Genomic DNA, 134743 nt, shown 5'->3' on the forward strand with positions numbered 1-134743 from the left:
TGCCAGCCTCGGTGGCTGGGTGCCCTCGCAGGCCGACTCCACAGCCACACAGCGGTCTGGGCCTTGCAGTTTGTCAAACCTGAGAAACTGGGTGCTGAGTGACAGCGCAGGTGGGACCCCCAAGCTCCTGACGATATCCTCTGCCGCCTCAGAGCTCGTGAGGTGAGGGGGTGTGGGTGGGCGGGCTGCATGCTTAGTGGGCACATCCTGGGCTGTGCTGGGCCCACCTGGCAGAGAGGCTTAGCACAGGGCATGGGCGATGCCAGGGAGACCCCCAACAGGACCTCACACTGGGGAGGGGGGCTGCCTGGGGATCCGGGTTTGAGGCAGCATGTGCCACTGGATGGAGCCCAGGCCCCCTTGGGGTGTGGGGGTCCTGACTGAGGGGTGGGGAAGCCAAGGGGCCTGGCAGGACTGTGACCGGGATGGCTCCAGTGGAGGCGAGGCTGGGCCCCTGGAGGTGGCTGGCGACTCAGCTCTGGTCCCGCTGGTCGCACGTGGGGACCGGCTGCGGAAGGGGTCAGGGTCGCAGGCCGTGGCCGAGTGGGTGGACGCTGGGGCCTGCCCTCCGGAAGCCCCCACTCCCGTGTCACTGGAAGGTGGCCCGCATCCTGCGTAGCTTGTCCTGCAGGCGGCTGGTGTGCTTCCCGGCGGCAGTGGGGGTGGGGGCCAGGCCTGGGTGGGGGTCGGCCGCCAGGCTGCACACGTCGGCCCCACTGAACCGAGCCATGCGCTGGCGCAGGTGGGCCTGCAGCTTGGGGTCGGGGGCCAGCGCGTAGGGGCTCTCCTGGAAGGCCTGCACCTGGCTGGCCACCCTGGCGATGTTCCTGTGGGCGAGAGAGTCCACTCATCACCCACTGCTGGGGTCTCCTGGGAGCAGGGAGATCCACCGTCCCCACCTGTCCACCTGCAGGATGCTCCGGAGGCCTGGTGCCCAGGGGCTGAGGTCCCCATGCGTGTAGACCCCCGGGCTGGTGGTTGGGGGCTGCCCATGTGTGTGTAGAGCCCCGGGCCGGTGGTGAGGGGCTGCCCATGTGTGTGTAGACCCCTGGCGGGTGGTGAGGGGCTGCCCGTGCATGTAGACCCCCGGGCCGGTGGGGTGGGGGTTGCCCAAGCTGCCTCAGTGTGCCCGCCAGACACTGAGTGCAACCCACTCAAGGGGAGGAGGGTGTGCCTGCCACACATAAGAAGCAGGGCCACATGGACAGTGGAAGGACTCTGCCTGTGGCCCCCTTTCATTGCCACTTTTGTCCCATGGGTCGAGGTGACCTGAGGGCCTTCATGGAGCAATTTGGGGCCCTGGGCCCAGTGACCGGAATGGCTCTGGCCTTGACCCTCAGGACCCTGTGGCAGGTGCAGGTGGGGCCGACCAGGTCTCCATGCCTGTGTGGATGGTGGAGAGTATATGGGGGAGCAAGTGGGGCCACTCCTCCTTGGCCCTCACCTGGCCTGCTTCTCCTTGGCCCTCACCTGGCCAACCACACCTTGGCCCTCATCTGGCCTACCTCTCCTTGGCCCTCACCTGGCCTACCTCACCTTGGCCCTCATCTGGCCTGCTCCTCCTTGGCCCTCACCTGGCCTACCTCACCTTGGCCCTCATCTGGCCTGCTCCTCCTTGGCCCTCACCTGGCCTGCCCCACCTTGGCCCTCACCTGGCCTGCTACACCTTGGCCCTCACCTGGGCTGCTCCTCCTTGGCCCTCACCTGACCTACCCCACCTTGGCCCTCACCTGGCCTGCTACACCTTGGCCCTCACCTGGGCTGCTACACCTTGGCACTTACCTGGTTTGCACCACTTTGGCCCTCACCTGGACTGCGCCACCTTGTCCCTCACCTGGCCTGCTCCACCTAGGCACTCACCTGGTCTGCTCACCTGTGGCCCTCACCTGATCTGCTTCTCCTTAGCCCTCACCTGGTCTGCTCACCTGTGGACCTCACCTGATCTGCTTCTCCTTAGCCCTCACCTGGTCTGCCCCTCCTGTGGACCTCACCTGATCTGCTTCTCCTTGGCCCTCACCTGGTCTGCCTCTCCTGTGGTCCTCTCCTGGTCTGATCCTCCTTGGCCCTCACCTGGTCTGCCCCTCCTGTGGCTCTCACCTGAGCTTGCTCCACCTGTGGGCTCCGTTGGTCATGGTGAAGCCCCCGGTTTCCAGCTGTTGGATGTGCATGGCCAGCAGGTGAGCTGACGGCAGGGTGGGTTGTGCCCGGAAGCGGCGGCCCTCCATCAGACACAGGCTGTCGCTCTTGAGGAAGACCTGAGCACGAGCACAGTGAAGGCAGCCCCAGCTGCGTCCCCGACACGGCACCCTGGGTGCTCGAGACAGGTGCCAGCCCCAGCTGCGTGCCCGACACGGCACCCTGGGTGCTCGAGACAGGCGCCAGGTGCCAGCCCCAGCCGCGTGCCCGACACGGCACCCTGGGTGCTCGAGACAGGTGCCAGGTGCCAGCCCCACACCCTTCACAGGCCCAATCTTGTTGTCTGAGAAAGTGACCCCACCTGTGCACTCCACCTTCCCACTTTGAGCTCCCAGCCCACCTCCCCACCTTGTAACCCTCCCACCTTCCCACCCTGTGACCCCCCCACCTTCCCACCCTGTGACCCTCCACCTCCCCACCCTGTGACCTTCCCACCCTGTGACGCTCCCCACCTCTCCACCCTGAGCCCCCAGACCCCACTCCCCACCCTGAGTCCCACAGTGCCTCCCAGCCCCCAGCCCCGGGCTCCAGAGGAGTCAGGATGCAGCTGTCTGTGGGGCTGAGCAGAGCTGCCTAACTCAGGGTTCCTGCCTGGTGCCAGCCGTCTGCTCTCAGACATACACGAGGCTGGTGGTGGTGCCATCTGTTCCTGCACCCCTGGGTGTCATGCTCACACACCCTCTGTGCCCCCCATGCTGCCTGTCCCAGACTTGTCTCTCCCCTCGTGCGCACAGCCTGTGCCGCCCAGTGGGCTCTTCTGGGGCCTCATGGCTGGACTCTGAGGGGCCGTGTGGCCCGAGACCCCCACCCTGTGCAAGCCCCAGGTGTGAGCTCCCAGATCTGAGCCCCAGGTGAGGGCAACCCCTGGGTGTGAGCCCCGAGCTGCACTCCCCCAGGTGTGAGCCCCAGCCAGGTGTGAGGTCCCAGGTCTGAGCCCCAGGTGAAGGCTGCCAGGTGTGAGCTCCCAGGTCTGAGCCCCAGGTGAGGGCAAGCCCTGGGTGTGAGCCCTGAGCTGCAGTCCCCCAGGTGTGAGCCCCAGCCCAGGTGTGAGCTCCCAGATCTGAGCCCCAGGTGAGGGCAACTCCTGGGTGTGAGCCCCCGCTGCAAGCCCCAGGTGAGAACCCCAGGGCCAACCCCCCCGGGTGTGAGCTCCAGGTCTGAGCCCCAGGTGAGGGCTGCCAGGTGTGAGCTCCGAGGTCTGAGCCCCAGGTGAGGGCAACCCCTGGGTGTGAGCCCTGAGCTGCAGTCCCCCAGGTGTGAGCTCCCAGGTCTGAGCCCCAGGTGAGGGCAAGCCCTGGGTGTGAGCCCTGAGCTGCAGTCCCCCAGGTGTGAGCTCCAGCCAGGTGTGAGCCCTCAGGTGCAAGGCGCCCCAGATACAGCCCCCAGGTGTGAGCCCCAGCCAGGTGTGAGCCCCCAGGTACAAGGCGCCCCAGATACAGCCCCCAGGTGTGAGCCCTGGTGGTGAGGGGGAGGCGGGGACAGTACCTCCACTGCTTTCAGCTCTTCCAGCACTTCCGCAACCTTGGCAGGTAAGAGTCTCCAGGCCTGAAAGGAGCACAGGTGAGATGCTCTGGCCGAGCGGGCCTGGCGGGTGGGACGGGCAAAGGGCACTCACGGGGGACCGCCTCACAGCGGGGTGCTCCAGGCCCCCCAGGATCTGCATGGCCGTGGCGAAGTTCCTCTGCTCGTAGCAGCACTTGGCTGTCAGCAGGAACTTGGACAGGAGGCTCACCTGCAGCTGAAGGAGGCGGCCTCAGCCCACGGCCCTCAGCTGGGGCCTGGCAGTGCCCGGCATGTCCCGCTCCCTGTGTGTGGGTGGGTGTGGGTGCAGGGGTGGGCGTAGTCTGAGGGCTGTGACAGGCCATGCAGCAGCATGCTTGCTGTGCCCGTGTGGGCAAGGCCTGTGTGCGTGAGGCCTCTGCGTGCCCATGTGACACTGCCCAGAGCCTCCTGGAGGAAGGAGGCCACCGGGAGCTCATGCTTATCTCCCGAGCAAGTAGCCGGGGTGTGTGGGGTGCGGCCAGGGGGTGCCAGGCAGGTGTACAGGGTGCCTGTCAGGAGCTGTGCCAGCAGGTGTGCGGGGCATGCGGCAAGTGTAGGCCGTGTGGGGGCGGGGGTGTCGGGCGTGTGGGGTGCTGGGTGAGTGCAGGGGCGTGTGTGGGGGTGTTGGAACGAGTGTGGGGGCTGTGTGGGCATCCTTGCCAACCGGGTGCTGAGTTGAGCGTGGTCCTATGGCTGTGCCGCCCCCCGGCCTGGGCCTTGCTGTGTTTGGTGCCACGGACACGGGGCCCCGCCGTGAGGCTGACCTTGGAGCCGTGGCAGGTGACGATCTCGGCGGCCACCCAGGTGGTGACGTCCTCGGCGTGCCGCAGCAGCTGCAGCAGGAACGGGTCCTGGGTGCAGCCGGGCAGGAACAGGCTGCAGGCCCCTGCTGGGCGCTCGGCCATACTGGCTCTGCAAGGACACGGTTCTGGACCCGGCTGTGCCCAGCCGCACACCCTCAGACCCCCACGCAGCCCGGCGGGCACCGTGGGGCTCACCTGGGCGCGGCTGCGCTCTGGTCCAGGACACCCAGCGCCCGTGAGTTGAGGAAGTGGACAGGGTGGCACTTCTGGAACAGCTCCTGCGGACAAGGCCAACTCAGCCCTACCCAGCCGCCAGCCCGCACCAAGCACCCGGGTGCCTGAGACACCCCGGGGTCGACGAGACCAGCCCCGGCCCCGTCACCTGCCTTGTCAGGGCACAGGGGACACGGTTGGGGAAAGGGCGGGGGTCCGCTGGGTGGGCAAGTGAGGCCCAGGGGTGCACCCCAGGAGCGGACTTTGATGAGCTGCCTGCTGGGACCTTTGGGAGGCAGGGACCCTGGTCTTCAGCGGGACATGGTCACCACCTGGCCCTGTCCCACATACTCCCCACCCTGGATGCCCCGGCCCCCAGGCGCCCCCAGCACCTGCTGCAGTAGTGTCAGCTGGCTGGAGAGCTGCTGGGTGCTGAGCTGGCTGAGGAAGTAGGGCCCCTTCTCGCCAGCCTTGGTATGAGGGCTGCACGCCTCTTCCAGAAGGCGCGGCCTGGGCAGTGCCGCTGCGATGGTATAGGGCCGCTCCTTGGGGGGCAGGGACAGCCCGTGGCCCCAGGTCAGCCTCCAGGGGAAGCTCTGCAGAGGACGGCGCCTTGAGGCCCCGGCCTGGCCCTGCTCCCAGCCCTGAGGGGGTGTCCTCCCTCCCTGCTGCCCCCGAGTCGAGCCTGTGGGTGGGGAGGGCGAGGTGCTCTGGGTGGGGGGGCGTCTGAGCACGGGCACACGTGCACGGACTGCAGCGACGTGTCTGTGGGGCTCGGTATGTGTGTGGAAGTGCACAGGGTAATGTGCAGGGCTCAGCATGTGTACATGTGTGCCTCACACGTGTGCAGGCCTGCCTGCCATGTCCCTCCCGTGGAGCGGCCCCCACCTTCCGGGAGAGGCCGTCCTCCGTGAGCCTCTTACAAAGGGAGTTGAGGGGCCTGGCGTTCTCCGCCTCCGTGGGGGCCTCCAGGTCTGCGCCGTGGGGGCTGCCCTCGGCCCCCCGCTCGGTGCCTAACGCCAGCAGTGCCAGCAGCGGCTCTGCAGAGCTGTCCAGGGGCAGGACCTGGCAGGAGCGCAGAGGTCAGTGCACGGCTGCCTCCATCCCACCCCTCGCCACCCGTACCTGGGAGGAGAGGAAGTCCCGCAGTGTGGCCAGAAGTCCGGGGCTGTGGGCGAAGTCCAGAGCACCGCAGTCCTCCACCCAGGCCTGCAGGACGCATAGGCTGCGCTTGTAGATCCTTGTGAAGGTGGACGCGGGGTCCTGCTGGGCCCTGGGGACAGATGGAGCCTGAGCTGTGTAGTCCCAGCTGCCTCAGGCTCTGCTCAGCGTCCAGCCGAGGGCTACCTGGGGCTGCAGCCTGGGTGGGGGCAGCGGGGTGCCCCGGGCGGCTCCCCCCGGGCTGAGCTCCTGGGGTGGGCAGTGAGGCAGCGGCTCAGGGTCCAGACCTGAGTGCCTACCATTGCCTCAACCCTGTCCTGTGCCTGGCCTGGCAATACCCTCCCCTCTAACCCTCCAGTCCATGTCCTGCTTCAGCTTCTCCCGCACACAGATTCTGACAGAAGGTCATGAGCCACGGCCATTGAGGCCACCTGGGCAGGGCCCACCTGGGCAGGGTCCCACCAGGGCAGGGTCCCACCTGGGCAGGGTCCCACCTGGGCAGGGCCCCCACCTGGGCAGGGCCCATCTGGGCAGGGTCCACCTGGGCAGGGTCCCACCTGGGCAGGGTCCACCTAGGCAGGGCCCCCATGTAAGCAGGGAGGGTCCCCACCTTGGTAATGTCTCTGTTTGGGCAATGTCCCCACCTGGGCAGGGTCCCCATGTAAGCAGAGAGGGTCCCCACCTTGGTAATGTCCCCACTTGGGCAATGTCCCAACCTGGGCAGGGTCCCACCTGGGCAGGGTCCACCTGGGCAGGGTCCCACCTGGGCAGGGCCCCACCTGGGCAGGGCCCCACCTGGGCAGGGTCCCACCTGGGCAGGGTCCACCTGGGCAGGGTCCCACCTGGGCAGGGCCCACCTGGGTAGGGTCCACCTGGGCAGGGCCCCCATGTAAGCAGGGAGGGTCCCCACCTTGGTAATGTCTCTGGGCAATGTCCCCACCTGGGCAGGGTCCCCATGTAAGCAGGGAGGGTCCCCACCTTGGTAATGTCCCCACTTGGGCAATGTCCCCACCTGGGCAGGGTCCACCTGGGCAGGGACCCACCTGGGCAGTGACCACCTGGGCAGGGCCCCCATGTAAGCAGGGAGGGTCCCCACCTTGGTAATGTCCCCGTTTGGGGGCAATGTCCCCACCTGGGCAGGGTCCCCACTTGAGCAGGGTCCCCACCTGGGCAATGTCCCCACCTGAGCAGTGTCCCCACCTGGGCAGTGTCCCCACCTGAGTAGGGTCCCCACCTGGGCAATGTCCCCACCTGAGCAGTGTCCCCACCTGGGCAGTGTCCCCACCTGGGCAGGGTCCCCACCTGGGCAGGGTCCCCACCAGGGCAGTGTCCCCACCTGGGCAATGTCCCCACCTGGGCAGTGTCCCCACCTGAGCAGTGTCCCCACCTGGGCAGTGTCCCCACCTGGGCAGTGTCCCCACCTGGGCAATGTCCCCACCTGAGCAGTGTCCCCACCTGAGCAGTGTCCCCACCTGGGCAGGGTCCCCACCAGGGCAGTGTCCCCACCTGGGCAATGTCCCCACCTGGGCAGTGTCCCCACCTGAGCAGTGTCCCCACCTGGGCAGTGTCCTCACCTGAGCAGGGTCCCCACCTGGGCAATGTCCCCACCTGAGCAGGGTCCCCGCCTGAGCAGTGTCCCCACCTGAGCAGGGTCCCCACCTGGGCAGGGTCCCCACCTGGGCAGGGTCCCCACGTGGGCAATGTCCCCACCTGAGCAGGGTCCCCACCTGAGCAGGGTCCCCACCTGGGCAATGTCCCCACCTGAGCAGGGTCCCCACCTGGGCAGGGTCCCCACCTGGGCAGGGCACTGCGGATCCGGTCCAGCAGGAAGTGCAGGAAATCCTGGGGTGTGCAGAAGTACCGAAAGGTGTACAGGAATTGCTGCACGTAACCCTCTAGGAAGGCGTCGCTGGGGACAGGCAGCCAGATCAGGTGTGCACCCACCTGCCGACCCCACGTCAGCCTCCACTGCCCTGGCCATCAGGGGTGTCTGGAGAGGGGCAGTCTGAGTGAGTGGGGCCCATGGTCTGACCACAGTGTGGATCCAGCATGGCCGCCCCATTTCCAGCTCTGACCAGGCCTGCGGCGTGGGTGGGAGCACTGGGGGGACGCCTGCTGACCGGAGTCAGCAAGAGTCATGTCCTGCAGGACTCCCTAGCTGCTGGGGGTGTGCCCGCCAGGGTTCCTGTCCGGTGTGAGGGCGGGTAAGCCACAGCTTAGTTTAGGAGGAGCCCAGGGCTCATGGTCCCTCTGTCTGTCCACGTGGCCTGCAGGCCGGGAGCTGGCAGAGGACGCCGGCAGCAGCACAGCTGACGGGAGGCCTCTCTCTGCACCACACGCTGCCGGGGAGCAGGAGACGCCCCGCTCACCCTGTCCTGACTCTCGCTGGGCGCACCCCTCTGACTACCCAGAGCAGGGTGCAGGCCTTGGTACCTGGAGCACAGGCAGACTGTGGCCCTCACCTGGAGTACAGGTAGGCCATGAGCCCCAGCGGTGTGCCTGCCTGCAGGACTCGGGCTCTGGACTGCTGGCCACCACACACCTGCTTGCTGACGTTGTAGAAGATGAGCGAGGAGGACTCGTCCAGGGGGCTGAGGGCCAGAGAGTCACAGGGCGCCCCGGCCAGGTGCACGATCACGGGCAGCATGCTGGGCTCCAGACCCCACTGCTCAGCGTACACCACCTGGGGAGCCACACTGCTGGCACCTGCCACCAGCAGGCCAGGACAGGTGGGCTGAGGATGGCTAGGGGCGGCAGCAGGGAGCCCGAGCTTGGTGCAGTGGCCTGTTGGAGGGGTCAGCGGCCCGTCTGCTGACAGGGAGGGGGAGGGAACCACTTCCTGCAGGTACTGTGGAGTGTTAGGCCCATCTTTGTGCAGGTCTGGGGCAGGGACACCTGTGTGCAGGTCTGGGGCAGGGAAACCTGTGCAGGGCTGGGGCAGGGCACCTGTGTGCAGGTCTGGGGCAGGGCACCTGTGCAGGTCTGGGGCAGGGAAACCTGTGCAGGGCTGGGGCAGGGACACCTGTGCAGGTCTGGGGCAAGGAAACCTGTGCAGGGCTGGGGCAGGGCACCTATGTGCAGGTCTGGGGCAGGGACACCTGTGTGCAGGTCTGGGGCAGGGACACCTGTGCAGGGCTGGGGCAGGGACACCTGTGCAGGGCTGGGGCAGGGACACCTGTGTGCAGGTCTGGGGCAGGGACACCTGTGTGCAGGTCTGGGGCAGGGACACCTGTGCAGGGCTGGGGCAGGGACACCTGTGCAGGTCTGGGGCAGGGACACCTGTGCAGGGCTGGGGCAGGGCACCTGTGTAGGGCTGGAGCAGGGACACCTGTGTGCAGGTCTGGGGCAGGACACCTGTGTGCAGGTGGGGCAGGGACACCTGTGTGCAGGTCTGGGGCAGGGACACCTGTGCAGGGCTGGGGCAGGGCACCTGTGTGCAGGTCTGGGGCAGGGACACCTGTGCAGGGCTGGGGCAGGGACACCTGTGCAGGTCTGGGGCAGGGAAACCTGTGCAGGGCTGGGGCAGGGCACCTATGTGCAGGTCTGGGGCAGGGACACCTGTGTGCAGGTTTGGGGCAGGGACACCTGTGCAGGGCTGGGGCAGGGACACCTGTGCAGGGCTGGGGCAGGGACACCTGTGTGCAGGTCTGGGGCAGGGACTCCTGTGCAGGGCTGGGGCAGGGACACCTGTGCAGGGCTGGGGCAGGGACACCTGTGTGCAGGTCTGGGGCAGGGCACCTGTGCAGGGCTGGGGCAGGGACACCTGTGTGCAGGTCTGGGGCAGGGACACCTGTGTGCAGGTCTGGGGCAGGGACACCTGTGTGCAGGTCTGGGGCAGGGCACCTGTGTCCAGGGCTGGGGCAGGGCACCTGTGCAGGGCTGGGGCAGGGACACCTGTGTGCAGGTATGGGGCAGGACACCTGTGTGCAGGTCTGGGGCAGGGACACCTGTGTGCAGGTCTGGGGCAGGGACACCTGTGCAGGGCTGGGGCAGGGCACCTGTGTGCAGGGCTGGGGCAGGGACACCTGTGCAGGGCTGGGGCAGGGACTCCTGTGTGCAGGGCTGGGGCAGGACACCTGTGTGCAGGTCTGGGCAGGGACACCTGTGTGCAGGTCTGGGCAGGGACACCTGTGTGCAGGTCTGGGGCAGGGACACCTGTGCAGGGCTCGGGCAGGACACCTGTGTGCAGGTCTGGGGCAGGGACACCTGTGCAGGGCTGGGGCAGGTCACCTGTGCAGGGCTGGGGCAGGACACCTGTGCAGGGCTTGGGCAGGGACACCTGTGCAGGGCTGGGGCAGGGACACCTGTGCAGGTCTGGGGCAGGGACACCTGTGCAGGGCTGGGGCAGGGACACCTGTGTGCAGGTCTGGGGCAGGGCACCTGTGCAGGGCTGGGGCATGGCACCTGTGCAGGGCTGGGGCAGGGCACCTGTGCAGGGCTGCGGCAGGGACTCCTGTGTGCAGGGCTGGGGCAGGACACCTGTGTGCAGGTCTGGGCAGGGACACCTGTGTGCAGGTCTGGGCAGGGACACCTGTGTGCAGGTCTGGGGCAGGGACACCTGTGCAGGGCTCGGGCAGGACACCTGTGTGCAGGTCTGGGGCAGGGCACCTGTGCAGGGCTGGGGCAGGGACACCTGTGTGCAGGTCTGGGGCAGGACACCTGTGTGCAGGTCTGGGGCAGGGACACCTGTGTGCAGGTCTGGGGCAGGGCACCTGTGTCCAGGGCTGGGGCAGGGCACCTGTGCAGGGCTGGGGCAGGGACACCTGTGTGCAGGTATGGGGCAGGACACCTGTGTGCAGGTCTGGGGCAGGGACACCTGTGTGCAGGTCTGGGGCAGGGACACCTGTGCAGGGCTGGGGCAGGGCACCTGTGTGCAGGGCTGGGGCAGGGACACCTGTGCAGGGCTGGGGCAGGGCACCTGTGCAGGGCTGGGGCAGGACACCTGTGTGCAGGGCTGGGGCAGGGACACCTGTGCAGGGCTGGGGCAGGGACTCCTGTGTGCAGGGCTGGGGCAGGACACCTGTGTGCAGGTCTGGGCAGGGACACCTGTGTGCAGGTCTGGGCAGGGACACCTGTGTGCAGGTCTGGGGCAGGGACACCTGTGCAGGGCTCGGGCAGGACACCTGTGTGCAGGTCTGGGGCAGGGACACCTGTGCAGGGCTCGGGCAGGACACCTGTGTGCAGGTCTGGGGCAGGGACACCTGTGCAGGGCTGGGGCAGGTCACCTGTGCAGGGCTGGGGCAGGACACCTGTGCAGGGCTTGGGCAGGGACACCTGTGCAGGGCTGGGGCAGGGACACCTGTGCAGGTCTGGGGCAGGGACACCTGTGCAGGGCTGGGGCAGGGACACCTGTGTGCAGGTCTGGGGCAGGGCACCTGTGCAGGGCTGGGGCATGGCACCTGTGCAGGGCTGGGGCAGGGCACCTGTGCAGGGCTGCGGCAGGGCACCTATGCAGGGCTGGGGCAGGACACCTGTGCAGGGCTGGGGCAGGACACCTGTGCAGGCCTGGGGCAGGACACCTGTGCAGGGCTGGGCCCACTTGCCTGCAGGTACCTCCTGACCAGCCCGAGGAAGCGCACCCTGGACCTCATCTCCTCCAGCTGCCCCTTCAGCCTGGTCACCATGCTCTTCACCTCTGAGCCTGGGGGTGGGAGTCAGTGTCCATGTGTCCCCACACCTTCCACGGAGCCACGTCCCCACACCCCCTCCCACCACCTTTATTCCGCTTCTCCTTCTGTAGGAGCTTCTGGTAGAACTTTAGGGTCTTCCGGAAGTTTCTCTTCTCCATCAGAAGCTGCTGCTCCAGCCCCTGTGGGGACATGGCCACAAGCTGCAGTCGGGAGCCACTCGCAGCCCAGAGGCCTTGGCACGAGACACGGCCACACAGGCACCACTCACTCCCGTGGCCCCGTCACCCAGCACCCAGCACCCTCACGCTGGTGCGTGCTGAGGCTGCAGGAGGCCCAGACCTCACTCACCATGCTGTGGGCACTGGTGGGGGCCCCCTGGGTGGCCCCATGCACCCCCAGGTCCTGCAGGTACTTCTGCACGTCAGGGCCGAAGCAGTCGGCCTCGTAGAAGGCACTGCCCCAGCCTGGACCGCAGCTCCACGCTGCAGCTGGACGTGCCTCCCCGGGCGGCGCTGGCTGAGCCCCTGCGTCTGCGGACCCTTCCGGGTGGGCCTCCCCATGTAGCGCTGGCCTGGTGTCCTGCACGCTGACAGGCCTTTGTGACCGGAAGCCCACCTCAAAGTTGCCCCTCGAGAGCCCATCCACAGGAGCCGGGGCGGAGGGTGGGCAAGGGGCCTGGTCCCTGCAGGCTGCAGGCAGCTGCTCTGTCCCTGTGGGGCACAGCCACACCTCAGTTCCTGCCTGATGCCTGTCACATCTGGGCCCTGGGAGGGGCACTGAGAGCTGGGGGAGGGCAGGGGAGCGGAGTCACTACCGGCCAGTGTGGGCCTGTCCACTGCCTCCAGGGGGCCCACCCACTGCTCTGGGGTCCTCAAATGGGGTCCCAGCCGGTCCCATTGCCCCACGTGGCCCTGGGAGCTGGGTGTCCACAGGAGCCTGGTCTTCAGGGAGGACTGGGAGACCCCATTAGTCCCCACAAGAGTCCACACCTGGGGGGGTCCTCTCCTGGGGACCCTGGGGCAGAGGGTGGACTGGATGACCTGCCTGATGCCCACACACAAACCCCCAGGATCCCCAGTCCCACCATCCTTTCCCTCACACAACCCCCACCCCTCTCTTAGCTCCCACTCTCCCACAGCCCCTCTCCCAGCCCCAACCCTGCCCCGGGGACCCCACCTTCTCCAAGCTGTGGGGTTCGCGTGCTGGACAGGGTGCAGCCTGGCCCGGGCTGGGATGGGGGCTCCTCAAAGGTCCTAGTCAGAAGGCGGCTTCAGCCACTCCGCCCGCCTCCTCCCCCTCCCCTGTAGCTACAGCTCCTAGCGTCCAGGCGACCCAGGGAGCCTTGGCCTCGGGCCTACCCTCCTGCTCACAGCCCTGCAGTGACCAGCGCTCCCTGAGGAGGCCTGGCCTGGGGGGCTCCTGGGGGGAATAGGGACCCATGTGTCTGAGCACATGGATGCAGAGCTCACGGCCGGGACGCACAGGCCAGCCGCAGGGGACGGCCCCCACCCACCGGTGGCGTTGGGGAGCTCTGGGCAGGGAGCCCCGTGCAGGGGCAGGGCGGCCTTGGTCTGTGCTGAGGTGGCCCTTGGGGCCAGGGGTTGCGGTCACCTGTGCCCATTAACCACGGAGAACAGGCTGAGCAGCAGCTTCTCGCCCCAGAACAGGTCACAGAACTTCTCGGACACGGCACCACAGAAGGTGGAGAAGGTGAGATCTCTCAGCCCAAAGATGTACTCGCCTGGGGGCAGGGGCGCAGTTAGCGGGGGTCTGGGTGCGGGGCCTTGGGGGACAGGGTCCTGGGGGCGCTTGAGACCCTCGTGGAGACGGGTGCTCCCCCCACGTGCTGGCCTAGTGAGGGCCTCCTGTCCCTATGAAGACCTCCCCTGCACCCCAGGCTCTGCACCCCGGCACCAGTTCTCACTACCCCTTAGCCCGTCCTACGCCATGCACCCAGCTCACCCAGCCCCACTCCTGGGCTCCCCCTCACTAGAGTCTCCCACCCAGTCCCCAGCCCCACCCCTGGGCCCCCATAAACTAGAGTCTCCCACCCAGGCCGCTGCCCCACCCCTGGGTGCCCATAAACTAGAGTCTCCCACCCAGGCCGCTGCCCCACCCCTGGGCCCCCATAAACTAGAGTCTCCCACCCAGGCCGCTGCCCCACCCCTGGGCCCCCATAAACTAGAGTCTCCCACCCAGGCACCAGCCCCACCCCTGGGCCCCCACTCACTAGAGTCTCCCACCTAGTCCCCAGCCCCACCCCTGGGCTCCCACTCACTAGAGTCTCCCACCCAGGCCCCTGCCCCACCCCTGGGCCCCCATAAACTAGAGTCTCCCACCTAGTCCCCAGCCCCACCCCTGGGCTCCCACTCACTAGAGTCTCCCACCCAGGCCCCAGCCCCACCCTGGGGCGCCCATAAACTAGAGTCTCCCACCCAGGCCCCAGCCCCAGCCCTGGGCCCCCACCCATGATGAGGGTCTCCAACCCGTTGTCCGGGTATCCATCAGAGGCGAAGTGCTCTTGGATGAGGCTCATGGCCTCCTGCAGCGAGGGGCCAGCTGGGCCACGGGGGGCTGGGGTGTCCACTCCAGACGGCTCCCTGGCTGGCCTGGGCTGCTGAGGGGGGCCACTGGGGGCCTGGCCGTCCTGCTCCCCGTGTGGTGGGTCCCCGAGGCTCTCTGCATTTGCACTAGCCGGGTGGGGCCCCCTGGGCTCCTGACCTGGGCTTGGGGGGTCTGTGACCCGGGGTGGTCCAGCTGGGGGTGGCCTGTGGGCATGGGTGCTGGCTGTGGGCTCCGGGTATTGGGGCCCCAGGGTGTGGTGGGGAGCTGCTATGGGGGGCTGTGCCTCCTGCTGATGCTCTAGGGGTGTGTGCGCCATCGAGGGTGGGCTAGACGAGGTGGGCAGCCCCGGGGCCAATGCTCTCAGCTCCAGCTCCTGGCCAGGGCTTGCTGCTTCCAGCTGGGGCGACTCCAGGTCGGGGGCTGCTCCCCGGACCCACTGACCCTTGCTCTGCTCATCCTGCCAGTCACCGTGCTCCTCAGGACTGTCGGCCAGGTCCTCCCTGTGGACAGAGAAGTTGGGGGCTCAGGGTCCTCCCTTGGCCATACCAGTCAGCGGGCTGGGACCCCCACACTAAAGGGACTCACCTGGTTCACCTGTCAGGCTGGGACCCCCACACTAAAGGGACTCACCTGGCCACGCCGATGTCTCTCGAGAGCAGGATGGGCCTGAAGTCGGTGGCAGCCGAGTTGAGAGCCAGGGGCAGCTCCGTGGCCCCCTGACCGGGCATGGGTTCCTGGCAGGGGACCAGTCTGGTGTCCCCTCTGATTGGCATGAAACCTAGGGACAAAGGTGGCACTCAGGTCACAGCTACCCTAGCTGTCTTCCACTGGGGACAACAGACGCAAGGTGCCTGTGGAGGAGGAGGGGCTGGGGGCAGGTCGGGAAACCCCAGGAGAGGATGGAGGCCCCTCTTGCAAGCCGGGGCTGAGAGCTGATGTCCCTGGGGACAGGTCCAGGTGGCACAAAGGACTTGGATTGGGCACCTGGGGACCCAGAGGGGCCTGGCCTGGAGGTGGAGTGTTAGCGTGGGGACGAGGCCTGAGGGGCCTGGGGGAGGGGACGGTGGGTGGGCACCTGAGCTGGGTAGGTGGGCAGGAGCCACCCGAGGGTCCTCTGGAGACAGAGAGGTCTGCAGGCTGATGGTTTCTTCCTGGTGGTCCACCTGGAGGGAAGGGGCCGTGGGCGATGGGGGAGTGGGCGACCTGAGAGGTCTGGGTGTCACTGCCCCTCCAGAGGCCATGGGTGCAAGGAATCCCATGGCTGCCCTACCCCTACTGCTGGGCCCCCAGGACCCCTGCCCCTCATAGCTGGACCCCCCAGGACAGAGGGGACCTCACCCTCCATAGCTGGGCCCCCAGTACCCTGCCCCCGGGGGCTGACCTTGCAGGTGGCTGTGAGCAGGTGGGCCAGGACCTTCCTGCTGTCCATGCCTCTCTGCAGGAGGTAGGCGCCACAGACCTGAGGCAGGACGGGCAGGTCCACAGGGGGGGAGCTCCCCCCAGGGCTGAGGCAGGACGGGCAGGTCCACAGGCGGCACCCCCACCCAGGGCTGAGGCAGGACGGGCAGGGTCACAGGGGGGGACCCCCACCCAGGGCTGAGGCAGGACGGGCAGGGTCACAGGGGGGAGCTCCCACGCAGGGCTGAGGCAGGACGGGCAGGACCACAGGGGGGGAGCTCCCCCCAGGGCTGTGGCAGGACGGGCAGGTCCACAGGGGGCACCCCCACCCAGGGCTGAGGCAGGATGGGCAGGGTCACAGGCGGCACCCCCACCCAGGGCTGAGGCAGGACGGGCAGGTCCACAGGGGGCACCCCCACGCAGGGCTGAGGCAGGACGGGCAGGTCCACAGCGGGGGAGCTTCCCCCAGGGCAGGCCCACAGGCGGGACATGAGTGAACCCCCGCGGTGGGGACCTGTGTCCAGCAGCCATCCCTGGGAGGGGAGGAAGCCCCCACATGGCTGCTCCCCAACTGGGCTCCCTACACACCAGAAAGGGGTCCACCAGGCAGTGGCAGACTGACCCCCACTATCCCTGGGACCCCCCTCTTCCCAGGACCCTGCCCACCTGGGATGCCCCCCTCTCCCCCCGAAACTCTCCTCTCCCCCAGGACCCTCTTCTTCCTTGAGACCTGAGCTCCCCCTCAGGATCCTCCTTCCTGTGCCCGTCTCTGCAGCCCTCACCCCAGGGTCAGCCTCAGGGGAGCAGCTGCCTCTGTGGCTGAGTCCAGCTTGTCTGTCCCTCCACACTGGCCGGGCAGAGGCCACATGGATGCCACCCCGTGCCCACCCACCCTCTTCTCCAGGAGACTCAGCCTGCCCCCGTGATTTTGACCTCGTGGGTGGGCGGCAAGGCCCAGCCCTCAAGGTCAGCACCCCCCATGGCCTGAGCACTGGGGAGAGCCACGGGGGCACCGACTGGGCCCTGGACGCGCATGGTACCTTGACGGCCTCCGCAGGGGCCGGCCGCTCTCGAGGGCTGCGTCTGGCCATGTCTAACAGCAGAGCCTTGAGCCGGTGGGGTAGTGCCAACTTCTGGCCTTGGGGGACACAGAACCTGGCTGCTGTCCACAGCACCGCGGCCATGCAGTACACGGAGGCCTGGGGACAGAGGTAGTGCTCAGCACAATCTAGCTGCCCACACCTTGCTCTCAGGACAGTCCTGCTGCTCAGCTCTGGCTTCAGGCTGTGCTAGGACTGAACCTGGGGCCTTAGTCTCAGGCAGTCTGTTGCATATATCACTGCTACCTCCTTGGCCCTTACTGTTTTCACGTTTAAATTCCAATTACTGGGGGTCGGGCGGTAGCGCAGCGGGTTAAACACATGTGGCACAAAGCGCAGGGACCGGCTTGAGGATCCCGGTTCGAGCCCCCGGCTCCCCACCTGCAGGGGAGTCGCTTCACAGGCTGTGAAGCAGGTCTGCAGGTGTCTGTCTTTCTCTCCCCGTCTCTGACTTCCCCTCCTCTCTCCATTTCTTTCTGTCCTATCCAACAACAATGACATTAATAGCAATGATAATAATAATCACAACAACGATAAAAACAACCAGGGTAACAAAAGGGGAAAAAATGGCCTCCAGGAGCAGTGGATTCATGGTGCAGGCACCGAGCCCCAGCAACAACCCTGGAGGCAAAAAAAAAAAAGTTCCAATTGCTCTTGGCAAAGAAGAGGTCGATGGAGTTTGTACACTCAGCAAGGCTGCTCACTGCCCCAGAGATGTGGGGGCACCTGTGGCTGGGGCTCTGGGTGGCCTGGTGTCTGAGGGTCTCCAGGCAGCGCCTGCAGGGAGCAGGAAGGCGGCCCACAGGACCCATTGTTCTTGGGGCTCCCCATGCCCCTGAGCGGTCCCTGGTCTCCAGTCTCTCCTGTCCTGCATGTGGGTGGGGGCTGCTTCTGGCCCTGGGCAAGCTGGGTGTTCAGCCCAAGGGCCAGCTCCCGGGCACCCACAGACTACCCAGCTCCTGGGTGTGCACCCTTGTCGCAGACGCCGTGCAAGGTCGGTGTCCTTCACGGAGGTGCCACTGTAGCTTCAGCCGTCCGTCAGCATGAAGCGGAGTAAATCCCAGATGGCCAGCAATGGGTCTTGATGGCATTCAGTGAACCAGTTTCTGTGTGTATAGTTTATGAGACACGATGCTGGGGGTTGACTCCACCTGTCTCTGCTCACGGTGCTCATCTTTATTCATTTATGGGATAGAGACATCCAGAAATTGAGAGAGGAGGGGGAGGCAGAGAGGGAGAGAGACAGAGACACCTGCGGCCCTGCTTCACCACTCGTGAAGCTCTCCCCCTGCATGTGGGGGCTGGGGGCTTGAACCCAGGTCCTTGCACATTCTAACATATGCATCCAACCAGGTGTACCACCGCCCAGTTCCCCGGCCCCTATTTTTCTTTCTTTTTTAAATTTTTTGTGGGAAAGCTTGTGGGGTGGGGAACTGGGTCATCAGCTAGAGTGCAGGTTTCACCAAGAGTGAGGACCTGGGTCCAAGTTCCTGGCTACCACATGGGAGCGCCATGCGGGGTGGGGGTGGGGGCTTCATCAGTGGTGTCGCCGTGTGGGTGGTGTCTCTCCCGCTGTCCCTGCCTGTCTAGGGAGTGGTGGGACAGCTGAAAGGAAAGAGAGTGGCAGCTCTCTGGGGTCAAGTCTCCGTGTCCTCTGCCCTCTGTGCCAGTCCCTTCCCTCGATTTTGACAGTCCTTTCAGCTCACACGTCATGTTCATACTCTGCTAGATTCACACCTACTTCATCTCATGACAGTGACAGGAATTGTCAGTGCCCACATGGTTCTTGAAACACAAGTGACTTTTGAATGTTAATGTTCTTCTCTCTCCTCTGGGTATGCGGAGAGAGGGGTGGGGGGAGAGTCACACAGAGAGGGGAGAGACCTTGGACCCGTTGCCCGTTTGCTTCCCCTGCAGGCGCTGAGCCAGGGCCCTCCCTCAGCACAGTCCTCTCTAGCAGGTAAGGTACCAGTTCATCCCCTTGAATTTATTTTTATTTATTTTTACTGCCCCCAGGGTTCTTGGGGGCTGGGTGCTGGCCCTAAATCCACTCCCAGTGGCCACGTTTTTTTTTTTTTTTCTTTTCCCTCCAGGGTTATCGCTGGGGCTCAGCGCCTGCACTATAAATCCACTGCTCCTGGAGGCCATTTTTCTCCTTTTGTTGCCCTTGTAGTTTGTTATTATTGGATAGAACAGAGAGAAATGGAGCGAGGAGGGGAAGACAGAGAGGAGGAGAGAAAGACAGACACCTGCAGACCTGCTTCGCCGCCTGTGAAGCGACTCCCTGCAGGTGGGGAGCCGGGGGCTCGAACCGGGATCCTTATGCCGGTCCCTGCGCTTTGCACCACGTGCGCTTAACCCGCTGCATTAACGCCCGACCCCATGGTCCTTCTTTTTCATTTTTCCCCCTTCTATTTTACTGGATTCGACAGAGAGAAATAGAGAGGGGAGGGAGAGATGGAGACAGAGAGAGACAGAGAGACCGTTGTAGCCCTGCTTCCCCGTGGGCTTGAACCTGGGTTCTTGCACATTGTAGTGCGTTTGCTGAAGCAGGTGTGCTCCAACCTGGCTCCTGTCCTTGAATATTAATCTGGCCACGTGGAACCAGATGCTTCTCTGCTCCTTGTCACCAAGCCACCGTGGATGTGGCCGGGAGGCAGCCCACGTACCCTAGCCTGTCACCTCACTGCATGTCACAGCGGTGCTTTCAAAGGCTGGTGGGCTAGTGTCCTCCAGACCCAGGGACACTGGTGCACCTAGGGGTGCCGGCCTGCCACCTGGAGGGATGCGTGCTGAGATGGGATGGCGACACTCACCTTTTCTGTCACCAGCTTCTGCTCTGCAACCTCGGGGGCCAGGAAGAAGGCGTTGTGAGCACCTAGGAGAGAAATGGCAGGGCCGTTGGGCTTCCCTCTCTGCTTCAGTGTCCATGCTTCAGACCCCAGGTGAGCTGAGCCCCCAGGTGAGCTGAGTCCCAGGTGAAATGAGCCCCCAGGTGAGATGAGCCCCCAGGTGAGCTGAGCCCCCAGGTGAGATGAGCCCCTCAGGTGAGCTGAGCCCCCAGGTGAGATGAGCCCCTCAGGTGAGCTGAGTCCCAGGTGAGCTGAGCCCCCAGGTGAACGGAGTCCCAGGTGAGATGAGCCCCCAGGTGAGCTGAGCCCCCAGGTGAGCTGAGCCCCCAGGTGAATGCAGTCCCAGGTGAGCTGAGCCCCCAGGTGAGCTGAGCCCCAGGTGAACTGAGCCCCCAGGTGAGCTGAGCCCACACATACCATTGGCCGGTGGTGGCCTGAAAAACACTGCCCCATCCTTGGCCACCAGCACGGAGTCTGGACACAGGTAGGCTGTAGGAGGATAGGCCATGGCTGGTTGGCTGGGGGTCACTGTCCTGGGGGTCACAGTCCTGAGGGTCACTGTCCTGGGGCCACTGCCCTGGGGGAGGCCGCTATTCTAGGGGTCGATGTCCTGGGTGCCCAGAGTCTGAGGGGGGCTGCTTTCTGGGGGGGCTGCTGTGTTGGGCCTAGTGTCCCAGGGGCATGTATAGTTCCCCTTGGGCCCAGAGGCCAAGGCCAGGGCTGTTCCAGCATGTGCTCAGGGCCCTGAGGAAGGTGGGAGGGGCTGCCGGTCACCTGGGTGCTGGCGCTGTGTCCACAGGGCGCTGAGGCAGGCATGGGACAGAGCCCACAGCTCATACTCCTTCAGAGGCCGGCCCAGCGTGGACAGGAGGGTCTGCAGGGAGACGGCCTAGGAGCAGGGGTCGGAGAGGGCAGGGGTCAGTGGGGGTGGAGGTCAGTGGGGGTCAGTAAGGGGCCAGTGAAGGGAGCTGGGCCTGGGGTTATGAGGATTGGGCCTTGGGGTGGGGGGGCTGAGCCTGGGGGTAGGGGGCGCTGAGTCTGGGGGTGTGGGACTGAGCCTAGGGGTGGGGGGTGCTGAGCCTAGGGGTGGGGTGTGCTGAGTCTGGGGGTGTGGGACTGAGCCTAGGGGTGGGGGGTGCTGAGCCTAGGGGTGGGGTGTGCTGAGTCTGGGGGTGGGGGACTGAGCCTAGGGGTGGGGGGTGCTGAGCCTAGGGGTGGGGTGTGCTGAGTCTGGGGGTGGGGGACTGAGCCTAGGGGTGGGGGGGGTGCTGAGCCTAGGGGTGGGGTGTGCTGAGTCTAGGGGTGGGGGACTGAGCCTAGGGGTGGGGGATACTGGGTCTGGGGGTGGGGGGCTGAGCCTGGGGGTGAGGGAGCTGAGTCTGTGGTTATGAGGATTGCACTTGGGGTGGGGGTCGCTGAGTCTGGGCGTGGGGATTGCTGGGCCTGGGTGTTGGGGGGCTGAGCCTGGGGTTGAGGGAGCTGAGTTTGGGGTTATGAGGATTGGGACTTGAGGTGGAGGGTCTGAGTCTGGGGTTGGGGGGTGCTGGGCCTGGGGTGGGGGGATGACCCTGGGAGTGGGGGTGCTGGGGGTGTGGGCATTGACTCTGGGTGTTCAGACCCTGTGCCTGGGCAGTCAGGGGCCCTCTCTTACAGCACCCACCTGCTCAGTGAGTGATCCTGGGTCCTCGGCACTGTCCAGGGCCCCCTCAGGAGCTCCGGCTGACTGGGCAGCTGAGCGGGCCTTTGGGGGGTGCTGGGCTGCGGGCGTGACTTTCTCCTCCAGGGCCGCCTGGACAGAGGCCCCGCTCTTGCCCTGCCAGGGCTCAGGCTGAGGCCGGGTGCTGCTGTGGCCATGTCTGCCCTCTGGAGAGGCCTCTGTGGGGCCGGCCTCGGGTGCTTCAGGCAGGAGCCAGGACAATGTGCGCACTTTCCTCAGGCTGCTCCGGCCTGGGCAGCCGGGCTGTGGGCCCAGGACCAGGCTGCCCAGCCTCTGCAGGCTCAGGCTCTGGCCGTTTCTCAGAGGTGCTGAGAACAGAGGCTTGAGGGCTCTGGGCTGGCCTGGGTCTTCACGGCTGGGAGTCTGGGGGTCCCCGGCGTCAGCGGGGTCTGGGGGCCGTCTCCTCGTCCCCACAGTCCTCGGGGCCAGCCTCCCTGTCCAGGTGTTCTCGCTGATGTCTGCAGAGTCATGTGGTCAGCACCCTGGGGTGCAGCTGGGACCCCAGCTCAGTACGGCACCCCTTCTCACTGACCATGAGCAGACTGCCCTCCCTCACCCTCAAGTCTAAGACCCCCTCCCCCCATTAACTGCACAGTTGGATAGTTTCAGGGGTTTCCAGGGCCTGGCCTCTGATGGCCTCTCCTGGCACACAGCCACAGGTGGCGGACACACTCACACGTATACACAGTGGGTCTCCAGGGTGACACCCTGGGTGTCGGGCTGTCCCTGAGTTCTGCTCTTAGTCTGGCTGTGAGGGTTTGGGACGGTGAGTCGGCAGGGACCCTGTGCCTGGCGTGTGCTGAGCGTGGGGTGTGTGAGTGCAGGGAGGCATGTGCGCAAGTGTTCAGGGTGTGTGAGTGCTACGGTAATAGTGTGCCCAGGAGCGCACATCTGTGTACACACGTGACTATCAACAGGTGCACGGGAACATGTGTGTGCTTGAGAGGCACCTGGGATTCTTGAATATATGTAACCACATGTGTGCATGCTTGAGCTTATGTGTGCTGCTGTGCATGTGAATACATGTATGAATACAGCATGGCTGCACACATGTGTGAACTTGCACACTGCATGTATACTGTGCACACATGTGCATGTCTGAAAGTGCCCAGGCATCTGTGTGCTGTGATCACGTGTGCATGCAAGACTGTGTGTGTGCTATGATCACCTGTGCATGCAGGACTCTGTGTGCTGTGATCACGTGTGCATGCAGGACTCCGTGTGCTGTGATCACATGTGCATGCAGGACTCTGTGTGCTGTGATCACGTGTGCATGCAGGACTCTGTGTGTGCTGTGATCACATGTGCATGCAGGACTCTGTGTGTGCTGTGATCACGTGTGCATGCATCTGTGCACATGACGGTGCACACGTGCTTATGAACACATGTGAGGCTTCATGTGTGTGTGGGGCCCTGTGCAGTGTGCCTGCCAGTGTGAGCTCACCTGGAAAGGCCCCAAAGGACTCGATGGACAGTACTCGTCTCCCCACGGCTGAGAGGCTGCGACACAGGCGGCAGGAGGACACTGGCCACAGCTTCTGCTCACACAGCACGATAACGCTCTGGGGGTCACACAGTGAGGTGATGCTCTGGGGGTCACACAGCACGATAACGCTCTGGGGGGTCACACAGTGAGGTGATAACGCTCTGGGGGGCCACACAGTTCAGTGAAAGTCTGGGAGGGTCACACAGTGAGGTGACGCTTTGGGGGCAGTGTGAAGGCCCCTCCATGTGGCAGTGCAGGAGACGGGGCGGTGGTTCCGCAGAAGCCGTGGACGACCCCCCTTGTGTGTGGTCACTGTGGTCACACAGCCAGCTGAGGGAGGAGTGGGGGTACCTGCAGGTCTGGCCGCTCTCTGGGGTCCAGTGCCTGCATCCGGTCCAGCAGGGCCTCCAGCTCGTGGCTCAGCCTGGGCTCCGGCTCTGGCTCCGGCTCCCCCATGAAGTCCAGGGCGGCCTTGAGTGTGGCACCCAGTGAGTAGACGTGAGCCTGAGGTGCAGAGTGGCCAGCGGTCAGCAGGAGGGCTGTGCTATGGTGCCCCCGTCAGGCCAGCCCCATCTCTGCAAAGCTGAGCCAGACCGTCCACAGACCTGGGACCTGGGCCACACCTGTGACCCCCACACCTGTGAACACCTCACCTGTCACCCCTATACCTCTGACCCCACACCTGGGGAGATGTGGGATCTTATATTTATTTATTTATTTTCTGTTTCTTGCCACCAGGGTTATTGCCAGGGCTTGGTGTCCATCCATATCACCTCCATCCCTTCCAGAAGTCAATTGTTTTCTTTCCTTCCTTTCTTCTCTCCCCCTCCCCTTCTTTCTATAAAAACAGAAACTGAAAGGGGAGTGGGTGGGTCGGGCAGTAGCACAGCGGGTTGAGCGCACGTGGCAGGAAGTGCAAACAGCGGCATAAGGATCCCGGTTCGAGCCCCCGGCTCCCCACCTGCAGGGGAGTCACTTTACAGGCGGTGAAGCAGGTCTGCAGGTGTCTGTCTTTCTCTCTCCTCTCTGTTTTCCCTCCTCTCTCCATTTCTCTCTGTCCTATCCAACAACGATGACAGCAATAACAACAATAATAATAACCACAACGATGATAAAACAAGGGCAAAAAAAGGAAAAAGGCAGCCTCCAGGAGCAGTGGATTCGTGATACAGGCACCAAGTCCCAGCAATAACTCTGGGGGCAAAAACAAATCAATAAATAAAAACTAGTTGACCTTAGTTACATTAAAAAAATAAACTGACAGAGGAGAGGACAAAGCTCTGCTCACGTAACACCCCTGCGGGTGGGGACTGGGGCTTGACCCTGGGTTCTTGCGTGTGACGATGTGTGTTCTCTATCGAGTGTGCCACCACCTGGCCCTTGAGGTTTGGAGCCTTAAGTGCTTGAAGCTCCTAGTCCCAGACCACTTCTCTAAGGTCCATCGAAGTTCAAAAGGGCGTCTGGGAGGCGGCAAGGAAGCTCGGACCAGCCTGAGCCCAGGCCTGCAGCTGCCTCTCCCAGTGCCCAAAGGAAAACACTCACCACACCCACAAAAGGGACAGTGACCCCAAGGCCAAGCCCCAAACAGGAAGCGCAGCTTAGTGGTTAGTTCCCTCAGGCACCCGGTTTACTGGGAAGGACCGGGGGGATGTGAGCCCAGTCCCGAGTCTGGCAGAGGAGGGTCCACAGGGCAGACAGGTTTGATTGTGCTCAGACCCGCTGGGCCGGGAGACACTGCCAGAAGGTAGCGGGGGAAACAGCCTTCCAAGCCCACAAGGGACACTGCCCAGGACAGACCTCGGGCACCACGGACAGGCGGTGGGACTCAGAGGCTGGGCTCACACCCTCCATCTGCTCCGCACCCAATGTTTCTAAGGTGGGAATCAAAGTGAAACTCACATTGTGAGGCTCAAACACACGGGCTCTGAGCAGCCAGCTGAAGGAGGACTTAAAAGGGCGCTCACAGAGGACTTGGGGCAAGCCAACTGGAAAGTGGGGACCCAACCAATTTCAGGGTGCAGCCTGAGCAGTTCTGAGGGTGTCCCCAGAAAGAAAGAGGTGACTCAACCACCCCCAGGGGCCAGCAGGACAGGCGGGGGCCCAGAGCTGGGGTGGAGGGCCAGGCAGAGAGAAGCTGAAACAGCCACAGGAAAAGAGAAATGGTTCATTCAACAGATAAAACAGCAGACCTTTCACCACACTGAGAAACAGGAAATGTCATGGAATAGAACCCGCAACGCCAGGACACTCCCTGCCTGACACCTCATCGTGAGAGGCCCCCGCAGCAGTCACACCACGGAGCTGGACAACCGGGGAACGCGCATCAGTGTCTGGAACATGCAGCCCAGCAGAACCGGGTCAGGAGCCAGAACCTCTGAGCAGAAGTGCTGACTCAGTCTCCGAAACCTCCCAGCTAAGCAAGCCCAGACTACAGGCTTCTTCCCCAGAGAATCCTGCCAAGTATTTACTTCTTCCAAAACACTAAAATAGAGAGACATCATTGATGAATTATTTTATGAGACCAGCAGCACATGAGTGCGTGATGACATGTCAGATCCAACTCAGAACTCACACACGCGACAGACACAGAAGTCCCAACACGGAGGGAGTGCTGGGGGATGGGCAGGGGGTGGGCTGGGAGGTGAGCTAGGTAGGGGTGGGCGGGGGGTGGGGTGTGGGCTGGTCTGGGAATGGGCTGAGTGTGTTGTGGTGGTCTAGGGGTGGGGGCTCATGCTGGGCACAGTGGCGTGGCTTATGCTGACCCTGGTGTCTACACCACATCTGAGTCTGCAGGCCAGAAAGAAGTGGATCTTGGCCCAGCCAGAGCTTAATGGTCTGGGGGGCGTGGGGGTCAGCCACTCTTGGACGGGCCTTTGCAGCCACGAGGACCAGCAAGGCACTAGAAAGGGGTGAGGCCCGAGGCCACTGAGCATGGGACAGATGGCGGGAAGTGGACTCAGACACAGAGCAGAGACGCTTCTGCGGCCTGGAGCCATGACCACACAGCAGAGCCATTCCACAGCAGAGCTGCCCACGGGACCCCACGGTCAGGAGCTGCCACCTTGCCGCTGTGGCCCACAGTGCCTGGCTCGGGACCATAGACCAAGTCTGTCCCCATGCCCCCTGCCTGTGATGATCAGACGCCAGACAGCTGTCCCTTCTGGAAGGACAGGTGGACAAGCCACTTCCTGCGGGCCTCACACAGGCAGGGACCTCAGCGCTCCCAACCATGGCAGCTACAGTGATTTGAGGTGGATGAACTCGAGGCAGGGCATGCAGGGGTCCTGCACCCACACCCCAGACTCAGGTGGGTGTTGGGGCAGCTCCTCTGTGCCCTCACCCCCTCCTGCTCTGTGGGTGTGGGAGGCTATGCCGGCACCGGCTGCACAAGGTGCCCTCGGCCAGTGGGGACCCCACAGTGGGTGTGGCTGTGTGCCACCATGCAGAGACCACATGGGGCTCCTGGGGTGAGGTGCTAGGGTGACTTGAGATGCCAGCCTCAGAGACTCATCACAGACAGAACTGCAAACACCCCAGAAACATCTAAACCCAAACACAGCACCTCATGCCCACTGGGGACATGCTGACCACTGCACAAAGGGCTCCCTGGGGACTTGGGCCCAGTGCCCAGACAGAGACCCCCAGACATAGAGACCCCCAGACACAGAGACCCTCCAAACAGAAACCCCACAGACACAGAGACACCCTAGACACAGAGACCCCCAGACACAGAGACCCCCCAGACACAGAGACCCCCAAGACACAGAGACCCCCAGACACAGAGATGCCCAGACACAGAGACCCCCCAGACACAGAGACCCCACAGACACAGAGACTCTCCACACACAGAGACCCCCCACACAGAGACCCCACAGACACAGAGACCCCCAGACAGAGACCCCCCAGACACAGAGACCCCCCACACAGAGACCCCCAGACACAGAGACCCCCAGACACAGAGACCCCCAGACACAGAGACCCCACAGACACAGAGACCCCCCAGATACAGAGACCCCCCACACAGAGACCCCCCAGACACAGAGACCCCCAGACACAGAGACCCCACAGACACAGAGACCCCACAGACACAGAGACCCCCAGACACAGAGACCCCCAGACACAGAGACCCCACAGACACAGAGACCCTTCAGACACAGAGACCCCCCTACAGAGACCCCACAGACACAGAGACCCCACAGACACAGAGACCCCACAGACACAGAGACCCCCAGACACAGAGACCCCACAGACACAGAGACCCCCCTACAGAGACCCCACAGACACAGAGACCCCAGACACAGAGACCCCCAGACACAGAGACCCCCAGACACAGAGACCCCCGACACAGAGACCCTTCAGAAACAGAGACCCCCAGACACAGAGACCCCCAGACACAGAGACCCCCAGACATAGAGACCCCACAGACACAGAGACCCCCCCCAGACAATGAGTCACCCACAGATACAAGGTCCCTGAGCCCCAGGCCCTGGGCAGAGGCACCACAGCTGTGAGGCCTCAGACCCCCAGTCCGCCCAGCCTACCCCTCTACTTGTGGTCAGAAGGAGTCCAGGTCCATCACCAACACTCACCTCAAAGGTGTTCCCAGTGTCGTCGAACTCTGGGGGGACAAAGGCGCCCTCAGGGTCATCTGGAGGGGGACAGCAGGTCTGACAATAGGCCTCCGGCAGACACCCCCTAAGAGCAGACACCCCTTCCCAGCAGCCCCCTAAGCAGACGGCATACCCCCCCCCCCCCGGCAGCCCCTGCGCACCGCTGAGCTGTTCCATGAAGCTGACATGGCCGCTGGTGTCAAAGGCCAGGGTGTCGGGCGTGATGCAGAGAGTCTGGAAGAGGCCGGCATGGGCCACCTTGTGCAGGGACAGGCCACACTCCAGGCCCACAGCCCAGGCCTCCTGCTCGCTCAACCCGCGGGCCCTCAGGGACAGAATGTCGGCCAGGGACACATTCTCCTGCGGACGGACAGACAGGAGGCTGAGCTGGGGCTGACTGTGGAGGCCCGAGCTGGGACCCCAGCTCAGACCCCCACCCATGACCCCCTAACCAAACCTTCCTACCTAGTTTCTCAGCTCAGAGCCCCCCCCCCCACTCAGCCCCCAGGTCAGAATCTCCCAGCCGGCTCTTCCACAAGCTTTCTCCCCAGCCCCCTACCCTAGATGGCCCCTACAGCCCATCAGTTCAGAGCCCCCACTCCAGATGGCCCATCTGGGCCCCTCTCCAGCTGACACTCTCCCAGGCCTCCAGCCAGCACACACCAGCCACCTCAAAGTCCCCTGGGCTCCCCAGTGATGGATGGCATTCAGCAGGGGTGCCCAGAGGAGCACCGGGACCCTGCACCCCCTGCCCCTGCACCCCCTGCCCCTGCACACACAGCCTCCAAGGGCCCCTGTGGTGGGAAAGGCCACAGGTGCCCCCAGCTAGGGGCTGTAGACCCCAGGGCCACATCCATATGGGGGGAATGAGAATGGCTGACTTCGGGGTGAGCTCCAGGGCCCTGGTCCTTGCCTCCAGTGTGGCGAGGTCCTTCCTCCACAGGAAGGAAAGGAGCTCCCACCCTGAGCCTGGGCTGGCCCTGGAGATGGGAGGGAGGGTGTTCTCAGATCCCAGCTGGGCAGGGACCCTTGTGGCCAGGCACAGGGTCCTGGTGGTCTCTGACCAGAGGCGGGTGCTCCCTCCAGGTGTGGGGGCTCCTTCAGGCTGGCAAGCTCTCCACCAGCAAGGCAAGGGGTGTGGGGTGTCTGGGAGGACAGTTGGTCCAACAGCTGCCCATGTCATGCTCCCTGCAGGGCAGTGAAAGCAGAGGTGTCTGTCAGTGAGGTGGGGGAGCAGGTGGGTGACACCCCTCCAGGAGGGCTGCCCCTGCTGGTCCTGGGTCTCATGTCCTGGGTCCTGGGTCCTGGGGCTAAGGCCACCTCTCCATTCCTGGAGAGGCCCTTGGACACTGAACTGGCCTCCTGAGACCCTCCAGATAGTGCGTGTGCGTGTGTGAGTGTGTACAATATATGATGTGTGTCCGTGTATATATGCAGGCACGTGAGCCATGTGTGCGGGCTGTGTGTGAGCATATGGTGTGGCCTGTGCAGCCAGTGTTCCCTCGGCAGCCGGCCTAATGGCCCTCCCTGTTGGGTGGACCCTGTCAGGGGCTGCTAGGCCCAGTTCTGAGCTGTGTCCATGATCACTGGCCCTGCTTCCCGCAGCTCTGGGCTGGGGCTCAGATTCATCAGGGACTGGGACTGGGTGCTGCCAGAAATTCAGGCCCTGTGGGGTTTCCCCCAGCCTGGAGGCCACAGTGTAGGGGGTCCTGGACCTCGGAGCCCTGTTGGGCCCAGGATCCTCTCACAAATGCCCAGTGCTCTCCCAAAGGTCAGGGCTCACCCACCCTGGATGATGACTGAGGCCAGACGGTCCCCAGCCCTGTCCTTGGCTTTGGTGCCCGGGCAGCCGTGCTCAGTGCCGCTGAGGTGTCCCCACGTGGTCTGCTGGCCCTGGCCAGAGGGCCACATCTAGGTGGGCGGGGCCGGACACGGTGCTGACCCCTCCCCCACCCCTCCCCCACAAAGCAGCGGGGCTCCACAGGGTGTGTCCACCCCAGCGTGTGTGGGGGTGGCACCAGCCCCCAGCCTCCAGCCATTGTCCTTGATTCTGTGCCACTCTGTGCTCCCTGACTGTCACCAGGCTAAGTGTGGGGGTGGGAGGTGTCCTGTGGTACCCCACCTACCTGCCCTGTAGATGCTTATAGCTGATGCTCGGAGTCTCCATATCAACAGTCAGTCCCCCTGCCGCCCTACAGCCTGGGTGCAGCTGGGCTCTGGGGCTGTGGGGGCCATCCATCCCCACCAGGCCTGAGGCCCTGCCACCAGCCACACACCTGGGGGTGTGACATCCTCAACCCCAGCTGTGGAGTCCCCAGCCCCCTCCCCAGATCCCCACCATGGGGCCCACAGTAATGGGGTTTCTGGCCCCCTGTACCAATATTGAGGTGCCATCCTCTTGCCCCATAATGGGGTGTCCAGTCCCTCTTCCAATGATGGGCCCCGGGCCCCTTGTCCCCATAATGGGGTGTCCAGTCCCTGTTCCAAGGATGGGTCCCAGGCCCCTTGTCCCCATAATGGGGTGTCCAGTCCCTGTTCCAATGATGGGCCCCGGGCCCCTTGTCCCCATAATGGGGTGCCCAGTCCCTGTTCCAATGATGGGCCCCGGGCCCCTTGTCCCCATAATGGGGTGCCCAGTCCCTGTTCCAATGATGGGCCCCGGGCCCCTTGTCCCCATAATGGGGTGCCCAGTCCCTGTTCCAATGATGGGCCCCGGGCCCCTTGTCCCCATAATGGGGTGCCCAGTCCCTGTTCCAATGATGGGCCCCGGGCCCCTTGTCCCCATAATGGGGTGCCCAGTCCCTGTTCCAATGATGGGCCCCGGGCCCCTTGTCCCCATAATGGGGTGCCCAGTCCCTGTTCCAATGATGGGCCCCGGGCCCCTTGTCCCCATAATGGGGTGCCCAGTCCCTGTTCCAATGATGGGCCCCGGGCCCCTTGTCCCCATAATGGGGTGCCCAGTCCCTGTTCCAATGATGGGCCCCGGGCCCCTTGTCCCCATAATGGGGTGCCCAGTCCCTGTTCCAATGATGGGCCCCGGGCCCCTTGTCCCCATAATGGGGTGCCCAGTCCCTGTTCCAATGATGGACCCCGGGCCCCTTGTCCCCATAATGGGGTGCCCAGTCCCTGTTCCAATGATGGGTCCCGGGCCCTTTGTCCCCATAATGGGGTGCCCAGTCCCTGTTCCAATGATGGGCCCCGGGCCCTTTGTCCCCATAATGGGGTGCCCAGTCCCTGTTCCAATGATGGGTCCCAGGCCCTTTGTCCCACATTGGGTTGCCCAGTCCCTTGCCCCATAATGTGTGCCTGCCCCTCTTCCAGCTGCAGACTCACTCCTGAGGGACCTTCTGCCCTGTGAGCAGGAAACAACCTTTGTTCTGGGGGGCCACCACTCCTGCCTGGTCTTGCTGCTCCCCTCTCTGCTGCCCTGCCCCTCCCCAGTTGCTGACTTCCGCAATGCATCCCCCCCAGTCCCTCCCAGAGAAAACTGGGCTTAAGGTCTTGGGGGACTCCCAAGGATTGGGATGGGTGCTCTGAGCACTGGGGAGGGGGCTCCAAACACTAGGGGTGGGGTGGGGGTCTCCAAGGCCTGAGGGGCTCCGAGCATGGAGTAGGGGTCCTGGGAGGGGGCCGGGTGGCCAGCACTCACCTCATCCTCGGCCAGGGGGGGCAGAGGCTGGAAGTAGAAGTCCAGGTCCTCCCCGTCCTCCCTGAAGCGGGGGGACTCCATGGTGGGTAGGCAGTGCCGCAGCCGGTCCTGCCCTCCGTTTGGGCTCCTGGGCCTGGCGGCAGGTGGGTCCGCCCTCTGGGGGGTGGGGGGCGTCCTGTGCTGCAGACTTAGCTCTGGGGGTCCCCGGTCGGGGTCCCTGCTCGGCCTGTCTGCATCTGGCCCTGCTATTTGCGCCCTGCAGCCATGGCAACATGCACCCGCCTGCTCTGCAGCAGAGTCACCGCAGCGGGCGGGCGGGCAGGCGGGGACAGAAAGGGGGAGTGGCGGCGGGGGGGGGGGGAGACAGAGGAGGACATTGGGAGAGAAGGAGGGGGATGAGGGAGAGAAGGTGGAGGGGGCAGGGGAGAGGTGGCGAGGGAAGAGGGGAAGGAGGAGAGATGGAGGGAAGGAGGCAGGAAGGGGGATTAGGAAGAGGAGGGGCACAGAGGCGGGATGGGGCAGAAGAGGGAAGTGGGGAAGGAGACGGAGGGGAGAGGGAAGAGGACAGGGTAGGGGACAGGAGGGTCCCTTGCCATCTAGAGGATGTGACTCTTGAGGACAACTTTGGGGGGCAACGTGGTGGGGGTCACCTGAGCACAGTTCTCTCAGTCACCAGGGTGGTGACCCCTGGAAGGCACAGCCAGTGGTGGCCAAAAGTCCCTTCATCCAAGTCCTAGCCCACCTGCGGGGTGGGGGTGGGGGTGTTCTGAAGGCCAAACCGGCTTGAGTTAAATCCCCTCATGGGGAAAATGATAACTCCAGCCCCCTCCCTGTCTGACAACCCCCCTCCCCTTTTTCTGGCTTTAACCCCTTCTCTGCCCCTTCAGAGTCCACTCCTGGACTCCCTACTGGCTTGGCACTTGACCCCTACCGGGGCTCCCCCAGAGCCCACCCCACTCAAGAACCATGAACCCCCCAGCCTTCCCAGATACCCTCCCCCTGGGACATCCAGCAGAGCAGGGGCACCTGCAGAGCCCCCAAAGGTCTCCAGCCCCAGGTGGGGGCCGGGCAGGGCAGGGTTGTCGTCACCTGGTGGCCCTGGGCCCACCTGGGGGGGTGATCCTGGCCAGGAAGGCACCAGAAGGACATGTGTGCTCACACCGGCCACCCAGGCGCCAGGACAGGGGACAGACCAGGAGAGTGCCAGGGCGGTAGCCCACAGGAAGGCATGTGGGTGTGGGTACTGGCCTCCACAGGGATGGTGATGAAGGGGCTTCTTCTTGTGGTGGGTTGCTGGGACCAAGGGGGGGTGAACCTGGGCATGTGGGAGGCCGGCCTGAGGACCTCGCCCAGCAGGCGACAGACATACAGACAGCAGGGGCAGACTTGGGCTGTCTCAGTCTGAAACAGACTCAGGGCACCCTCTGTGGGTGCAGGCGTGGGCTTAGGGCACCCCCACTGTGGGTATAGGCGTGTGGCTCTGGGGCAAGGGGTCTGTGAGGTCAGCCGGGGGCTCCCTGCTGGAGGTCCCTTTTGGCATAGGACCCAGCTCAGCTCTGGGACCCTGGGGTGCTGGTGCTGTAGTGGGGAGACCAGCCGGCCCTGGGGTCCATGCCCGGCTCCTAAGGGGCACTGACCTCTCCACACTTCCACTCACTTCTCCACACTCAGGTGCCCTGGGGGCTAGGAGCGGAAGCCAAAGCCAGGGTGCTGGCACCTCTCCCCCCTCCCTGAAGACCTGCTTCAGTGCCCCCCTGCCTCCTGGGCTTCTGCCCTCAGCCACTCCCTCCCCATCTCTTCCTGGGTCACTCTGTGGGCATGCTGTGGGGTTCAGCTTTCTTGGGTGCAGTGGAACCCAGCCTGACTTCCTGAATGCTGAGGCAAATGAAACAATGTCTTCAAAGTTTTTTTTTTTCCCTAAAAGAATTTCGAAAAGCTGTGAAAGAACTTGCACATTTGAAGCAACATTAAATTTCTAAAAAAGAAAGAAAAAAAAAAAGAAAGAAAATAAAAAGAAAAACCCAAATGTATATAATTGGAAGGAGTGTGATTTGTGGTGTGGTGTAAACATTGACATTTTGGAATAAAGCTGTGAGTCACTTTTGTCACTTACCGGAGAAAATCAGCAGCGGTGGTTTCTGCCCATGGTGTAGGGAACCTGTCAGCCTGGGGGCGGGCAGCCTGGCCCCTGTGTCTGCTTCTTCCCTGCCAGACTGCTCCCTTGCTGAGACCCAGTTTATTCCCCGGCGGCTGACCCCACACTTGGCGAGAAGTGGCACCGAGTTCTAACAAGTAGAATGCATACAATGAGCATGTGTCTGCCCCCGGTAAGTAAAGTAAAAGCAGCAGTGCAGGCGGGAGCAGTTCAGCTGCAGGGGCTTAGAGGCAGAGGCTCTGGCTTCTCTCAGGGAAACAAGTGCAATTCATCTTAAAAGGAAACAACCCTAACCCTCCTCTCTCCACTTCTCTCTGTTCTATCCAACAACGAGAGACATCAACAACAACAATAATGACCACAACAAGGCTACAACAACAAGGGCAACAAAAGGGGGAAAAATGGCCTCCAGGAGCGGTGCATTCATGGTGCAGGCACTTCTTCTAGCGTTTGCCCTTCTTCCGTAGCCAGTCAACAGCGTCAGGTTGAGCCTGATGTCAAGTTTCGAGACCTCCTTTGAATCTGGAGAGGTGGCAGTCGTTGACTCTGTGGGTCATAGTCTGTCTGGAGCCGCAGGGGCAGTTCGGGTCGTCTCTGGCTCCCCAGCGATGGAACATAGCGGCGCACCGGCCATGGCCTGTTCGATAGCGATGGAGGAGGGCCCGATCATAACGTGCCAGGTCAAAGCCGGGTTGATGCTCGCAGGGGTCTGTGATGAGGTGTTTGTTCTTGACCTCAGCTGACTGCCAACTCTGTTTCCAAGAGACTGGAACAGAGAACTGAGCCCCAGCAATAACCTTGGAGGCAAAAAAAAAAAAAAAAGCAAACAAAACGGGGAGGGGCGGGGAGACAGCATCATGATTATGCAAGAGACTCTCATGCCTGAGGCTCCAAAGTCCCAGGTTCAAACCCCCGCACCAGCATCAGCCAGAGCTGAGCAGGGCTGGGGGGGGGGGGCGGGAAACAAACCGACTAGCCGAGCACGTGGGGGCTGGGGGATCCGGGCTCCCAGGTGACTGGCGGGCCACTGCCCGGATGAAACCACGCCCACGAGCCCCAGACCTCCCAGGATTGATCACCGCTGGGAACGCCTCGCCAATCAGAAGCTCGTATTGAAACTCATCTGCATGAATGGCCCTGGCCCCGCCCCTTGCATATATAGGCGGGCTCCTCCCGGGCCAGGTGGGACCTGGAGGGAGAGAGAAGGCCGCTGGTCATCAGTGCGGCTCGGTTTTTGTTTAAGGAACCAGGCTTGGGCTGGGGAGACAGCACAGGGGCCTGCAACTGACTCCTGCCGGAGGCTCTGAGGCCCCAGGTTCGACCCCCAGTACCAGCCTCCTCGCACCCTGTCACCTGCACCTGCAGCCTCTCCCACCCGTCACCTGCACCTGCAGCCTCCCCTCACCCCTGTCACCTGCACCTGCAGCCTCCCCCAGCCCTGTCACCTCAACCTCCCCCACCCCTGTAACCTGCACCTGCAGCCTCTCACACCCGTCACCTGCACCTGCAGCCTCCCCCACCCCTGTCACCTCAGCCTCCCCCATCCACTGCCTTCTCAATATGGTCCCTCAGATGTTAGAGGGTGACAGTGGTGGGAGAGGATGCACGTGCAAGTGACTGGGGTGGGGGAGGCTGCAGGTGCAGGTGACAGGGGTGGGGGAGGCTGCAGGTGCAGGTGACAGGGGTGGGGGAGGCTGCAGGTGTAGGTGACAGGGGTGGGGGAGGCTGAGATGACAGGGGTATGGGGAGGGTGAAGGTGCAGGTGATGGGTGTGAGAGGCTGCAGGTGCAGGTGACAGAGGTGGAGAGGCTGCAGGTGCAGGTGACGGGTGGGTGAGGCTGCAGGTGCAGGTGACAAGGGTGGGTGAGGCTGAGGTGACAGGGGTGAGGGGAGGCTACAGGTGCAGGTGACAGGGTTGGGGAGGCTGCATGTGCAGGTGACAGTGGTGGGGAGAGGCTGCAGGTCCAGGTGACAGGGGTGGGGAGGCTGTCCCGCCGGCTCAGCCCTGCACCCTGCAGCACCTGACCCTGCTCCCCAGTGGCCTGGTCCCCTGTGTCTGCTCCTTGCTCCACAGCCCGTGCCCCCAGATCTCAGGCCCCAGCCCCCACGACCCCAGCCCCCTGTATCTCAGCCTCCTGTACCCTGGCTCCCCTGTCTCCCAGCCCTAGCCCCCCGTACCTGGGCACTCCGCCCCCAGCCCCCCGGTGCTCTCCAGAGCCCTGCCAGTCACATATGCACACAGCTGGCGCTCCTTGTCTCTGTGTCTATTACAGGAAGTGCTTTTCAGAAGGGGATTTTTTTTTGGGGGGGCAGCGACTTCTGGTCTCTCAAGGGAGGCTGGGAGCAACATTCCAGAGTCACCAACCAGCTGGCCCAGACAGGTGTGGGGCGCAGGCACTGTGTCCTCAGAGCTGCCCCTGCTGAGACCCGCTTCTGGGACGTACCCCACTTCCTGGAGCCACGTGGGTGTGGGGTGCTGGGAGGGGACTCTGAACTGGAGCCTCAACTGGGACCCTCCATATGCTGGCATGTGTGTGGCTGAGGCTGCGGCTGCAGGGAGGGAGTGGACGAGGGAGTGGACGGCGCTCCGTGTGTACATAGGCTGGCAGCAGGCCTTGTGCTGGGGGCACTGTCACTGGAGCTGCCCCTGCTGGGACCCTCCAGGTTCTCATTCACCCCCCAGGCCTCACACCAAGAGGGTCAGGGAAGTGTGTGTGTGTGTGTGTGTGTGTGGTGACGGGAGCAGCCCTGCAGGTGGCGGCCAGCAGGGGCAGCGTGGGCCCTGCGTCTACTCTGTCCAGGGCACTCATTCTGCTCAGGACGTGGAGGGTCAGCCTGGGGGCTGGCCACTTGTGGGACCTGCTAGACCCCCACCCACCCAGCCTGTTTCTGTCAGAGGTGATTCTGGCTCACCCAGGGCTTCAGGGGACTGCAGGGGCTGTAGGGGTGTGGGCAGGGTGCTGACACCCTTGGAGACATGGCACATCTGTGGGCCGGAATGGGGGTGGGGGCCTGCTGGCGTCTAGGGTGCCCTCAGCCCTGCATGTCCCCAGGCAGCTCAGAAGCTTCGTGTCCCCCTGCCCAGCGTCACTGGGTGGGCAGAGCCTGTAGAATGCATCCCCGAGTGGTGAAGCCAGAGCTGGTGTTAGAGCTGTGGCCACGGCAACCTGGTCCGTCTGACCATAAGAGCAGTGTGGAGGGATACCTGCTGTCCCCCAGCCCCCAGGCCACCTGTCCCCTGGGTCACCTGTCCCCCAAGCCCTCTGTCCTTTACACTCATACACAGCATACCTGCACACACAGGCATGCACTGCTCACACACACTGCACATGCAGACACACACTGCTCACACACACTGTACACACAGGCATCCACTGATCACACACACTGCACACACAGGCATTCACTGCTCACACACACTGCACATACAGGCATGCAGTGATCACACACACTGCACACACAGGCACTCACTGCTCACACACTGCACACGCAGGCACGCACTGCTCACACACACTGCACACACAGGCATGCACTGCTCACACACACTGCACACAAAGGCATGCACTGCACACACACATACACACTGTACATACAGGCACATACTGCTCACATACACACACTGCACACACAGGCATGCACTACTTACACACACTGCACACACAGGCACGCACTACTCACACACACTGCACACACAGGCACGCACTACTCACACACACTGCATATACAGGCACGCACTACTCGCACACACTGGACACACAGGCACTCACTGCTCACACACACACTACACACACAGGCATGCACTGATCACATACACTGTACATGCAGGCACACACTGCTCACACACACTGCACATGCAGGCACACACTGCTCACACACACCTGCACACACAGGCACTCACTGCTCACACACACACTGCACACACAGGCACTCACTGCTCACACACACCTGCACACACAGGCACTAACTGCTCACACACACTGCACACGCAGGCACTAACTGCTCACACACACTGTACACGCAGGCACTCACTGCTCACACACTGCACACGCAGGCATGCACTGCACACACACACTGCACACACAGGCATGCACTGATCACACATACTGCACACACAGGCACTCACTGCACACACAGGCACGCACTGCTCACACACACACACCTGCACACACAGGCATGCACTGCTCACACACACACCTGTACACACAGGCACGCACTGATCACACACACTGCACATGCAGGCATGCACTGCACACACACACATACACTGCACACACAGGCACACACTGCTCACACACACACTGCACATGCAGGTACGCACTGCTCACACACATGTGCACACACATGTGCACACACAGGCACACACTTATCACACACACCTGCACACACAGGCATGTACTGCTCACACACACACTGCACACACAGGCACGCACTGCTCACACACATGTGCACTGCTCACACACACCTGCGCACACACTGTTCTCATGCACACACACCTGCAAACACAGAAGAAAGCATCGGCTTCCTTGGAGGTCTCAGCTCCCACCTCTCGCTCCCTCCTCTGAGATGGGCTGTGGGCCTGCTCCTGCTGGTGCTCAGGCAGTGCCCGCCCCTGAACAGGCACCGTGGTCAGGAGGCAGGCTCACCCCTGGACGGGCACGGTGCCTCTGTGGGGCCCACGCCTAGACCAGCAGCAGGCAGATGTGGGTGATCCTGAGAGCCAGGGTGGAGCATATCTGTGGCCTGGACCCCCACCCACGTGGCCCTCCCTGGGCTGAGACGCCGGTGAGCAGCCTCACGGGGACGACACTGCGAGAGGTTTATTGCCCCGGTGACCCTGCTGCTACAGCACAGCGCTGGCCTTGGGTTTGAGTGGGCTATGGAAATGGGTGGACTGGCTGGGCAGCGTGGGCAGACTCACTGTGGGTATGGGGCCCAGTTGGCCACCTTGAGCACACAGGGCGGGGCGTGGGGTGATGACGCTGAGGGTCCCGAGTCCTGAGAGTGAGCCCCCGTGTGGACCCCAAGGCCTGCCTGCCTTTGCAGGGTGAGGACGGTGAGCGTGGCTCTGGGGGCCTCAGGGACCCATGTCGGTGGGCTGCTTGGGGTCATCCACAAGGCCCCCCGGCGTGGTGCAGGGTCGGGCTGATTTACGTCCACTGTCCGGGGCCCGTGGGTGCTGGACTCTCCTGTCCCCAGCAGGCCTGTCTCAGTGGCGGGGACACGGGGGGCCTGTGGGCTCTGCAGGCAGTGCTTCCCAGGTGACCCAGGGCTCGTGAGCATGCCGGGTTGGGGGCTCAGGCCAGTGGAGCCCCGCTGTGTCCAGGCCCAGCTGAAGCTGAAATTCATCAGGCAGAGGCGCTTGTCTTATGTCCCGGCCAGGGATGAGGAGGGACAGGAGGGGACACTGAGTGCGAGAGCCAGGAGCCCAGCGTTTCTCACCATCCGTGGACCAGAGCTCCTGATGACTGGGACCTGGCTCCATGTGGCTCTCAGGGACACTCCTGTGTCAGTGACCCTGCCCGGGCCAGGTCCACGGCCCCCCCTCGGCAGGTCAGTACCAGTAGCCGTGGTGGTCTCCTCCCAGTCTCCACCAGGTCTGTGGTGTTCAGGCCGGACCTGGGCCTACACTGTGGTCTCGTTCCTCCAGGGCCCGGTGCGGATGTTGCGCTCAGCTCCCAGCACCTCGCCCTTGAGCCCCCCATTCTGCCCGAGGCCCCTGAAAGCCAGCGGCTGTGTGCTGTGGAGCATCTCCAAGGGGGGCGGCCCCACAGCATAGCCACAGGGCGGGGGGCTGGCCCGGGAGGCCCTGGCGTCCAGTGGAAAGGGCTCGGCCAATGCACAGCAGGCCAGCGAGCTGGGGTCACTGTCTGAGCAGGAGCTGGGGGTGCTGCCGTCTGGGCCGGGCTGGACGTGGAAGCCGTAGTCCCGCTCAGCCATCCGTGGCCGGGAGAAGAAGCCCAGGGGTGGCGTCCGGGGCGGCAGGCAGCCGTTCAGGGGCAGGCCGTGGTCACACAGGCCATGGTCACAGGTGTCCCCGGGCAGGTGCAGGTCATGGTCACACAGGCCGTGGTCACACAGGCCCTCGGGCAGGTGCAGGTCATGGTCACACAGGCCGTGGTCACAGGTGTCTCCTGGCAGGTGCAGGCTGTGATCACAGGTGTCCTCGGGCAGGTGCAGGCCGTGGTCACACAGACCGTGGTCACAGGTTTCCCCGGGCAGGTGCAGGCTGTGGTCACGCAGGCCATGGTCACAGGTGTCCCCGGGCAGGCGCAGGTGAGTGCCGTCCTCCAGTAGGGTCTCCCGGGCTAGCTGGCCGCAGCAGGGCGTGACGGGAGACAGGCAGCGGGCCTGGCCCTGGGTGGCCCGCACGTCGCGCCCTTTGCAGCGGCCTCGAGCGGGGCCGGGGGCGTCCGGCGGGGCCTCCCCCGGGGCGTCTGGCACAGGGGGGCGGCGGGGGCAGCAGGCCCACCAGCAGTGCCACACGTCCTCGCGCTTGGCGCAGTGGTGGATGAGCACGAAGAGGCCCAGAGAGACGCAGAAGGCGCCGTACAGGCAGCTGAAGACCATGTCCAGGACGGGCTCCTGCGACACGGCCAGCGCCCCGAAGGCCCAGGTGGCGGCCGACAGGAAGAGCGTGCACGCGGCCGCACGCAGCTGGGCGGCCAGCGAGTGCTCGTTCTGCAGCAGCGAGGCCGCCAGCGGGCAGGGCGGGGCCCCGGGGGACACCCGCAGGCAGGGCCCTGTGCCCCCCGCCCTCCGAGGCTCCGTGGGCGCCCGCAGCTCATACCTGCGCTCTGGGTGGCGCCGCAGCTGCACCAGGCCGCCTAGGAGCAGCCCGCAGGTGAGCAGTGCCGTGAAGGCCGCCGGCCCGTAGAAGGCGCCCAGGCTGGGCTCCCATGACATCCAGCAGCTGCAGGAGGTAGGGGGCAGGGGGCTGGGGACCGGGACAGGGGTGTGGGGGACCCAGGGCAGGGCTGGGGCGGGGTGTGGAGGGCAGAGGAGGTGGCTGGAGTAGAGGTGTGGAGGGCAGGGATGTGTGGGCAGGGATGTGTGGGCAGGGTGCTGGGGCAGGGATGTGTGGGTATGGCACTAGGGCAGGGTGCTGGGGCAGGGATGTATGGGCAGGGTGCTAGGGCAGGGGTGTGGAGGGCAGGGATGTGTGGGCAGGGTGCTGGGGCAGGGGTGTGGAGGGCAGGGATGTGTGGGCAGGGTGCTGGGGCAGGGGTGTGGGTGGCAGGGATGTGTGGGCAGGGATGTGGAGGGCAGGGATGTGGGCAAGGGTGTGGAGAGCTGGGGTGTGGAGAGCCGGAGTGTGGGGGACAGGGGAGGTGGCTAGAGCAGGGGTGTGTGGGCAGGGAACCGGGGGCAGGGGTGTGGAGAGCCGGGGTGTGGGGGGCAGGGGAGGTGGCTGGAGAAGGGGTGTGTGGGGCCTGAATTCTGACCAGGTGGACGAGGGGGTGCTCAGGCAGGGTCCCCCTGGGCTGGAGCAGGGGTGTGGAGAGCCACAGAGCCGGCCCGGTGGGCAGGGGCTAAGGGTTGTGGGAGGGTCCCCGGGGTCCGACGGGCGTGGGGCGCCGGGTCTCAGGTGCGCTGAGCTGAGCTGGCCAGCTGTGCGGTGCCCCCTCTCCTGTCCTCTCTCACGCCACACCCATGCAGCAGTGACCCCGTCCCAGTATGGGGACACCTTGGCTCAGGCTGTAGCCCTGAGTGGGGGTCGTGGCTGGGGGACTGGAGGTGGGCGCTGTGCCAGCCCCGGCCCTGGGGCTGGGGGTCACCCGAGGTGGCCTAGTGGTGCCACGCTTGTTGTGGTGTCCAGAGGCAGGCGGTCAGGGAGGAGGGTCCCGAGGGTGCGGTCTGCGGCCGGGCCCTGGGAGACCCTGGTGACCCCGGGCTCTGCTGTGGGGCCTGTCACCTGCTGTCCCAGGGGGTGACCGGCGAAGGTGGGGCCCCCATCCCCCTCCCCCAGCCCTGACTCACTAGGCTGTGCCCTCGTCCTCCTTCCCGTAATTCTGGATGTTGGTGGCGGCTGTGACTCCACAGATGATGAAGGGAACCCCTCCACCGATGAGATAGAGCCTGTGACGGCAGAGCACCCAATCTGGGGCAGGGGCAGGGGGTAGGGGGCAGGGGGCAGGCGTCAGGGGTCAGGGTCAGGGGTCAGGATCAGGGGTCAGGGGTCAGGGTCAGGGGGCAGGAGCAGGGGGCAGGGGCAGGTGTCAGGGGTCAGGATCAGGGGTCAGGGGTCAGGATCAGGGGGCAGGAGCAGGGGGCAGGGGCAGGGGCAGGGGGCAGGGGGCAGGGGCAGAGGGCAGGAGAGGATGAGGGGCAGGGGCAGGGGGCAGGGGCAGGGGGTAGGGGGCAGGGGGAGGGGGCAGGGGGCAGGGGCAGAGGGCAGGAGAGGATGAGGGGCAGGAAGGGTGGGAAAGGGGCAGGGGCAGGGCAGTGCTAGGGAGGATGGGCACTGCTCTGGGTGCGGGGGGGGGGTGCTGTCCAGGGCCCTGGAGAGGGAGCAGGCCTGAGGGCCATGGAACCTCCTCTCTTCTGCCTAGTCCCCCAGGCCCCACCCCACCCATGCAGCGGTGACCCCCCGTCCCAGTATGGGGGAGCCCTCTGGGCTCAGGCCACAGACACGAGTGGGGTTGTTGGCTGGGGAGGGCTGGAGTTGGACCCTGTGTCCAGCCCTAGGCCCTGGCGGGGAGGGCGGGGAGGGTCACTCCAGGCTGCTGCTCCTGGCAGGCAAGGGTGTTGAGTGAGGCCTACAGGCATGAGCATTGGCGGGGCCACCTGCTGCTGGGGGAGCCTGAGCCCCGTGTCCAAGCCGCCCTCCTGGATGGGAGCAGTCACGTGTCAGGGCTGCCACCAACAGCTCTGCCCATGTTGTCTCTCCCCTACAGGGGTGCGACAGGGGACCTGGATCCCATGGCATAGGCCATGAAGCCCAGCCTTGCAGACCAGGCAAAGAGCCCACCCACGGAGCCAGCCATGGAGCCTGCCCACAGAGCCTCCCCACAGAGCCTCCCCACAGAACCTGCCCTCAGAGCCTCCCCTCAGAGTCTCCCCATAGAGTCTCCCCTCAGAGCCTCCCCACAGAGCCTCCCCACAGAACCTGCCCTCAGAGCCTCCCCTCAGAGCCTCCCCTCAGAGCCTCCCCTCAGAGCCTGCTCTCAGAGCCTCCCCTCAGAGCCTCCCCATAGAGTCTCCCCTCAGAGCCTGCTCTCAGAGCCTGCCCTCAGAGCCTCCCCTCAGAGCCTCCCCATAGAGTCTCCCCTCAGAGCCTGCCCTCAGAGCCTCCCCTCAGAGCCTGCTCTCAGAGCCTCCCCTCAGAGCCTCCCCTCAGAGCCTGCCCTCAGAGTCTCCCCTCAGAGCCTCCCCTCAGAGCCTCCCCTCAGAGTCTCCCCTCAGAGCCTCCCCACAGAGTCTCCCCTCAGAGCCTCCCCACAGAGTCTCCCCTCAGAGCCTGCCCTCAGAGCCTCCCCTCAGAGCCTCCCCACAGAGTCTCCCCTCAGAGCCTGCCCTCAGAGCCTCCCCTCAGAGCCTCCCCTCAGAGCCTCCCCACAGAGCCTCCCCTCAGAGCCTCCCCTCAGAGTCTCCCCTCAGAGCCTGCCCTCAGAGCCTCCCCTCAGAGCCTGCTCTCAGAGCCTCCCCTCAGAGGCTCCCCTCAGAGCCTGCCCTCAGAGCCTCCCCTCAGAGCCTGCCCTCAGAGTCTCCCCTCAGAGCCTCCCCACAGAGTCTCCCCTCAGAGCCTCCCCACAGAGTCTCCCCTCAGAGCCTGCCCTCAGAGCCTCCCCTCAGAGCCTCCCCAATGAGTCTCCCCTCAGAGCCTGCCCTCAGAGCCTCCCCTCAGAGCCTCCCCTCAGAGCCTCCCCACAGAGCCTCCCCTCAGAGCCTCCCCATAGAGTCTCCCCTCAGAGCCTGCCCTCAGAGCCTCCCCTCAGAGCCTGCTCTCAGAGCCTCCCCTCAGAGCCTCCCCTCAGAGCCTGCCCTCAGAGCCTCCCCTCAGAGCCTCCCCTCAGAGCCTCCCCATAGAGTCTCCCCTCAGAGCCTGCCCTCAGAGCCTCCCCTCAGAGCCTCCCCACAGAGCCTGCCCTCAGAGCCTCCCCTCAGAGTCTCCCCTCAGAGCCTCCCCACAGAGTCTCCCGTCAGAGCCTCCCCACAGAGTCTCCCCTCAGAGCCTGCCCTCAGAGCCTCCCATCAGAGCCTCCCCACAGAGTCTCCCCTCAGAGCCTGCCCTCAGAGCCTCCCCTCAGAGCCTCCCCTCAGAGCCTCCCCACAGAGCCTGCCCTCAGAGCCTCCCCTCAGAGCCTCCCCTCAGAGCCTCCCCTCAGAGCCTGCCCTCAGAGCCTCCCCTCAGAGCCTGCCCTCAGAGCCTCCCCTCAGAGCCTGCCCTCAGAGCCTGCCCTCAGAGCCTCCCCTCAGAGCCTGCCCTCAGAGCCTCCCCTCAGAGCCTCCCCTCAGAGCCTCCCCTCAGAGCCTGCCCTCAGAGTCTCTCCACAGAGTCTCCCCTCAAAGCCTCCCCTCAGAGTCTCCTCTCAGAGCCTCCCCTCAGAGTCTCCCCATAGAGCCTCCCCACAGAGTCTCCCCTCAGAGCCTCCCCTCAGAGCCTCCCCTCAGAGCCTCCCCACAGAGTCTCCCCACAGAGTCTCCCCTCAGAGCCTCCCCACAGAGTCTCCCCTCAGAGCCTCCCCACAGAGTCTCCCCTCAGATTCTCCCCTCAGAGTCTCCCCTCAGAGTCTCCCCTCAGATTCTCCCCTCAGAGTCTCCCCTCAGAGTCTCCCCTCAGATTCTCCCCTCAGAGTCTCCCCTCAGAGTCTCCCCTCAGATTCTCCCCTCAGAGTCTCCCCTCAGAGCCTCCCCTCAGAGCCTGCCAGGGAGGGAGCCTTCAGTTCCCATATGGCATGGATTGGCCTCTGGGGTTGCAGAAGTCATTAAAGTGACCCCCCCCCCCCCAGCCGTCCTCCTTGGGGAGGGGAATGAGGGCAGGTGACAGTTCTGGCCTCACTCTGGTGGCCGTGGGGGGGTTCTGCGTGGCCTGCGGATGGGGGTGGCGCAGTGGGTGAAGCACTGGCTCCCCAGCGTGAGGTCCTGAAGCTGCTCCCTGGTGCTGCCTGTGCTGGGGGGAGGCTCTCTCCTCTTTCTCCTAAATGGGAAGCCTTAAAAAAATGTTCCGGTGCATCTTTGCCGTCAAAGCCCTGGAAGTTTTACTGGCATCTCCTTGCGTGGATTTTATAGTTCCCGGCCTACTATCCAGCTCTTGGGTCCACTCTGAGTCAGCTGGGCACGGTGGTTAGTGGCAGTGTTTCCGTTTCCCCGGGGGGCCGCCCGGTCTCCCCGTGGGAGAGGGCCTGGGGAGTGGCTGTGCCGTGGAACTGGCCCTCTACCTCAGAATCCCGCGAGCCACTAACAGGCACCAAAGTCAGGGGAAAGCCCACCGGGCAGCTGCTAGAGGGAGCCTCGGGGTGGGGGCGTGGGCACACGGTCTGCACGGGGCCTCCCACTGCCACCAACTTGAGTGTGCCTGGCAGTGCGTGGGGGACCCCACACGCTAGGCTGTTACTGCGACTTTACTGCAGACAGACAGACAGTGCATTTCAGGGAGCCAAGGGTTCTAACCTTTACAGTGACTGGGAAAAAGCCAGAGACAGAAGGTGAAAAGACAAACTGAGGGGGCCAGGAGGGGACGCACCTGGTCCAGCACACCTATCACCGTGCACAGGACCTGGGTTTGAGCCCCTGCTCCCAACCTGCTAGGAAGACAGACGCTTCACAAGCAGTGAAGCAGGTCTGCAGGTGTCTCTCGTCCTCTCTCCTTCTCTAGCACCCCCCTCTCAATCTCTCTCTGTTCTGTCAAGAATTGAAATAGCATCGTGATAATCCAGCAGCAGGAGCTAAGAGAGGGAAGGAGGGGGAAGAGCTGAGGGTCGAGCCAGGAGACCGGGTGGGCACAGGGACGGGACAGTCACCGCTCGGCACAGCCTCAGGCCCAACTGTCTCTGAGGAGAGATCTCTGGGGACAGAGACAGGACCGTAGGGCTGGGCATGGCCCGCACCCTGAGAAGCTGGCTGTGGGGCAAAGGGGGCCAGACTGGACACAGACAGCGGCAGCACCCTCCCCAGGGAGGGACGGTGGGTGACTTGTCCACCCCCAGGGAGCAGCAGCAGCACCGACATGGTCACCATGCATGACGGGGCCTCAGTCACAGCTAAGTCAAACCTGCCCACCCGGGCTGGGGAAGCGGGTGCCCAGGGCCGTGATGCCGCCCCATCAGTGCTCCCAGGCCAGGAAGCAGCCGGTGCTCAGCTTGGCCAGCAGAGGGCGCGGGCGGGCAGGGCACTGCGGCCTGGGATGTCCCTGAGGGCAGCGGTCACCTGGACCTTCCGGCCTGAAGCCGTCTGCTTGGGGCCAGAGCTGGCTCCTGTCCCTCTCTCCCAGGCCCCAGTCCCTGCCCTGAGGGGACAGTGGACAGGAGGACTCTGAGGACCTGGGCGGGGGGCGGACATGGCTCATGCAGAGCTGGCAGAGGCCGGAGAGAGATGTGTGGCGTGACAGTGGTCCAGAGGACAGCTGCCTAGTGCCTGCAGGGGGAGGGAGAAGAGGGGGGAGGGGAGGAGTGGGAATGTGGTAGCCGCTGAGTGGCCAGCACCTGCTCACGCCTGGGCCCTCGTGTCCCCGCCCTCCAAGGCTGGTCAGTCCATAGCCTCCACGTCCACGTGAGACTGGGATGGCCCCACTGGGAGCCTGCCTGTCACCTGGACACAGCCAGAGGGGACAGGGCAGTGCCTGGGTGACGCCCACACCTGGTCCACGGCTACAGCACAGAACCCTACTGCTGGGGCTAGTGACGGAACCCCTGACCACCGGCCCTTGACCACGGAGCCCTGACCACCAGCCACTAACCACATAGTCCCTGACCACGGAGTCCCTGACCACAGAACTGCTGCTGGGTCTCTGGCCCCCAGAGCCGGGGCTGCAGAGCTCAGACCCCACAGTCGGAGCCCCCACACGGAACCCCCACAGTCCAGCCCACAGGCCTGGTGCGTGCTCCGGTCCTGCCTGGTCGGCAGCTGGACGTGGTCAGAGGGAAGAAGTCTGACCCTGCAGCATCCTGCTCACGTCTGCTGGGACTCAGGCCCCACAGGGACAGCATCCTGAGCTGGGCGCCTGCCTACCTGAGCAGGGGCTGCCGGGGGGCCAAAGGAGGGTCAGCAGCAGGGCAGGGTGCACCCTTCTTGGTCACCTGCTGGTAGATGTGGCCAGCGGCCACACAGATCCAGAGCATGGCGGAGAGCGAGGAGTAGTGGAGGACCACACCCACCTGCAAGGGGACGACACACAGGCTGTGACATCATGGGGACACACAGGCAGGACACAGATTAGTTGACGGGTGGAGGGCAGCACAGCAGTGAGGATTGTACCCACCCTACTACCCCCAACCCTACACAGTCCAGGAAGGAAGGGGGAGGGGTGCAGAACAGGTCCAAGCCCGCCCTGTGGTCACGGGGTTGTCAGCGTAGGGACAGCTGTCGGGGGCCCCACTTCCTAGCCTCTGACTTCCCGGTGCCGGTGCCTTCACTCTAAACAGTGGGATGCCTGGCGGGGATGAGGACGCTGAGGGCGGGCCTGGTAGGTCTCCCCGAATCCAGGCTCACCGAGAGGCTTGCACCCCCGCTGAGAAGCCGGGGCCCCCAGAGTCAGGGCAGGGTTCAGGGGAACCCCTCCCCGCGAGGGCCCAGCTGTCCTATGTGACTGCCCCACCCCGGCCCGAGCAGGGACACCCTGGAGCCCAGCCCTGCTCAGTGTCTGGGGTCCGGGGGAGGCAGCCCCACTCCGGCTCCCAGACTCGGGCCTGGCTGGGCAGGGAGGGGCCTGACCCTCTGACTGGCCTGTGCGGCCCCTGCCCCGTGGGCAGCACTGACCCATGTCTGCTAAGTGGGTCAGTGTGGTGTTGGCACCTTCACTCTAGGTGCTTGGTCATCCATGGTTGCCAGGACAACCACCAGCTCTCCCAGCCCCCTCCCTCCCTCCCTCACGGCCAGCCAAGGACACAGGGCAGTGGGCACAGGGCTCAGCCCGTGATGACAGAGCTCTCGCAGGCTGGCCGACATGGTCGTGAGGGGTGTCCAGCCCAGCACCCAGCACCGGGGGGTTAGAGTTGGCTGCCAGCCCCAGGTGGTCACCCACTGGGCCAACCTGCAGGGCACCCACCCCCTCATGGTCCCTCGTGGCCCTCAGCCGCCGGTACTATCCAGAGCTTCTTGCCATGGACAGCTCAAGACACCCAAGACCCCAGCACTGGGTGTGATGCCCCCCTGACACCCACACACACGCCCACCCCCATGTCCAGTCTCTGCTCCCAGGGTCCTAAGAGTGGGGGCCTGTCTTCTCCAGCAGAGAGCAGCATCTGGGGGAAAGGGAGAGAGTGAGGGAGGGGACACCAGTCCTCCGGGATCATTGTCCTCTGGGGATCACCATTCTCCTGGGGCCACTATGCCCCGAGGTCACCATTCTTCTGGGTCACTGCCACCCTGGGGTCACCGTCCTCCCAGGGCCACTGTCTTCATGGGTCACCATCCCCCTGGGGTTACTGTCACCCTGGGGTCACTGTCCACCTGGGGTCACTGTTCCCTGGGGTTGAGGGAAAGAGCAGGAAAGGCCAGGCCCTGGGGCCAGGAGGGTCCACCCTTCCCTGCTGTGTGAAGAAAGGCCACAGACTTTGGGGTGTGGGGGGCTTGCTCTCAGTGCAGAAACTGAAGCTGCCTCCCAGGGAACAGGGAGAGGAGTCTCTGGATTGAGCTCTGGCATTGGCTCCCATGGCTGCTCCCCATGAGTTCAGGGGCCATCTCCCCTCTGCGTCCCTGCTGGGGGCTGTCCCGGGCTGCCTGTCCGTCCCTGCCGACACCTGCCTTTTCCCAGGGGTCCCCTACTCCATGTCCTGAGGGCAGCGCATCTCAGGGAAAGTCACCAAATGATGTGACCACCAGTGTGACCTCAGCCAGCTGGGCAAGAGAACAGACCCACCTTTCAACTCAGACAGGTATCACATGTCATGGTACCTGATGAGGTGTGTGGCACATGGAAGGCTCATGCCTGACACATGGGAGGATGATTCCTGGCACACGAGAGGCTTACGTCTAGCACACAGGGTGCTTATGCCTGGCACACGGGAGATATTTCCTGGTACACGGTGGCTCATGCCTGGCACATGGGAGGCCCTCACACCTGGCACATGGGAGATATTTCCTGGTACACGGGAGGCTCATGCCTAGGACATGGGGTGGCTCATGCCTTGCACACAGGAGGCTCACGCCTGTCACATGGGAGGCTCTCACATCTGGCACACAGTGGCTCATGCCTGGTACACGGGAGGCCCTCACACCTGGCATATGGGAGGCTCACACCTGGCACACGGTGGCTCACGCCTGGCACACAGTGGCTCACACCTGGCACACGGTGGCTCACACCTGGCACACGGGAGGCCCTCACACCTGGCACACGGGAGGCCCTCACACCTGGCACACGGTGGCTCACGCCTGGCACACGGGAGGCCCTCACACCTGGCACACGGGAGGCCCTCACACCTGGCACACGGTGGCTCACACCTGGCACACGGGAGGCCCTCACACCTGGCACACGGGAGGCCCTCACACCTGGCACACGGTGGCTCACGCCTGGCACACGGGAGGCCCTCACACCTGGCACACGGTGGCTCACACCTGGCACACGGGAGGCCCTCATTCCTAGCCCGTGGGGCAGCTCACGGCTGGCCACGGCACACTCACCGCCTGGCACAGCACTGGGTACTGTGTGCGGTTCACACCCCCAGCGAAGGCCGTGACGGCGAGGCCGGCATGGAGGCAGAAGTTGAGGAGCGAGTGCCGGCTCTTCCTGCTGATGCGGATGGCGCTGCGGGTCAGAGGTCACATCAGCACACGTCGGGGAGCAGGTGGCCTGATGGGAGGGCCAGCCCGAAGGTCTGGGCCCGGGAGCACGGGGTGTGGGTGTGGCCGGGGCTTTAGTCACCAGAGTGCCGGGCCTGGGGGCATCAGATCAGCTGAGGCCTGGTCCCTGACAGAAGGTTACAGGACCTGGGCCTTGCCTTGGGGACAGAGGGACAGCAGGACTTGTGCCCTGCCTTGGGAACAGGGGGCGGCGAGGCCTGGTCCCTGTATCAGGCCAGAGGAGAAGGGAGGGCACCAGAGTCAGGACAGTGCCCCACCCTGCAGAGGGCCCGACACTGTGGCACTGTGCGCAGGAATGCCACCTGGCTGTCACCACCCCCACCAGCTCCACTGAGGCAGGGCCAGGATGGGAGTGACTGCCCAGCCCTGGCTGGGGCCTGGGGTGGGTGCTCACGGGAGGCCTGGGGGTATCCGAAGGTGTCCCTCCCCTTGGGGGTTCATGAAAGGTGGAGGTCTCTGGGGGTGCTCCTCCCATCGGGGGCTCAGAAGAGGTCTAGGTGTGGGTGGGCCCCCTCACCTCTGGTGCACGAGGTAGGTGACCACAGAGGCGAGGAGACACAGAAGCATGACAGCGGTGCAGGCGTACACCACGGGGTGCAGGAAGTCCCCTGGGTACTGGGGCAGGGAGAGCACGGTCTTCAAGTCCTGCAGAGAACACAGTCCCTGAATGCCTGCCAGGAGCCCCTCGCGGCCCCCAGGACAGGGTGGAGGGCGGGGTCTGCGCGGGGAGGGCGGGGTCTGCGCGGGGAGGGCGGGGTCTGCGCGGGGAGGGCGGGGTCTCAGCAAGGAGGGCGGGGTCTGTGCGGGGAGGGCGGGGTCTGCGCGGGGAGGGCGGGGTCTGAGTGTGGAGGGCGGGGGTCTCAGCAAGGAGGGCGGGGTCCGCGTGGGGAGGACGGGTGCCCTGGTCACACCGGCTTGTTGGTGGGGGGGGGGTGGCACCTGGGGCCCTTTCAGCCCCAATCCTCCTGCCTGTGGGCTCTGCAGGAAGGCCATGGGGCCAGCCCTGGTCCTCTGCCCCCAGGGTGACGTCAGCCGTGAGGTCACAGAGTTCAGGGTGACAAAGCTCACGCAGCCCCCTTGGCCCTGGTCCTGGGTGCGAGAGAGCTCAGGCCTGGTTCCTGTTTGTGTCGGGCAGCATGTCAGGCCCGGTGTCTGTGACTGTGACAGGAGCCCCTGCAGACCTCTCTGTGCCCAGGACCCCGTGTCCTCACAGTGGGTTCAGGTGGCTGTGCAGCGCCCAGTGCAGGTGGCCAGGGATGGCGGGATGGCGGGCAGCTGTCCTCCCACGGCCGCTGACACCACGGGCCTGCTCCCCGCAGCCTCTGGGCTGGGCAGGCCCCTGCTGCCCCTCCCAGAGAATCCCAGCTGCCAGAGCTGAGGCAGACAGGAGCCCATACCCTCCTCCAGGGCAGGGCCAGTGAGAGACGGGTCCTGGAAGGAGGGGGCCGGGACCACTCGGGGCCCCTCCCGTGCTCTTCTCCCTGTGCTCAGGCCGCTGCCCACAGGGCTAGTTAGCCGAGGGGCGAGGACAGCACAGGAACAGCTGGGCGGCGGCAGACCCTGGAGGTGGGGTGGCCCCTGCCCTGGGCTGGGACCTGTGCCCAGAGGAGCTGAGATGGGCAAAAGGCCTCTCTCTGGTTGGGCCCTTCTAGTGGAGCAGGCCAAGGCTAGATGTGCCCCGTGGGCAACCACAGCCTAAGTACCTGCCCGCACCTGCCGCCTGCCTTGCTCACCTGCAGCCCTCCCGACTGAGCCCACCCCCATGTCCCTCACCAGCCTTTCTCCTGAGACAGTGCACCCCCACACTGACGGCCGGCCACGAAGAGGTGGGCAGGGGCCATGGCTCCCAGCCGGAAGCACAGGATGTCTGCCCAGTGACTCAACTGCGGCAGCCCTGCCCGCAACTAATTAGCATGACCCTCAGACACTGGTGTAGGGCAACAGCCCGGGGGACAGCCACACGGGGGACGGCCACACACGGACAAACACATTGGGCTCAGTCACATGTGGACAGCCACATGGGGGCCAGTCACACGGGGAGGGGGGGAGACAGTCACACGGGAGGATGGTCACACGGGGGGACGGTCACACAGAAGGTGGCACACAGGTGATGACCACATGGGGACAGCACACAGGTGACAGTCACACAGGGGACAGAACATGGGGGGCACATGGCAGACAGCCACATGGGAAACAGTCACACAGGAAAATGGTGTCACTAGGGGGATAGTCACAGGGGGATGACCACATAGGGGGCAGCCATGGAGGTGAGAGTCACATGGGAGGACAGTTACACGGGACAGTCACATGGGGGGACCGTCCCACAGAGCAATAGTCACATGGGAGGACTATCCACACAGGGGGATGGCCACACCAGAGGACAGTCACACAGGGGGATGGTCACACGGGGGTATGGCCACACGGGGACAGTCACTTGGGGGAATGGTCACATGGGAAGACTGTCATATAGGGGGATAGCCACACAGGGGGACACTACATAGGGGGACAGTCATTCAGGGGGACAGTCATATAGGGGGACGGCCACAGGGAGGACTCTCACAGGGGTATGGCCACACAGGGACGGTCACTTGGTACAGTCACACAGGGGGACAAGTCACATGGGAGGACTGTCACATGGGAGGTGGCCACACAGGGGGCAGCCACCTAGGGGTCAGTCTGGAGACTGGACACTGCCTCGCCCTGGCCTGGGCTACTGTGCCTGGCTGTCCTCGCCAAACCTTGGCCTCTCCCACCTTCCAGGCAGCTGCAGCCTGCTGGGTACTTACCATGAGCTCTGCTGCTGCTGAGGATGGGCTGGGCGGACACGCTAGTGGGAGCAGCTATGTGGCGCCCTTGTCACCACCAGGCTCCATGGCCATCCAGAAGGTCAGGCCATGCCACCCAGTGTGCCCACCTGTGGAGAGTGGCTGGTCAGCAGAGGGCATTCTGGAAGGTTGCCACCCTCTCCTCAATCCTGAAGCCTGTTGTGGGATCTGGACTCTGGGTCCCAGGACTCTGATGCTCAAGACCTCCAGCACAAAGAGCCCTGGACACTGGGAGCCCCTGGACACTGGGAGCCCTGGACACTGGGAGCCCTGGACACTGGGAGCCCCTGGATATTGGGAGCCCTGGACACTGGGAGCCCCTGGACACTGGGAGCCCTGGACACTGGGAGCCCTGGACACTGGGAGGCCCTGGACACTGGGAGCCCTGGACAGTGGGAGCCCCTGGACAGTGGGAGGCCCTGGACACTGGGAGGCCTCTGGACACTTGGAGACCCCTGGACACTGGGAGCCCCTGGACACAGGGAGGCCCTGGATACTGGGAGCCCCCTGGACACTGGGAGGTCTCTAGACACTTGGAGGCCCCTGGACACTGGGAGGCCCTGGACACCGGGAGGCCCTGGACACTGGGAGGCCCTGGACACTGAGAGGCCCTGGACACTGGGAGGCCCCTGGACACCACGAGGCTGTGGACACTGTGAGGCCCCTGGATACTGGGAGGCCCCTGGGCACCGGGAGGCCCTGGACACCGGGAGCCCTGGACACTGGGAGGCCCTGGACACTGGGAGGCCCTGGACACTGGGATCCCTGGACACTGGGAGCCCCTGGACACTGGGAGCCCCTGGACACTGGGAGCCCCTGACCACTGGGAGGCCCTGGACACCGGGTGGCCCTGGACACTGGGAGGCCCTGGACACCGGGAGGCCCCTGGACACTGGGAGACCCTGGACACAGGGAGGTCCTGGACACTGGGAGGCTCTGGACACTGGAAGGCCCCTGGACACTGGGAGGCTCTGGACACTGGGAGCCCTGGACACTGGGAGGCCCTGGACACTGGGAGCCCCTGGACACTGGGAGGCCCTGGACACTGGGAGCCCCTGGACACCGGGAGGCCCTGGACTATTGGGAGTCCCCTGGACACTGGGAGGCCCTGGACACTGGGAGGCCGTGGACACCGGGAGGCCCCTGGACACTGGGAGGCTCTGGACACTGGGAGGCCCCTGGACACTGGGATCCCTAGACACCAGGAGGCCCTGGACACTGGGAGGCCCTGTACAGCGGGAGTCCCCTGGACACTGGGAGCCCTGGACAATGGGAGGCCCCTGGACACTTGGAGGCCCCTGGACACCGGGAGGCCCTGGAAACTGGGATCCCCTGGACACTGGGAGACCCTGGACACAGGGAGCCCTGGACACTGGGAGGCCCTGGACACTGGGAGGCCCTGGACACCGGGAGCCCCTGGACACTGGGAGCCCCTGGACACTGGAAGCCCTGGACACTGGGAGGCCCTGGACACCGGGAGCCCCTGGACACCGGGAGGCCCCTGGACACCATGAGGCTGTGGACACTGGGAGGTGCCTGGATACTGGGAGGCCCCTGGACACCGGGAGGCCCTGGACACCGGGAGGCCCTGGAAACTGGGAGCCCCTGGACACTGGGAGACCCTGGACACTGGGAGGCCCCTGGACACTGGGAGCCCTGGACACTGGGAGGCCCTGGACACCGGGAGCCTCTGGACACTGGGAGCCCCTGGACACCGGGAGGCCCTGGACACTGAGAGGCCCTGGACACTGGGAGCCCCTGGACACTGGGAGGCCCTGGACACTGGGAGCCCCTGGACACTGGGAGGCCCCTGGGCACCGGGAGGCCCTGGACACCGGGAGGCCCTGGACACTGGGAGCCCCTGGACACTGGGAGCCCCTGGACACTGGGAGCCCCTGGACACCGGGTGGCCCTGGACACCGGGAGGCCCTGGACACCGGGAGGCCCCTGGACACTGGGAGACCCTGGACACAGGGAGGTCCTGGACACTGGGAGGCTCTGGACACTGGAAGGCCCCTGGACACTGGGAGGCCCCTGGACACTGGGAGCCCTGGACACTGGGAGGCCCTGGACACTGGGAGGCCCTGGACACTGGGAGGCCCTGGACACCGGGAGGCCCTGGACTATTGGGAGTCCCCTGGACACTGGGAGGCCCTGGACACTGGGAGGCCGTGGACACCGGGAGGCCCCTGGACACTGGGAGGCTCTGGACACTGGGAGGCCCCTGGACACTGGGATCCCTAGACACCAGGAGGCCCTGGACACTGGGAGGCCCTGTACAGCGGGAGTCCCCTGGACACTGGGAGCCCTGGACAATGGGAGGCCCCTGGACACTTGGAGGCCCCTGGACACCGGGAGCCCCTGGACACTTGGAGACCCTGGACACTGGGAGCCCTGGACACTGGGAGGCCCTGGACACTGGGAGGCCCTGTGCACCGGGAGCCCCTGGACACTGGGAGCCCCTGGACACTGGGAGGCCCTGGACACCGGGAGCCCCTGGACACAGGGAGCCCCTGGACACCGGGAGGCCCCTGGACACCACGAGGCTGTGGACACTGGGAGGCGCCTGGATACTGGGAGGCCCCTGGACACCGGGAGGCCCTGGACACCGGGAGGCCCTGGACACTGGGAGCCCCTGGACACTGGGAGACCCTGGACACTGGGAACCCTGGACACTGGGAGGCCCTGGACACTGGGAGGCCCTGGACACTGGGAGGCCCTGGACACCGGGAGCCCCTGGACACTGGGAGGCCCTGGACACCGGGAGCCCCTGGACACTGGGAGCCCCTGGACACTGGGAGGCCCTGGACACCGGGAGCCCCTGGACACAGGGAGCCCCTGGACACCGGGAGGCCCCTGGACACCACGAGGCTGTGGACACTGGGAGGCGCCTGGATACTGGGAGGCCCCTGGACACCGGGAGGCCCTGGACACCGGGAGGCCCTGGACACTGGGAGCCCCTGGACACTGGGAGCCCCTGGACACTGGGAGACCCTGGACACTGGGAGCCCTGGACACTGGGAGGCCCTGGACACCGGGAGCCTCTGGACACTGGGAGCCCCTGGACACCGGGAGGCCCTGGACACTGGGAGGCCCTGGACACTGGGAGCCCCTGGACACTGGGAGGCCCTGGACACTGGGAGCCCCTGGACACTGGGAGGCCCCTGGACACCACGAGGCTGTGGACACTGGGAGGCCCCTGGATACTGGGAGGCCCCTGGGCACCGGGAGGCCCTGGACACCGGGAGGCCCTGGACACCGGGAGGCCCTGGACACTGGGAGGCCCTGGACACTGGGAGGCCCTGGACACTGGGATACCTGGACACTGGGAGCCCCTGGACACTGGGAGCCCCTGGACACTGGGAGCCCCTGGACACCGGGTGGCCCTGGACACTGGGAGGCCCTGGACACCGAGAGGCCCCTGGACACTGGGAGACCCTGGACACCGGGAGGCCCTCGACACTGGGAGGCTCTGGACACTGGAAGGCCCCTGGACACAGGGAGGCCCCTGGACACTGGGAGCCCTGGACACTGGGAGGCCCTGGACTCCAGGAGGTCCTGGCCCCCACTGCCGCCTGGGGCCTCAGAACCCTGTGCTCCATCTCAGCGTCCTTCTTGCTGACGCTCCGGCCAGCTAGTTCAGGCTGCATGGCCGCGTCGCAGGCAGCACAGGGGACGACCCGCCCTCCCTCCCTCTGGGCACAGCTGCCCCAGCAGGTGGGGTCTGCGGTCCTGGCCCTGGGCGGCCCCTGCCTGCAGGCCACCGCGTTGCCCAAAGTTGTTCCTCATCCCCCGGGTCGGTGGGGCCCCTCCCGCCGGGATCTGTCCTGGGCGCGGCCGGGAGGCCACGGCCGCCCCCCCCCCCCCCCCCGCGGCCCACCTCGCGGGTCCTCACCTGGGGGCGGCCACGCGCCGAGTGCCCGGCTCCGGACCTGCTGCCAGGGGCAGCGACAGCCGAGCGGGCAGCGACAGACCGCAGGGGCTGCGGGCGGGAGCCACCCGAGCCGGCGACACGGGCACAGCAGCGCCGGGCGGCGACGACGGCGACAGGGGACAGCGGCCGGAGGAGAGGAGGCGCTGTAACCATGGGGACCGGGCTGCGCCCCCCGCTGCTGCGGGAATGGTTCCTCCCGCCGGCCTCCGCCACTGCGGCTACGTAAAGGGACAACCGCGCGCCCCCCGCCCCGCGCCCGCCCGCGGCCCCGCCTTGGATCCATACCCCCAGCCCCGTCCCCCAACCCCGCCCTGGATGCCTACCCCCACCCCGGCTCTGCCAGCACCCCAGCCCAGCCCACCCCAGCCGACCCCAGCCCAGCCCAGCCCAGCCCAGCCCACCCCAGCCCAGCCCAGCCCAGCCCAGCCCAGCCCAGGACCTGCACCCACCCCAGCCCAGCCCAGCCCAGCCCAGGACCCCAGCGCCCACCCCAGCCCAGTCTAGCTTGGCACCCCTAAACCCCCACCCCAGTACAGCCCAGCCCCCCAACCCAGTTCTGGTCCCCCAGTCCCCCAGTCCAGCCCAGTCTCCCACCCTTGCTCTCCCAGCACCACAGCCCCCAGGCACACTCCAGCCCAGCCCAGGACCCCAGCGCCCACCCCAGCCCAGCCCAGGACCCCAGTGCCCACCTCCAGCTCAACCCAGACCCCCAACTCCCAGCCCAGCCTCACCCAGCTCAGCCCTGGATGCCAACCCCCATCTATTTCCCCCAGACCCCCAGACCCCCAGCCCAGCCCTTGCTCCCAACCCTCAGTGCTGCCCCTGGCCCCCTCTTCCTCCAAGTAACCGCCTTAGGCCCCCAGGCCCACCCCTCTGGGCCCCTGGCCCACGACCCCAATTCCCACTCTCCCCAGAACCCTGACTCTGGAGTCCTCCAACCCTCCATCCACCCACCATCAGCCCCTAATCCCTCAGCCCTGCAGCACCCTTGTTGCCAAGACAGCCAACTTCCCAGCCTCCCAGCCTTCAGCCTACCAGGTTCCCAGACCCCAGCTCATGGCCCCAGGCCCCAGGCCCCAGGCCTTCCTTGGTCTCCTCAGCCCTCCATAAAGCCCACTTCGATATACAACACGGAATCCATCCTTCTGGGCACACAGCCATCTGCCCCCAGCCCACAGTCCCCCAGGCCACCAGGCCCACAGCCCCACAGTTTCAAACCCCTCGGCTCCCCAGGCCCATCCTCCAACCCTTAGTCCACCAGCTCCTCAACTCCTCAGGTCTGAAGGCCCCCAGACCTCAGTTCCCCAGGAACCCAGCCTCCAAGACCCCAGTCCCCAAACCCCAGTCCCCAGCCCCTCAGCTCCCCAGGCCCCCAAGCCCCAGGTCCCCAGCTCCCACCCCTCAGCCCCCTAGCCCCCAGCACCCTAGCCTTCCAGCTCCACAACCACCAGCCCCCTATTCCCTTGGATCTTTAGGCCCCCAACTCCAGCCCCTAGCTCTCAACGCACAGTCCCTCAGCTCCCCAGCCCACAGCCCCCAACACCCAGTCCCCCAGCTCCTCAGCTCCCCAGGCTCCCAGCTCCCCAGCCCCCAGGCTCCAGCCACTTAGCTCCCCAGGCCCCCAACCTCTCAGCTCCCCAGGCTCCCAGCTCCCCAGCCCCCAGGCTCCAGACACTTAGCTCCCCATGCCCACAACCTCTCAGCTCCCCAGGCCCCCAGCCCTGAGCCCCCATTCCCAACCCCTAGTCCCTCAGCTTCCCAGCCCCACACCACCAGTCGCCAAGCACCCAATCTCCCAGCCACCCCAGCTCCCCGGCTCCCCACTCCCAAGCCCCCAGTCCCCAGCCCCCCAGCCCCCCAGCAACCCAGCCCCTAGCCACCCCCAGCTCCCCAGCCCCCAGAACCCAGTCCCCCTGTCCCTCAAGCTCCCCAGGCCCCAGCACCCAACCCCCAGCCCCTCAGCTTCCCAGGCCCCTAGCTTCCCAGCCTCCAGTCCCTCAGGCCTTCAGCCCCCCAACCCCCAACCCCCCAAGTCCTTCACCCAGTCCCCCAGTCTCCAGACTCCCAGCTTCCCAGCTCTCCAGCCCCCAGGACCCCCACTCTTCACCCAGCTCCCCCTCCTGGGTGGATGCTCTTGAGACTGGGGGAAGCAGGTGCCCCAAGGGCTCACGTCCTGGGAAAGGGAGAACCATAGTTCAGGGATGGGAGCCCCACAGAACCCGCCCTGGCCCAAGGTCCCCCTTCTGCCAGGCTGACGAGACTGATGCCAGCTGTCCTAGGGGGTCCACTGTACAATGCCAGTGTGGGTCTGACTTCAGGAAGTTTCTGCTGGGGTCGGTGCCCCCTCTGGTCCGTGGAGGGGGTGACCGGGAGGTGGGCTGAGACCCCTGGTGACAGTGGGTGCTGGGTGTGGGCAGGGCCCTGTTCATCCTGTCTGCCCAGCACCATGGCCGCTTCTGCTTCCTCAGGCACCAGCAGGACAGCTGGGCAGGGGAGAGGCCCCTGGGTTAGGAGTGGCCCCTTCAGGTTCCTCAGGCCCTTCCCCTGCAGTGGATGCTTGGAGCCCACATGCTGCCATCCCTAGGGCACAGAAATGGGGCCCTTCTCCCTGAGGGCAGGGGTGGGGAGCAGTGGGGCAGATTGCCTGGGCGGGTGGGGTGGGGGCTTCTCACTGCTCTGCACACTGGGAGCTGGGTGAGGGGTGTCCAGCATGTTGTGTGTGTGTGTGTGTATCCAGTAGGCTGTGTGTGTGTGTGTATGTGTGTGTGTGTATCCAGCAGGCTGTGTGTGTGTGTGGTGTATCCAGTAGGCTGTGTGTGTGTGTGTATGTGTATCCAGCAGGCTGTGTGTGTGTGTATCCAGTAGGCTGTGTGTGTGTGTATCCAGCAGGCTGTGTGTGTGTGTGTGTGTGTGTGTGTGTGGTGTATCCAGCCAGCCGTGTGTGTGTGTGTCCAGCAGGCTGTGTGTGTCCAGCAGGCTGTGTGTGTGTCCAGCAGGCTATATGTGTGTGTGTATCCAGCAGGATGTGTGTGTGTGTGTGTGTGTGTGTGTATCCAGCAAGCTGTGTGTGTATCCAGCAGGCTGTGTGTGTGTATCCAGTAGGCTGTGTGTGTGTGTATCCAGCAGGCTGTGTGTGTGTGTGTGTGTGTGGTGTATCCAGCAGGCTGTGTGTGTGTGTGTGTCCAGCCGGCTGTGTGTGTGTGTGTCCACCAGGCTGTGTGTGTGTCCAGCAGGCTGTGTGTGTGTGTGTGTGTGTGTGTCTGTGGTGGGGGTGCTGTCCAGCAGGCTGTGGGGGCTGATGGTTGAGTTCAGGAGCACAAGGCCCAAGGGCTGGAGTCCATGGGGCTGTGGGCCTGGTCGGTCCTGTGAGCCCTCCTAGGAGGACCCCATTTCCTTGCCTCTCTGAGGAGCCTCCCACCACTGACCCTGGATCCTACTCCACTGCAGCTGGCTGGACACAAGGTGAGGAGATAGCTGAGGGGACTCTGTGCAGGTGAGGAGATGGCTGAGGGGACTCTGGGCAGGTGAGGAGATGGTTGAGGGGACTCTGTGCAGGTGAGGAGATGGCTGAGGGGACTCTGGGCAGGTGAGGAGATGGTTGAGGGGACTCTGTGCAGGTGAGGAGATGGCTGATATGACTCTGGGCAGGTGAGGAGATGGCTGAGGGGACTCTGGGCAGGTGAGGAGATTGCTGAGGGGACACTCAGCTGAGGTTTGTTCTCTGCTCTCGTGAGCTGTGTTGAGAACCTTCTTCCTAAGACTCTGAAGCCTAAAAATACTCCTTTAATTTTTCCCACCTCTAATTTTTTCAGCCAGTCGCTTTTTCTGTACGCGTGACTGGCAGAGGCTAGGCTGCTAGGATGTCCCTAGAGGCCTTGCTAAGTGGTCGCTGCTGGTATACCGAGAGCAGGACACAGGGACCCTGAGCACACGTGAGCCTGTGTCGTGTGTGTTTGTGAGCACGTGTGAGCCTGTGCTGTGTGTGTGTGAGCACACGTGAGCCTGTGCCGTGTGCGTGTGTGTGAGCACACATGAGCCTGTGCCGTGTGCATGTGTGTGAGCACACGTAAGCCTGTGCCGTGTGTGTGTGTGTGAGCACACGTGAGCCTGTGCCGTGTGCATGTGTGTGTGAGCACACGTGAGTCTGTGCTGTATGCCTGTGTGTGAGCATGTGTGTGCCTGTGGGTGACAGCTCGTGTGCACCAGCGTGTGGGTGCAGCTGCCAGTCTGGGGTCTTGGTCCCCCGCACTGACTGTCTGGCGCCCATGCCTTCAGAGGACCTGAGGCCTCACACCCTCATCACCTGCCCTTCCTTTGTTCTGTGCTGCCAGCATCACGTCTGGAGCCTGGTGTCTGCACAGTCCCTGTCTCAGGGCCGTGTTTGTTCACTCTGCAATGGGGAGACTGAGCAGAGAGACACTCAGTTCTGCCACCTGGCTGGGCCAGACCAACCCCACCCCACAGGCAGCCCGCCGGCTCCGAGGGGTGGGTCACTGCCTGGCACGTGTCTGCCTACGTGTAGGGGGGGCTTAGAGGGAGAAAGGCAGGGCCCCGAGCCAGCTCACTGCCCGTGAAGTGGAGCTGCGGCTGGAGTCCGTGCCTGAGCTCCCGGGCACGTGGCTGTGTCTAGCCAGGTGAACGTGCTCCCCAGGGGCTGATTGCTTCTTGATGGTTTTTGCTCTTGTGAAGAAAGGCCCGGCTGTAAGCAGCTTACTGGCCAGACAGCGCCATCCTCACAGCCACGACACTCTGACCGTGATGCCCCAGCCTCACAACCCCGACGTGCCGTCTCATCTGGCCCGGGTGGCCTTGGGCCTGTGCTCGCCATGTCCCCTGCGGGGCAGGGGAAAGAGACAGGAGTCAAGAAGTGGGAACAAAGCAGACCACAACAGAAAGGCAGACAGACAGACAGACAGACTGATGCACTGGGGAGCCATGAGGCGGGGGCAGCCTCCCACATCCCCCCACTGGACGGGGCACACACCCCTGCAAATATCTGTGGCAGATTTGTGGGGGAGGCACCCAGTAACACCCACTCACGTGCACCCAGGACAGAGAAGTGGAAATTTCACAGACATGTGCATGTTCAGGACACGTCTGCAGACCAGGACACATGCACATCAGGGATGTGACACGCCAGCACCTTGGCCCGCTGGCGTCTCTGGGGACTGTGGCATCATTTGTCCCTGCTCACGTCTCTGGAGCCAGGCCCTTGAGTCTGGGGTGCACTGTGGTCAGGGCTCTGCTTCTTGGTAACTTTCAGGGACCCCTATGCCTCCTCCTCCTTGTAGGAGCAGGGGGTGAGCTCAGGGCAGCCTGGGGGCTGGTCCCCTATTTACACACCCAGCACCCCCCGGGCAGGGCAGGAGAGGAACGTGCTGGGTTCCCCTGGGTGGGGGTCACCCGAGTGTCCCTTGTGGCCTGCTGGTCAGAGGTGGGACCCAGTGGGTGCTGGTCACTAGCAGAACCCCTGTTCAGGCCGCGGGCCATGTGCTGAGGGTAACTGTGGCGCTCCGGGCTCAGGGTGGGGGTCCCAGTGGGGGTGCAGCAGCTGCTCTGGGCTCAGGGGTCCCAGAGTGTGTGTGTGGGGGGAGCAGTAGCCCGAGTGCACCCTAAGCACCGGCTGGCCTGCAGGGCCTCACCCCAGGCTCAAGGCCATGCTGACGGGACTCAGGGTGAAGGCTGGCCACCTCCAGTGGTGTGGCCCTGTGAGCTGGATGGCAGTGGGGGCTAACCTGTGGGTAGAGAACCACCCTAGAACTTGGGGGACCTTTTGGAGCCCTTGCTGGAGAAGTTCTACAAGTCCCCGTGGTCTGAGGGGCTTCTCCCCTTGGGTCAGCCTTAATGCTTGCCCACTGTCTCCTGAGCCCAGCTGTGCCAGGTCACCCCCAGACACCACCCCGGGGTGGAAAGACCTCCTCCCTCCTCCAGCTCAGAGGGGCAGGGCTGATTAATCACGATATGCAAATGATCATTCGAAAATCACTCACAGCAGGACCCAGGGCTCATTATTCAGGAGTCTGGTCCAGAATCCCAAACAGTCCCCCACTCCCAGGGCTTCGGGACGTGCCCTTGGCTGGTGGGTCTGTACCCAGCATCTCATTTGACCTTGGGCTGGCACCCTCCCTGGGGCCATGGACAGAGACCCTCCCTGTGGCCACGGACAGAGACCCTCCCTGGGGCATGGACAGAGACCCTCCCTGGGGCCACGGACAGAGACCCTCCCTGGGGCCATGGACAGAGACCCTCCCAGAGGCCTAGGATAGAGACCCTCCCTGGGGCCATGGACAGAGACCCTCCCTGTGGCCATGGACAGAGACCCTCCTGGGGCCATGGACAGAGACCCTCCCTGGGGCCACGGACAGAGACCCTCCCTGGGGCCACGGACAGAGACCCTCCCTGGGGATATGGACAGAGACCCTCCCTGTGGTCATGGACAGAGACCCTCCCTGGGACCATGGACAGAGACCCTCCCTGGGGATATGGACAGAGACCCTCTCTGGGGCCATGGACAGAGACCCTCCCTGTGGTCATGGACAGAGACCCTCCCTGGGGATATGGACAGAGACCCTCCCTGTGGTCATGGACAGAGACCCTCCCTGGGACCATGGACAGAGACCCTCCCTGGGGATATGGACAGAGACCCTCCCTGGGGCCATGGACAGAGACCCTCCCTGGGACCATGGACAGAGACCCTCCCTGGGGATATGGACAGAGACCCTCCCTGTGGTCATGGACAGAGACCCTCCCTGGGACCATGGACAGAGACCCTCCCTGGGGATATGGACAGAGACCCTCTCTGGGGCCATGGACAGAGACCCTCCCTGTGGTCATGGACAGAGACCCTCCCTGGGACCATGGACAGAGACCCTCCCTGGGGATATGGACAGAGACCCTCTCTGGGGCCATGGACAGAGACCCTCCCTGTGGTCATGGACAGAGACCCTCCCTGGGACCATGGACAGAGACCCTCCCTGGGGATATGGACAGAGACCCTCTCTGGGGCCATGGACAGAGACCCTCCCTGTGGTCATGGACAGAGACCCTCCCTGGGACCATGGACAGAGACCCTCCCTGGGGATATGGACAGAGACCCTCTCTGGGGCCATGGACAGAGACCCTCCCTGGGGATATGGACAGAGACCCTCCCTGGGGCCATGGACAGAGACCCTCCCTGTGGTCATGGACAGAGACCCTCCCTGGGGCCATGGACAGAGACCCTCCCTGTGGTCATGGACAGAGACCCTCCCTGGGGCCATGGACAGAGACCCTCCCTGGGGCCTCGGACAGAGACTCTCCCTGGGGCCATGGACAGAGACCCTCCCTGTGGTCATGGACAGAGACCCTCCCTGTGTTCATGGACAGAGACCGTCCCTGGGGCCTCGGACAGAGACTCTAGCGGGAGCCCCAGACACCTGTTAGGAGTGTCTCTCTCTCCTGTGCAGGAGCTGCCTGGGCCATGGTGACATGAGCCCCAAACCTCTTGTTTGCCAGGAACCATTTCTCTGCTTGATAAGCTTTGAAACAATGGAATCCCTTGAGACAAGTGTTAATTCCCCCCTGGGCAGGCCAATTCCCCTCAGGTAAACCATTTATCAGTAAGCAAGTGAGACAACACATAGTTGTGGTAACAAACATGGTTTCGGCCATTTGTTGCCAGGAACATTCCACTTTGAAGTTTGCTCTCCCTCCTCCCCCTCCAGCATCTCCCTCCCCTTCCCAGAGCCTTAACATGCCTGTGAACACAATACAATTTTGCAGCTTGATCAGAAACCTGTCTTGCTGTTGTTCTTCCGTGTCTCGTGTCCCTGTCATTCCCGGTCTTCAGGTCCCCTGTTCACCGCCCCGCTGGCCGAGGTTTGTTCAGTATTTTCTTCTTCCTACCCCCACCAGGGCTATTGCCTGGGCTTTGTGGCTACACACATCCCCATCACTTCAGTGGATTTTTTTTTTTTTTGCTTATATTTTTCTTTTATTTGATTGGATGGAGAGAAACTGAGGGTGAGGTGGAGACATGATTTTTTTGTTTGTTTGTTTTTAGATGGAGACGGAGACAAGGAGAGAGGGAGTGAAAGAAGCAGAGCACCAAAGCTTCCATGAGCGCAAAAGCGGCCAGGCTCAAACCCAGGACATGCCCAGCAGGCCGCTTCGCTGGCTGAGACCCAGCTGTTAAGGATCAGACTGATTGAGGTTGATGCAGATGGGGGGACTGGCAGCGCTGGCCCCCTCCTGCGGTGGACGCCCCACTGTCTCTGTCCCCTGTGGCCTCTGCTCCCCTCCTGTGGCCTGGCATGTGGCCCCCTCTCCTGGCATGTGGCCCCCTCTGCCCAAACTGTCCTCCCGTGGACGCTATTCTATTCCCCATCCCCTCCCTCCTCTTGTGGCCTGTCCCCGTGGTCTCTCTCTCCCGGTGAGCCGCAGGTGCCCTCCCTTGGCTCGTGCCTGCTGCCCTCTGGTGGACACTGGGGTCTCCACCTCCACCTGAGTGGGGGAGCACAGGACCCTGGTCCCCAGCATGTCTCCAGGTCTCGCCACCCCCTGCACGGTCTCCACAAGGCTCCCCGATACAGGCCCCCACTCGGAACCCCACTGTTGGGTTTCGGGCATCAACCACTACAGGGAGTGTGTGCTGGGGGCTCACGTGTGCACCGGCCTGGCCCCAGCCTGCTCCCGACAGTCCACCACAATGGCGGCTTCCCACGTGCACAGCCGGAGACGCGTCCAGCTGCTGTGGGGGCTCCAGGGTCCGCACGGCCCCCTCCACCCTCCCAGCCCATGTTTCTCAGTATTTGATTTCTGAGGGAGAGAAAAGGAGAGAGGTGAGAGAGCACGCAGCGGCCCCTGCTCTGCCCTGGCCTGCAGGGGCTGAACAGGGAGCTTCCTGACCCTGGCAGGACCCTGCTGGGGGAGCTGCACCCGGGCCCCGGCAGGCATCTGGCTTTTGTGCTTGTGCTTGGTCTCTGTTTCTGCTTCCCCAGAGTCCTGCTGAGCGCTGGCTCAGGGTGGTGCTGGGGATGGAACCTGGGGCCTTTGAAGCCTCGGGTGTGAAAGTGTCTGCAGAACCAGCCTGCTGTCTCCCCAGCCCACAGGTGCTTTTTATACTATGTTCTTACCTTTCGTCTCTGAGAAGGAGTGTCTGGAAGCAGCTGGGCCCTGGCATGCGCCCTGCAGTTACGGTGCCAGCCTGTGATCTGACATGGCGCCGGTCAGATTCCGTGACTGTCGTCACTCAGCTACACACGCCAGGACTCCTGCTGGCCGACGTCCCATCTCAGGATATTTCTCTCTCTCCGTGTATCTGCATTTCTTTCTTTTTTTATTTTAAATTGATTTCTTTATTGGGGAATTAATGTTTTACATTCAACAGGAAATACAATAGTTTGTACATGCATAACATTCCCCAGTTTCCCATTTAACAATACAACCCCCACTGTGTCATTCATCATCCTTCATGGACCTGTATTCTCCCCACCCACCCACCCCAGAGTCTTTTACTTGGGTGCGGTATCTGCATTTATTTCTACCCGCTTTGCCTGTTTAAAGAATTCTGCTTGTGGTCCGGGAGGTGGCGCAGTGGCTAAAGCGCTGGATTCTCAAGCATGAGGTCCTGAGTTCAATCCCCGGCAGCACATGTACCAGAGTGCTGTCTGGTCCTCTCTCTCTCCTATCTTCATGAATAAATAAAATCTAAAAAAAAATATATTATGCCTGAGTTCGATATTGAAAAACAAGCCATCACCTTAAGTCTCTCCTCTGATGGCTTTGCAGCTGAGTGGGGAGGCTGCTGTCACCCAGATCTCAGCACAGCTCAGGGGACCCCGGTCCCAGGTGCCTGCGATGGGTGGGCAGTGAGGGGCGAAGGGCTGTGGCTCCAGCGGGGCGGGGCCGGACAGGGGGCGGGGCCGAGACGGGTGATGGGCTGGTCCGAGTGAGGGGATTGGTGAGGGGGCGGGGCCGGCGAGGGAACGGGCCCGGACAAGGGCGGGGCCTAGAGGAGCGGGGGGGACAGGGGGCGGGGCCTAGAGGAGCCGGCCGGGTGATGGGATGGCCCGAGTGAGAGGGGATTGGTGAGGGGGCGGGGCCGGCGAGGGGATAGGTTCCGGAGAGGGGCGGTCCCGGGATCCGGACAGGGGGCGGGGCCTAGAGGAGCGAGGACAAGGGCGGGGCCGGCGAGGGGATGGGCCCGGGAGAGCGGGCGGGGCCCGGAGAGGGGGCGGGGCCGAGAGGGGCGGGACGGGTGATGGGATGGCCAGAGTGAGGGGGGTTATTGAGGGTGGGCTCAAAAGGGGGCGGGGCCGAGTGAGGGGAGGGACAAGGCCGGGTGATGGGATGGCTGGAGGGAGGGATTGTTGAGGGGACGGAATTGATGGGCGTGAAGCAGGGGGCGGGGCCAAGGGAGAGCGGGAACCAGGAGAGAAAGGGGCCCCAGTGAGGACTGTCCTGGTCTGAGGAGACACTATGGTCTGAGGAGGCTCCAAGGTCTAAAGAGAGACCCAGGTCTGAGGTGAGACCCTGTCTGAGCAGAGACCCTGGTCTGAGGAGAGACCCTGGTATGAGGAGAGACCCTGGTCTGAGGAGAGACCCTGGTCTGAGCAGAGACCCTGGTCTGAGGAGAGACCCTGGTCTGAGGAGAGACCCTAGCTGAGGAGAGACCCTGGTCTGAGGAGAGACCCTAGCTGAGGAGAGACCCTGGTCTGAGGAGAGACCCTGGTCTGAGGAGAGACCCTAGCTGAGGAGAGACCCTAGCTGAGGAGAGACCCTGGTCTGAGGAGAGACCCTAGCTGAGGAGAGACCCTGGTCTGAGGAGAGACCCTAGCTGAGGAGAGACCCTAGCTGAGGAGAGACCCTGGTCTGAGGAGAGACCCTAGCTGAGGAGAGACCCTGGTCTGAGGAGAGACCCTGGTCTGAGGAGAGACCCTAGCTGAGGAGAGACCCTGGTCTGAGGAGAGACCCTGGTCTGAGGAGAGACCCTAGCTGAGGAGAGACCCTAGCTGAGGAGAGACCCTGGTCTGAGGAGAGACCCTGGTCTGAGGAGAGACCCTAGCTGAGGAGAGACCCTGGTCTGAGGAGAGACCCTGGTCTGAGGAGAGACCCTAGCTGAGGAGAGACCCTGGTCTGAGGAGAGACCCTGGTCTGAGGAGAGACCCTGGTCTGAGGAGAGACCCTAGCTGAGGAGAGACCCTAGCTGAGGAGAGACCCTGGTCTGAGGAGAGACCCTGGTCTGAGGAGAGACCCTGGTCTGAGGAGAGACCCTAGCTGAGGAGAGACCCTGGTCTGAGGAGAGATCCTGGTCTGAGGAGAGACCCTAGCTGAGGAGAGACCCTAGTCTGAGGAGAGACCCTGGTCTGAGGAGAGACCCTGATCTGAGGAGAGACCCTGGTCTGAGCAGAGACCCTGGTCTGAGGAGAGACCCTAGCTGAGGAGAGACCCTGGTCTGAGGAGAGACCCTAGCTGAGCAGAAACCCTGGTCTGAGGAGAGACCCTGGTCTGAGGAGAGACCCTAGCTGAGGAGAGACCCTAGCTGAGGAGAGACCCTGGTCTGAGGAGAGACCCTGGTCTGAGGAGAGACCCTAGCTGAGGAGAGACCCTGGTCTGAGGAGAGACCCTGGTCTGAGGAGAGACCCTAGCTGAGGAGAGACCCTAGCTGAGGAGAGACCCTGGTCTGAGGAGAGACCCTGGTCTGAGGAGAGACCCTGGTCTGAGCAGAGACCCTAGCTGAGGAGAGACCCTGGTCTGAGGAGAGACCCTAGCTGAGGAGAGACCCTGGTCTGAGGAGAGACCCTGGTCTGAGGAGAGACCCTAGCTGAGGAGAGACCCTAGCTGAGGAGAGACCCTGGTCTGAGGAGAGACCCTAGCTGAGGAGAGACCCTGGTCTGAGGAGAGACCCTAGCTGAGGAGAGACCCTAGCTGAGGAGAGACCCTGGTCTGAGGAGAGACCCTCGCTGAGGAGAGACCCTGGTCTGAGGAGAGACCCTGGTCTGAGGAGAGACCCTAGCTGAGGAGAGACCCTGGTCTGAGGAGAGACCCTGGTCTGAGGAGAGACCCTGGTCTGAGGAGAGACCCTAGCTGAGGAGAGACCCTAGCTGAGGAGAGACCCTGGTCTGAGGAGAGACCCTGGTCTGAGGAGAGACCCTAGCTGAGGAGAGACCCTGGTCTGAGGAGAGACCCTGGTCTGAGGAGAGACCCTAGCTGAGGAGAGACCCTGGTCTGAGGAGAGACCCTGGTCTGAGGAGAGACCCTGGTCTGAGGAGAGACCCTAGCTGAGGAGAGACCCTAGCTGAGGAGAGACCCTGGTCTGAGGAGAGACCCTGGTCTGAGGAGAGACCCTGGTCTGAGGAGAGACCCTAGCTGAGGAGAGACCCTGGTCTGAGGAGAGATCCTGGTCTGAGGAGAGACCCTAGCTGAGGAGAGACCCTAGTCTGAGGAGAGACCCTGGTCTGAGGAGAGACCCTGATCTGAGGAGAGACCCTGGTCAGAGCAGAGACCCTGGTCTGAGGAGAGACCCTAGCTGAGGAGAGACCCTGGTCTGAGGAGAGACCCTAGCTGAGCAGAAACCCTGGTCTGAGGAGAGACCCTGGTCTGAGGAGAGACCCTAGCTGAGGAGAGACCCTAGCTGAGGAGAGACCCTGGTCTGAGGAGAGACCCTGGTCTGAGGAGAGACCCTAGCTGAGGAGAGACCCTGGTCTGAGGAGAGACCCTGGTCTGAGGAGAGACCCTAGCTGAGGAGAGACCCTAGCTGAGGAGAGACCCTGGTCTGAGGAGAGACCCTGGTCTGAGGAGAGACCCTGGTCTGAGCAGAGACCCTAGCTGAGGAGAGACCCTGGTCTGAGGAGAGACCCTAGCTGAGGAGAGACCCTGGTCTGAGGAGAGACCCTGGTCTGAGGAGAGACCCTAGCTGAGGAGAGACCCTAGCTGAGGAGAGACCCTGGTCTGAGGAGAGACCCTAGCTGAGGAGAGACCCTGGTCTGAGGAGAGACCCTAGCTGAGGAGAGACCCTAGCTGAGGAGAGACCCTGGTCTGAGGAGAGACCCTCGCTGAGGAGAGACCCTGGTCTGAGGAGAGACCCTGGTCTGAGGAGAGACCCTGGTCTGAGGAGAGACCCTAGCTGAGGAGAGACCCTGGTCTGAGGAGAGACCCTGGTCTGAGGAGAGACCCTAGCTGAGGAGAGACCCTAGCTGAGGAGAGACCCTGGTCTGAGGAGAGACCCTGGTCTGAGGAGAGACCCTAGCTGAGGAGAGACCCTGGTCTGAGGAGAGACCCTGGTCTGAGGAGAGACCCTAGCTGAGGAGAGACCCTAGCTGAGGAGAGACCCTGGTCTGAGGAGAGACCCTGGTCTGAGCAGAGACCCTGGTCTGAGGAGAGACCCTAGCTGAGGAGAGACCCTGGTCTGAGGAGAGACCCTGGTCTGAGGAGAGACCCTAGCTGAGGAGAGACCCTGGTCTGAGGAGAGACCCTGGTCTGAGAAGAGACCCTGATCTGAGGAGAGACCCTGGTCTGAGCAGAGACCCTGGTCTGAGGAGAGACCCTGGTCTGAGGAGAGACCCTGGTCTGAGGAGAGACCCTAGCTGAGGAGAGACCCTGGTCTGAGGAGAGACCCTGGTCTGAGGAGAGACCCTAGCTGAGGAGAGACCCTGGTCTGAAGAGAGACCCTAGCTGAGGAGAGACCCTAGCTGAGGAGAGACCCTGGTCTGAGGAGAGACCCTAGCTGAGGAGAGACCCTGGTCTGAGGAGAGACCCTGGTCTGAGGAGAGACCCTAGCTGAGGAGAGACCCTGGTCTGAGGAGAGACCCTGGTCTGAGGAGAGACCCTGGTCTGAGGAGAGACCCTAGCTGAGGAGAGACCCTGGTCTGAGGAGAGACCCTGGTCTGAGGAGAGACCCTAGCTGAGAGACCAAAGCCCCGCGTGGGTCCCTCCCCAGCCCCGCCCCCAGCCCGCCCACAAAGCCCTGACTCCACCTCAAACCCACCCACCCTAAGCCCCGCCCCCGGCCCTAGCCACGCCCACAGTTCTCCCCGGGCTCCTGATCCCACCCCCGCATGCGCGTCTCTGTCGCTAGGCAACCGGTAGTTGCTCCTGCGGAGCAAACGGACAGACCCGACAGACGGGACCTCCGCCATGGACCTGGTCATCACTCAGGAGCTGGCTCGCGCCGACAGCCAGGAGGGTGGGCGCCCCTCACCCAGCCCGGGACCTCGCCCGGGGCCCCCTTCCCCGGGAGCCCCTGACACGCCGCCCCACCCCCCCGGAGCCCCTGACACGCCGCCCCCCCCCCCCGGAGCCCCTGACACGCCGCCCCCCCCCCCCGGGAGCCCCTGACACGCCGCCCCGGGCTCCAGAACCCGCAGCCCTTCAGGACCCCCGCCCAGCCCGGCCGACCCCCGCCGGCTCCGGGTGCCACTCGCGCCCACCTGCCACCCCGGCGCGCAGTGACCCGGCCCGGTCCCCAGACGCCGCCGCCCTGCAGAGAGCCTACCGGCTCATCAAGTCGGCCGACCTGGGCAAGTCGGAGCTCGACCCCACCGAGAGCTTCAGCCCCGACCTCTTCGTGCTGTGTGCGGAGCAGGCCCTGAAGGTGCGGGGCCGGTGCGGGGCCGGTGCGGGGCCGGTGCGGGGCAGGCCCTGAAGGTGCGGGGCAGGTGCGGGGCCGGTGCGGGGCAGGCCCTGAAGGTGCGGGGCCGGTGCGGGGCCGGTGCGGGGCCGGTGCGGGGCAGGCCCTGAAGGTGCGGGGCAGGTGCGGGGCAGGTGCGGGGCAGGCCCTGAAGGTGCGGGGCCGGTGCAGGGCAGGTGCGGGGCCGGTGCGGGGCAGGTGCGGGACAGGTGCGGGGCCGGTGCGGGGCAGGCCCTGAAGGTGCGGGGCAGGCCCTGAAGGTGCGGGGGCCGGCGCGGGGCCGGTGCGGGGCAGGTGCGGGGCCGGTGCGGGGCAGGCCCTGAAGGTGCGGGGCAGGTGCGGGGCCGGTGCGGGGCCGGTGCGGGGCAGGCCCTGTAGGTGCGGGGCAGGTGCGGGGCAGGTGCGGGGCCGGTGCGGGGCAGGCCCTGAAGGTGCGGGGCCGGTGCGGAGCCGGTGCGGGGCAGGTGCGGGGCAGGTGCGGGGCAGGTGCGGGCGGGCCCTGAAGGTGCGGGCGTGGTGCCGTCCCTCCCGCCCGCCCGCCGCAGATGGGGCAGCCGCAGGTGAGCGAGGACTGCCTGCAGATGTACTTCAAGGCCAAGGGGCCGGTCACCCAGTTCCGGGGCCGCGCGCACCTGTGCAGGGCCCAGCTGTGTGCCCCCACGTCCACGGACAGGCTGGTGAGGACCCCGGGCCACCTGCCCCGCCACCCCCATCCCGGCCACCGCCCCCAGGTCACACGGGCCGAGTGAGGACAGGAAGGGGCGCGGGCAGGAGACCGGCGGGGACCTGGGGCTGTGGGCGGAGCCTGAGGACGGGGGCGTGGAGCTGGGGCTGTGGGCGGAGCCTGCGGAAGGGGCGGGGACATGGGGCTGGGGGCGGAGCCTGCGGACGGGGGCGGGGACATGGGGCTGTGTGCGGAGCCTGCGGAAGGGGCGGGGACCTGGGGCTGGGGGCGGAGCCTGCGGAAGGGGCGGGGACATGGGGCTGGGGCGGAGCCTGAGGACGGGGGCGGGGAAATGGGGCTGGGGGCGGAGCCTGCGGAAGGGGCGGGGACCTGGGGCTGGGGGCGGAGCCTGCGGACGGGGGCGGGGACATGGGGCTGGGGGCGGAGCCTGCGGAAGGGGCGGGGACCTGGGGCTGGGGGCGGAGCCTGCGGACGGGGGCGGGGACATGGGGCTGGGGGCGGAGCCTGCGGACGGAGGCGGGGACATGGGGCTGGGGGCGGAGCCTGCGGAAGGGGCGGGGACCTGGGGCTGGGGCGGAGCCTGCGGAAGGGGCGGGGACCTGGGGTTGGGGCGGAGCCTGAGGACGGGGGCGGGGAGCTGGGGCTGGGGGCGGAGCCTGCGGAAGGGGCGGGGACCTGGGGCTGGGGGCGGAGCCTGCGGACGGGGGCGGGGACATGGGGCTGGGGGCGGAGCTGGAGGCCGGCTTATGGCGGTGGAGCTGGGGCTTGCCCCCCCCACACACTGGCCCTGTGACTTAGGAGGAGTTTGAGAACTGTGTCACCCAGTACATGAAGGCCATCAACTTTGCCAAGGGGGAGCCCAGGTAGGCGGACGTCCCTTCTGCCACTGCATCTTTCTGTCCCCACTGCCCCTCGTCCCCTCTGTCCCCACTGTCCCCACTGTTCCCTGTCCCTACTGTCCTTACTATCCCATGTCACCTTTGTCACCTCAGTTCCAATGTCTTCACTGTCCCTATGTCCCTTCTGTCCCTACTTTCTCCACTATCTCCATGCCTCTCTGTGCCTTCTGCCCCCATGTCCCCTCTGTCCTCACTGTCCCCTCTGTCCTCTCTCCTTGTGTCCCTAGTGTCCCCACTGTCCCCGTGGCCCTTCTGCTCTGCCTACACTGGTTGTGGTGAGGGCCCTCTGTGCCCTGTGGGGGGCTGTCCGTTCTTGTCACCTCTGCTCCTGGTGGCAGGTGAACACGCCTGTCACTGTGCTGTGGCCAGGCCAGGGGAGCTGTGGACACTGCGGCGGCCTCCTCACTGCTCATGCCGGGGCAGCGATGGCACGGCCACGCGCCACACGGAGAGCACTCTGGGGCTACGGCGGCCTTCCCGGCAGTCACTCTGGTGACACAGGAGCCTCTGCAGGGCGCTACGCCCAGTCCCCTCACCCCCCCGTGGGCCTTCCCGGGTGCCCGCCCGCTGGGAGCCACCGAGGCCTTGCCTGTGGTGTATTTGGGGTCGCTGGCCCCAGTGGGGGGCTCTGTACCCTGGACAGGCGTGGCCACACCCTGCGTCCTCAGGTACCACTTCCTGGTGTACAACGCCTCAGTGCTGTACTGGCAGATGGTGCGGCCCTTCCTCAAGCCGGGCTACCACCACCACCTGATCCCCAGCCTGGCACAGATGGTGGCCGTGCTCAACTTCACGGAAGACGAGGCCGTGGACTGGCGGGCCGAGCTGACGCTGTGAGTCAGGGCCGTCTCCAGGGTGGCACCGCGGGCTGGAGCTGGGGCTCAGGTCGCTGTCACCCCCCAGGGAGCTGCTCACGTGCTACCTGGAGGCGGGGAGGAGCGACGAGGCCGGCAGGCTGTGCGCCACGGCCGCCCCGTTCATCAAGGCCCAGGTGCCCCACAAGTACCTGCAGATGTTTGCCGTCATGGTGAGCTGCGGGGGTGGAGGTGGGGGCGGGCACCCGGCACCCACAGGCCCCGGCAGGGGGTCAGAGAGCGCCCCGCTCACCACAGCCGCCTCCAGCACCTCAGGACCTCCCAGCTGGCCAGCGCAGCATGACTGAGCGGCCCCTGGCCCGGCCCCGAGTCCAGTCCCAGAGCTGGCCGAGCAGGCCACCGGCAGGGCAGGGCAGGCGGGGGGCGACCGTGACCCAGCCCCGTGGGGACCCTGGGTGGCACCGTGACTGAGCTCCCTGGGCGGGCCTGCAGGTGCGGCATGAGCTCCTGAGCGAGGCCCAGCTGTGGGAGGAGAGGAAGCAGTCCACTGGCCTGCTGGTCACCTTCCGGATGAACCGCCTCAAAGTGTGAGCGGCCCTCCCTCTGGTCCGCACCGTTATGGGGGCTCTGAAGCGTGGCCTGCGGGGGCGGCTGTGGGGGGCGGCCCCTCCCCCCGGCAGACACCCTAGGGGACACCCCGAGGGCCGGCTCTGCGTCTGGGGTCCTGAGTGGGAAGAGGGGGCATCCGGGGGTGAGGGTCCTTAGAGGCAGACTCGGAGCTGGGCCCCAGGGAGCTGGAGCAGAAGGAGCTGTCGGAGGGCGTGAGCGAGTCCCTGGAGAAGACCTACCAGCACCTGCGTCTGTACGACCACCAGAGTGTCCCCTCCGCGTGTGAGGAGAAGTGAGTGTCCCCTTGCGGAGCTGGGCCTGTGCCCCCCACTCCGGGATGAGCCCAGGAGACACTCGGGGGGCCAGAGGGCAGCTGCTGATGAGTGACCACCCCTCCCCCCGTCCTGCCGAGGGCCGACTGGCCACCCGCCGGGTCAGTGCTGTCCTGGCTGGTGTCCTCCGTCCCCTGGGGGGTGGTGGGACCCTGCGCCCGGCTCCCTGGGTGCCATGTCTACAGGCAGCTCATCGCAGAGCCGGTCACTGACGTCCTGGGAAGGAGAGGGGTGCTGAGTGGGGACTGGGGGGCGCAGAGCTGGGGGAGCGCAGGCGCAAAGGGCAGCACATGTGTCTGGGGGGTGCACGGGGGCCTGGGGACCATGCGTGTCTGGACACGCCGGGGTGAGGGGACGCTGTTTCTGGGGGCGTGTCAGTCAGGCTGTCCAGGTCACTGGAGGGGGGACCCTTCCACCTGACTGTGGGTGTGAGCACTTTTTAACTTCTTGCTGGCATCTCTTGGGAATTTTCCTTCTTTTTTTTTTGGCCCAGTTTTTTAAAAGCAGAGGACAGTCCTTTTATTCTTGACAATGTGGGGAAGCTCTCTACTCCACCCTCACTGCTGCCATGGCTTTGTTGACCTCCTGAGCTTTTAAAAATAGCTCTGCGCTGGGGCTACAGGCCAGCCCGAGGCTCAGGCTGCAGGTTCCAGCCAGGGGAGGCTCCGGTGTGAGTGCAGGGCTCCCTTTGCTGACACTCACTTGCCATACCTGTCCTCCCCTGATCCTCAGAACCATGCCAGCCCCCCTCCCCACTGCCAGCCTCACGTTCCATCCAGTGTGACAGGCCCGTGTCCCTCATGCTGTGACGGGGGGGGGGGGTGTCCCGAGACTCCCACCCCCTCCGCCTGGTGTGTGGCTGCGCTCAGCCTAGGGAAGAGTGATGTCCTCGGCTTGGTGGGGACACCTAGTGGTGGTCAGCTTCCAGGCACTCTCTCAGACCCCCGGGTGAGGGGACAGACCTGTCTTTCCCTGGAGGTCCTGCCACCCACCTCTGTGCCCCTGTGACAGCAGACAGGCCTCCTGGGCAGGTGACTGTCCCCAAGGAAGGTGGAGAGAGACAGGGCTCACATATATCTCTGGGGTCACTGTCAGCACAGGTGGGCAGAATGTGGCCAAACGTAGAGTCCCTGCCCCGCCCCGTTTTCCTGTCACCTCTGCCCCGCCAACTGTGTTCCCAGGATCCTGCTGCTGTTTGAGCTGGCTCGACTTTCTCTGACCTTGAAGTGCGGGGCGGTCGCTGCTGACTGCCTGGCTGACTTGAAGGAGATGGAAGGCAAGGTGAGGAGGGTGGGGCGTCTGGGCCGCACAGCCCTGCGGGTGGCCTTTCCATGCGTGACCTCCAACAGCTGTGAGGCTGGGAGTTTGGGGCTGAGGACACTGCTCTCCTGTAGCCACAAGGCGTTTGTGTGATCCGCCTTTAGGGCTGCATGACACTCTTCAGGGTTTCCGTTTGTAACTTAACTCTCCTGTCCTGTTTGAGGGTCCTCTCTCCCCTCTCCTGCCCTGCGACGAACACTCTGCACCGAATACTTTCATCTGCGTTTCAGAATTTTCTTTCTTTTAAAAACAAATTTTATTATCTTTAGAGACAGCCAGAAATGAAGAGAGAAGAGGGGGAGATAGAGAGACACCTGCAGCCCTGCTTCACCATGTGTGAAGCTTTCCCCTGCAGTTGGGGACTGAGGGCTCAAACCCAGGTGTCTGCACGCTGTAACATGTGCTCAGCCAGGTGTGCCACCACCTGGCTCTGCATTTAGGACTTTTCCTGAGATGAGTTCACTGATGTGGGATCACTGGGCAACGTTCACAGAACCTATTCACTGACTTGATGAGACAGGCCCAGGCACCTGCTCCCTCCTAGGTGGGGTGCCTGGCCACCCACCTGCCCACCCAGGTGTGAGTCTGCGCCCCCCCCCCCCAGGAGATGCCTGGTGTCAGGGACTGCTCTGGGGTCTTTCCTTCTCTCTTCTTTCTCTGGATGAAACACAGCAGCCCGGGGTGATGGGGACCCATGTGCGTGAAGCCCCAGCTCCCAAAAAAGCCTCCCCGCCAGTCACCCAGCCTCCTTGGTCCTGTAGGCCCGCCCCCACGCCGGGGGCCCAGTGCCTCTTCCCAGAAGCCAGTCCCTGTGGCGTTCAGTGCTGATGGCCAGCACCCTCAGCCCACGGCCCCCTTCAGACGGTGGAACAGATGGGCTCTGGCTTTCTTGGTCTCTGCAGCTTTTGGAGATGTGCTCATTCCGTCTCAGGCACTGTGCCCGACATACCAGCAGGGCCCTTGCGCTCCCTCAACTCCATCCATCACTTCAAGGAGGTTCATTCCTCTTCTTTTAGAGGGAGAGATAGGGAGAGAGGGACAGAGGCACTGTAGTCCCGCTCCACCAGCCTCGAGCTTCCCCCGGTGCCCTGGCTGTGCCTGCCCCGGGGAGTGCATGTCGGGCGGCCCTTGAGGCTGCTGCTGGCCGAGCACACAGCTCTGGTCCACAGGACCCCGGGAAGCTGCTGGAGGAGGACTGCCTGCAGTGTGAACTGGAGGCCCTCAGCTTGGAGCACCGGGTACAGGGCTTCCTGCGGTCGGCCGTGGAGGTGAGCGGTGGGTGGACACCAAGCCGCCCGCACCGCTGGCCAGCTGGGCTCTGCCTTGGTTTCTCCAGGAGGTCTGGGGCTGCTCTAGCTGGAGCTTGGGGCCTGTCCTGGGTGAGGACCCTCTGTGGCCTCATCCAGGAAGCACCCTCCACCCCGGGCATGAGGAGAGCGGGTCAGCCTGCAGGGCCGGGACAGCAGGGCGTGGGTGGAGTCTGGGAGGACATGAGCCTAGGGGTTGCCCAAGGTTGCCCAGCATCAGGGCCCTCCACACCCAAGAGCGGGGGGCCGGCCTCCCAGAGGGGTCTGTCCTCAAGGGAAGGGGAGCAGCCCCGAGGGTGCACCAGTTCTGCCTACTCCACTCCCCTCCACCTGACTTTGGCCTTGTCCTGCATCCTCAACATCTGCCTGCCCTCCACCCCGACCATCGCCACACTCGCCCATGCCCCGCCCACGCCTGCTGCCACGCCCCTCGCGCCACCACTACCCGCCCACACCCATTGCCCCGCCCACTCCTGCTGCCACGCCCCTCGCGCCACCACTACCCCGCCCACACCCATTGCCCCGCCCACGCCTGCTGCCACGCCCCTCGCGCCACCACTACCCGCCCACACCCATTGCCCCGCCCACTCCTTCTGCCACGCCCCTCGCGCCACCACTACCCCGCCCACACCCATTGCCCCGCCCACTCCTGCTGCCCCGCCCCTCGCGCCACCACTACCCCGCCCACACCCATTGCCCCGCCCACTCCTGCTGCCACGCTCCTCCCACCACCCACTACCCCGCCCACACCCATTGCCCCGCCCACTCCTGATGCCCCGCCCCTCGCGCCACCACTACCCCGCCCACACCCATTGCCCCGCCCACTCCTGCTGCCACGCCCCTCGCGCCACCACTACCCCGCCCACACCCATTGCCCCGCCCACTCATGCTGCCCCGCCCCTCCCACCACCCACTACCCCGCCCACACCCATTGCCCCGCCCACTCCTGCTGCCCCGCCCCTCGCGCCACCACTACCCCGCCCACACCAATTGCCCCGCCCACTCCTGCTGCCACGCCCCTCGCGCCACCACTACCCCGCCCACACCCATTGCCCCGCCCACTCCTGCTGCCACGCTCCTCCCACCACCCACTACCCCGCCCACACCCATTGCCCCGCCCACTCATGCTGCCCCGCCCCTCCCACCATCCACTACCCCGTGCACACCCATTGCCCTGCCCATCCCCACCCCTGCCTCGCCCCACCATCCCTTGCCCCGCCCACACCCATTGCCCCGCCCATCCCCAGCCCTGTCTCACCCCACCCATCCCTTGCCCCGCCCACAACCCTTTGCTCCGCCCCTTCTCCTTGTCCTGCCCCTTACCCACCCTCTGACCCCTCTCACCCCACCTACAATCCCTCTGCCCCACTCCACCCTTCGACCTCCCCCACAGCCCCATTGCCCTGCCTCCGCCCCGCCCTTCGCCCCACCCCTCCGCTGGCCTGTGTCCGGTGCAGGCCCAGCTGAGCATCATCCAGAGGCTGGACCTGACCTTGCAGCGGGCAGTGCGGCTGGGCGACCCCCGCGTCATCCACGTGGTGTGCGCCACGCAGTGGAACCTGTGTCTGCCGCTGCTGCAGTTCAGCCTGCGCAGTCGCCTGCGTCGGTCCCTCGCGGCCATCGCCCAGATCCTGGAGAAGATGGACAGGTGCGCGCCCGCCGGCCTCCTGGGACTCCACAGGGGCGCCTGGGCCCAGCCCTCCTCCCCGCCCCTCTCCAGCCCACGCCCCCCACGCAGCTCTCCCCGCCGCAGCCCCTCAGGAGGGCCCATATAGCAGCCCGCACCCTCCGCAGCCTCATGGTGCTGCTGCGCTGCCAAGTGCACATGGAGCTGGCATGCCTGGAGGAGGACGAGGACCGGCTGGAGCCGGCCATGGAGCACCTGCAGAAGGCCCTGCGGCTGGACAGCCAGCACCGCTACCAGGAGAAGCTGCACATGGACCTCAACCGCCTGCAGCTGTGCACCGTGCTCTACCAGTCGCCCGAGCGGGCCGAGGACCGCGCCACCCTGGCCATCGAGCAGGTGCGCGAAGGCAGCAGAGGAGGGGTGGGCTCCGTGGGGTGGGCTGTCAGGCGGGCAGGGGTGCCAGCGGTCAAGCAGTGACGCAGGGGGAGGACGCCGGGCAGCGGGTGGCCCCAACCCAGCCCTCCCGCAGGCCAAGAAGGCCATCGCCAAAGACAGCGTGAGGAAGAAGCGGGCCCTGCTGGTGAACGCGGGCCTGGCCCTGGCCCCCGACACCTTCCAGATCGTGCTGGACGGCGAGAATGAGGCCAAAGGTCAGCTGTCCATCCTGGCCAGCCCCCGGCCCGCCTCAGGACCCCCGGTCCCCTGGCTCCGTGGCCCAAGCCGGGCCTGAGGGCAGGCTGCCTCCCTCCCCCTCCCCCAGTGTCCATCGGGAAGCACCGCAGCCGCTTCACCCACCTGTACGCCAAGGCTCGGCATCACTCAGTCTGTGTGGACAAGGCCTCCGGCCACCTGCGCCGTCTGGGCAACAAGAATGACCGGGAGAGGTGAGTGCGGGAGCTGGGCACGGGCCCGTCGCCCCTGGTCACACATGGTGGCCCGTGGCACCCGGCCAAGGGGATGGCGTCAGAGAGCTGACTGTGGGTGCAGGCGGTGGGTCCCCAGGCTGCTGCCCTACCCCGGTTCTCCCTGCCATCCTCCTGTCCCATGTGCCACAGGGGTCCTGACCCAGTCCCACCACAGGGTCCTCTTGTCCCATATGCCCTGGAGGTCCTGAGCCCCCCAACCTTCTGCCCCATGTATCCTGGGGGCCCTGACCTGACCTCACCCCCATACACCCCCATCTTCCTGTCCTTCGTGCCCCCATCCTCCTGAGCAGGATTCAGATCTGGGCAGAGCTGGCCAAGGTGGCCCGGAAGCAGCATGTGTGGGATGTGTGCAGGACGGCGTGCCGCTTCTGCTTGCTGTATGACAATGCCAAGGTGAAGAAGGCCGTGAGGGCCAAGAAAGGTGGGTGCCCGCACCCAGGCAGGCTCACACTGGGGCTGCTGGCCAGGGCTTTCAAGGTGACATGATCCCTGGTGGCGTGATCCCCAGGAATTGTGGTCCCTGGTCAGTGTGGTCCCTGGGTGGTGTGGTCTCTGGGTAGCATGTCCTCGGGCAGAGAGGGCCCCAGGCAGAGTGGTCCCCAGGGTGGCATGGTCCTGGGGAGTTGCAGCTGGATGCAGATGTACTGTGTCCTGCAGGCACCGAGATCAGGGCAGGTCTCCCCAGAACACTGATCATACCCTGTCTGGTGGCCCTGCCCCATGGCTGCCCCGGCCTGTGTCGCTGTGCCATGGCCGGTTTGGTCCCCAGCTTATCGGACTCGGGGTGCCAGGCCTCACTGGCCGGGGCAGGTCCCCTCAGGGCGGCTCTGGCCCCATCAGTCGGTGAGCCCATGGGAGGTGCCTTGTGCGTGGCTCCTGGTGCGTGACAGGGCGGCTCAGCTGGGGGTGCCTGTTGGGCTCTTCAGAGCTGAGGAACCTGAGTGCTGAGGCTGGCAGCTCCTCCCTGCTGGGTGGTTGTGTGGGGTCTCTGCCCAGGAACCCTGGGAGCCCAGGCTGCTGCTGGCCTTGAGTACACCGGTCGCCATGGGCCTCATCCCAGGGGAGGCCGGCCCACCTGGCGCTCCGTGTGCCGAGCAGGTGCTGTTCTGACTCGGTTCCCTCAGGGAAGCGGCGGAGACCGGAGGGCTCCACGCAGGACACCTGGGGGCCACCAGAGGTCACCCTGCCCGAGCCGCTGTCCTCCAGCCTCAAGCGCAAGTTTGCGGAGGTGGGCTTCATCCAGGCCGAGGTGTGTGAGGGGCAGCCTGGGGCAGCCACGTTCTCCATCCCCTTCTGAGTAGGCCACGGGCAGGTAGCAATGCTGGGTGGTGACGACTTTGTGGGGGAAACACCAGTGGGGGCAGAGGCGAGAGGGGCGGGGGTCTGAGGAGCAAGGGCTGGTCACCATGGTCACTTCTGTCACTGCTGTGTTAGCCGATGGGGGGCTTTGGAGAAGAAAGTGTTGAGGGAGAGGGTGTGGGGACCTGGCTGTGTCCCCTGCAGGCCACTGTGCAGCTGCTGCGGTCAGAAGGGGTGGAGCTGAACGACCAGCCCACACCCCCCGAGGACCTGAGTCAGCACTCAGCTGGATACACTGTGGAGCCTGCGGAGGACAACGCAGAGTGGCTGCAGTACAAGTGGGCAGCACCACGGCCCCGCCCTGCCCTCCCTCCCCTGCCCTCCCCACGCTCCTCACCCTCCCCTGCTCTTCCCTCCCCTCCTCTCCTCTCCCCTCCCCTGCTCTCCCCTCCTCTCCTCTCCCCTCCCCTGCTCTCCCCTCCTCCCCCCTCCCCTCCCCTCCCCTTCCCATCCCTACCGATGCTCCTCGCCCTGGCCTGGGTACCCTGCCGTGGAGACTCCATTTTGAGAGCCCCTGGTCCTGCCCTCTGTGCCTGGTGCATAAGCCCTGTGGGCAGAGTGGCGGAAATGCCCTCTGCAGGGTGGCTGCCTGAGTAGAACAGGCGGGGCCAGCGGGGCTCCAGAGGCTGGCTGGGTGCAGGGCAGGGCAGCTGAGTGGGTGTCCACAGGGCCTGGATCGAGAGCCTGTCGCAGCTGGCCATGAACAGCTGGCTGCGTGCGGCGGATATCGGGCGGGAGCTGCGGGAGGACTGGATCGTACAGAACGCCGTGGTCTACCTGCTCAACCACAACCACCACCTGGTCTGTGAACGGCGCCACCGAGAGCTCGTGGATGCCCTCTACCACTTGCTGGGCGTCATGCGTGCCATGGGTCACAGCGGGTGGGTGACTGTGCCGGCCTTGCTGCTATCATGTGCGGGGTGGGGAGTGCCAGCGGGCCCGGGGCCTGGCTTCACGGTGGGGGAGGGAAGGCCTGGGGTGGGCCGGGGCTGGGCCTGGCTATGTGGGACCCTGTCCTGCTGTCAAGGGGGAGGCCCGCAGCGGGGGTGGGGATGGGCACCCCTGGGAGGTCCTGGCAGGGCACAAGAAATACAAAAGCTGGCGGCTTCTGTGAGGAGGAGGAGGCGAGACGGGCACTGAGGTCCTGGCAGGATCCTTGCGACCCTCAGGCTCCTGCTGTCCAGTGGGGTTCCTAGTGCTTCCTGACCCCTGTGGAGGCAGCAGCAGGATCCCAGTCACCATAGTGTCCCACGAGAGCCCCTTAGTGGCCCTGCTGTGGACTGTCCAGGGCCACGGCCGCCCGTGCCCACTTGACATCCCCAGCCTGTGCCTGTCTGCCAATCTTGCAGAGACCCGGTGGTCTTGGTGACTCTCTGCAACATGCTGGCTCAGGGGCTGCTCATCAACTGGGTCCCAGCCCCAGCACCCGAGAGGGCCCGGAAAGCAGGGCGGCCCAACCAGTCCCACGCCCCACTGGATGCCGAGGCAGCCGCCGAGGTGCGGACCGCAGTGGAGGTGAGCCCTGGGCCCTCCGGACCTCAGGACAGGGACGCTAGATGCTGGGGGACAGGCCTGGGACTGGGAGAGGGCAGGAGTCACGCAGACTCCATGCATGGAGCCCCATCCCTACGTGCCACCCAGTGCCGGCGCTAATGGGGGCAGGGCTCCACAGCCAGACTTTGAGGACAGGCGCTGGCTGCCTGAGAAGCCCCGGGGTGCTGTGTCTGACTGCCAGACCCCTCACGGCAGCCACAGGTGCCCTGGACCCTGAGAGGTGCTGATCTTGAGGGATGCGCCTTCCAGGTGTGTGAGTTTGCCCTGAACCAGACCAATGGGACACTGGCCGAGGACGTGGTGCCCACACAGACCCGCCAACAGCTGGTCGCCACCTGGGTGAAGGCCAAGCAGCTCCTGCAGCAGCAGATCTGGCCGAGGCTGGGCACAGAGGAGCAGGTGCCACCCGGGGCTGGGACAGGGGGAAGGTGCCACCCGAGGGTGGGACAGAGGGAAGGTGCCACCCGGGGCTGGGCACAGAGAAGCAGGTGCCACCCGGGGGTGGGACGGGGGAAGGTGCCACCCAGGGGTGGGATGGGGTAGGTGCCACCCAGGGTGGGACAGGGGGCAGGTGCCAGTGGGGCTGGGACAGGGGCAGGTGTCCTCTGGGGTATGGGCAGTGGACGGGATCGTGTCAGCATCCTCCCTGCTGTGCTTTGAGGGAGAGCTGGGCAGACTTTGCACTCCAGTGTGGCTGATGGGGGTGTCCATGATGACAGAAGAGGAGATGCCTCAACTTGGGCCTCCCCAGGGAAAGGCAGCCAGACCCTCCCTCAGACACCTGCTGGCCTTGATGTCCCTGAGCCTCTGGAACCTTAGAGACAGTGCCCACCCTGGGGACACTCCAGTGGCCATGGTGGAGGCATGCCCAGACCAGCCCCAGGGTGGATGTGGTGGGTGTGGGGGAGGCGGGGCCTCAGAGCAGAGGGCCAGGACCTCACAGAGCAGTGGGGCACTGGGCCCTCGAGGGTGGTGGCAGTGGGGAGGGGTCCTGCATCATGGCTGGTCGGCCCGAGGCCACAGTGCAGCAGGCTAGAGAAGGCCCTGTGCCCTCTGTGGCTCTGCCAGTGCCCCGGGCTGCCCCCTGAAAGGGGCTTAGGCCAGCTGTCTGCTGCCCCCACCTCTCCAGCCCCCTTTCTTCTCCCTCTGCCTCACCACCTTGCCCCCAGCCCCATCCCCTGCCCCCCCCCCACCCTTCTCAGTTCCCAGTCTAACTGCTGCCTCTCCCCAGGGCATCAGTGAGGACATCAGTGCGGTGACCAGGGTGCTCATGGCCCTGGAGATGTACTCCTGCAATGGGTTGGGCCTCATGGACTTCACTGTGCCACCCCTAAGCCAGGTAGGTCACTGGCCACGCTGTCCCCCGGGTCGCCTCCCCTGTCACCCGATGTCACTGTTCTCCAGGTGTCCTGTGGGCATCCCTTGGGCTCTGGCCAGTCCTGAACTCCCACTACTCCACCAGGAAGGGTCAGAGGGCCTGCCCTGGCACCCCTGCCCAGCTCAGTGACCCCTACCCTATAACCCCAGCACAGTGACCCATGCCCTGTGAGCCTTGCCCCACATGTCCTGCCCTGTGGCCTCTCTTAGGAGGCCCTGGGCTTGTCCCTTGCTGGGACCCTGAGTGACCCCTCTCTGCTCTGCCTGGCAGGTGGCGGCTATGGCCTCTGAGTGCAGCTGGCCGGATCGGGTGGTGGAGATACAGGCGCTGGCGCGATTGGCCCACTTTGCCTATGCCGCCCACGACCACGAGCTCACCATAGAGTGCTCGCAGAAGGCCATCCAGATGGGTGTGCGCTGCCTCAAGACCTTCTGCCCGTGAGTGGTGGGGCAGCTGGGGTGGTGGCTGCCCCTGGCCCGTCTCTGCAGGTCCCTGCAGGCTCAGGGCACCTGGCTCAGCAAGAGCGTCCTTGGGCTGGGCGGGCAGTAACGCTGCTGGGCTAGCGACTACTGGGGAGGGCCAGGTGGGACGCACACAGGAGAACGTGCACCTCATCATTCCTGAAGCCCTGGGTTCAGGTCCAGGCACCCACGGGAGCAGCGTGGATGAGTAGGGGAGCTAGCTCTACACATGGTGGACCGGTGCTGCATCTCTTCGCCCTGTCCCTGTCTGTGTCTCTGTCTACAACGATGAAAACAGTGAGCAGGGAGGACGGGACACCCACCCATGTGGCAGGTGCCTCAGACTCTGAGTTGGGGCCCCAGTGCCACAGAAGGTGCTGGAAAGGGGACCTGGGTGACCTGGATCTGAGCTCGGGGTCAGCCGTGCTGGGGGCTGAGGACAGGGCCCAGGGTCGGGTAGGCCCAGGGGCAGCCTGCAGCTGATCACACAGCCAGCTGGGGGCTGCCCCATGCTGCTTAGCTCTGGCTGGGGGAAGCCCTGGACTGGCCTGAGAGCCGGGCCACATTTGGTGCCCATCCTGTCCCCAGGTCCGATGTCCTGCAGGTGGCTGAACTGCTCAGCATCACAGCCTGCACCCAGGGCCGGAGCATCATGGAGAACCTCAAGGGGCGGAAGCAGATGCGGCTGGCAGCGGCCCGGGCCTTTCTGGAGGGTGTGCGGTGCGTGCTGGGTGCTGGGTGGCCCTGGGCCCCCGTCCCGGCTGCCTGGTGCTGGCTGCCCCGGCCCCCTGTCCCAGTGGGGCCTGTCCTACAGCACTGCCCCTGCCCCTCCAGCTTCGGCGGTATCGCGGGGAGCAGCCCCCTGGTGATGCAGGGAGCGCGCCTGTACTGGAATAGCGTCCTGCCCGTGCTGTCCTCGGCCGTCGGCCGCAAGGCCTCCCGCATTGCGGTGCAACGCATCCTGGCCACCATCAACCACACCGAGGCCCGCAAGCAGGTGGGGGGCAGGCAGGACGGGCGGGGCAGTGGGCGGCAGAGCACCTGTGGGCAGCAGGCAGCTGGGCACATGAGGAGGAGGGGGTCTCTTGTGTCTGTGTGTGTGAGTCTGTGTCTGTGTGTGTGTCTGTATCTGTGTGTGTGTCTCTGTGTGTGTGTGTGTGTATCTGTGTGTGTGTCTGTGTGTGTCTGTGTCTGTGTGTGTGTCTGTGTCTGTGTGTCTCTGTGTGTGTCTGTGTCTGTGTGTCTGTGTGTGTGTCTGTGTCTGTGTGTGTGAGTCTGTGTCTGTGTGTCTGTATCTGTGTGTGTCTCTGTGTGTGTGTGTGTATCTGTGTGTGTGTCTGTGTGTGTCTGTGTGTGTGTCTGTGTCTGTGTGTGTGTCTGTATCTGTGTGTGTGTGTGTGTGTGTCTGTGTGTCTCTGTGTGTGTCTGTGTCTGTGTGTGTGTCTGTGTCTGTGTGTGTATATCTGTGTGTGTGTCTCTGTGTGTGTCTGTGTGCCTCTGTGTCTGTGTCTCTGTGTGTCTGTGTGTGTGTGTGTCTGTATCTGTGTGTGTGTCTGTGTCTATGTGTGTATATCTCTGTGTGTGTGTCTGTGTGTGTGTGTCTCTGTGTGTGTCTGTGTGTGTGTGTCTGTGTGTGTCTGTGTGTGTGTCTGTGTCTGTGTGTCAGTGTCTGTGTGTCTGTGTGTGTGTCTGTGTGTGTGTGTCTGTGTGTGTGTGTCTGTGTGTGTGTCTGGGTCTGTGTGTATGTCTGGGTCTATGTGTCTGTGTCTGGGTCTGTGTGTGTGTCTGTGTCTGTGTGTGTGTCTGTGTTTGTGTCTGGGTCTGTGTGTGTGTCTGTGTGTGTTTCTGGGTCTGTGTGTATGTCTGTGTCTGTGTGTGTGTCTGGGTCTGTGTGTGTGTCTGTGTGTGTGTCTGTGTCTGTGTGTGTTTCTGGGTCTGTGTGTATGTCTGTGTCTGTGTGTGTGTCTCTGTGTGTGTGTCTGTGTCTGTGTGTGTATATATGTGTGTGTCTGTGTGTGTGTCTGTGTCTGTGTGTGTGTGTCTGTGTGTGTGTCTGCGTGTCTGTGTCTGTGTGTGTCTGTGTGTGTGTGTCTGTGTGTGTGTGTCTGGGTCTGTGTGTGTGTCTGTGTGTGTGTCTGGGTCTGTGTGTGTGTCTGTGTGTGTGTCTGTGTGTGTGTCTGTGTGTGTGTCTGGGTCTGTGTGTGTTTCTGTGTGTTTCTGTGTGTGTGTGTCTGTGTGTGTGTCTGTGTCTGTGTGTGTCTCTGTGTGTGTCTGTCTGTGTGTGTCTCTCTCTGTGTGTGTGTCTGTGTGTGTGTCTGTGTGTGTGTGTCTGTGCGTGTGTCTGTGTGTGTGTCTGTGTGTCTGTGTCTGTGTGTGTCTGTGTGTGTGTGTCTGTGTGTGTGTCTGGGTCTGTGTGTGTGTCTGGGTCAGTGTGTCTGTGTGTGTGTCTGTGTGTGTGTCTGTGTTTGTGTCTGGGTCTGTGTGTGTGTCTGTGTGTGTTTCTGGGTCTCTGTGTGTGTGTGTGTCTGGGTCTGTGTGTGTGTCTGGGTCAGTGTGTGTTTCTGTGTGTGTGTCTGTGTGTGTGTGTCTGTGTCTCTGTGTGTCTCTGTGTGTGGTGTCTGTGTGTGTCTGTCTGTGTGTGTCTCTCTGTGTGTGTGTCTGGGTCTGTGTGTGTGTCTCTGTGTGTGTCTGGGTCTCTGTGTGTGTGTGTGTGTGTGTGTGTCTGTGTGTGTGTCTGGGTCAGTGTGTGTTTCTGTGTGTGTGTCTGTGTGTGTGTGTCTGTGTCTCTGTGTGTCTCTGTGTGTGGTGTCTGTGTGTGTCTGTCTGTGTGTGTCTCTCTGTGTGTGTGTCTGGGTCTGTGTGTGTGTCTGGGTCTCTGTGTGTGTCTGTGTCTGTGTGTGTGTCTGGGTCTGTGTGTGTGTCTGTGTCTGTGTGTCTGTGTGTGTGTCTGTGTCTGTGTGTGTGAGTCTGTGTCTGTGTGTGTGTCTGTATCTGTGTGTGTCTCTGTGTGTGTGTATCTGTGTGTGTGTCTGGGTCTGTGTGTGTGTCTGTGTCTGTGTGTCTGTGTGTGTGTCTGTGTGTGTGAGTCTGTGTCTGTGTGTGTATCTGTATCTGTGTGTGTCTCTCTCTGTGTGTGTATCTGTGTGTGTGTCTGTGTGTGTGTCTGTGTCTTTGTGTGTCTGTATCTGTGTGTGTGTCTGTGTCTGTGTGTGTATATCTGTGTGTGTGTCTGTGTGTGTGTCTGTGTGTCTCTGTGTGTGCCTGTGTCTGTGTGTGTGTCTGTGTCTGTGTGTATATCTCTGTGTGTGTCTCTTTGTCTCTGTGTGTGTCTGTGTGTGTCTGTATCTGTGTGTGTGTCTGTGTGTCTGTGTCTGTGTGTGTATATCTGTGTGTGTGTCTGTGTGTGTGTCTGTGTGTGTGTCTGTGGTCTCTGTGTCTGTGTCTGTGTGTGTCTCTGTGTGTGTCTGTGTGTCTCTGTGTGTCTCTGTGTCTCTGTGTGTGTGTCTGTGTGTGTGTCTGTGTCTGTGTGTGTGAGTCTGTGTCTGTGTGTGTGTCTGTATCTGTGTGTGTCTCTGTGTGTGTGTATCTGTGTGTGTGTCTGGGTCTGTGTGTGTGTCTGTGTCTGTGTGTCTGTGTGTGTGTCTGTGTGTGTGAGTCTGTGTCTGTGTGTGTATCTGTATCTGTGTGTGTCTCTCTCTGTGTGTGTATCTGTGTGTGTGTCTGTGTGTGTGTCTGTGTCTTTGTGTGTCTGTATCTGTGTGTGTGTCTGTGTCTGTGTGTGTATATCTGTGTGTGTGTCTGTGTGTGTGTCTGTGTGTCTCTGTGTGTGCCTGTGTCTGTGTGTGTGTCTGTGTCTGTGTGTATATCTCTGTGTGTGTCTCTTTGTCTCTGTGTGTGTCTGTGTGTGTCTGTATCTGTGTGTGTGTCTGTGTGTCTGTGTCTGTGTGTGTATATCTGTGTGTGTGTCTGTGTGTGTGTCTGTGTGTGTGTCTGTGGTCTCTGTGTCTGTGTCTGTGTGTGTCTCTGTGTGTGTCTGTGTGTCTCTGTGTGTCTCTGTGTCTCTCTCTGTGTGTGTGTCTGTGTGTGTGTCTGGGTCTGTGTATGTGTCTGTGTCTGTGTGTGTGTCTGTGTCTGTGTCTGTGTGTGTGTCTGTGTCTATGTGTGTCTGTGTCTGTGTGTGTGTCTGTGTCTGTGTGTGTGTCTGTGTCTGTGTGTGTGTCTGTGTGTGTGTCTGTGTCTGTGTGTGTTTCTGGGTCTGTGTGTGTGTGTGTGTCTGTCTGGGTCTGTGTGTGTCTCTGTGTGTGTGTGTCTGTGTGTGTGTCTGTGTCTGTGTGTCTGGGTCTGTGTGTGTGTGTGTCTGTGTGTGTTTCTGGGTCTGTGTGTGTGTCTGTGTCTGTGTGTGTGTCTGGGTCTGTGTGTGTGTCTGGGTCTGTGTGTGTGTCTGGGTCTGTGTGTGTGTCTGTGTGTGTGTTTGTGTCTGTGTGTGTTTCTGGGTCTGTGTGTGTGTCTGTGTCTGTGTGTGTGTCTGGGTCTGTGTGTGTGTCTATGTCTGTGTGTGTGTCTGGGTCTCTGTCTGTGTCTGTGTGTGTGTCTGTGTCTGTGTGTGTGGGTCTGTGTGTGTGTCTGGGTCTATGTGTGTGTCTGTGTCTGTGTGTCTGGTTCTGTGTGTGTGTGTGTCTGTGTCTGTGTGTGTTTCTGGGTCTCTGTGTGTGTCTCTGTGTGTGTCTGTGTCTGTGTGTTTGTGTGTGTGTGTGTCTGTGTGTGTGTCTGTGTCTCTGTGTGTGTGTCTGTGTGTGTGTCTGTGTCTGTGGTGTGTCTGGGTCTCTGTGTGTGTCTGTGTCTGGGTCTGTGTGTGTGTCTGGGTCTGTGTGTGTGTCTGTGTGTGTCTGGGTCTGTGTGTGTGTCTGGGTCTGTGTGTGTGTGTGTCTGTGTGTGTGTGTGTCTGTGTGTGTGTCTGGGTCTGTGTGTGTGTCTGGGTCTCTGTCTGTTGTCTGTGTGTGTGTCTATGTCTGTGTGTGTGTCTGGGTCTCTGTCTGTGTCTGTGTGTGTGTCTGTGTCTGTGTGTGTGGGTCTGTGTGTGTGTCTGGGTCTATGTGTGTGTCTGTGTCTGTGTGTCTGGTTCTGTGTGTGTGTGTGTCTGTGTCTGTGTGTGTTTCTGGGTCTCTGTGTGTGTCTCTGTGTGTGTCTGTGTCTGTGTGTTTGTGTGTGTGTGTGTCTGTGTGTGTGTCTGTGTCTCTGTGTGTGTGTCTGTGTGTGTGTCTGTGTCTGTGGTGTGTCTGGGTCTCTGTGTGTGTCTGTGTCTGGGTCTGTGTGTGTGTCTGGGTCTGTGTGTGTGTCTGTGTGTGTGTGTGTCTGTGTGTGTGTCTGGGTCTGTGTGTGTGTGTGTCTGTGTGTGTGTGTGTCTGTGTGTGTGTCTGGGTCTGTGTGTGTGTCTGGGTCTCTGTCTGTTGTCTGTGTGTGTGTCTATGTCTGTGTGTGTGTCTGGGTCTCTGTGTCTGTGTGTGTGTCTGTGTCTGTGTGTGTGGTTCTGTGTGCGTGTCTGGGTGTTTGTCCTTGCTCCCATGCCTGCACCCAGAGCCCTGGGGTTGCGTAGCATGTGAGGACTTCCTTTCTGGGAGAGCTTGAGGTGTTGTTGGGGCCCCACCATCCTTACTACCTGTGAGGCACTCAGCTTGGCCCCCCTGCACCCCCTCACTTTCCCCTCAGGCCCACTGCTCCCGGGAAGACCCTGACACCCCCGGGAGCCATTCCTCAGCTGGGCCTGGCTGCGGGCCTCATGCCGGCGAGGGCCCTGGCCCTGACCGGAGGTGCTGTGGGAGTGAGTAGGCAGCAGGACGGCTGGGTGGCCCCCGGCTCAGGTGTCTCTCTCTCTAGAGCAAGGAGAAGTGGCTGCTGCTGCACCAGTGGCCCACAGCAGACTTCCAGAGTGCAGACAGCACTGAGGGCTTCTTCCTCCCAGGTCAGTAGCAGGACAGAGAGCGGGAGGCCCGGGGCCTTGGCTGGTCCACTAGGAGGGGCCGGGCCAGGGGAGGGCCTCTCCTGTGTCCTCTGTGCATGAGGATGCTGAGTCCCGGTGGTGGCCAGGGCTACAGAGGGACACAGGTCAGGAGGTTCGGCCTTGAACTGCGGTCTCCTGGTCCCTCTACAGAGCAGTGAGGCAGACATGTCCCCAGGTGTCACGCAGAGGTGGGGCAGACACGTCCCCAGGTGTCACCCAGAGGTGGGGCAGATGTGTCCCCAGGTGTCACCCAGAGGTGGGGCAGACGTGTCCCCAGGTGTCACGCAGAGGTGGGGCAGTCGTGTCCTGCAGCCTGTAGTGTGGGTAGGGGCCACACTGGGCTAAGCACACTCAGAAGTGGGGTTGGAACCCTAACCACCGATAAGGGCACCGCTTGGCCCTGGTTCAAGCCTGGCACCAGAGGGCAGAGCCGTAAGGGGAGGACGCCATGTGGCTGAAGGGGGTACAGGGTACTGTGCCCCTCTGAGGGGACACCGTGTGGCTGGAGGGGGCGGGGGTGTGGGGGCCTCTGCACACGGCAGCCCTGCTCAGACGCAGAAACCCCACACGGGCTCCCGGATGCCGTGCCCCTCCCCCACCTAGGTGCGGAGGATGACCTGACCCTGCGAGCCGCGCTCTACGGGCTGCTCTTCCATACCCATGCTGATTGTGAGGACTGGGAGGGCGGCCTCCGCGTGCTGGGGGAGGCCGTGCAGGTGCTGCCCCGCACCAAGCATCGCCTGTGAGTGCCTGCTGGTTGGGGTTCAGCCGGAACCCAGCCCCGAGACCCACCCCTGACACTCACCCTGGGACTCAGCCTGGGACCCCACCAGCACACAGCAGCTGAGACTCAATTAGCATTCATCTAGGACCCAGCCAGCACCTGCCTCGGGACCCGCATGGCACCTGGCCTGGGACCTAGCCCCAGACCCATGTAGCACCCACCCAGGACCCAATCGGCATCCACCCTGGGACCCACCCAGCACCCATCTCAGGACCCAACCAGAACTCACCCTGGGACCCACCCCCAAGACTCACCCAGCACCCTGCCTGGGTTGCCACCCCCCAGACCACCTGTCCTGACCCCCTGGACCCGGCCCTCCCCGGTGGGCTGCTTGTCACTGCTACTCTCCAGCCTGGTGTTCAAGCACATGGTCATCGTGAAGGCCAAGCTGGGCCAGAGCTTCCTGATGGAGATCCAGAAGTTCAAGGACGAGAGTGAGGATTACGTGGCCCACATGTGGCACCGACTGGCCCTCAACTCCAAGAGCGTCTCTGGGGAGCTGTCCTGCTACCACAGTGCCATCCAGGCCCTGCAGGTCAGCGGCCCCGGGACCCCTGAGGCTGGCCGGGAGCCCCCCATGCCCTGAGCCCAGCTGGGAGAGGGGTTGCCCCTGGACGGGACAGCGCCCTGCCCGCCCTAATGGTCAGGCAGCAGAAGCCCCTCTGCCACTACCCCGTGTGGCCTGCAGAAGCCTGAGAGTGAGTGGCAGAAGGTGGACTACATTGTGGAGTTCAGTGAGTGGCTGTACCACCGCCAGTTCCCCATGGAGGACGTGGTCTTCCACCTCGAGTGGGCCCTGGACATTCTGCTGGCTATGCAGCCGGCTGGGCAGGCCCCAGAGGCAGATGGTGAGGTTCTCCCTGTCATCCCTCCTCGAGGGCCCTACTGCGTGGTCCCCACGGCCACCTAGGCCCCTCCAGCCTGGGCCTGGCTCTACCATCCTGGTGTGCCACCCTGGGTGGGGTAGGTGGGGGGTGGGTGATGGGGTGGCCTGGGTGGGGTGCCCTGGGCCCACAAAAAATGGCGGTACTGGGGTGGTGGCCCCACAGGGAATAGGGCCCTCTGCATGTATCACTGGTTTCCCAAGGCTGCTGTTGAGTGGGGTGGGGCAGTGGTGCCCAGGCCTCTCAGGGCCAGTGCCTTCTTACAGAAGAGTCCCTGCTGGGTGAGGCCACCCCCGAGAGCCCGGCACCCTGGGACAGGCTGCGCAGTGTGAGGCAGCTGGACACGCTGGCCCGCATCTTCACGCTGCTGGCCCTGATGACCACACGCCGCTGTGTCCACTATGAGGACCGCTGCCTCCTGGCCTTTGCCTGCCTGCACCGCATCTGGCAGGTGGGTCCAGCCGTTCCCGGGGACCCCCGCCCCCACATGCACCCGCCAGGTGCCCCTGGCCCCCAGGGTGTGGGGTAGCAGTCAGGGCCCCGACCTGGCCGGCTGGAGGAGCAGGCAGCTTCAGCGAGGCCGTGTCTGCAGGTGTCTCTGGCAACGGTGGGCAGATCCCTCACGGAGAGTAAGGGCTTAACATCTGGCAGCTCCAACACCCTGCTGCCCAAGAAGGAGAAGGAGAAGGAGGAGCTGGAGCGGGGCCAGGACAAGGAGGACAGCAGGGAGAAGAAGAAGGACAAGGAGGACAGCAGGGAGAAGAAGAAGGACAAGGAGGACAGCAGGGAGAAGAAGAAGGACAAGGAGGAGCGGGACCGGAGCAGAGACCCCAAGCAGGTAGCACACTGTCCTGGGTCCTGGCCACTGACAGAGGGCCAGGCCTGTGGCTGCCCGCATCCCACCTTCTTTCAGGAAAAGGGTTGGCAGGGCAGGGGAGGACAGACAGTGTGGTCCTGGCTGCTCCCGCTGTAGCTCAGGGCTGGATGGCCAGAAGTCCTGTCAGAGGTGGACGGGAGCTGGGTGCACCGCTGCATTCTCACCCCCCAGGCCCACGGCCTCTCGCAGGCCACGTCCCCCATCCAGGGCAGGCGGCCTGAGGACCTGCCCACCGGCGTGGAGGAGTGGGCTTCCTACTCCTGCCCCGAGCAAGTGCTGGCCCTGTTCTCCCAGGACCGAAGCGACTCCACCATCAACTCCACAAGCCTGCAGAAGCCAGTGAGAAGGCACAGCCCCTCCCGCAGCTTGGCCCCACATCACAAGGGCTCCCGCCTCTGGGCCCACACAATACTATGCCCTAACACACCAGGTCTCACGCTTACTGCCCTGGGCCCATCCCCTGGGACCTCTACCTCTGGGCCCCATAGTCAGTGGCTCCCACCACCCTTGCCTCATCCACACCTGTCCCCCAGATCCACACCCTGCCCCTCCAACCCATACTCCTATTCCCCTAGACCCAACTCTGCACTCCTCAGACCCACACCCTGTTCCCTCAGACCCACACCCTGTCAGCCCAGACCCAAACCCTGTCACCCCAGACCCACACCCTGTCCCCCCAGACCCACACCCTGTCCCTAGACCCACACCATCCCCCCAGACCCACATCCTGTCCCCCCAGACCCATACCCTGTCCCCCCAGACCCACATCCTGTCCCCCCAGACCCACACCCTGTCCCCCAGACCCATACCCTGTCCCCCCAGACCCACATCCTGTCCCCCCAGACCCACACCCTGTCACCCCAGACCCACACCCTGTCCCCCCAGACCCACATCCTGTACCCCCAGACCCACACCCTGTCCCCACAGACCCACACCCTGTCCCCCCAGACCCACACCCTATCCCCCCTGACCCACATCCTGTCCCCCCAGACGCACACCCTGTCCCCCAGACCCACATCCTGTCCCTAGACCCATGCCCTGTCCCCCCAGACCCACACCCTGTCCCCCCAGACCCACATCCTGTCCCCCCAGACCCACACCCTGTCCCCCCAGACCCACATCCTGTCCCCCCAGACCCACATCCTGTCCCCCCAGACGCACACCCTGTCCCCCCAGACCCACACCCTGTCCCCCCAGACCCACACCCTGTCCCCCCAGACCCACATCCTGTCCCCCCAGACCCACACCGTGTCCCCCCAGACCCACACCCTGTCCCTCCAGACCCACACCCTGTCCCCCAGACCCACACCCTGTCCCCCTAGACCCATACCCTGTCCCCCCAGACCCACATCCTGTCCCCCCAGACGCACACCCTGTCCCCCCAGACCCACACCTTGTCCCCCCAGACCCACACCCTGTCCCCCCAGACCCACACCCTGTCCCCCCAGACCCATACCCTGTCCCCCCAGACCCACATCCTGTCCCCCCAGACCCACATCCTGTCCCCCCAGACCCACACTCTGTCCCCCCAGACCCACACCCTGTCCCCCCAGACCCACACCCTGTCCCCCCAGACCCACACCCTGTTCCCCCAGACCCACACCCTGTCCCCCCAGACCCACACCCTGTCCCCCCAGACCCACACCTTGTCCCCCCAGACCCACACCCTGTCCCCCAGACCCACACCCTGTCCCCCCAGACCCATACCCTGTCCCCCCAGACCCACATCCTGTCCCCCCAGACCCACATCCTGTCCCCCCAGACCCACATCCTGTCCCTAGACCCACACCCTGTCCCCTCAGACCCACATCCTGTCCCCCCAGACCCACATCCTGTCCCCCCAGACCCACACTCTGTCCCCCCAGACCCACACCCTGTCCCTAGACCCACACCCTGTCCCTCCAGACCCACACCATCCCCCCAGACCCACATCCTGTCCCCCCAGACCCACACCCTGTCCCCCCAGACCCACATCCTGTCCCCCCAGACCCACACCCTGTCCCCCTAGACCCACATCCTGTCCCCCCAGACCCACATCCTGTCCCCCCAGACCCACACCCTGTCCCCCCAGACGCACACCTTGTACTACCTGGACCGGCTGGTCCTGGCGCTGCAGGACCTGTCTCTGCATGAGCTCTCACTGCCCCTGCTGCAGCTGGGCATGGCTATCAGTCGCTCAGTGCTGGACAGCGAGAGCCTCGCACACCTCTACCACCTCCGGTGAGTGGGCATGAGGGGCTCTGGAGAAGCTCCCACAGCCGGGAGACAACCTTTGAAAGCCTGCACTTGGGGTGGAGCACTTCTCCCGTGCCCTGCTCACCCTATGCTGCTGGGACCCAGGTCTGAGCCCTGGCTCTGTGTGGGAGCATTGCATGTGTTAGCAGGGGAGCCCTTGGTGGACGGGGCAATGCTGTGCCATCTCTTTCGTCACCTGGTGAGGGAACAGACCGCCCATCAGCCATGGGATGAAATCAGAGTGACAGCAAAGTCCCCGTGACTCACACAGTCAGTCACAGTGCTCAGGCACTGGGGTGCTCCACGGGGATGCCCAGGCCCCCGGGGCCCTGCCTCTGTAGGGAGAGGCAAGCTGTCCCTTCAGTCTCCTTCACAGGGCCCACCCAGGCCTTGGGGTCCAGCTGGCTCTCGGTGTCCTCCTGCTGGACGTGATGCTGGAGGCACCCTGAGTCAGCTGGGAACCGCTGTCCTGGGCCCTGTGTCCCCTGGGCTCCTGGCTCTGGAATGCGTGGCACCAGCACACTGCACCCACAGCACTGACTCCTCCACCCCACAGACTCGCCCTGGTGTGCTCGGAGCTGAGGCTGCAGGAGGTGGCCACCTACCATGAAGAAAAGGTCGGCCAGGTGTTCATCTGTGATGGAGAGCAGGCCAGGTGTGCAGGGGCCGGTGCCTGCCCAGGGCCCGTCTGTCAGCAGAGCCTGCTGCGGGTTGTGGGGAGCTCCTGGGAGTGGGTGCCCCTGGCTGCTTAGCATTGAGCGGTTAGTACCTGGGTTATTAGCACCTGGCTAGTTAGTACCTACATGGTTAGCCCCTGGGAACAGTACCTGGCTGGTTAGTAGTTAGCATCTGGGGCAGCACTAGGCTGGTTAATACCTGAGCACAGTACCTGGGTAGTTAATACTTGGCTGGTTAGTACCTGGATGGTCAGTACCACCTGGCTGGTTAGTCCTGGATGATTAGTTCTTGGCTGGTTAGTACCTGGCTGGTTAGTGCTGGCTGTCTGGTTAGCTCTGACTGGTTAGTACCTGGCTCGTTAGCCCTGGCTGGCTAGTACCTGGCTGATTAGTGCTGGCTGACTGGTTAGCCCTGGCTGGTTAGTTCTTGGCTGGTTAGTACCTGGCTGGTTAGCCCTGGCTGGTCACACCTAGGGCAGTACCTGAACAGAGGGCCAGCAGAAACAGACTGAGGGGCAAGTGACCTTCCCAGTGGGTGTGGCCTGGGCACTCACTGTCGGGGGTGGTGGAAGGTGTTCCCCACCCATGCGGAGGGTGTGAGCAGCCGGTTCACACACTGCCCCTCAGCTTCCGGAAGGAGCTTGCTGCGAGGAAGGAGAGGAACCGGGAGCCACTGCCGGACGACGGGTTGCCTGTGACCCCTGAGCCGCTGGCCGCAGACCCACAGGCCGAGGCCAAGCCCCTGGTGGCCAAGGACAAGGTGCCTGGCCATGGGAGGCCGGTCAGGACAGCACACAGGCAGCCCCCCATCCTGGGCTGGTGTCCCCGGGAAGACAGCCTGCTCCGGGGGGGCCACCTGCACACTGGAGCTGACCATGGGATCTCGGGGCGTCCTCGTCTGCACCCAGCGGAGGGCAGTGGTGTGGGGCAGCCCCAGTCACCAGGCACTGAGCTGAGGGACACATGGGGCCCCACGGAACAGGCAGGGCAGGTGGCCTCCTCCCAGGACAGCTGAGGGTTGAGGCCTGGCACCAGGTAGAGGGGCCAGGAGTGGGGACTGCCCACTCAGCCCGGAGGGGCGTGCATGGGGGCGGGGGGCTGAGAAGGTCCCGGGGGGCCTCTGTGCCCAGCTCCTCCAGGTGAATGGGGAGTCGGGGCGTGGCCTGGCGGGCACCTCGCTGCCCCAGCTATGGCTGCTCAAGGCCGAGGTGCTGCTGCAGATGGACCTGTGCCAGCCTGCCCGACTGCTGCTGTCCGAGGCTTCTCGAGGCTTCCAGGTGAAGGCTTGCCCTGTGCCCTGCCCTCGGGTGTCCCACTGCTCTGTCCTACTGCATCCCAGCAGGCCTGCAGCCTTGCGCCTTCTCCCGCCCCTGGGTACCGTGCCCAGGGTGGGGTGGGGGTGGAGATGAGTGCCCCATGTCCCTGGGGGGGAAGCAGGAGGTGAGTACCCCCATGTCCCCAGGGTGGGTAGAGCTGCACACCCTGTGGGGAGCAGGAGGTGAATGCCTGTGTCCTGCAGGAGCTGGGGGACCCCTGTGCACAGGCCACCTGCTTGGGCCTCCTGGCGGAGCTGGCCCACAAGGAACACCACTTTGGGCAGGCCGCCAAGATGGTGGAGGCGGCGCAGCGGCTGGGCGGCAGTGAGGAGTTCTGGTACCGCACCACGCTGACACTGGCTGACACGCTGCTATCCTCGGGCCAGGAAGGGGCAGAGAAGACGGTGAGCCCCTGGCCCCGGTCCTCATGCTCTGGCCCCTGCCCACCACCCACACTGGGCACTGGCCACACACCCCATCTTTCACAGGTTCTTCAGATGTTCCAGAAGCTCATGGAGACCTTCAACGTCCTCAAGAAAGAGAGGCCCAACCGGACGCCTGTGCTGGACTTCATGACTACGGACCTGGAGGCCAGGTAAGGCCATGGCTTCCAAGGCTCTCCCGGGGGACCACCTGCTCCCAGACCTCCCCCCACACTTAGCCTTTAGCCATCCTCCTGAGGCTCTGTCCAGCTGTCCTCTTGGGGGGCTGCCCACTCCCTGAGCACCCAGGCTCTGCCTAGACTGTCCTCCTGGGGGCTGCCCACTCCCTGAGCACCCAGGCTCTGCCTAGACTGTCCTCCTGGGGGGCTGCCCACTCCCTGAGCACCCAGGCTCTGCCTAGACTGTCCTCCTGGGGGCTGCCCACTCCCTGAGCACCCAGGCTCTGTCTAGACTGTCCTCCTGGGGGCTGCCCACTCCCTGAGCACCCAGGCTCTGCCCAGACTGTCCTCCTGGGGGCTGCCCACTGCCTGCCTCCCCCCTACTGCTGGACTCCTACTTGCAGCCTGTTCTGCAGCCTTTTTCCGTGAGCCTGTCATGCTGGGGCTGAGAGGTGCCACCCAGAGGCTCCTCTCTTTGTTGCTTTTCTGTGTCCTCCCTTTCCAGGCCTGTCCCTGAGTGTGGCCTCGTTGGTCCTGACCCTCCATCCTGGGGGGCCTCAGGGTCACCCCTCGCATGTCCACCCGTACTTCTCCTGACAGATGGCAGGGACCAGGCAGTGTGTGGTTGGGTGGCAGGTCACAACTGGTCACCGTGAGTGGGCTGCCCGGTGACCCTAGAGTCCAGGCTGAGGCTGTCGCTTGAGAGGGGTGCGGGTTCAAGGCTGAGGCTGTCCCTGGGGCAGGGGCTACAGGTTTGAGGCTGAGGCCATCCGGGGTGGGGGCAGGATGGATCCAGGGTTCGAGGCTGAGCCTAGCCTGTGTGGCAGGTGTGGGCGTCTGCGGCTGCAGGCACTGCAGGAGCTGGGAGTGTGCCCACTGCCGCTGCTGACCCAGCTGGACGCCAATCTACGGGATACAGAGAGCAAGTTCCTGGCCTGCGGCCGCAGGGAACAGGCTGCGGAAATGACGCTGCAGAGGGCCAGGGTCAAGAGGTACGGCCGCTTGGGGACCCGGCTGCCCTTCTCCCCACACCCCTGCTCCAGCTCCTCGCAGCCCTACCTGCCGCCCCTCCCCCCGTGACTCGCTTTCCCCCATCTCCTGTCCCTGGTGTAAAGGGGTCGCAGCGTCTGGCGGGTGGGCAGGGCACCTCATGCTGAGTCAGGCTCTGCCCCCAGGCTGTGCGTCTGCAGCGAGATGGAGGAGGCGCAGAAGGTAGCCTGCTACCTGGAGGCCCACGACCTGGCGCTGGCCGCTGTGACCGTCGAGGAAGATATCTTCCACAGAGTCCAGGGCCTGCTGTCCCTGCAGGATGTGAGTGAGCCGGTGTCCTGCAGCCCTACCTGCCCGAGTGGGCACCTTTTCCCCAGCGGGCACCTTGCCCAGTGGGCACAGCCAGGACTGAGTGGGCACCCTGGCCTCAGGGGCACCACAGAACTGCCAGCATCCAGGCATTTTGGGGGCTGCTGGTGCTTGCAGAGACCTGAGTTCAAGTCATGTGTCAGACCTGAGTTCAAGTCCTCAGCCCCCACCTGTGGGAGAAGCTTCAGAGAGGCATCTCTCTCCTCCCCTCTGTCCTTCGTCTCCCCCCCCAAACAAGACAAAAAGTACTCACTGAGAACACTGAAGCTATGCTATTGATGTTGTCGTTGTTAGATAGGACAGAGAGAAATGGAAAGAGGAAGTGAAGGCAGGCCGAGCCCCAAGGATGAGCCTGGTGGCAGAGAATGAGAGACGATAGACAGACAGACACAGAGCTCAGCCCTAGGTCGTGCATGTGGCCAGCAGTGCACATATTGTCCATAGAAAGTAGCAACATACCCCCTGGAGTTCACACAGTGACAGGACCCTGGCACAGGCAGCCACCAGTCCTCAGCTGCCCAGGGGTGGGGGGGGTGCGTAAGAAGACACGGGCCGCCCTGGAGCCCAGGTGTGCACAGGTAGCGTGAAGCCGGTCAGCAGCTGCCCGCCTCCTCACTGCATAGGGCGCCCTGGCCAGGGGGACCCAGCCTGCCCCCGGCGAGCACAGCAATGGGGAACCGGGGCTCCAGTGCCTGGCCTGTGTCTGCAGGGACCTGCAGCCCCTCCCTGGCAGACGCAGCGAGGCTCAGAGTCTGGTCAGCGGACGAAGGCTGAGTGGCCTCTGTCCGGCACTAAGTGTCTACTGCTTCCAGGGCCATCTCTGGGGCTCACTGCCTGCATGGCAGACCCACTGCTCCTGGAGACTATGCGTTTCTCTTTCTACTTTTGATAGAAGCAGAGAAATTGTGAGGGAATGGGGAGAAGGGGGGAGAGAGCTACCTGCAGCCCTGCTCCACCGCTCGTGAAGCTTCCCCCTGTCCTGCAGGCGGGGCAGGGGGCTTGAACCCGGGTCCTTGTGCTCAGCTCTGAACCTGGTTCCCTTAGGGCCTCGAGCATATGTGTTCTGTGTTCTAGCAGGCTGAGCCAGCTCCCCATCCTGACAGGCAGGTGTGAGAAGCCATGGGGGTGGGGGGTGTGTGACACAGCCTCCGTCTGTGCCTGCCGCAGGCTGTGACAGTGAGCTCAGTGGCTGGCCAGGGTCCTAGGACCTGGGCCTGTGAACCTCCCAGGCAGCAAAGGCTTCATGCAAATGGCGCCACAGGCAGAAGCAGCACACAGAGTGAAGATATGTGCAGGGCACCTCTTCAGAGGATGCTGGGGGGGGGGCAGCACAGGGGTCTGCAGGGTTCTTAGCACCACCATCAGCCAGAGCTGAGCAGGGCTCTGGGGAAAATAATAATAATAATAATAATAAGGAGGAGGAGGAGGAGGAGGCTGGGGAGACAGCATAATAGTTCTGCCTAAGGCTCAGAGGTCCTAGGCTCAGTTCCCAGCACCACCGTCAGCCAGAGCTCAGAAGGGCTCTGGTCTCTGTCTGTATCTCACTCTTAAAAAATAATAAATAAACAAGAAGATCGATGAAATGAAAAAACAAACCACAGACTGGGAGAGGGTATCTGGAGATCATGCATCCACCTGAGTCTTACAGTAGCAGCTTCCCAGACGCAGGGCTTCTATCAAGCCCTTCAAAGTGAGCAAAGCAGCCTGAGTGTCTAGGAACGGACCCTCTGGCCCAGGATGGGGGCAGGCCGGGCCCGGAGCCCAGGGCGCCATGTGCAGAGGCACCCTCCTTGCTAGATGCAGGGCGTGAGCACGCCGCTGGCCCGCAAGCTGGGGCACCTGAAGGTCTGTCTGATGGAGGTGTGCCTGGGGCTGCTGCAAGTGGTGTGCAGGGAGGACACTCAGCAGGAGCAGCGGGGCTCTGCACACAGGCTGCTGACCCAGTACCTGCAGAGCCTGTGCGAGCACTCTTCCCAGGGCCTGGTGAGGGGGTGAGGGGGTGGGGGCTGGAAGGGGGAGGAGGGGAGAGGGCCTGCTGAGGGGGGAGGAAGAGGGGTGAGGGTCTGGGGAGAGGAGGAGGGGGAGGGCTTGGGGGGAGGAGGGGGGAGGGCCTGCTGAGGGGGGAGGGGTGAGGGTCTGGGGGGAGGAGGGGGAGGGCCTGGGAAGTGATAAGGGCTTGGTAGGGGTATGTGCAGGCCCCCTGGCCCTTCATGGGCTCTGCCCCAGGCAGGCGTCAGCCAAAAATGCCGTGGTGTCCATTAGTGTCTGCCCGGAGCCCCTTCCCACCTTAGACACCTCTAGCTTGGGGGAGGAGTACTCTTCCCCACAGGCCCCCCAGCCCCTGCCCCAGTTCCTACCCTTAGCCCCCAGCCCCTCTCCATGGGGCCCCAGCCTGGGGGCAGGCCTCACCGGCCATGTCCCCACAGAGATGGCTCACCCTGAAGCGGACCCTGGCACACACGGTGCTGGAACAGCTGGTCAGCCTGCAGCCGCTCTGCACCCAATGTCCCCAGCTGCGCGCCCAGCTCCTCGGCCTGGCAGGCAAGGCCCTGCACCTCCTGGCTCTGCGCACTGACCCCCTGCACGGCGCCTTCCGCTGGGATGAGGGGCTGCAGGTGCGTGTCCCTCACAGGATGCCCACAGCCCCACATCTGTGTCAGAGTCCTGGGTGGTGGGGCCCAAGCCTTCCCCCCACAGGGAGCCGGGTGGTACTGGGGCTGAGGTGTGCACCCCACACTTCCCGAGAGACCCAGGCTTTTGGCAGGACGTGGCTGAATGCAGGCCTCCCCTTGTACAGAGACCTCTGCCTCACCTGAGAGACCCCAGTCTGGGGCAGGCAGCTCACAGGCCTGGCCACACCTGGTGCGGGGGTGTCCTGGCCCCCACCTGCACAGGGGAGACAGACTAAGCTCTGCTTCCTGACCCTTCGAGGCCTGGACAGGCCAGGCCTGCAGGGTCCTGATGGGGTTGGGGGTTGCTGCCTGTGTCCGTAGACCGGCGCCCAGCTGAACCTCCTGAAAAGCTTGCAGACCATCTCGGATAACCTGGAGGACAAGAAGCAAGGGGATGACTGGTCCCCCACCTTCAGGGCACCCTCCGAGGATCTCAGCCGAAAAGCAGGGGAGCTGAAGGTAGGGCTGCACCCTGTGGGAGCCCCAGGCCCCATGCTGCCTGCCCGCTCAGCCACACTGAAAGCCTCCCACTGACCCTGCCAGAGGAGGACGGTGCTGGCGCGACGCTTCCTGGCCCAGGTGTCTGAACTCCTGCTGCAGAGCCTGCAGGTGGCTCTAGCCCATGGGCTACTGGAAGTGGCGGCTGCCAGCAGCCTGGAGATGGTGGAGTGCAGCGGGGCCCTGGACCCACCCACCACCTGTCTGTTCCTGGCGCTGGCACAGGTGTGGTCCTACGTGCCCAGAGTCCCCCATGTTCTCTGGGCAGACATCCCTGCCCCAGTGCTCCCTGAGCCCCAGGCCCTGCCTCGTCCAAACCCAGAGCTCTGGTGGCTGGCCAGTCCAGCCCCTGAGCCCTGGCGACTGTCCAGACCCCTGAGCCCCTGCCCACATCCAGCCCCCTGAGCCCCTGACCCTGCCCACGTCCAGCCCCCTGAGCCCCTGCCCACGTCCAGCCCCCTGATCCCTTGCCCACATCCAGCCCCCTGAGCCCCTGCTCCTGCCCACGTCCAGCCCCCTGAGCCCCAGCCCACGTCCAGCCCCCTGATCCCCTGCCCACATCCAGCCCCCTGAGCCCCTGCCCCTGCCCACATCGAGCCCCCTGAGCCCCTGCCCACGTCTAGCCCCCTGAGCCCCTGACCACATCCAGCCCCCTGAGCCCCTGACCACATCCAGACCCCTGAGCCCCTGCCCCTGCCCATCCAGCCCTCTGAGCCCATGCCCCTGCCCACGTCCAGCCCCCGGAGCCCCAACCCCTGCCCACGTCCGGCCCCCTGAGCCCCAACCCCTGCCCATGTCCGGCCCCCTGAACCCCTGCCGCTGCCCACGTCCAGCCCTCTGAGCCCCTGCCCACATCCAGCCCCCTGAACACCTGCCCACGTCCAGCCCCCTGAGCCCCTGCCCCTGCCCACGTCCAGCCCCCTGAGCCCCTGACCACGTCCAGCCCCCTGAGCCCCTGCCCACGTCTAGCCCCCTGAGCCCCTGCCCACATCCAGCCCCCTGAGCCCCTGCCCACATCCAGCCCCCTGAGCCCCTGCCCACGTCTAGCCCCCTGAGCCCCTGACCACATCCAGCCCCCTGAGCCCCTGACCACATCCAGCCCCCTGAGCCCCTGCCCCTGCCCATCCAGCCCTCTGAGCCCATGCCCCTGCCCACGTCCAGCCCCCGGAGCCCCAACCCCTGCCCACGTCCGGCCCCCTGAGCCCCAACCCCTGCCCACGTCCGGCCCCCTGAACCCCTGCCGCTGCCCACGTCCAGCCCTCTGAGCCCCTGCCCACATCCAGCCCCCTGAACACCTGCCCACGTCCAGCCCCCTGAGCCCCTGCCCCTGCCCACGTCCAGCCCCCTGAGCCCCTGCCCCTGCCCACGTCCAGCCCCCTGAGCCCCTGACCACGTCCAGCCCCCTGAGCCCCTGCCCCTGCCCACGTCCAGCCCCCTGAGCCCCTGCCCACATCCAGCCCCCTGAGCCCCAGCCCCTACCCACATCCAGCCCCCTGAGCCCCAGCCCACATCCAGCCCCCTGAGCCCCAGCCCCTGCCCACGTCCAGCCCCCTGAGCCCCAGCCCCTGCCCACGTCCGGTCCCCTGAACCCCTGCCCCTGCCCACGTCCAGCCCTCTGAGCCCCTGCCCACATCCAGCCCCCTGAGCCCCAGCCCCTGCCCACGTCCGGCCTTCTGGCCCAGAGATCAGAAGTCCTGCAGGCCCTGGAGTGGCCGCTGCTGGGGGGCCCGCACTGCTCACTGTGTCCCTGCAGAGCTGTGCCGCCTCTGGCTCCATGCGGTCCGTCCTGCTCTCGGCCACGGCCATCACGAGCAGCTCGCAGACGGCCGCCCTGCTGCAACTGGAGCAGCGGCTCCGGGCCCAGGGCTACGTGGCCAGCAGCCTCTTCACCTCTGTGCAGCAGCAGCTGGCTGCCACCTCCAAGGTGACTGCCCAGTGGAGGCCTTGGGGGCAGGGTGGGGTGTCATGGCCACAGGTGGGACGCCGGCCACTCAGAGGAGCCGCAAGGGGCCTAGCACAGCATCAGAGGCCCACAGCTCTGGTCATTGTGTGGCCGCTTATGGTCACCATACAATCACTGTGTGGTCACTTGTGTGGTCACCTGCGGTCACTGTGGCCCATCTATGGTCACTGTGTGATCACTGCTTGCCACTCCACGATCACCTGTGGTCACTGCCGTGGAGGACCTGTGAGGTTGGCAGTGACCTGTGAGGGTCTCTTCTGAGTGCCCCAGAGCCTCGAGTAGGGGGTGGGCCTGAGGCCTATGGAGCACTGCTCACCAGTGCTGGACACGCACACTAGACCACGACCGGGCCAGGTCAGGCTGGCCCACAGGTGGCCCCTGCCCAGCCAGCACTGGCCCAGGGTCTGAGTCCCAACCCCTCCTTACCGGAAGAGCCCCAGAGCAAGCAGCCCTGGAGCAGGGGGTGGGGGGGCATGGGAGCTGGGAGGCACAGCAGGGCCCCGCGGGGTCTGGAGCCACCTCACAGGAGGAGGGCAGCCCACGAGCCCCCCCGCCCCCGCCTCAGTGCTGACTGAATGGGGACGCCCTCAGGGGTCTTGCAGAGGTCTTGCAGGCTGGTTGGCCAGTGCCCAGCTGCCTTGGTCCCAGCACCTGTGCCCGGTGACAGAACAGCAGCTCCCTGCACGGGGCCAGCACAGGCCCTGACCACAGCTGCCCGCAGGCCCTGGGGGAGCCAGGGCCCATGGACATGTCCAGCCAGGTCTGTGGAGGAGCTGCTGGATTCTACCCCTGTCCTGTGGGCTTGGGGCCCAGGCACCTGCCCCCCTGGTGGCCACTAGAAACACTGCAGGTGGGGCGGGGGCTCAAGGGCAGCTGTCCCCTCAGGCCTGGCAGAACCTCCGGGTGACAGAGCAGCACTTCCACCTCCTGGGTGACATCCCCCCACAGCTCCGGCTCCTGATTCTGTGCCACTCCCCTGACAGGTGAGCCCCTGCCCCCGTCCACCCACGGGCTGTGGACACACCACCAGCTAGCTGCCCCGGTGTGTGCGCAGCTGCAGGGGAGGATGGGGATGGGCAGTGGGGCCAGCTCTGTGCCAGACAGCCAGCGCTATCTGTGGCCAGAAAGCTGTCCTGACTGCTCAGGCCCGCTGGGTCAAGGCGGCCACAGCCTCACGTCCACCACCATGTCTGTGTCCGCTGCACAGGGCCCATCTCTATGGCGCCACCTACGAGAGGCCCCAGCTCGTGCCCGCAGCCAAGGGGAAGCCGGTCCCCACAGGAGGTGAGGCCTTCTCTGCCCCCCCCACCCCCCCACCTCCCCACGCACACCGCCATCTCTGAGGCCAGGGAAGGTTCTAGAAAGACACATCTGCTGCAAGGACCATTCACCATGGCTCCGGGCAGCTCTGTCCTCTGCTCAGGACTGACCCTCCTGGGGTCACACGTGTGCTGACCCAGCATCCTGTCCTAAGCCAGGGTCCTCCATATGCTGAAGCAAGGGGCCAGCAGGTGGCCTGGGAACTTGGGGTCAGCAGTGAGGGGGCAGGGCTGTGAGGGGCACCCTTGGTGTCTGTCCAGCAGACCTCTGCAAAGTGGCGCACGTGGCCGTGGACCCAGAGAGCTTCTCCAGCCTGCTGTCCCAAGTCCAGCAGTTCTGGGACCAGACCCAGGCTGAGGTGTACAAGGAGGACAAGGCCCTTGGCTTAGGCCTGGTGAGCGCCCTGTGGGTGCAGGTCCCTGGCACTGGGCCTCTGGGGCCTCGGGGGCCTCTGGGGACCCTGGGATCTGGGGCTGGAGGGGACCAGGCGAGCTCCTGAGGTGGCCATGCTCTTGTGGACAGGAGTATGTGCGCGCGTCCCCGCAGATGGAGGGCAGCGGGAGGCAGAGGCTGGAGGCCGTGCTCAAGGCCACGCAGAGCTACCTGGAGCCCCTGCTACTGCAGCTTGCCTGTCACGGCGCCAGGTGGGGACACAGCCTGGGGCCACCCCCACGCAGCCCCACCTCACACTCAGCTCTGTGCACCCCCAGCACAGCAGTAATTGGGGGCAGGGCTCTGGCACTGGAGGCCTTGGGGGCCCTGTGAGGTGGCCCTGCCCTGCTCCCCAGCTGCAGCTCCGTGCCTCCCCAGACTGTGCCCAGAGGCACATGGTCAGCAGTCGCGTCTTGGTGCTTTGGGGGCCTGCCCCATGCGGTGGCCCTCAGCTCATCTGGAGGCCGGTCCCCCAGAGCCATGTGGACATGGGACTCAAGGCCACCACACAGCTTGTGGGGTTCCCCGGCCACCCCTGCAGGCTCAAGGGCCTACTGCTTTTCAGGAAGCAGCCCCCTGTGGCAGTGGTGGCCGATCCCAGCAGGCTCAAGGGCAAATCAGGCGAGCGGAAGCTATCCTCTGGCCAGGGTGAGTGTCCAGTCCCACTGAGGTCCCTGTCACTGCTCCTCCAGGTCTGAGCTGGGGTAGCCTGCCATCACACCCCTGCCCTTAGGATCCTGGGCTTCAGCTGTCCCTAGTCATGTTGGGATCCTGGGCTGAGGGGTGTTGGGCTGAGGGGTCCTGGACTGAGGGGTCCTGGGCTGAGGGGTCCTGGGCTGGAGGTCCTGGGCTGGGGGTCCTGGACTGGGTCTCCTGGGCTGAGGGGTCCTGGGCTGAGGGGCTCTGGGCTGAGGGGTCCTGGGCTGGGTCCTGGGCTGGGTATACTGGGTTGGGTATCCTGGGCTGAGGGGTCCTGGGCTGGGGGTCCTGGGTCTCTGGAATGGCCTCTGCTGGCCATAGGATTTGGGTCCGAGCCGTGGCTTCCAGCTCTGTTGCCCACAGACCTGCCTGAACAGGCAGACAGCTTGGTGGTGCTGGCAGACCAGGCACTGCTGCAGCTGCCCCTGGAAGGCCTGGCCATGTTCACTGAGGGCTCCCTGGCCTCCGTGTCCCGTGACTTCTCCCTGCAGATGCTCTGGAACCGGTTTCCCAGAGAAGATGCAGGTACAGCCGCTCCTGGCCATGCCGGCTAGGTGTCCACAGCCCTCCAGGAGGGTTATCCACTGTCCTGTGTGAGGCCTGAGGTTGGCTGCGTGAGCTTGACTTGTGGAAGCAGCACTGGGGGAGCAGGGTGGGGATGGGGGTGCAGGAGGTAGTGGGCCCAGCATGGATGTGTCCTTTGCTGTGGTGTGCACCCACCCCACCCAGGTGGAGCCCCCCAGGCCGGGCCAGTGTGGAGGACTCACCTGGGCTTCCAAGGGCCCAGTGACCTAACACCCAGAGCCAGGCTCAGGGCTGGCCCGTGGCCGGTCCCCAGGGTTGGTGCAGGGTGCGGGCTGTAGCAGACGGGACAGCTGACATGGTCTAGCTGACCACACGAGGAGGACAGAGTCCACTTGGGACACGGGCGTCAGGGAAGGCAAGGGCCAAGAGTGTCCCCAGGCCCTGGCTGCCCACTCCTAGCCCTGACCTGGGACACAAGCTGCTGGGGTCCCCACGTGGACAGTGCAGGTTGGACAGCAGATGGGGGACCCCAGTGCCCAGTGGCTGGGGCTCTGAGGCGCCCTGCCTAGCCCTTCTGGCCCTGTGGCCTTGACACCTGAGACATGACAGCCCGAGCCACACGTCCTCACTCACTGTCCTTGCTCAGCCACCCCCCAGCCAGCCCCCCAGCCACACCCAAGCCTCCCTGCCAGTCACCCCTAGCCATCCCTCAGCCACTGCCCAGCTGCACCCCAGCCACGCCTCAGTCATTCCCCGATGCCCCCAGACGCCCTGCCAGCCACCCCATCAAGTGCCCTCCAGCCACCCCCAGCCATCCTCAGCTGACCCTCAGCCCCGCCAGTTACCCCACCAGCCACCCCCAGCCATCCTCAGCTGACCCTCAGCCCCGCCAGTTACCCCACCAGCCACCCCACCAGCCATCCTCAGCTGACCCTCAGCCCCGCCAGTTACCCCACCAGCCACCCCACCAGCCATCCTCAGCTGACCCTCAGCCCCGCCAGTTACCCCACCAGCCACCCCCAGCCATCCTCAGCTGACCCTCAGCCCCGCCAGTTACCCCACCAGCCACCCCCAGCCATCCTCAGATGACCCTCAGCCCCGCCAGTTACCCCACCAGCCACCCCCAGCCATCCTCAGCTGACCCTCAGCCCCGCCAGTTACCCCACCAGCCACCCCACCAGCCATCCTCAGCTGACCCTCAGCCCCGCCAGTTACCCCACCAGCCACCCCCAGCCATCCTCAGATGACCCTCAGCCCCGCCAGTTACCCCACCAGCCACCCCACCAGCCATCCTCAGCTGACCCTCAGCCCCGCCAGTTACCCCACCAGCCACCCCACCAGCCATCCTCAGCTGACCCTCAGCCCCGCCAGTTACCCCACCAGCCACCCCCAGCCATCCTCAGCTGACCCTCAGCCCCGCCAGTTACCCCACCAGCCACCCCCAGCCATCCTCAGCTGACCCTCAGCCCCGCCAGTTACCCCACCAGCCACCCCACCAGCCATCCTCAGCTGACCCTCAGCCCCGCCAGTTACTCCACCAGCCACCCCCAGCCATCCTCAGCTGACCCTCAGCCCCGCCAGTTACCCCACCAGCCACCCCCAGCCATCCTCAGCAGACCCTCAGCCCCGCCAGTTACCCCACCAGCCACCCCACCAGCCATCCTCAGCTGACCCTCAGCCCCACCAGTTACCCCACCAGCCACCCCCAGCCATCCTCAGCTGACCCTCAGCCCCGCCAGTTACCCCACCAGCCACCCCACCAGCCATCCTCAGCTGACCCTCAGCCCCGCCAGTTATCCCACCAGCCACCCCCAGCCATCCTCAGCTGACCCTCAGCCCCGCCAGTTACCCCACCAGCCACCCCACCAGCCATCCTCAGCTGACCCTCAGCCCCGCCAGTTACCCCACCAGCCACCCCACCAGCCATCCTCAGCTGACCCTCAGCCCCGCCAGTTACCCCACCAGCCACCCCCAGCCATCCTCAGCTGACCCTCAGCCCCGCCAGTTACCCCACCAGCCACCCCACCAGCCATCCTCAGCTGACCCTCAGCCCCGCCAGTTACCCCACCAGCCACCCCCAGCCATCCTCAGCTGACCCTCAGCCCCGCCAGTTACCCCACCAGCCACCCCACCAGCCATCCTCAGCTGACCCTCAGCCCCGCCAGTTACCCCACCAGCCACCCCCAGCCATCCTCAGCTGACCCTCAGCCCCGCCAGTTACCCCACCAGCCATCCTCAGCTGACCCTCAGCCCCGCCAGTTACCCCACCAGCCACCCCCAGCCATCCTCAGCTGACCCTCAGCCCCGCCAGTTACCCCACCAGCCACCCCACCAGCCATCCTCAGCTGACCCTCAGCCCCGCCAGTTACCCCACCAGCCACCCCACCAGCCATCCTCAGCTGACCCTCAGCCCCGCCAGTTACCCCACCAGCCACCCCCAGCCATCCTCAGCTGACCCTCAGCCCCGCCAGTTACCCCACCAGCCACCCCACCAGCCATCCTCAGCTGACCCTCAGCCCCGCCAGTTACCCCACCAGCCACCCCCAGCCATCCTCAGCTGACCCTCAGCCCCGCCAGTTACCCCACCAGCCACCCCACCAGCCATCCTCAGCTGACCCTCAGCCCCGCCAGTTACCCCACCAGCCACCCCACCAGCCATCCTCAGCTGACCCTCAGCCCCGCCAGTTACCCCACCAGCCACCCCCAGCCATCCTCAGCTGACCCTCAGCCCCGCCAGTTACCCCACCAGCCACCCCACCAGCCATCCTCAGCTGACCCTCAGCCCCGCCAGTTACCCCACCAGCCACCCCCAGCCATCCTCAGCTGACCCTCAGCCCCGCCAGTTACCCCACCAGCCACCCCACCAGCCATCCTCAGCTGACCCTCAGCCCCGCCAGTTACTCCACCAGCCACCCCTAGCCATCCTCAGCTGACCCTCAGCCCCGCCAGTTACCCCACCAGCCACCCCCAGCCATCCTCAGCTGACCCTCAGCCCCGCCAGTTACCCCACCAGCCACCCCACCAGCCATCCTCAGCTGACCCTCAGCCCCGCCAGTTACCCCACCAGCCACCCCACCAGCCATCCTCAGCTGACCCTCAGCCCCGCCAGTTACCCCACCAGCCACCCCCAGCCATCCTCAGCTGACCCTCAGCCCCGCCAGTTACCCCACCAGCCACCCCACCAGCCATCCTCAGCTGACCCTCAGCCCCGCCAGTTACCCCACCAGCCACCCCCAGCCATCCTCAGCTGACCCTCAGCCCCGCCAGTTACCCCACCAGCCATCCTCAGCTGACCCTCAGCCCCGCCAGTTACCCCACCAGCCACCCCCAGCCATCCTCAGCTGACCCTCAGCCCCGCCAGTTACCCCACCAGCCACCCCCAGCCATCCTCAGCTGACCCTCAGCCCCGCCAGTTACCCCACCAGCCATCCTCAGCTGACCCTCAGCCCCGCCAGTTACCCCACCAGCCACCCCCAGCCATCCTCAGCTGACCCTCAGCCCCGCCAGTTACCCCACCAGCCACCCCACCAGCCATCCTCAGCTGACCCTCAGCCCCGCCAGTTACCCCACCAGCCACCCCACCAGCCATCCTCAGCTGACCCTCAGCCCCGCCAGTTACCCCACCAGCCACCCCCAGCCATCCTCAGCTGACCCTCAGCCCCGCCAGTTACCCCACCAGCCACCCCACCAGCCATCCTCAGCTGACCCTCAGCCCCGCCAGTTACCCCACCAGCCACCCCCAGCCATCCTCAGCTGACCCTCAGCCCCGCCAGTTACCCCACCAGCCACCCCACCAGCCATCCTCAGCTGACCCTCAGCCCCGCCAGTTACCCCACCAGCCACCCCTAGCCATCCTCAGCTGACCCTCAGCCCCGCCAGTTACCCCACCAGCCACCCCCAGCCATCCTCAGCTGACCCTCAGCCCCGCCAGTTACCCCACCAGCCACCCCACCAGCCATCCTCAGCTGACCCTCAGCCCCGCCAGTTACCCCACCAGCCACCCCACCAGCCATCCTCAGCTGACCCTCAGCCCCGCCAGTTACCCCACCAGCCACCCCCAGCCATCCTCAGCTGACCCTCAGCCCCGCCAGTTACCCCACCAGCCACCCCACCAGCCATCCTCAGCTGACCCTCAGCCCCGCCAGTTACCCCACCAGCCACCCCCAGCCATCCTCAGCTGACCCTCAGCCCCGCCAGTTACCCCACCAGCCATCCTCAGCTGACCCTCAGCCCCGCCAGTTACCCCACCAGCCACCCCCAGCCATCCTCAGCTGACCCTCAGCCCCGCCAGTTACCCCACCAGCCACCCCCAGCCATCCTCAGCTGACCCTCAGCCCCGCCAGTTACCCCACCAGCCACCCCCAGCCATCCTCAGCTGACCCTCAGCCCCACCAGTTACCCCACCAGCCACCCCACCAGCCATCCTCAGCCATCCCCCAGCTGCCTGCCAACTGACCCCCTAGCTGCCTCACCAGCCACCCCACCAGGTGACCTGATGCCTTCAGCTTCGGACCAGAAGCTACCTGGACAGAAAATGGCCATTCCCAGATGCAGGACTGGGCTGTGTCCTCTCTGCTCTGGGCATGTCCACCTCTAGCCAGGGGCCCTGTTGCCCTTGTCTTCCATAGATGGGGGCTCGAGAAAGGACAACCGGAACAAGGACAGCAAAAAGAAAGCCGCCATGAAGAAGGGACACAAGGTAGGCCATGGCCTGGGACTGGCCCCTGGGACTCGGCCCCTGCCCATCTGGCCTGTTCTTTCCAGAGCGTGGTGACCCGGACGCTGCCGCCCGACTGCCTGGTTGTGGACGTGGATGAGGTCAAGTGTATCCTTGGACAGAGAAGTGAGGGAGGGCGCAGAGAAGAGGTCAGCACAGGAAGCTTCTCCCTTGCAGGGGGACAGGGGCTTGGCCTGGGTCCCTCTACCAGGTGCGCCACTGCCTGCCCACAAGAGCATACTCTGGTGGTGGTGGTCCCAGGCACCCTCAAACCATTCTCCTTGACTCAGGCTCAGACATTGTGGACCCCTATGAGGAGGCCCAGGGCCAGGGTGAGCATCCCCTGCTTGCAGCTGGGGCTGGGGTGGGCCACACACATTGCACACACTGCACACAGCACACACCGCAACACTGCTTACACTGCACATGGCACACGCAGTACACAGTGAAACTCTGCACACCCAGTGCACACTCAGCACACTGCACACAGCACACACCGCAACACTGCTTACACTGCACATGGCACACGCAGTACACAGTGCAACTCTGCACACCCAGTGAACACTCAGCACACCGCACATGCAGCAAACACCCCCCACAGTGCACACAGCACACTCAGTGCACACTTAGCATACTGCACACTCAGCACACACCCCACACACAATGCACGCTCAGCACACTGCACACTCAGCACACTGTACACTCAGCACACACAGTGCACACTCAGCACACTGCACACACCCCACACACAGTGCACGCTCAGCACACTGCACACTCAGCACACACCCCACACTCAGTGCACGCTCAGCACACTCAGTGCACACTCAGCACACACAGTGCACGCTCAGCACACTGCACACTCAGCATACACAGTGCACGCACTGCACAGTCACTACACACTCTGCATACTGAACACTCAGTACACACACTGCACACTGAGCACACACTGCACATCGCACACTCAGCACACTGCACAGTCAGCACACACTGCAGACTCAGCACACTGCACACTCAGCATGCACATTGCACACTCAGCACACCGCACAGTCACCACACACTGCACACTGCAGACTCAGCACACTGCACACTCAGCACGCACATTGCACACTCAGCACACCGCAAGTCACCACACACTGCACACTGCACACTCAGCACACTGCACAGTCAGCATACTGCGCACTCAGCACACACACTGCACACTCAGCACACACACACTGCACAGTCAGCACACACACTGCACACAACAGTATGTGCACTTCTGAGTGCCTTGCCCTTTCCCCCATCCCCACTTGTAGAGACACTGACTCCGGTCTCTGTGACCCGGGACATTCTGGACAAGTTCCGAGACTCCTTCACTTCCAGCTGGGTTGGTCACCTGGGCAGCAAGCACTTTCCAAGGTCTGCTTGGACTGGAGTCCCAGGGGCTGAGTCCTTGGCCTCTCTGACCCTGCCGACCCTCCACCCCAACCCAGAGGGGCAGGGACTGTGGACTGTGGTACCCTGGGTGCTCAAGTGATGACATAAGGTGGCCCAGCCCTGATCGGGTGGTGCTACTGGGGGGCTGGCCCCTCCCCAGATGTGTGCTCTGCTGACCTCAGGTCACCTGGGGCCCTGGCCTGAGTGAGGTCCACGTGTGATGATGGCCAGCTTGTTCCAGGCCCTGCCCACACCCTGACCCCTCCGGACCCTGCCCAGCCCTGGGGCAGACATCCCAGAGGGACCTCCTCATACCGCTCTGGGAGCAGACCCGGAGGGCCATGGCAGGGCGGTCGGTGCTGGGGAGGTTGGGGCAGGCAGAGGCAGCCCGCAGCGCTGGACAGTCCTGTGTGGTCTCCACCTGCCCCACCAGCCACGCCGAGTGGGAGCAACTGCTGGGCAGCTGTCAGGCCTTCTTCTTCTATGGGATGGAGCGCTTCCTGTCCCACCTGCTGGTGGAGAGGGTGGCTGTCATGAACCTGCAAGGTGGGCACACTGGCAGTGGGGCACTCAGCAGGGGAGTGCCGGCTCTGAGGCAGGCACCCAAGGGTGTGGGGTGCTCAGCAGGGGAGCGCCAGGCCCGAGGTGGCCCCCTGGCACAGCAGCTATGAGCAGACCCTCCAGTCCTCAGGGGCCTCAGCCAGCTCTGGCCTGACGGGCCCCAGTGAGTGTCAGGGAAACCTTAGGTGTCAGGCCAAGGGGCTGGGTGTTACAGGCCCAGGATTTGGGTCCAGGGCAGCAGGGTGGGGGGTGGGGTTGCTCAGTGTGGAGGAAGCATTTACCTTATAGCTATCAGTGTCCTCCTTGGGCATTTACCCCAGCGTCCCCTGATACCCACTCGGTGCCAGCAATGAGTACTTCGTAAGCAGGTAGCCAGCCCATTCCCTGAAGAGTTCTGTCCACATGAACCAGCCATGTGCCCCCAGAGCCAGCCCTGAACCCCCAGAGTCAGGCCTGAACCCCCAGAGCCAGCCCTGCAACCCAGAGTCATCCCTGCACCCCCAGTGGCAGCCCTGAACCCCAAGAGTCACTCCTGAACCCCCAGAGCTGGCTCTGAACCCCCAAAGTCAGTCCTGAACCCCCAGTCAACCCTGCACTCCCAGAGTCATCCATGCACCCCACAGTCAGCCCTGCACCCCCAGAGTCAGTCCTGAATGCCCAGCGGCAGCCCTGAACCCCCAGAGCCAGCTCTGAACCCCCAGAGTCAGTCCTGAACCCCCAGTCAGCCCTGAACCCCAGAGTCATCCCTGAACCCCCAGAGTCAGCCCTGCACCCCCACAGTCAGCCCTGCACCCGCAGAGTCAGTCCTGAATGCCCAGAGTCAGTCCTGAACCCCCAGAGCTGGCTCTGAACCCCAAGAGTCAGTCCTGAACCCCCAGTCAGCTCTGAACCCCAGAGTCAGCCCTGCACCCCCAGAGTCAGTCCTGAAACCCCAGAGCCGGCTCTGAATGCCCAGAGTCAGTCCTGAACCCCCAGAGTCAGTCCTAAGCCCCCAGAGTCAGTCCTGAATGCCTAGAGTCAGCCCTGAACCCCCAGAGTCAGCCCTGAACCCCCAGAGTCAGTCCTGCACCCCAGAGTCAACCCTGCACCCCAGAGTCAGTCCTGAACCCCCAGAGCCGGCTCTGAAACCCCAGAGTCAGTCCTGAACCCTCAGAGTCAGTCCTGAACCCCCAGAGTCAGCCCTGCACCTCAAGAGTCAGCCATGAACCCCCAGAGTCAACCATGAAATCCCAGAGTCAGCCCTGAACCCCCAGAGTCAGTCCTGAATCCCTAGAGTCAGCCCCAAACCCCAGAGCCAGCCCTGCACCCCCAGAGTCAGCCCTGCACCCCCAGTGGCAGCCCTGAACCCCCAGCGGCAGCCCTGCACCCCCAGAGTCATCCCTGCACCCCCAGAGGCAGCTCTGCACCCCCAGAGGCAGCCCTGAACCGCCAGAGTCAGCCATGAACCCACAGAGATAGCCCTGCACCCCCAGAGTCAGCCCTGTACCCCCAGCGGCAGCCCTGAACCCCCAGAGTCAGCCCTGCACCCCCAGAGTCAGCCCTGAACCCCCAGCAGCAGCCCTGAATCCCCAGAGGCAGCCCTGCACCCCAGAGTCAGCCCTGCACCCCAGAGTCAGCCCTGCACCCCCAGAGTCAGCCCTGACCCCCAGAGTCAGCCCTGCACCCCCAGCGGCAGCCCTGAATCCCCAGAGGCAGCCCTGCACCCCAGAGGCAGCCCTGCACCCCAGAGTCAGCCCTGCACCCCAGAGTCAGCCCTGCACCCCAGAGCCAGCCCTGCACCCCAGAGTCAGCCCTGCACCCCCAGAGTCAGCCCTGAACCCCCAGCAGCAGCCCTGAATCCCCAGAGGCAGCCCTGCACCCCAGAGTCAGCCCTGCACCCCAGAGCCAGCCCTGCACCCCAGAGTCAGCCCTGACCCCCAGAGTCAGCCCTGCACCCCCAGAGTCAGCCCTGAACCCCCAGCGGCAGCCCTGAATCCCCAGAGGCAGCCCTGTACCCCAGAGTCAGCCCTGCACCCCAGAGCCAGCCCTGCACCCCAGAGTCAGCCCTGCACCCCCAGAGTCAGCCCTGAACCCCCAGCAACAGCCCTGAATCCCCAGAGGCAGCCCTGCACCCCAGAGTCAGCCCTGCACCCCAGAGTCAGCCCTGCACCCCAGAGTCAGCCCTGAACCCCCAGAGCCAGCCCTGCACCCCCAGAGTCAGCCCCGAACCCAGAGTCAACCATGACCCCCCTAGACTGCCAGCTGCTGGTGCTCCTGGACCTCACCCGCTCCTACAAGAGCCTGTGGAGGCAGACGGAGAAGTCAGAGGGCAAGAGGTGGGTGCCCTGGGGGGCTGGGCAGGTGTGTGGGTGCCCTCCCCGTGTGGGGCTGTGACCCTGTAGCCAAGGCGGAACCAAGACTGAAATTCTGCCCGTGGCTCCCAGAGGGTTGGGGGCAGACCCTGAGGAGAGGGAGCAGGCGGGGGGTGCCGAGGCCGCACGTGGGGGCGCCGTGTCCCCGTGGGGGTGGGTGTCAGCCGCGGGCGGGGTGCCGCTCAGCCCTGTGCCCGCCTCTGGCAGTGCCCCCCAGCTGTCTCTGGAGAGGCCTCTGGAAACCGCCATCCTCCTGAGTCTGGCTGGCGTCCGCACCATCCTGGCCAACCAGTGGCCCACCCTCCTGCAGGACAACGCAGCGCGGGCAGGGGAGCTGTGGGAACGTGAGCGCCAGCCTCCCACTCCCTCCCCGTCCCTCCCGTCCTGTCCCCTCCCCTCCTCTCTCCTCTTCTCTCCTCTCCCCTCCTCCTCTCCTCCCCTCCCTCTTTATCCCTCCCCTATCCCCTCCTCTCTCCTCTTCCTCCTCCCCTCCCTCCTTCCCACTCCCACTCCCCTCTCCTCCCCTCTTCCTCTCCTCCCCTCCCTCCCCTCCCCTCTCCCCGCCCTTCCCCTTCCCCTCCCCCTCCTCTCCATCCCCCTCTTTTCCCTCCCCCACCCTCCCTTCTCTTGTCCTCCCTCTCCCCTTCCCCCATCCTCCCTTCTCTCCCCTCCTCTCTCATCCCCCCCACCCCCCCAGTCACACCCCCCATCCTCCCCACACTCCTGCCCCCCGGGGGTGCTCCCCCATCTAAGGCCCCCTCCCCCCAGAGCTGCTGACCAATGGCGAGCCTGTGGGGAGAGCTGTGCGGCTCCTGCAGCAGCCAGGCGCCAGGGACCAGGGGAAGCAAGGTGGGTGCCTCCTCCCGGGGCCCTGGGGGTCACCGTCCAGGGCCACCGAGACGGTGACCTGCCGCTGGGAAGCCACTCTCAGTGAACGCGCGGGGGGGGGGGGGGGGGGGTGGTGACAAGGACGTGCCCCTCCCTCAGCGAACCTGGTCCCCTGTCCCCAGACGGGTCCCAGAGGGCCAGCGTATCCTTCCCCGTGGAGAACCAGGACTCCGACGGCCTGGCCGCGAGCCTCAACCTGGTGCTGTACGGACACCCCCGGCAGGTCCTCGGCTGAAGGCCCACAGAGCCCAGGACCTGAGGGCACCCTGCCTCTGCAGCGTCCGGCCAGGGCGTATTCCTCAGGGCTGGATGCGGGCTCTGCCGCGGCGGGCCAGTAAACAGCTTGGCCGGGCATGGTGTGGCTCTGTGACCCCCCCCCCCCCGCTCCCCTGGCCCCTAGACCCGGGCCCCCAGCAGGAGGGGGACCCCAGTGCTGCCCGGCCTGCAGTCCAGGAGAGACCAGCTCCAGCCCCTGCCACAGCCGCCCGGTCGCCCCGACCAGGTCCTGGCCCAGTGGGTCCACTGTGCCCGGCTGCAGCTGTGACCCCACTTCCACCTGGTGCCCCTTCCCGGGGGAACCGACGGCACCTCTAGGTCACAGGAGGACGAGTGGCCTCTGGCCAGGTGTTCACAGGCCGACACTTGGACTCGCCCTGTCTCCCTCAGCTCAGCTGAGACACGGTGGGGCACACGCCAGGAGGGGGAGACAGGATGGCACGGCCCCTGGAAGCACCCAGCCACCGCTCTGTTCTGGGAGTCCCCGTGGTTGTCCATCCTGTGACCTGAGACAGGCCCCAGCCCCTGTGTCAAGTGACCACGTGTTTGTGTCCTTGAGGGAGGTCACAGTGCTCCTGTGGTGTCTCTGTGGCAGCCTCTGTGTCCCCATGACAGCTCCTGTGGCAGCTCCTGTGTCCCCATGTCAGGTCCCTGTGTCCCCATGGCAGGTCCCTGTGTCCCCATGACAGCTCCTGTGTCCCCATGGCAGGTCCTGTGTCCCCATGGCAGCCCCTGTGTCCCCATGGCAGTCCTGTGTCCCCATGGCAGTCCTGTGTCCCCATGGCAGTCCCTGTGTCCCCATGGCAGTCCCTGTGTCCCCATGGCAGCCCCTGTGTCCCCACGGCAGGTCCCTGTGTCCCCACGGCAGGTCCCTGTGTCCCCACGGCAGCCCCTGTGTCCCCACGGCAGCCTCTGTGTCCCCATGGCAGGTCCCTGTGTCCCCATGGCAGGTCCCTGTGTCCCCATGGCAGGTCCCTGTGTCCCCATGGCAGCCCTGTGTCCCCATGGCAGGTCCCTGTGTCCCCATGACAGCCCCTGTGTCCCCATGGCAGCTCCTGTGTCCCCATGGCAGCCCTGTGTCCCCATGGCAGCCCCTGTGTCCCCATGGCAGGTCCCTGTGTCCCCATGGCAGCCCTGTGTCCCCATGGCAGGTCCCTGTGTCCCCACGGCAGTCCCTGTGTCCCCACGGCAGCTCCTGTGTCTCCATGGCAGGTCCTGTGTCCCCATGGCAGGTCCCTATGTCCCCATGGCAGGTCCTATGTCCCCATGGCAGCCCCTGTGTCCCCACGGCAGTCCCTGTGTCCCCATGGCAGTCCCTGTGTCCCCATGGCAGTCCCTGTGTCCCCATGGCAGCCCCTGTGTCCCTACGGCAGCCCCTGTGTCCCCACGGCAGTCCCTGTGTCCCCATGGCAGTCCTGTGTCCCCATGGCAGTCCCTGTGTCCCCATGGTAGCCCCTGTGTCCCCATGGCAGCCCCTGTGTACCCATGGCAGCCCCTGTGTCCCCATGGCAGTCCTGTGTCCCCATGGCAGGTCCCTGTGTCCCCATGGCAGGTCCTGTGTCCCCATGGCAGCCCCTGTTTCCCCATGGCAGCCCCTGTGTCCCCATGGCAGCTCCTGTGTCCCCATGGCAGCTCCTGTGTCCCCATGGCAGCCCCTGTGTCCCCATGGCAGCCCCTGTGGCGGGTCCTTGTGTCCCTGTGGTATCTTGTTCCCGTGACGGGTCCCAGTGGCCACATCTCAGAGTTCGTATGTCCCTGTGAGCTTTCTGGGCCCACAGGGCTGACAGGGCCGCCTGAAGGAGTTGGCAACCAAGACCCGGTGTCTCTGAACCAGGCGGCCAGAGATGGCCCAGCCAGCCGCCCACTGACATGCCAGGTGGGGATTCCCTCGGGGGGACCGTTCTGCTGCAGGCTGTTAAGGGAGGGAGAGAGTGTGTGATGGGGCAAAGGCTCCTGGCACGGGCCATGGGGTGACCGTGAGTGACCCCGAGCAGTGGCACAGCTGGGGCAGTGGAAACTTTCGACCAAAAGTCCAGGAATGGCCGCCGCCCCTACCAGGCCGGCACCCGTGGGCCCGGCAGAGGCCGCCGTCCGAGGGTGGGGAGGCCCCTCGGCGAGGGCGAGGGTGGCTGTGTTCCAGGGGGCAGGCAGCTGGATGCATGCCAGCCCAGGACCCTGCACAGCCGGAGTGCTGTGTCCCACCTCTCGGCCCTGGGCTGCGGACGGCTGGCTCCAGGCCCAGCACCCCCCACGGGCACCCCAGGCTGGGCTGGTGCCAGGTCCTCTCGGACGGCGAGAGACATCTTGACATCTGGTTACCAGGAGACCTGGCACGTCTCCACCTACTCAGAGTTCTCTGTCTGCAGACAACCAAGGTGTGAGCACCAGGCCCCCACCCCTGACCCGGCCATCCCTGCGCTGTGGGGGCCAGCAGCTGTGATTGTGTGTGGCCCACATGGGAGGGCCGGAGCATCCCCTCTCCACATGTGTGTCTACATGGAAGAGTGCCAAAGAGTGTGACAATGCCAGCCGGTGACACGACTCCACATGTGGCACCCTGAGGTCCCGCCACAGTCTACACGCACACGTACACCACATGGGTGGCAGCTGGTGGCTGGCATGGGACTCGGGTCAGGTCCTGGGGGGTACTGAGCCCTGTTGGGGCTGTGGCACTGATGCACATACACAGACCCAGATGTGCACACACACACACCCACTGCAGGTGTTTGCACACCTGTGCTCACGCTGCAAAGTCAGAGCTGACTGGGGAGAACTGTGAGGTGTGGCAGCATGGGCTGTGCCTGGTCACCTGTGGGGCTGTTTCTGGGACACCTGTGGGGCTGTGCCTGGTCACCTGTGGGGCTGTGCCTGGGTCACCTGTGGGGCTGTGCCTGGGTCACCTGTGGGGCTGTGCCTGGGCCACCTGCGGGGCTGTGCCTGGGTCACCTGTGGGGCTGTGCCTGGGCCACCTGTGGGGCTCTGCCTGGTCACCTGTGGGCCCTGGCCCAGCTTGACTGGGTTTGCTTCCTTTGGCAGCTTTGTTTAATCCAGACCAGAGGTTTTGAATATTGCCTGATTCTAGTAGTCCTGAATGGTGAGGAGTCCCTTTTTTTTGTTTGAATTCTCCTCTCTCCAAATATACACACATGCTCCTGTTTAAAGGAGAAAAAGAAAAGCTGACTAATGACCAGGAAATAATTCACATCACAGCGACGTTGGAAATATGGGCTTTCTTCTAGAAAGACGTTGGCACCCGCCCAAACAACAAGAATAAAAGCTTCAGGAAATATTTCATCTGGGCAGAGCACAGTCCTTCCCTGGCCGAGCCGGGAGAGCGAGGGGTTCTGCGCATCAGCCCCTATCAGTCTGAATTATGTCTCTGCAACATAACACATCACAGGATCAATTAGCTTCTCTAACACAAGGGCCATCTGTAATCTGCGCGTGCATGAAAAACCACCCAGGTGACATTCATGTCACCCCACAAACTCAGGAGAGAAAAGACCACTTGGGACTTTGTGGCCCTCTGTGAAGGGCGTCAGACTTCACTCGGCAGAGGGGACACAGATCGGGGACTGGCACGCAGGTCGGCGCCCCTTCCCGAGGCCACATGACCAGGAGTGCAGCAGTGGGGTGGCTGGGGCACCGTGCCTGGGAAGGACGGTGGGGCGGATGGTGGGACAGGAGGCTGCACATGAGGGGGCAGGCCATGTCCAGGACAGGCGGTGGGGCAGGCAGACAAATGGGTGGCGGCAGGCGGTGGGGAGGGGCATGTCCAGGATGGGCCTGGGGTCCTGGCGCTGGGTTCAGGTCCAAGCTGAGCTCTGGATGGCGCTGAACTTGAGACAGTGGGCAGAGAAAGGGTGCCTGAGGGCACAGGTGGTGCACAGGGCAGAGATGGGTGCAAAGGGGCACAGGTGGGCACAGGTGCTGCCAGGCTCTGCCAGCCACATGACCTGCAAGAGGCTGGCCGGGTTCACTCCACCGTCTCAATCTCCAGGAGCACTTGGGTCAGGTATCCGGGCCCGGCGTGGGCCCCCTGCCCTGCTCCTGCTGGCCCTGATGCCGGGGTCCCCCTGGTCCTGCCCGTCGGGCCCTGTGCAGAGAGGGCTCTCTGGGGGTGGCCTCCCCGTCCCGCAGGACCAGCCCGGCCGGCAGCCCAGTGCCCGATGAGTCCCCAAGGCCGGCTGGATCCCCACGTCGAGTAACTCAAACTATTTTCAGTCGCTGTGAACAATCGGTCCCCGAGATGCTCTTCAGGCCGCCCATCACCGCAGAGCCTGTAAAGATGATTCGGGGTGCCGCAGCCCGCACATGCCCCCACCCTCCGTCACGGTGCCGCTGCCCGCTTTATGGCTGTGGTGACCAGGCAGGAACGGGCCACTTAATTACCCCTCTCCCAGCGAGATATCCATTTCCACTTCTTCACCCTGAAGAGGACGCGGTGGCTGGGTGCCCAGGGAGGCAGCGGTCAGCGGCGCCCACAGGTGGGGGTGCCACCCCCCGGACACACCGCACGTCCCTGGGGCCAGGGGCCAGGGGCTGGGGCCGGGGCTGCCCGTGCCCAGACAGCGGCCGGCCGGCATCTGATGGTCAGTGGGCTGCGCCCCCCCCCCCCCGCTGGTCCCGGCGGGTGAGTTGAGGGGACTGTCCCCCCAGGGTGACTCCGGGGCTGAGGACGATCCACTCAATCAGCGGCATGCAGCTCCAATCTAATTGTTTGACACTTTTATCACGAGCCCCAGCGGGATGAGATTGACGCCCCTACTAATGGCCCTGGAGCTGGTGGCCAAATCACAGGGTGCTCTTCAATTTTCCTGCTCCAGCTGTTAATTCCTTGTCACGAGAGGCCAGAGGTGGCCTGGAGATAATGAGGTGACAGAAGCGTCCGGCTCGGCCCCGCCAGCAGCTGCCCTGCCCTCCTCGGGCACCTGGCTCAGAGCCGCCTGGCTGACCGGCTGCCATCCAATCCGGCAACCAGGCGGGGTGGCCTGTGGGCAACGGGGACCCTGGAGAGACCAGAACGGCGAGGATGTCCAGCAGGGGGCTGGACAGGAGGGGTGGCCGGGAGGGGGCTGACCACATCCTGCTGGGCCCAGTGTGGCCTCGATGCCCCTTCCTCATCCCCCAGACGGGGACATGCTGTAGGAGACAGGCCCCGGGCCTCCACCCCAGGGGCAGCCATGTGGCCTGAGCCGCGTCCCCCAGGGCCCCTGGACTGCTGACGGCCAGGCTTAGAGGGGCCCCACGGCCCCGTGTCCATCTCACGCCCGGACCCCCGCGGCACCAGGCTGGTGACACACGCGGGCCTCCTGCCGGCTCTTGCATCTCAGGTCCGTGTCAAGACAGAGCTCCACTGCCCTGCTGCCAGCACCTGAACCCAACACTGGCCTGCAGACCAGCAGGTGAGGGAGGGGTGCCCTGTGGGAGGGGAGGGGTGCCCTGTGGGTGGGGCAGGGGTGCCCTGCGGGTGAGGGAGGGGTGCCCTGCGGGTGAGGGAGGGGTCCCCTGTGGGTGAGGGAGGGGTCCCCTATGGGTGAGGGAGGGGTCCCCTGTGGGTGGGGAGGGGTCCCCTGTGGGTGAGGGAGGGGTCCCCTGTGGGTGGGGAGGGGTCCCCTGTGGGTAAGGGAGGGGTCCCCTGTGGGTGAGGGAGGGGTCCCCTGTGAGTGGGGAGGGGTCCCCTGTGGGTGGGGGAGGGGTGCCCTGTGGGTGGGGAGGGGTCCCCTGTGAGTGGGGAGGGGTGCCCTGTGGGTGAGGGAGGGGTCCCCTGTGGGTGGGGAGGGGTGCCCTGTGGGTGGGGAGGGGTCCCCTGTGAGTGGGGAGGGGTCCCCTGTGGGTGGGGGAGGGGTGCCCTGTGGGTGAGGGAGGGGTCCCCTGTGGGTGGGGAGGGGTGCCCTGTGAGTGGAGAGGGGTGCCCTGTGGGTGGGGAGGGGTGCCCTGTGGGTGGGGAGGGGTGCCCTGTGGGTGAGGGAGGGGTGCCCTGTGGGTGAGGGAGGGGTCCCCTGTGGGTGGGGAGGGGTCCCCTGTGAGTGGGGAGGGGTGCCCTGTGGGTGGGGAGGGGTGTCCTGTGCCCCTGGCCCCCTGACCTGAGGATTCCCCTTCCCACAGGATGGCCCCTGTCCCCTCTCTGGGGGTGCTGCTTCTCCCCAGGCCACCAGGGAGGAGGAAAGGAGGATGGACAAAGAGAGGAGAGATGAAGGAGGGAGGATGGGGAGGAGGGAGAGTAGAGGGAGGAAAGAGGTATTATGGGGAGGGTGGAGAGACGGGGGAGGAGGGAGGGAAGAGGGAGGGAGAAAGGAATATGGAGAGGCGGGCAGGTGGGGGAGGGCGGGCGGGCGGCACCAGGGAGGCACACTGGACGCCCTCTGGAGGCCGGGCTCTGGGGTCCCCACCCACAGGTTCTGCAGACACAGAGCCAGCTGAGGGTGGTCCTCTTCCTGCTGGGCGCCCGCCGCCCCCACCTGTCCGCAGAGCCGGGACTGGCCGGCAGAGGGCGGCAGCACCCAGAGCGCCCGGCGAGCGGGAGGTGTCTGCCTGGGAGGGGCTACGTTTGCTGGACTTTTCTGCTGTGCCCTGGTGCTGTGCCCTGGGTGCTGTGCCCTGGGTGCTGTGCCCTGGTGCTGTGCCCTGGGTGCTGTGCCCTGGTGCTGTGCCCTGGGTGCTGTGCCCTGGTGCTGTGCCCTGGGTGCTGTGCCCTGGGTGCTGTGCCCTGGTGCTGTGCCCTGGGTGCTGTGCCCTGGGTGCTGTGCCCTGGTGCTGTGCCCTGGGTGCTGTGCCCTGGGTGCTGTGCCCTGGTGCTGTGCCCTGGGTGCTGTGCCCTGGTGCTGTGCCCTGGGTGCTGTGCCCTGGTGCTGTGCCCTGGGTGCTGTGCCCTGGTGCTGTGCCCTGGTGCTGTGCCCTGGGTGCTGTGCCCTGGGTGCTGTGCCCTGGTGCTGTGCCCTGGGTGCTGTGCCCTGGTGCTGTGCCCTGGGTGCTGTGCCCTGGTGCTGTGCCCTGGTGCTGTGCCCTGGGTCGCCGATCTGAGGGGTGATCACCAGGAGGCTGGAGGTGGGGGTGCCTGCCTGGAAGCCCTGCCCCACTCCTGACGCCCCAGCTCCCCAGTCTGCACCCCATCTGAGGCCCAGTGCTGCACGTAATGGCTGGGCTCAGAGCTGGGTGCAGAGTGCTGCACCCCCAGCCGCCACCCGGGAGTTTGAAGATGGTGTGTGGGGGTTCCTGAGCCTCTTACCACAGCCCTGTTTGGGGGGCTGGAGGAAGGAAGGGCCTGTGGCAGGAGAGAGGTGCAGAGGGGTGGACGGGGCCACATGGGCAGGGAAGGGGACCCTACTGGGTGGTGGCCCCCTGCTGTGCCGTGCTGCACCGGGCACCCCGCCCCCCGGACCCCGCACTGGAGCACCCCGTGCTGGGCCACACACGTGGCTGGGGTGGGGGTGGGTGCAGAGCCTGGGGTGGGGGAAACCTCGTCTGAAACCCCTGAGCCCCCCCAGAGCCACGTGGCACCTGGGAAAGTCCTGCTCCCTGCGGGTGGGGCGGGTGACAGGCCAGCTGGCAGCACAGGGACAGTGACACGTGAGCCTTGATCCTGACAGACACCACAAGGGGGGTCAGTCCTCTGAGCGCCCCTGGCCCTGCAGTAAGTCTGGGTACAGGACATGGGGTCACCCTGAGCAGCTGGCCCCAAGTCACCCCTGGACCACAGGAGCCAGTGTGCCACCAGCCCGTCTTCAGAAGCACCCCCCCAGCACCCACAAAGTGAGCACGTCCTGTCCCCCCAGCACCCACAAAGTGAGCACGTCCTGTCCTCTCAGCACCCACAAAGTGAGCACGTCCTGTCTCCTCAGCACCCACAAAGTGAGCACGTCCTGTCCCCTCAGCACCCACAAAGTGAGCACGTCCTGTCCCCTCAGCACCCACAAAGTGAGCACGTCCTGTCCCCCCTCAGCACCCACAAAGTGAGCACGTCCTGTCCCCTCAGCACCCACAAAGTGAGCACATCCTGTCCCCCCAGCACCCACAAAGTGAGCACGTCCTGTCCCCTCAGCACCCACAAAGTGAGCACGTCCTGTCCCCCCAGCACCCACAAAGTGAGCACGTCCTGTCCCCCCAGCACCCACAAAGTGAGCACGTCCTGTCCCCCCAGCACTCACAAAGTGAGCACGTCCTGTCCCCCCAGCACCCACAAAGTGAGCACGTCCTGCCCCCCTCGCCCAGCACCCACAAAGTGAGCACGTCCTGTCCCCCCTCAGCACCCACAAAGTGAGCATGTCCTGTCCCCCCTCAGCACCCACAAAGTGAGCACATCCTGTCCCCTCAGCACCCACAAAGTGAGCACGTCCTGTCCCCTCAGCACCCACAAAGTGAGCACGTCCTGTCGCCCCAGCACCCACAAAGTGAGCACGTCCTGTCCCCTCAGCACCCACAAAGTGAGCACGTCCTGCCCCCCTCGCCCAGCACCCACAAAGTGAGCACGTCCTGTCCCCTCAGCACCCACAAAGTGAGCACGTCCTGTCCCCCCTCAGCACCCACAAAGTGAGCACGTCCTGTCCCCCCGCCCAGCACCCACAAAGTGAGCACGTCCTGTCCCCCAGCACCCACAAAGTGAGCATGTCGTGCCCCCTGCCCAGCACCCACAAAGTGAGCACGTCCTGTCCCCTCAGCCCCCACAAAGTGAGCACGTCCTGTCCCCTCAGCACCCACAAAGTGAGCACGTCCTGTTCCCCCTCGCCCAGCACCCATAAAGTGAGCACGTCCTGCCCCCTGCCCAGCACCCACAAAGTGAGCATGTCCTGTCCCCCCGCCCAGCACCCACAAAGTGAGCACGTCCTGCCCCCTGCCCAGCACCCACAAAGTGAGCATGTCCTGCCCCCTGCCCAGCACCCACAAAGTGAGCACATCCTGTCCCCTCAGCACCCACAAAGTGAGCACGTCCTGTCCCCTCAGCACCCACAAAGTGAGCACGTCCTGCCCCCCTCGCCCAGCACCCACAAAGTGAGCACGTCCTGTCCCCCCTCAGCACCCACAAAGTGAGCACGTCCTGTCCCCCAGCACCCACAAAGTGAGCACGTCCTGCCCCCTGCCCAGCACCCACAAAGTGAGCACGTCCTGTCCCCTCAGCACCCACAAAGTGAGCACGTCCTGTTCCCCCCCGCCCAGCACCCACAAAGTGAGCACGTCCTGCCCCCTGCCCAGCACCCACAAAGTGAGCATGTCCTGCCCCCTGCCCAGCACCCACAAAGTGAGCACGTCCTGTCCCCTCAGCACCCACAAAGTGAGCACGTCCTGTCCCCTCAGTACCCACAAAGTGAGCACGTCCTGTCCCCTCAGCACCCACAAAGTGAGCACGTCCTGTCGCCCCTCAGCACCCACAAAGTGAGCATGTCCTGTCCCCCCGCCCAGCACCCACAAAGTGAGCACGTCCTGTTCCCTCAGCACCCACAAAGTGAGCACGTCCTGTCCCCTCAGCACCCACAAAGTGAGCACGTCCTGCCCCCTGCCCAGCACCCACAAAGTGAGCACGTCCTGCCCCCTGCCCAGCACCCACAAAGTGAGCACGTCCTGTCCCCTCAGCACCCACAAAGTGAGCACGTCCTGTCCCCTCAGTACCCACAAAGTGAGCACGTCCTGTCCCCTCAGCACCCACAAAGTGAGCACGTCCTGTCGCCCCTCAGCACCCACAAAGTGAGCATGTCCTGTCCCCCCGCCCAGCACCCACAAAGTGAGCACGTCCTGTCCCCTCAGCACCCACAAAGTGAGCACGTCCTGTCCCCCCTCAGCACCCACAAAGTGAGCACGTCCTGCCCCCCCGCCCAGCACCCACAAAGTGAGCACGTCCTGTTCCCTCAGCACCCACAAAGTGAGCACATCCTGTCCCCTCAGCACCCACAAAGTGAGCACGTCCTGTCCCCTCAGCACCCACAAAGTGAGCATGTCCTGTCCCCCCGCCCAGCACCCACAAAGTGAGCATGTCCTGCCCCCCAGCACCCACAAAGTGAGCACGTCCTGCCCCCCCGCCCAGCACCCACAAAGTGAGCACGTCCTGTCCCCTCAGCACCCACAAAGTGAGCACATCCTGTCCCCTCAGCACCCACAAAGTGAGCACGTCCTGTCCCCTCAGCACCCACAAAGTGAGCACGTCCTGCCCCCCCGCCCAGCACCCACAAAGTGAGCACGTCCTGTCCCCCCTCAGCACTCACAAAGTGAGCACGTCCTGTCCCCTCAGCACCCACAAAGTGAGCACGTCCTGCCCCCCCGCCCAGCACCCACAAAGTGAGCACGTCCTGTCCCCTGCCCAGCACCCACAAAGTGAGCACGTCCTGCCCCCCCGCCCAGCACCCACAAAGTGAGCACGTCCTGTCCCCTGCCCAGCACCCACAAAGTGAGCACGTCCTGTCCCCCCCCCCCCGCCCAGCACCCACAAAGTGAGCACGTCCTGTCCCCCCCCCCCGCCCAGCACCCACAAAGTGAGCACGTCCTGTCCTCCAGCACCCTGGCACTGGACGCCCCTCACTGTGTACCCTGCACCTGAAATGCCCCACCCTGCACCCCCAGCCCCAGTCTAGCCCGTCCAGGTGCAGGGCCAGGAGCAGGGGCACCTGTACCAGCTGGGGGGTCCGGCCAATGAGCAGCTGCAGCCCCACAGCCAATCAGCGTGCGCGCCGCCCCGGGCCCGTTATCAGGCTGCCCGCCGCCCCTTTGCCTCCCGGGCGGGCGGGCGGGCGGCGGCCCGGATGGGCGCCCGGGGGGCGGGTGGCGCCCATGGACTCAAGCCGGGGCGCGTTCGTGCTGGGCAGCCCGCTGGCTGCGCTGCACCACATGGCTGAGATGAAGGCGTCTCTGCTGCCCTACGCGCTGCCCGCACCCGCCGGCCTCAAGGCGCCCACGCTGGGAGGGTTGGGCGGCCAGCTGCCCCTAGCCACCCCGCACGGCATCAGCGACATCTTGGGTCGGCCTCTGGGTGCGGGCGGCGGGCTGCTGGGCGGGCTGCCCCGGCTGGGAGCGTTGGCTTCCTCCGCCGGCGTCTACTTTGGGCCCGGGGCCACCGTGGGCCGCTACCCCAAGCCACTGGCTGAGCTGCCCGGCCGGCCGCCCATCTTCTGGCCCGGCGTGGTGCAGGGCTCACCCTGGAGGGACCCCCGCCTGGGCGGCCCGGGTGAGTGTGGCAGGGGCGAGGGGGACGGGGCGAGGGCCACGGGCCGGGCGCGGGCAGGGGCGCGGGCAGGGGCTCGAGGGCCTGGGTGGTGGCGCCGCCCCGGCAGGCAGGACGTGGCCCCCAGTGGGTCAGGGCAAAGCCCTGAGAGACCCGGGGCGGGCGCGGTGCTGACGGCCTCCTCTGCAGCCCCGGCCGGCGGGGTGCCGGACAAGGACGGCAAGAAGAAGCACTCGCGGCCGACCTTCTCGGGCCAGCAGATCTTCGCGCTGGAGAAGACCTTCGAGCAGACCAAGTACCTGGCGGGCCCAGAGCGCGCGCGGCTGGCCTACTCGCTGGGCATGACCGAGAGCCAGGTCAAGGTGAGCCCCGCGACCGGCCGACCCCGCGCGCCCCACCCTCCCGCCCCTGACCCCGCGCGCCCCCCAGGTCTGGTTCCAGAACCGCCGGACCAAGTGGCGCAAGCGTCACGCCGCGGAGATGGCGTCGGCCAAGAAGAAGCAGGACTCGGACGCGGAGAAGCTCAAGGTGGGCTGCTCGGACGCGGAGGAGGACGAGGAGTACAACCGCCCGCTGGACCCCAACTCCGACGACGAGAAGGTGTCGCGGCTGCTGCGCCGGCACCGACCGGGGGCCCTGGCGCTGGTCCCCCCCTGCGGGGCTGCGGGCCCGGCCCCCTAAGGACCGCAGAGCTATTTTTTCCAGATGAGTCGGGCGGGCGGCGGCGCGGGGCCGGGGAACCACTTTGTAGAGTCAATAAATTATTTAAGTCGCCCCTGGAGCGCGGCTCCGCGGCTACCGGCTGCTTCCTCCGGGACGGCGGGTCGGCCCCGCCCCCGTCCCGCTGCTCCGGGACCCTTCCAGCCGGGTGCTGGACGCGGGGGGCGCTGGACGCGGGGGTCTCCTGGTCCTTGCGCGGAGAGCCAGGCGCCGGGGCGCTGCGGCCGTTCGCAGGATCGAGGTGCGCTGGCGGGAGCGGCGGGAGCGGCGGGAGCCGCAGGTACGACTGCTCCCTCCCCGGCCCAGTCTCTGCCCGCACACCTGCCTCAGCCCCTCCGGATGCCGCGGGCTGGGACAGGCTGAAGATGGGGTCCGGGTGGCCAGAGTCCTGTCCCTTCTCCCCTGCGCCCCCTTTCTGCAGGACCCCTCCCACCCGGGTCGCCTTCTGAGGCTGCGGGCTTCGGGGTGATGGCAGAGTGGGGAGGGGATGGGACAGGAAGTGCGGGGAGTCAGGTGCAGGCAGAGGGTCTTGGGGCTCCCGGGTGGGAGGGGCCGGCCAGTCCCCACTGCCGCCTCATCCTGGGGTCCTGCCCTTCCCCGCTGGCCCCGGGTCCTCGCGGCGGGAGCCACCGGGGACAGGGACCCGGCGCGGTCTCGGAGGAAGGTCAGTGGCTTCTGCCAGGCTGCCATCTAAGTACGTAGAGAAGCCAGGGACCACAGCCTTCTTGGAAGGGTCCCCCACCCCCTTGCGGAATCGGACACGCAGTGAGTGCGGGTGAGCTGGGGACCGGGAGCTCTGGGCAGAGCAGAGCGCAGCAGGGCCCCAGAGGCCGCATGGAGCAGGAAACAAGAAGCCGCCCCCCCCGCAGCCCGCCGCCGCCCCAGGCGCAGGGAAGGACGCACCAGGCTGTGTCCACTGGGTCGACTTTATTGCTCAGGAACCAAACTGGTCACTCCTAAAGGTCTCCGAAGTGACCGCTAAGCATGTGGCCGGACAGCGGTGACGCAGGCGCCCGGCTAGGCTGCCTCGGGTAGTGGGTAGTGCTTTCTCCGCGGGCTGCCGCGGCTCGCACCCGCACTTAGTGTTCTGAAGCGGAGGGGACTGCGGTGCCAGCTGCGAGGCTTCCGTGCCGTGCCGTGGGGAGTGACCGGAGGGTCGGCACCGCGGGCAGTGACGAGGACGGGCAGAATGGCTGGGGGCCACCCAGGCAAACTCCAAGCACCACGCGGTGGAGCAGCGTCTGTCCGTCTGTCTGTCTGTCCCTGGGTCCCTCTGTGGCGGCTCCTCGGACTGAAAGTGTAGTTCAGCGGGAGTTTGGGTAAGGTCTATAAATTATCTTTAAAAAGTATATATTTATATGTATTCATATATAAAAGTGGGAGCAGCTGCTGTGTTCAGGAATCAAGAGATGGGGCAGAGTGAGTGAGTTTGGCACCTGGGGACCTGCTTCCAGGCTGGGCCCCCAGTCAGGGGAGCCAGAATAGGGGACAGAGCTGGGGACAGGGGACAAAGCTGGGGACAAGGGACAGAGCTGGGGACAGGGGACAGAGCTGGGGGCTGGGGACAGAGCTGGGGACAGGGGACAGAGCTGGGGACAGGGGACAGAGCTGGGGACAGGGGACAGAGCTGGGGACAGGGTTGGGGACAGAGCCGGGGACAGGGCTGGGGACAGAGCTGGGGACAGGGCTGGGGACGGGACAGAGCTGGGGACAGGGGAAAGAGCTGGGGACAGGGCTGGGGCAGAGCTGGGGACAGAGCCGGGGACAGGGCTGGGGACAGAGCCGGGGACAGGGGACAGAGCTGGGGGCAGGGAACAGGGCTGGGGACAGAGCTGGGGACAGGGCTGGGGACAGAGCTGGGGACAGAGCCAGGGACAGGGCTGGGGACAGAGCTGGGGACAGGGGACAGAGCTGGGGACAAGGGACAGAGCTGGGGGCAGGGAACAGGGCTGGGGACAGAGCTGGGGACAGGGCTGGGGACAGAGCTGGGGACAGAGCCAGGGACAGGGCTGGGGACAGAGCTGGTGACAGGGGACAGAGCTGGGGACAAGGGACAGAGCTGGGGGCTGGGGACAGAGCTGGGAACAGGGACAGAGCTGGGGACAGAGCCTGGGACAGGGCTGGGGACAGGGGACAGAGCTGGGGACAGGGGACAGAGCTGGGGACAGGGACAGAGCTGGGGACAGGGCTGGGGACAGAGCTGGGGACAGAGCCGGGGACAGGGCTGGGGATAGGGGACAGAGCTGGGGACAGGGGACAGAGCCAGGGACAGAGCTGGGCACAGAGTCAGGGATAGGGTTGTGGACAGGGGACAGAGCCGGGGACAGAGCTGGGCACAGAGTCAGGGATAGGGTTGTGGACAGGGGATAGAGAAGGGGACAGGGCTGCAGACAGGACTGGGGACAGAGCCGGGGCAGAGCTGGGGACAGGGGACAGAGAAGGGGACAGAGCCGCGGGCAGGGGACAGGGCTGAGGACAGGGCCAGGCTCTGCCGGAGGCTCTGAACGTTTCAAACTGTAGCTCTAAAATACGGAATCTTCTTGCTGTCGATATTAGAGTTTTGGCAACAGGACTGTGACTTATTTAAAAACCAGCGTTTCTACTCGATGTCACAGGAACGAAACACGTGAGGTATGTGAGCTGCTCCGGGTGGTTCCGGGCTGAAGCGCAGTGCGGCCGTCCATCTCCGTCTCCTCAGAGTGTGGGCTCCGCGCCTGAGGGCCGCCCCTCCTCCCTGCGGGGAAGCTTCCGGTCACACGCAGGAGGGACAGGGGGAGGCTCAGAGAAGGGCGGGAAGGAGGCATATTTACCAACATGTCACTGCACCACACAACACTTGTGCACACGAGCGTGAGGTTTACCTGCCCCGGGCGCCAAGTGGAAGGCCAGGAACACGGGCTGCAGGGAGGGCACACGTCAGACACATGGGCAGTCCCCACACGGATGGCCACCCCTCAGGGCCGGGCCCTTCCTGGCAGGAGGCAGACAGCAGGGAGGGCAGGCTCCACACTGCTGAGCCCCACACCACTGTCCCCTGGGGGAGGGCTGGCACACGGGGGTGGGACCAGCCCTCAGAGGACACATGGCGTCTGCCTCCCCAGTGACAGTCACCAGCTGAGGCCACTCTGCCACCTGCCTCCCCCCCCACAACCTCCTGGACTTTGCCCTCGAGCTGCTGCCCCGGGGTCCCTCTGGGCGGCAGCGAGAAGCCTCACAGCATGGACTCCCAGCTGCGCCGTCCACCCCGCCACCCACCACACACTCGACTGCTGCTCTAACCACCTCCCACCCCTGCCCGGCCCCGCGCGCTCCCTGGCGCGGCCTGGTGGCCGTCACCTTGTGGTCTCCCATGCAGACGTCGGGCCCGATGTGGTCATAGGTAGCCAGCTCGCCTTCACTCTCCGCCTGTGGGCGACACAGGGCTGAGGGTGCCCGCAGTGCCTGGGCACCGCAGAAGTGACCAGCAGGCCAGGCGCCAGGTGGCAGCTCCCCCCCTCCCCCCGTCGGCTCTGGCCACGTGTGGCTGGCCGTGGGCATGCGGCCCCAGCGTCGCGCTCCGCCTCTGCAGAGGCCCGAGGTCTGTGCCAGCCACACGCCCTGGGCCTCTGTCCACCTGCCGCCCCTACGGCGGTCAGCGACTGGGCTGGGCCTGGGCACATCAGACTCAGAGGTTCCGACTGCGTGCTCTCAGACAGACGGACAGACGTGCAGATGGGGGTCCCGCCCGCCCCCTACATCCGTCACGCCTGGCATGTGTGTCGGGTGGCAGGAGGAAGCAAGACGCCAGAGCTGGAGTGTGGCTGATGGATGGGCCAGGCTGCGAGGCGCCTAGGGAGGGGCTCTTCATCTGCAGCCAGCACCCACCCTGCACTGCGGCCGGCCCCAGGCACCCCAAGTTCTGGAGAGGCCACACGGGAGCAGGTGTGCCCTGCCCCTGCTCAGGCTAGTGCCCAGGACACAAGGCCCAGACCCAAGGGCTGTGTCCCTGCCCCACCTCCAGAGTGCCCAAAACAGGCCGCCAGGTCCCTTGGATACTGGGCTGGGGTGCTGGGCTGTGGGTGCTGGGCTGAGGGTGCTGGGCTGTGGGTGCTGGGCTGAGGATGCTGGCTGAGGGTGCTGAGCTGAGGGTGCTGACTGTGGGTGCTGGGCTGAGGGTGCTGGGCTGAGGGTGCTGGGCTGTGGGTGCTGGGCTGAGGGTGCTGGCTGAGGGTGCTGGCTAAGGGTGCTGGGCTGAGGGTGCTGGCTGAGGGTGCTGGCTGAGGGTGCTGGCTGAGGGTGCTGGCTGAGGGTGCTGGGCTGAGGGTGCTGGCTGAGGGTGCTGGGCTGTGGGTGCTGGGCTGAGGGTGCTGGCTGTGGGTGCTGGGCTAAGGGTGCTGGCTGAGGGTGCTGGCTGAGGGTGCTGGCTGAGGGTGCTGGGCTGAGGGTGCTGGCTGAGGGTGCTGGGCTGTGGGTGCTGGGCTGAGGGTGCTGGCTGTGGGTGCTGGGCTGAGGGTGCTGGCTGAGGGTGCTGGCTGAGGGTGCTGGTTGAGGGTGCTGGGCTGAGGGTGCTGGCTGAGGGTGCTGGGCTGTGGGTGCTGGGCTGAGGGTGCTGGCTGTGGGTGCTGGGCTGAGGGTGCTGGCTGAGGGTGCTGGGCTGAGGGTGCTGGCTGAGGGTGCTGGGCTGTGGGTGCTGGGCTGAGGGTGCTGGCTGTGGGTGCTGGGCTGAGGGTGCTGGCTGAGGGTGCTGGCTGAGGGTGCTGGGCTGAGGGTGCTGGGCTGAGGGTGCTGGCTGAGGGTACTGGCTGAGGGTGCTGAGCTGAGGGTGCTGGGCTGAGGGTGCTGGCTGAGGGTGCTGGGCTGAGGGTGCTGGCTGAGGGTGCTGGCTGAGGGTGCTGGGCTGAGGGTGCTGGGCTTAGGGTGCTGGCTCAGGTTGCTGGCTCAGGGTGCTGGCTCAGGGTGCTGGGCTGAGGGTGCTGGCTGAGGTTGCTGGCTGAGGTTGCTGGGCTGAGGGTGCTGGCTCAGGGTGCTAGCTGAGGCTGCTGGCTGAGGGTACTGGCTGAGGGTACTGGCTGAGGGTGCTGAGCTGAGTGTGCTGGGCTGTGGGTGCTGGCTGAGGGTGCTGGGGTGAGGGTGCTGGCTGAGGGTACTGGGCTGAGGGTGCTGGGCTAAGGGTGCTGGCTGAGGGTACTGGCTGAGGGTGCTGAGCTGAGGGTGCTGGCTGAGGGTGCTTGCTGAGGGTGCTGGGCTGAGGGTGCTGGGGTGAGGGTGCTGGCTGAGGGTGCTGGGCTGAGGGTGCTGAGCTGAGGGTGCTGGGCTGTGGGTGCTGGCTGAGGGTGCTGGGCTTAGGGTGCTGGCTCAGGTTGCTGGCTCAGGGTGCTGGGCTGAGGGTGCTGGGCTGAGGGTGCTGGCTGAGGGTACTGGCTGAGGGTGCTGGCTGAGGGTGCTGAGCTGAGGGTGCTGGGCTGAGGGTGCTGGCCTGAGGGTGCTGGCTGAGGGTGCTGGCTGAGGGTGCTGGGCTGAGGGTGCTGGCTGAGGGTGCTGGCCTAGGTTGCTGGGCTGAGGGTGCTGGCTGAGGGTACTGGGCTGAGGGTACTGAGCTGAGGGTGCTGGGCTGAGGGTGCTGGCTGAGGGTGCTGGGTTGAGGGTACTGGCTGAGGGTGCTGAGCTGAGGGTGGTGGCTGAGGGTGGTGGCTGAGGGTGCTGAGCTGAGGGTGGTGGCTTAGGGTACTGGGTGAGGGTGCTGGCTGAGGGTGCTGAGCTGAGGGTGCTGGGCTGAGGGTGCTGGCTGAGGGTGCTGGCTGAGGGTGCTGGGCTCAGGGTGCTGGCTGAGGGTACTGACTGAGGGTGCTGGCTGAGGGTGCTGAGCTGAGGGTGCTGAGCTGAGGGTGCTGGGCTGAGGGTGCTGGCTGAGGGTACTGGTTGAGGGTGCTGTGCTGAGGGTGCTGAGCTGAGGGTGCTGGCTTAGGGTGCTGGCTGTGGGTGCTGGCTGAGGGTGCTGGGCTGTGGGTGCTGGGCTGAGGGTGCTGGCTGAGGCTGCTGGCTGAGGGTACTGGGTGAGGGTGCTGGCTGAGGGTACTGGCTGTGGGTGCTGGCTGAGGGTGCTGGGCTGTGGGTGCTGGGCTGAGGGTGCTGGGCTGTGGGTGCTGGGCTGAGGGTGCTGGCTGAGGGTGCTGGCT

General features: G+C 64.8%; 5 protein-coding genes across 20 annotated transcripts in view; 2 read left to right on the forward strand and 3 right to left on the reverse strand.

Annotated features, from left to right (window-relative positions):
- Positions 1-454: 454 nt before the first annotated feature.
- KNDC1 (kinase non-catalytic C-lobe domain containing 1) lies at positions 455-31231 on the reverse strand. 7 transcript variants are annotated; one of them, XM_007533720.3, is made up of 30 exons: positions 30923-31226; positions 27435-27633; positions 27253-27311; positions 23015-23167; positions 22622-22739; positions 21121-21635; positions 20235-20349; positions 19878-19949; positions 19425-19486; positions 16549-16707; positions 15492-15569; positions 15186-15273; positions 14741-14888; positions 14012-14610; positions 13157-13286; positions 12722-12798; positions 11894-12255; positions 11631-11724; positions 11459-11556; positions 8378-8598; positions 7711-7824; positions 5880-6027; positions 5643-5819; positions 5147-5350; positions 4737-4819; positions 4503-4650; positions 3812-3934; positions 3682-3741; positions 2098-2255; positions 455-827 (listed from the first exon to the last, which is right to left on the reverse strand). In XM_007533720.3, exons 1-30 carry the CDS (start codon positions 31001-31003, stop codon positions 590-592), a joined length of 4881 nt encoding a protein of 1626 aa, XP_007533782.1. In that variant the 5' UTR covers positions 31004-31226; the 3' UTR covers positions 455-589. The 7 variants fall into 7 exon arrangements, with proteins under 7 accessions (XP_007533782.1, XP_060027010.1, XP_060027009.1 ...); XM_060171027.1 differs by lacking the exons at positions 455-827; positions 2098-2255; positions 3682-3741; ... (1 more) ...; positions 4503-4650; positions 4737-4819 and having other exon boundaries at positions 5165-5299; positions 5678-5819; positions 30923-31227; XM_060171026.1 differs by lacking the exons at positions 455-827; positions 2098-2255; positions 3682-3741; ... (1 more) ...; positions 4503-4650; positions 4737-4819 and having other exon boundaries at positions 5213-5350; positions 5678-5819; positions 30923-31227.
- A 6648-nt stretch (positions 31232-37879) lies between these two features.
- ADGRA1 (adhesion G protein-coupled receptor A1) lies at positions 37880-55803 on the reverse strand. 2 transcript variants are annotated; one of them, XM_016192787.2, is made up of 7 exons: positions 55755-55803; positions 51821-51948; positions 49552-49679; positions 48855-48978; positions 46245-46390; positions 41055-41153; positions 37880-39987 (listed from the first exon to the last, which is right to left on the reverse strand). In XM_016192787.2, exons 2-7 carry the CDS (start codon positions 51821-51823, stop codon positions 38700-38702), a joined length of 1788 nt encoding a protein of 595 aa, XP_016048273.1. In that variant the 5' UTR covers positions 51824-51948; positions 55755-55803; the 3' UTR covers positions 37880-38699. The 2 variants fall into 2 exon arrangements, with proteins under 2 accessions (XP_016048273.1, XP_060027020.1); XM_060171037.1 differs by lacking the exons at positions 51821-51948; positions 55755-55803 and having other exon boundaries at positions 48855-49238; positions 49552-49584.
- A 14078-nt stretch (positions 55804-69881) lies between these two features.
- Positions 69882-116720, forward strand: CFAP46 (cilia and flagella associated protein 46). Of its 6 annotated transcripts, none has more exons than XM_060171039.1 (59): positions 69882-69957; positions 70241-70365; positions 70947-71078; positions 71885-71949; positions 72654-72818; positions 72889-73012; positions 73293-73387; positions 73591-73701; positions 74923-75022; positions 76231-76329; positions 77826-78016; positions 78163-78391; positions 78525-78645; positions 78756-78879; positions 79212-79342; positions 80046-80170; positions 80425-80558; positions 80949-81161; positions 81630-81795; positions 82084-82233; positions 83066-83173; positions 83483-83649; positions 84262-84393; positions 84508-84670; positions 89548-89632; positions 90275-90413; positions 90807-90990; positions 91144-91303; positions 91606-91790; positions 91932-92177; positions 92406-92555; positions 94288-94436; positions 95008-95106; positions 95756-95888; positions 96259-96405; positions 96648-96848; positions 96933-97039; positions 97873-98037; positions 98221-98356; positions 100202-100387; positions 100831-101019; positions 101398-101535; positions 101620-101799; positions 103328-103498; positions 104423-104520; positions 104745-104821; positions 105118-105251; positions 105380-105501; positions 105855-105937; positions 106352-106513; positions 111142-111212; positions 111278-111338; positions 111527-111562; positions 112526-112628; positions 113080-113192; positions 115441-115522; positions 115766-115902; positions 116327-116407; positions 116569-116720. In XM_060171039.1, the coding sequence occupies exons 1-59, from the start codon at positions 69909-69911 to the stop codon at positions 116679-116681; spliced, it is 7842 nt and encodes a 2613-aa protein (XP_060027022.1). In that variant the 5' UTR covers positions 69882-69908; the 3' UTR covers positions 116682-116720. The 6 variants fall into 6 exon arrangements, with proteins under 6 accessions (XP_060027022.1, XP_060027025.1, XP_060027023.1 ...); XM_060171042.1 differs by having other exon boundaries at positions 115441-115507; XM_060171040.1 differs by having other exon boundaries at positions 105121-105251.
- A 10514-nt stretch (positions 116721-127234) lies between these two features.
- NKX6-2 (NK6 homeobox 2) lies at positions 127235-128655 on the forward strand. The gene is made up of 3 exons (XM_016192786.2): positions 127235-127871; positions 128058-128230; positions 128298-128655. Exons 1-3 carry the CDS (start codon positions 127340-127342, stop codon positions 128547-128549), a joined length of 957 nt encoding a protein of 318 aa, XP_016048272.2. The 5' UTR covers positions 127235-127339; the 3' UTR covers positions 128550-128655.
- An 841-nt stretch (positions 128656-129496) lies between these two features.
- The window catches only part of INPP5A (inositol polyphosphate-5-phosphatase A), an 83424-nt gene continuing 78177 nt past the window's right edge, over positions 129497-134743 (reverse strand). For 2 of the 4 annotated variants that reach the window (XM_060171074.1, XM_060171077.1), the window contains 3 exons: positions 131925-131993; positions 131450-131486; positions 129497-129879 (listed from right to left, as the gene is read on the reverse strand). In XM_060171074.1, the coding sequence (XP_060027057.1) occupies positions 129668-129879; positions 131450-131486; positions 131925-131993 (318 nt within the window). In that variant the 3' untranslated portion in view covers positions 129497-129667. Of the gene's footprint in view, positions 129880-130840; positions 131323-131398; positions 131487-131924; positions 131994-134743 lie in introns of those variants that run through there. The other 2 variants (XM_060171076.1, XM_060171078.1) reach the window with 2 other exon arrangements.

Source organism: Erinaceus europaeus, chromosome 14 (genome assembly GCF_950295315.1).
Source record: "Erinaceus europaeus chromosome 14, mEriEur2.1, whole genome shotgun sequence".
Taxonomy (NCBI): domain Eukaryota; kingdom Metazoa; phylum Chordata; class Mammalia; order Eulipotyphla; family Erinaceidae; genus Erinaceus; species Erinaceus europaeus.

Coding starts and splice junctions, on each gene's coding strand:
- ADGRA1 (XM_016192787.2), bottom strand. Junction 46,391..48,854: donor ACCCAGTGCTGTGCCAGGCG/GTGAGTGTGCCG, acceptor GTCCCCTTGCAG/GTGGGTGTGGTCCTCCACTA. Junction 41,154..46,244: donor CCCCGGCAGCCCCTGCTCAG/GTAGGCAGGCGC, acceptor CTGCCGTCACAG/GCTCTATCTCATCGGTGGAG.
- CFAP46 (XM_060171039.1), top strand. CDS start 69,909: ATGGACCTGGTCATCACTCAGGAGCTGGCTCGCGCCGACAGCCAGGAG. Junction 90,991..91,143: donor GTGCCATCCAGGCCCTGCAG/GTCAGCGGCCCC, acceptor TGTGGCCTGCAG/AAGCCTGAGAGTGAGTGGCA. Junction 98,357..100,201: donor GCCTGCTGTCCCTGCAGGAT/GTGAGTGAGCCG, acceptor CCTCCTTGCTAG/ATGCAGGGCGTGAGCACGCC.
- KNDC1 (XM_007533720.3), bottom strand. CDS start 31,003: ATGGAGTCCCCCCGCTTCAGGGAGGACGGGGAGGACCTGGACTTCTAC. Junction 12,256..12,721: donor AACCCCACAGCTTGGAGAAG/GTGGGGTCCCCG, acceptor TGTGCCCCACAG/GGACAGAGCAGCTGCCTGCA. Junction 3,742..3,811: donor CCGCTGTGAGGCGGTCCCCC/GTGAGTGCCCTT, acceptor TGCTCCTTTCAG/GCCTGGAGACTCTTACCTGC.
- NKX6-2 (XM_016192786.2), top strand. CDS start 127,340: ATGAGCAGCTGCAGCCCCACAGCCAATCAGCGTGCGCGCCGCCCCGGG. Junction 127,872..128,057: donor CCCCCGCCTGGGCGGCCCGG/GTGAGTGTGGCA, acceptor CCTCCTCTGCAG/CCCCGGCCGGCGGGGTGCCG. Junction 128,231..128,297: donor TGACCGAGAGCCAGGTCAAG/GTGAGCCCCGCG, acceptor CGCGCCCCCCAG/GTCTGGTTCCAGAACCGCCG.